Here is a 142,534-nt window from a genome sequence, read left to right as displayed (position 1 = left end):
AGCCACTGCTTTTCTGAAGGATTTCTGTGCAGTGTGCTTATGTCTGTTAGTTTATTTGTTCATTGGAAACAACTATTGATGTGCAAGAAGTCGCAAAATACCATAGGCACACTACTTCTCCCTTGCCAGCTTTTCCCATAGCCAAAACCATCGTCAAAAAATCAGGCCCTCTATCCCCACATCCCTTGCTTCTGTTCTCACGCGCCTGGGTAGGGGGCTTCACAGCTCCCAGTTTACAAAACGAAACTGGGACACAAAGAGATGGGCTTGCTTAATATTTTTTTTTCTGCTCATGATCCTTTCACACAGGAAAGAGAAAAAAATTGACATGTATGTATGTATTTATTATTTATTATTTATTTGGGTGGGTTACAACTGTCACAGTGCATGTATGGAGGTCAGAGAATAATTTGCAGGAATCAGTTCTCTTCTTCCATCATGTGGGTCCCTGGGGATTGAACTCAGGCCATCGGGTTTGGTGGCAAACACCTTTACCCCCGAGCCATCTCACTGGCCCTCACCCAAGAATTCTTTATGTAAGAATTCCCCATGTTAAGGTGTTTCATATAGATACATCAGTCAAACATTCATCAATAATAAATCACAAAAGATATTTAATTTAAAACAGTACACATATCATCTTATCATTTATTAAACATTAAAGCAAATTTGCATATTAACTAGATGGGCGTGTTTGCTCGAGTTTCCACGGACACTTAAGTCTTGGATGAATATTTGACATTTTTTTTGAACATTTGACATTTTTAGGATGCAGAAAATCTCCAGCATTTTCAGAGTTTGACTGACATTTTGGTATCATCATTGTTAATGTTGGGGATGTTGCTTCAAGTGAATATAAGGACTATGTGTTGGTTTAAGTGAGAAATGTTCCCCATAGGCACAGTAGGTGGTACTGTTTGGGGAGGAAGTACATCCCTGGGGGTGGGCTTTGGGAGCAAAAACCTGTTCTATTTCTGGTTTGCTCTCTGCCCTTGATCTTGCACCATGCCTGCTGCTAGGTGCTACAGTTCCCTCTCATGATGGATTCTTTGTTTTGTTTGTTTGTTTGTTTGTTTGTTTCTGAGATAGGGTCTCTCTGTATATCCCTGGCTGTCCTGGAACTCACTTTGTAGACCAGCCTGGCCTCGAGCTCAGAAATCCGCCTGCCTCTGCCTCCCAAGTGCTGGGATTAGCCCGGCTCTCATGATGGATTCTTACCTTCCTGGAACCATAAGCCCAAATAAACGTTCTTATATAAACTGCCTTGGTCACAGTGTTTGTCACAGCAACAGAGAAGTAACTGATAGAGTATAGAACAAGAAAAGTATGTTTATGATCATTTTAGACGTTATAAATTGTATTCTAATCCTAAACTTAAGTTAGTTTAAGGATATATTTTAAAATGAAACTTAAGTCAGCAACTCAAATAGTAACTTTAAAAACAAAACCTTATACTATAGTCTAGTTCAACAATGTAACAATTTGATGCCCACATGCTGAGGACCTACATGCAGGGAAAACAAAGTTAGAGAATTACTAGAAGTCTTTGTGTGCTGTAATTAACTATCATGTTATGTGTTGAAAATCATATAAGCACCAAAAGTGCCGCAATTCATTAAACACAATTGGGCTGCAGCTGTGGCTCCATGGTAGAAGGCTTGCTTAGAATTCACAAGGTCCCAGGTTCAAGCCCCAGCATTGCAAGAAAACCAAACAAGCAAAACCAAACAAACAGGATAGTAACTTGCAGTAGTCTTTAGTCTGATCTCAGGTGTCTCCAGCAGGGTTAGTTGCTGGTTAATTTTGTGTGGTGTGTCAGTGTGTGCCGTGTCATGTGAATACTTGGTATGAATGTTCAGAACAAATTTGTAGCAAGCATAACCAGAAGTGGATTCCTTAGGGATCTATTTTGAATTAGTTTTCATGTGTTGGCACTTTTAGAAACCTTTTACTGTTGCCAGTTTTTTTTTGTTTTTGTTTTTGTTTTTTTTTGTTTTTTGTTTTTTTTGGTGACCTCCTTACACCCACTGTGGTGGTTTGAATAAGAATGGTGCCCATAAGGCCGGGCGTGGTGGTGCACGCCTTTAATCCCAGCACTCGGGAGGCAGAGGCAGGCAGATTTCTGAGTTCCAGGCCAGCCTGGTCTATAGAGTTCCAGGACAGCCAGGGCTACACAGAGAAGCCCTGTCTCGAAAAACAAAAAACAAAAAACAAAAAGAATGGCCCCCATAGGCCCATATATGTGAATGCTTAACCAACAGGGAGTGGCCCTATTTAAAATGATTAGGAGGTGTGGTTTGTTGGAGAAAGTGTGTCATTGGGGCTGGGCTTGGAGTGTTCAGAAGCCCAACCCAGGCCCAGGCGGTGTCCCCCCCCATCCCCCCCCCTCCACCGTTGCTTACATATCGGGATTTAGAACTCTGAGCCACCTCTCTAGCACCATGTCTCCCTGCATGCTGCCACACTCCCACCAACAATAGACTGAACCCTCCGAACTGTAAACCACTGTCCTGGCTGATATTTTGTGTCAATTTGGCACAAGCTAAATTGTCATCAAGGTCATCCGAGAGGAAGGAGCCTCAGTTGAGGAAATGCCTCCATGTGACCCAGCTGTGAGGCATTTCCTCAGTTTGTGGTCAATGAGGGAGGACCCAGCCCATTGCAGTGGATTGGGTTCTATAAGAAAGCAGGCTGAGCAAGCCATGAGGAGCAAGCCGGTAAGCAGCGCCCCTGTACAGCCTCTGCATTGGCTCCCGCCTCCAGGATCTTGCCCTGTTTGAGTTCCTGTCCTGACTTCTTCCTTCAGTGGTGAACAGCATTTCGAAAGTTTAAGTCAAACAAACCCTTTTCTTTCCAACTTGCTTTCAAGTTGTTGGACATGGTGTTTCATCGCAGCAACAGAAACCCTAAGACGGCCACCCCCAACTCATTTTTTTTTATAAGAGTTGCTGTGTTCATGGTGCCTCTTCAAGCAATAGAACAGTGACTCAGTCAACCATTCTCAGTACTGTGACTCCAGACGGGGTCACGGCCTAGAGTTTCAGACGCTAGGAACCAGACAACAGGGATTCCCCACTTCTTGCATGTGCTCCCCTTTTTGCACGTCTTTATGGATAATTCTATGCCAGCATGGCACTCATGCAGATCCTCAGACCCCTGTGGTACCAACACACAGTTGTCTCCCTCAGTCCCGGGCCCCTGCGGATGGCCTCAGGTCTCCCTCCCGCCTCAGCCTCCTCATCCCCCTGATCTGTTTTACTTCCTGTACTAAATGAATATGCGGGTACCCCACGCCCTGACCAAGTACGTTGCCATGTTCATAGAGGTTGGGTCGTGCTCCCTAGTGACCAGCCATCAACGGCAGAGACATGCCGCTCATATCTAGGCCTCCTGCCTAGCCCCACTCAGGGAATCATAATCTTGGGTTCCATGAGCGACCTCACTGTTTTCCATGACTGGAGGTGTTGTGATCTGGGTTGCGCCCTGATACTGAGTTTGGATCTTATCTCCTAAGGGAAACGGATGTGATCATACCCTGAAAATTTGCAGATGGTGGCCAGTGGCCACGTGGGGCAGGCTGGGGTGACTTTCATAGAGCCCAGTGCCTCTTGACCATACTCAGGGGATACTTGGCTCTGAGACAACCCTACTGTTAGTACTTTGTCTGGGCTCTGCCTCACAGTTACCTGGCAACAGCCAGGTATGCCTGACTTGGTATAAAAGGGGCTGCTTGCCTCTCCTCTCTCTCTTGCTTTTTTGCCCCTCTCTCCCCATTCCCCTCCTCCTTCTTTCTTCACATGCTCATGGACAGCTTCTACTTCTCTACTCTCTCCCTCTCTCTGCCTTCCTCTGTCTCTACTACCCACTCAACTCCCTTCCCCATGCCCTGAATCAACTCTCTTCTATACTATACCTTTGTGTGACTGGTCCCTCAGGGGGAAGGGATACCTCAGCATGGGCCCACCGAGGCACGCCCTTCCCCCATACCGGACTATACCTCCACCAAACATATTCTCTCTCCTTATCTTTTTATAAAACATGACACCTATCACTTTTTTCCCATATCACCTGGGAGCCAGAGGATCTTGCCAGAAGTCATGGCAAAGACCAGCTAAGAGAAAGGCAGGTGAGGATGAGGCCTGAGGCCACCCTGTACTGCCATGTCCCGGGGCTAAGGTAGCAGAGGCCGCTGTTTAGTCTACAGTTGATTGAGTAACAAAGGGGAGAATGAATACAGGCTCTGCTGTGTAGACTTCCCCTGGTTACCTAGGATCGGTCTGATTCCAAATCCTGTACTGCAGGGTAAGATTCAGAGCACAGATCAGTGTGGACTTGGGAACTCGAATGACAGGGCATCCTTTCTCCCTTTCTTTCTGTCCGTCGTTGGTTTTGTTTTGAGCCAGGGTCCCAGGATGGCCTAGAACTTGCTACAAGACCCACACTGACTTCAAACTCCTGGCCTTGCTGCTACAGTCTCCGGAGTTCTGGGATTACAGATGTGCTGTTTCACTGTGTCTAGCCTCTCTCCAGCTTTCTGTCTTGGCTCCTCTCTCCATTTGTTGCCCTCATGGGTAGGGTAAGAGGAACATGTGTCCTGGAGCAGCTAAAGAATCAGACACTTAGCCTGGGAATGATGGTACATGCTTTTAGACTCAGCACCTGGGAGGCAGAGGCAGGAGGCTCTCTGTGAATTTGAGGCCAGCTTGGTCTAGAGTGAGTTTTCCAAGAAAGCCAAGGCTACACAGAAAAATCTTGTCTCAAAAAGCAAAACAAACAACAAACAAAAGAATCAGATTCTTGCATCCCTGTGACCATGAGGAGTGATAAATCTTCCACAGAGTGAGGGCAAAGCCCAGGGGGCAGTAGGACTCCTTCACAGGGGATGGGGGGGGGGAGGGGGCAGCTGCCTTTGGCCTTTCAGACTGTGAAGTGGAATTTGTCAGGACAGTGGCTAGATGCTGGAAGAACATCTTCGGAAGACCCAAGACAGAGCCTCAAAAGACAAGAAGGGTATCCTGTGTGTGGTGAGCTGCTCACAGCCGTGTGAGAACTCAGTCGCCATGTACTTGCTTGGAAATGTTTACTTTAGTGACTTAATTTCCTTTCCAAATATGTAGTTCTTAGCCAGACTAAGCTAAAGAGGACAGTAAGCTCCATCCATCCACCCATCCATTTATCCATCCACCCATCCATCCCCTACCTATCTACTAATCCACCTACCCATTCCTCTAGCCCTTCATCATCTTTTCATTCAACAATCCATCCATCAACCCATCCCTCTACCTACCCATGCACCATCATCTGCTACCCACTCACCATGAATTTATCCATCTATTTATCCATCCTTCCACCCACCCACCTCACCCATCCATTTATTTATTTATTTATTTATTTATTTATTTATTTATTTATTTATCTATCTATCTGTCTATCCATCCATCCATCCATCCATCCATCCTTCCATCCATCCAACCATCCATCCATCCACCCACCTACCCATCCATTTATCCATCATCCATCCATCCATCCATCCATCCATCCATCCATCCTTCATTCATCCATCCATTCACCCACCCATTCACCCATCTGTCTGACTGTCCATCCATCCTTCCATTCATCCATCCATTCACCCACCCATTCACCCATCTGTCTGACTGTCCATCCATCCATCCATCCATCTATCCATCCATCCATCCATCAACCATCCATCCATCCATCCATCCACCCACCTACCCATCCATTTATCCATCTATCCATCCATCCTTCCATCCATCCATCCATCCATCCATTCATCCTTCCATTCATCCGTCCATTCACCCACCCATTCACCCATCTGTCTGACTGTCCATCCATCCATCCATCCATCCATCCATCCATCCATCCATCCACCTACCCATCCACCTACCCATCCATTTATCCATTCATCCATTAATCCATCCATCCATCCATCCATCCATCCATCCATCCATCCATCCATCCTTCCATTCATCCATCCATCCATTCACCCACCCATTCACCCATCTGTCTGACTGTCCATCCAACCATCCATCCATCTATCCATCCATCCATCAACCATCCATCCATCCATTCATCCATCCACCTACCCATCCATTTATCCATCCATCCATCCATTCATCCATCCATCCATCCATCCATCCATCCATCCATCCATCCTTCCGTCCTTCCATTCATCCATCCATTCACCCACCCATTCACCCATCTGACTGTCCATCCATCCATCCATCCATCCATCCATCCATCCATCCATCCATCCAATGTTTGCCAAATTGCCTGCAGTATGTGCTAGGAATTGAATACACATTGATGAGGATAGTCAACCTAGTCTCTGCCTCTGGCTTCCAGGTTGTGTCACCAGTTCCTAAAGAGAATGCAGAACACCTCAGCCAGGCATCCACCTTCCTGCCCACTACCTTTTCTTTCTGGCTCACCCATTGCCCTGCCGTAGCCACCCACAGTCCCCAGACTCACCTGATCTTTGATTCTGTGCTTGTGATATGCTGTCCCTGCTGCTTGCAATACCCTTCCCATCTCAGTCTCCCACCAGCCGAGCTGGGTTTAATGTCAAGGCCAGGCTCAGTTCTACCTCTGTCTGGAACCTCTGCTCTTGTTTGCTGGGAGGGAGTGTGACGTCTGGGAAGCTGATGCCCCTAAGAGCTTCGGAGGACTGAAGGGGTGGCTAACTTTCTTTGAGTGTAGACTGAGTGCTTTTGTACCTTATCCTTAAAGATCCTATTTCATGAGAGAAACACTGTATTACAGCTTGTTTGGAATTCCTTTCTCTCATTTTTCCTCCCCAGGTATCCTGGGAGTTTGCTAGAAGTTCATTTTGGCCTTTCGCTCTTGGCAACCTTGTGACCCAAGCACACAAGCAATGGAGACAGGAAAACGTTTAAGGCTGGAAACGTCATCCTGACTGTGAGCACTCTCTCATTCCAGAAAGTGAGAACTGATTCTGGCTGTCTATCGGGTGGGGATGATGTGGACATCTTGTGGGACCTGCCCTATGTGGCATTATGGAGCTAGGGGCACAAAGCACGTAAGGGTGAGACAGGAGGCCATGTCCCCTTTCCTGGGCCAGCAAGGAAACCCAACTGTGGTGATATGTGGTGATACGTGGTGACGCCTGATGACACCTGGAAGGCAAAGTGAAAGCCCCTTAGAGAAACAGCAGCTGAGGCCAAAGAGCTTCGCTTAAGAAATCCTAATGAATATATTTCAAGCAGGTGGAAAATGATCCCAGGCGCAAGGTCTGAGGTTTGGGAAGAGCGAAAGAGCATCCAATGGGTAGATTAAAGTTGTTCCGTGTGGACCACATGAGAGCAAGGATGGAAGTCCCTGGTGTGTGCACATTCAGCGGGTGCATGCTAGGGATAGTGCTGAAGACAGTGTTGACAGTGGCAGACACAGTGGCTTGCAGGATGGCTCCGTAGAGAAGTATGATATCAGCAAAATTAGGTTTGATCACAAGAGCCCTAGTTATCAGCTGAGGGGGTCTGAGGTAAGTGGGGGTGAGGATAGTGTTTGCGGAATGATTGCAAGTTGAGTTAGATAACGTACATTAAACACCAAGGGAGCGTCGCTGGGCAGGGCGGGGCAGGGCAAACTCTCAGGATATTGCATCTCAATGTTTAGTTCAATTTATCAGATAAATTCTGGAGGTAGAAGGACAAACACTGAGGAAGGCAGGTGTGGATGCCAGTCGCAAAACTAGTTGTGCATGGAACACGGCCTGCATACTAGACACTGAGCTGGTGAAGGGGAGAGATGGTTTATTCTGGCTCACAGTTCTAGGATACTGCCCATCACGGGGAGGAGTCATGGCAAAAGGAGATGGAAGGAACCAGTCCTACTGCATCCCACAACCAGGAAGCAGAAAGTGATGGGTGCTTGCCGCTTGTCTCCATGAACACAGCTAGAGAGTATTGCTGCCTACAGTGGGCGGGTCTGCTCACCTCCACGAACACAACGGAGGTACTCACCTCCACAAGCTGGACTTGGGTCTTCTGAGTGGTTCTAGAGTCTGCGGAACTGACAGTTAACATTAATTGTCACACCTGACACGTTTGACACCCAGGGCAGATCAACTTTAACCCTTTATCTCAATTCAGTAAAGTTATTTTCTGTAACATCCCTGCAACAGTCAATATTCATCACTGTTTTCTTCATTATTAAGTTCAAAAAGATAAATTCAAGAGGAAAAATCACCCCAGTTCAATGAAGTTATTTTCTGTAACAATCATGCAGCAGTCAATATTAATTATCATTTTCTTAATTATTTGCTTCAAAAAATAAATGCAAAAGGAAAATTAATACCAAATGTATTTATATTCAGCAGTATATTTCATGAACTAAAAAGTATACTTTTCAAACAGATATTCTATATAAACCTTTCAAGTTTTTAATTGTGAACAATTTCCAACTATTCTGAACTTACCTTCTAAATTAGCCCACATGTGGGAGTTTATTCCCATGTATCGGTTGCAAAATTTTACCTGGAACTTTCATCTAAGATACAATGTTTGTCAAAGAATAGGTAATAAAAATATGGTGGCATTGGTCAGATTATAAAATCTTAACCATAGAAGACACAGTTATATATAACGCTAGCAAAATCTGTCTTTTCAAAAAATTAACTTTGTTATTTAAAAAAATCACAATTAACCAGACCCAAAATGAAGTAGGCCCAAAGTCTATACAACTCAATGAAAAATGCCCTGGGATTTTTCTCCTTGGAGGAGGGCGTGTCACTGGCAGTATTAAGAAAAATCGTGTCAACTTTTAATTGGTCTTAACTGTCTTGAGTAAGCTATTGACAAGAATCCAGGAACACCCACCTCTTATAAGCCTTTCCTGATACAGTGTCACCTATCACTGGATTAGAAACTGCTGTTGGAAATTTCCACCTTGGTCTGAACTCTGACTTTAAACAATATTTTATTTAATCATCGGCAATTTTATACATATAAGCAATGTATCTCGATCATACTTATCCTAATTTTCCCCTTCCACTCACCCAGGCACCTGCAACATGTCCCTTCTCCAGACTCCTTTCCCACCCCTCTTTTCTGGTAGCCCACTGATGCCAGTTAGTGCTGCCGGAATGCTGACTGTTCTTGTTTTGATCTTATGTGGTTACTGTAGCTGCTGTGAGTCCATGAGTCCAACAGCCATGTCCTGTCCAGAAGAAAATATTTCCCAGCATCCCTCCCCCATCCACCAGCTCTTACGTTCTTTCTGTCCTCTCTTCCATGGTACTTCCTGGGCCCCAGGCAGGGTAGGGGTGGGGGTTTGATCCATGGTGTTCCCTGAGCCTCTGGTAGGGTTGGGGTGAAGGTTGGATCCACAGTTCTCCCTGAACCTTGGGCAGGATAGGGGTGGGGGTTTGATCCACAGTGTCCCCTGAACCTGAGGTAGGGTTGGTGTCTTAGCAAGGGTTTAACTGTTGTGAACAGACACCATGACCAAGGCAAGTCTTATAAAGGACAACATTTAATTGGGACCGGCTTACAGGTTCAGAGATTCAGTCCATTATCATCCAAGTGGGAGCAGGGCAGCATCTAGGCTGGCAGGATCTGAGAGTTCTCCATCTCCATCTGAAGGATACTAGTGGAATACTGGCTTCCAGGAAGCTAGGACTAGGGTATTAAACCCACACCCACAGTGACACTCCTACTCCAACAAAGCCCCACCACCTAATAGTTCCACTCCCTGGCCCAAGCATATACAAACTATCACAGTTGAGATGGGGGTTTAATCCATGATGCTCCCTGAGTCTTGGGCAGGGTTGCAATGGGGGTTTAATCCACCGTGCTCCCTAAGACTTGGGTGGGGCTGAGGTGAGGGTTTGATACAGATGTTCCATTTATGGCTGAGCTCCCAATTCTGGCTTATTCTCAACTCTTGGACCAGTTAGGAGTCTCTGCTTGAACTGCAGCCCCATCTCTGTACAAGAAGCATCTCTGCCAAGACAACTCCTACTTTTGATGCTAAATTTGTTACATTTTGGTGCTTCATTGCAAGCTATTAACCTAGTATCCATTTCTATCTACCCATCAGATAAAATGTATTGTCTATTACATGATAATAAATACATTGTTTTAACTCTCTCCTCCCTTTCCCTCTCCCTCCCTCTCCCCCCCTGTCTCTGTCTCTGTCTCTCCCTGAACTTCCCCCTTAAAATGCCTTAACACACTTTCAAATGAGTGTGTGTGTAGCTTTAGAGTAGCTGTCCAGCATGCAAAGGTGCAGTCAGGTGCTCAGAGAGCTGAAGCAGGATGTCAGCCATTGTTCCCAGGACAGCCTGAGCTGCATAGGTGATGGGAAGGGTAAGAGACAGTTCCTTCAGGGAAGCCAGCCTACTGGTGAGTATTTTACTCTTTTAATTGAAAGGTGTTATGCAGGGATGATGTCTGGGGTTGTATAAACACCCCTTTACCCCTCAGAACCTGACCCAGGAGTTTGAGCATCCCTTGGTGGCCTCTGCCTAAATTGAGCATTATTATTGTGGTGCTTTTTCTAATCTGATCATTCCTTTAGTTTTATTACTTGAATTTATAGTTTGTCGATAACAGCGTGGAGCCATTCTAGCTCTCTTACTTTATTCTATGGAGTGTGAACACTAATTTTATTCTGATACTCAAATTGTCTCCAGTTTGTCCAATAGAAGCCTCTTTGGTCTGGTTCTTGTTCTCTGGCATCTCCTCCTCCTCCTCCTCCTCCTCCTCTCCCTCCTCTTCTCCCATCTTCTCCCCCTCCTCCTCTCCCTCCTCCTTCCTCTTCCTCTTCTCCTTCTTTTCCTCCTTCCTCTTCTTCCTCTTTCCTCTTCCTCTTTGTCTTCTTCCTCCTCCCCTCTTCCTTGTCCTCCTCCTCCCACTCCTCCCTCACCACCTCCTCCTCTTCTTCTTCCTCCTAGCATTTGTTTACTTTTAGCCTCTACAAAATGTTCTAGGATCATCTGCACTTTCCTCATCCCAGCCCTGGATTAGTTATCAGTTCCTTGGTGTTTATAACCGGGATCTTGTTTGTGCATGTGCCCATTGCTGCTAGGCTCAGGAGCCAAAGTCATGAACACACATAAGCAAAAGCACTGTCACCTACCTGTTTATCTATTTGTATATCTATACAACTAGCTACCTCTCACCTATCTGTTCATCTTCTGTCTATCTATCTATCTATCTATCTATCTATCTATCTATCTATCTATCAATCTATCACGTGGTTGTTTATCTAGATATCATTTTCTAGTAATCCATCATCTATCAATCTATCAATCACCTATCATCTATTTTTCTAGTTAATCTATCTGCCATCTGTCTATCTATCTCTATCTATCTATCTATCTATCTATCTATCTATCTATCTATCTATCTATCATGTGGTTGTTTATCTAGCTATCATTTTCTCGTAATCCACCATCTTTCAATCTATCAATCACCTATCATCTATTTTTCTAGTTAATCTATCTGCCATCTGTATCTATCTATCTATCTATCTATCTATCTATCTATCTATCTATCTATCGACATTTTCTAGTGTCTCCCCAATTCTCCCTCCCTCCCTCCCTCTGTGTTGAAATATGTGACGTCATGCTGATATTTCTTATTCCCAGAAGCACCACGTGGCCATCCGTCTCTCTTTCTCCCCTTTCTGCATTTGCAGCTTCCTTCTCGACAGCGACAGCACTGGCTTCCGTTCTCACAGCACGCTCGTGTGCCTGATCTTAAGATGTACAGAGAAGTTTCAGAATTGCTAATCTATTTTTCTGCAAAGAAAGGGGAGCCACTTAGCTAGAACTTTGTGTCTAGAGCTTTTGGTCTATTTTCTGAGGGTGTGTAACTCAAGCGTTGTGTTCAAACGTTCCTGGATTTCCCCTTTGGTGGGCTCTGGCATGTGTTTGAATCTAGCTTTGTGCTGAAGACTGCTTTAGCTGCCCCCCCTCCCCTGGTCAATTTCCTTTTCTTTTTCAGGCATGCCAAATGGGAACTTGGTCAAGATCACACAAAGTACAGCAAGAAGTGTTCATCGCACAGCCTTGCCTCCCTCTCAGCCTCCCACAAAGCCCGAGGGACTGTGCTGCAGTCTCTTCAAACTCCTGTGTCAAAGCACAAGGCTCTTTACCTCAGAGGATGCTGCACTTGGAGACACACCCACTCTGTGTGGGTGCATACGTGGGTGCACATGTGAGTGCAGGCCAGAGAGCAACCCATGCTACTGTCCAGAGAGCTACTGTCCCCAGAAGCTGTCCATCTCAGCGACTGATTGATTATTTATTGATTTTTGAGGTAGGATTTCTCACTGGCCTGGAGATCAGAAACTAGGCAGGGTGGCTGGCCAGTGAGGCCCAGGTGGTCACCTGTCTCCACCTCTCCAGTGCTGAGACTGTAGACACATATCAGCACACTCGACTATCTACATGAAGTCGCATGAATGAGCCTTCATCTCAATGGTGGGTATCTGGGTAAGTATGACAGCGATCTGTCACCTCTCTGTTCATCTATCTATACATCTATCTATCTGTCACCTATCAACTGTCTACCTATCTGTCACCTGCCTGTGCATCTTCTATCTGTCTCTTATAAGAGACAGTGCCATCTAAGCTGAAGGACAAGGCCTCCAAGAAATCAGTTCTGCTGACACCTTGACTTTGCACTAAAATTGTTAGAAAGAACTACCTATTTAGGCCACGTCATCTGTGGTCCCTTTTCGAGTTGGAGGGGACGGACTAGCAAGAAACCAATTCACCAGTCCCCACTGTACCTTCTTGCTTCTCTTTGTTCAAATAAGCAGATATAAGTGGTGTGTGTATGTGTGTGTGTGTGTGTGTGTGTGTGCATGTGCGTGCGTGTGTGTGTGTGTGTGTGTGTATGTGTGTTAGTTCATGTATGTGTGGGCCACAGTGCACTGTGGCAGAGAATACCCTCTGATGTCAGGACTTGCCTTCTGTGTGTGTGTGCATGTGTGTGTATGCATGCATGTGTGCATGCATGTGAGCATGCGTGTGTGTATGTATGTTAGTTCATGTTGTGTGTGTGTGCATGTGTGTATGTATATGTTAGTTCATGTTGTATGTGTGCATGTGTGTATTTGTTCATGTGTGTGGGGGCCACAGAACATTGTGGCAGATAATACCCTCAGATGTCAGTACTTGTCTTGTGTGTGTATGCGTGCATGTGTGTGTATGTATGTTAGTTCATTTTGTGTGTGTGTGTGAATGTGCATGTGTGCATGTGTTCATGTATGCATGTGTGCATGAGTGCATGTGTATATGTATGTATGTATATATGTATATATGTATGTTAGCTCATGTTGTGTGTGTGCATGTGTGTATTTGCTCATGTGTGTGTGAGCCACAGAGCACTGTGGCAGACGATACCCTCAGATGTCAGTACTTCCCTTCCATCTTGTTTGAGGCAGGATATCTTTGATGACTGCAGCTCCGGATAGGAGCTCCCAGGGATTCCTCTGTCTCCATTCCTCCATCTCCTTTTAACAACATTGTTACAGATGCACACTACCCAGCAAGCTGCACATTATTCTGCCCAGTTTACTGGGCCAGGGATTCAACACACTTAAGCTTGCATGGCCAATGGTTCACCCAGTGAGGCATCTCTCTAGTGTTAGTGTGTATTTTTCATTATTTTTCTTACCCCAAGTGCAGCATGCTGTGGATACTCTTACACTTTTCACTCAGCCCTATATTCCAGAGGCTTTTTCCACATGGGCCTCCTCGCATAAAGTGGGAGCAAACCCCACTTCTTCATGACTATCATCTCAGGCTTTCATCTTCTAATCCTTTGTTCAGGACTCTCTCATTTAGGTACACGAGGGTTAAAGGCCCTTGATTTTCTTTTCTGGTAATGCCCTCATTAGCTTTTGATCATAGTTACACAATAAGTCACAAAATAAGCTCAGTAGTGTTTCCTCTTTTTCTGTTTTCTAAAAATGTGTGTTGCTGGGTGGTGGTGGCGCATGCCTTTAATCCCAGCACTTGGGAGGCAGAGGCAGGCAGATTTCTGAGTTCGAGACCAGCCTGGTCTACAGAGTGAGTTCCAGGACAGCCAGGGCTACACAGAGAAACCCCGTCTTGAAAAAAACAACAACAACAAAAAAAAGTTTGTAAAATTTGTGCTTCCTTCTTAAGTATTTAAAGAAAGTCACAGGTTAAGCCTTTGGGAGTAACTTTTTTTGGGTGGAATCAGGCAAGCAAAGAGAGGGAAGGTCATAAGCCATGAATTGGATCCTTAACAGACACGACTGCACTTCGTTTTCTGTTTCATCTTGTGTCAGTTTTGATAAATGACACTTCGACGGATTTTTGTCCTTCATCTAAGCTGCTGGAATTTCAATGAAAAGCAGAAAGGCCTTGCAGGTATTTGAGACAAAGGAGACCAGGAACAGGATATAGTAGGCACAAAGGCCCCGAGGCACATACTGAAGCATGGTGAGTGACAGATGAGCCAGCAGACTGCCATGGGGTCAGAGCTCTTATATAGATTCCTGTCTGGGCTTTCCTGGTGCTTAGAATGATACAGTTGTCATTAGAACGGTGTCATGGTCTGCAACACACCCAAGCCTTACCTGCCTCTTGAGAATAGATGCAGGGATGGAAACAGGTGAGAAGCTTCTTGGTCCAGAAAGGTGGTAAGAATCGGTCATGCGGCAGAAGGGCTGTAAAGGCAGGGTGGTCAGTAAGATGCGGTGATGGGTTAGATAGATGCTGGGTGAGGAGCAGGAGAGAGGCCAGAGATGATGTTCCAGGTTCGCTTGAACAATGACCACCTAAGTAGGGAATATCATGTGGCAGGGGAGCAGATTTGGGGACGTATCCTAGTTTGCTTTCTGTTGCTGGGATACAACATCAAAAGTAACTGTGGAGGAAGGTCTTACACCTCCTGATCGTGGCTCATCATGAAGAGAAGTCAAGCAGGAACGTGGAGGCAGAAACTAAAGCCAACACCATGGAGGGCTCACAGGCTTGCTCTCACAGCTTGCTCAGCCTGCTTCTTATACCACTGAGGACTGCCTGCCTAGGGGTGGTATTGTCCACAGTGGTTTGGGCCATCCTACCTCAATAAAAGAAAATGCCTGCAGGTCAATTGTATGGAAGCAGTTCCTTAACTGAGAGTTCCTCCTCCCAGATAGGTCTATGTTTGTGTGAAGTTGTCAAAAACCAACCAGCACAAGAGTGTTTAGAACTGACTCCGGCCCAGAGTGAGGAGCAGCAGGAACTTAATCAGAGAGTGGGATTTATGGAGGCTTGGCTGAGGGGGAGGGCATTAAACAAGGTTAGAGATGGTCCTCAAAGCTGTGGTGCTGTTACGTGCAAAGAGGGAGTATGGATTGAGGGATACAAACGATCTCCAAGATCTCCAGGGGCCGCTGTATGGCTTTTTAATTTTTCTCTGTTGCTAGATATCAAGGAGGAAACTTAGCACACACAGGAGCATGGTAAAGTAGCCGAGACAAGTCCTTATGATGTCATGTGTCATGTAGCAGTCCCTTTTCCATAATGAGGTCCCACCATGCATCAATGAGACTGCAGAGCTTCTGCCCTCTGGATGGATTCCTTGAGAGTTCTGTAGCCTTCCAGCAGGAAGATTCCTTGTCTGTGGCAAGTTTGGCCCCTTAAGCCTTGAGTACAAACTCAAGAGGATGACGAAGGTGGAGAAGGTCAGGGAACTTGAAAGTTGTTATGGAGTATTGTGACCCTCTCTCTCTCCATATTGGAACCCCTATATGATGATCTTTGGAGGGGGTGACTTGGTCATGGAAGTTGTGAAGGCTAATATGTTGTTTTAGGGTTTCTATTGCTGTGAAGAGACACCATGACCAAGGCAACTCTTATCAAGGACAACGTTTAACTGGGGCTGGCTTACAGGCTCCGAGGTTCAGTCCATTATCATCATGGTGGGAGGCGTGGCAGTATCTAGGCAGGGATGGCATTGGAGGAGCTGAGAGTTCTACATCTCATTCTGAAGGCAAACAGAATACTGGCTTCCAGGTAGCTAGAAGAAGGGTGTCAAAACCCTCCTCACAAAGTGTCACACTTCCTCTATCAAGGTCACACCTGTTCCAACAAGGCCACACATCCTAAGAGTGCCACTCCCTGGGCCAAACACATTCAAACCACCACATATGTCCACTTGACAGACTCTAGAATCACCTAGAAAACAAGCCTAGTGCATGCCTAGAAGGGAATCACCTAGATTAGATTCGTCTCTGGGCATCTCTGAAGAACTATCTTCATTGTGTTAACTAAAGAGTAGGCAGCACCATGCCCCAGGCTAAGACCCTGGACTGAATAAAATGGAGCCAACAGCTGAACACTAGCATCCATCTCTCTTAGATTTCTGACACTGGACACGTGTGCTAAGCTATGTCATGGTCATGCTACCATGTCTTGTCCACCGTGATGGACTGCACACTTACGCTGTGATCCAAAAGACACCCTCCCTGGACTTTGTCAAGTATTTTGTCACACCAGTGAACACAGAAATTACTGTCGTGCTGTCTTTCCATTGCTGAGGACTCCTCAGGAGGACAGCTGACAAACCAGACAGTGGGTGCTCACTCACTAGCCCCCGGACCTGCTGGAGACTCCATTATGGCCTTCCTTGGCTGCAAACTGTGAGGAATAAGTGGCTCCCCTCCCCCTCTTTAATGACTGAAGAGTCTCCACTAGGCTCCACCCCGTTGCCCAGTGTCATCCTGGGTCACCCAACACCCCCTCTCCAAGCCTTTGTCAGGCTGACTAGAAACCAATTCCTGTTCTTCCACAAACATGGCTCCCTTGTGTTGCTTGACAGCCTAAGACAGAGTAAGAATAATTTGGCATGGGGTAGTAGGTATAGATACTGACAGGGGCCTGGAAATGAGGGCCTGAGGCCTGCCTCCAGGTCCACGCATTATGCTGGCAAAAATCATTTCTGTCACCCATGGCCTCTAACTCCCTCTTGAGGTAGGTGGACTGCTTTCTCTCCTGGCTCTTTCCAGCTTAGAATTTCTGCTCCAAATCCACCCATCAAACACTATTTTGAGGTATTGAAGGGCGCCATTACATCATCTCCCACCTGACTGACATGTCTGATGAACAAGTTTCAGGATTAGAGGGCCACTGTCTGGGAGCCTCTCTTCCTAGGGAGCTAACAGATCACCTTTCAGTCTCTCAGGTGTGTTTGCTCCCAGTGGCAGATTGCACTAGAAGGGAAGCAGCTTCTAGACCAAGACATCTTTGCATCCAGGGAGGCCTCATCCTTCTCCTGTGGGGTGGGGCCAGCTCAGTGAGTATGTGATAAAAAAAAAAAAAACCAGTCACAGTCGGTAAATAGCAGAGGGCAGGAAGAGAAAACTCAACAGCCAGAAAGCAAAGCCTAAACACAGTTAGTGATGAAGTTTGGCTCCTCTCTCTTTCCTTTACCCATGGCCTTGTCCTTGTCCTCAGCTGACTCCTGAAGGCTCCTTTAACATTTTGGTTCACTGTGAATAGCTCAGCACATTCCTAGGGCAATACCTACGCACAGCTCTCACAGATACTCACCTGCCTGCATACATTTCCCAGTTTCCTTTGCAGTTACATTGGGTCATGTGACTGGCTCTAGCCAATAGGCTATGGACACAAGTAGCTAGGTACCACTTCTGGGCTTAAGAGCTCCTGTAACATCCCTGAGTCTTTCCTGTGTATGATTGTCCTGGAGATCATCAGATATGGCTTAGCTGAGCAAGAGGCCCACAGAAAGGTGTGTGAGCCAAGATCGGAATTTCCCTAGCGGGAGCCTTTTGTATACAGGGGCTGGTTGTTTTAGCAGCACAGCTTGGCTCATCCTGACCAACCAAGGCAGACAGAGTAAGGACTGCCTCTGCTGGGTGCGCTCCCTTGGCAAACTGTACCATCTTGGTCCCTGTGCTGTGTAGGGGGACACGGCCGAACTAACAGTGTTGGGTGTTGGGGAAGCAGATGTCACACGTGCCGCCATTGCCCAGTGTATTGTGGGAGAGCAGTCTCTGCCCTGCACTCAACTCCACTTGAAGATCACAGTTTGACCCCTAAGTTAAATCAGCCTGTCACGGTTGGTCAAAGTTGCACTGGGGTCATGGCCGAGTGTGAACCCAGAGCTTCTCAGAAGTGTGAATTCTCCATATGCTTGCTAGGGAGGCAGTGTCAACCAGCAGTGGCGGCTGAATGGGGCAGTAGAAAGACAAAGAGATGCCCTTCAGACTTTCTCCTGCAGGGGCCAAGGTTGGAGGGCCATGTGCAGAAATGTGAAATTGAAACACTTCTCAGTCAAAGTAGGTCAGGTTTTAACCAAAGCCAGTGTGTGGGACTCTGGGGGTGCTGTGAAGAAACACTTCCAGCCCTGGAGACTTTTCAGTGTCTATACCGAAGGTTTTTAACCTGTGGGTTGCAACCCTTTTGGGGCGGGGTTCAATGACTCTTTCACAGGGATCACGTATCAGATATGCTATATATCAGGTTTTTACACTACTGTTCATAACTGTACCAAAGTTACGGTTATGAAGTAGCAATGAAAATAATTTTATGGTTGGGCATCACCACAACATGAGAAACTGCATTGAACGGTTGCAGGCAGCGTCAGGAAGGTTGAGAACCACTGGGCTATACCATGAAAATGAACCTGACCACACACAGCAAGCTGACACCTCAGGGCTTGCAGAGGTTCAGAGCTGAACGTATCTTACTTTAAGGATTGGCTTCATGTTGATGCTGGTTATGTGGTCACAGGGAAGGTGTGATTTGAGGGCCACCGTGAATATCCTTCAGCCCCCCCCCCAATATTTCCTGTACTGAACTGTTATTTAAACCAAACCCTGTGGTAGTAACTGGAGCCTGAACTAGGCGGTGAGAGGAACAAAAGCTGTTGTGGGGTTTCGGATGGGATGTCGGGATAAGCCTGCACGGCTTGGCCCAGGGTGTCTTCTGTCCATCGCTCTCAGGCATCTGGCAGTTCTTGTAATGCTCTCTTTGCAGCTGCACCACGCAGGGACATCTCCCTTCATGCCAGCCTGCTTTCCAAGACCTCTGGCCTCAGGCTGGGCTCCTGTGCAGCTGGATTGCCTTGCAGGGATAACAGCGTAGGGTGTTGAGGGAGTAGATGTCAAATCCCCTTGAAGGTGTTTCAGAGAGGAAGAGAAGCCAGGAGCAGGCACAGGCACCCATGCTCTCTGCTTCCCGGCTGCCCTGTTGTGCCTCGGTTCCTTTGTGATAGGTTGAAGGACACTCACGGCAACCTCAACCACAGTGAGAGCCCTTTAACTTCAAGGTCTGTCACAGCACAGGGAGAGCCATAAGCTCTAGGATGCTAACATATCTGGGGGAGGACACACTCCAGTCCACAACAGAGAGTAACCCAGAGTGAATGCTGAGATGCCCGGGACCAGAGAGCGCAGTGTGAAATGAAGAGCCACCGAGAAGAGCTTTACACTCAAAGCAGGCGTAGTCCTTTAAAAGCTGTGTGCGCTGTGCTAGGTGGGACAGGCCAAGCTCTCTTGTTGCCAGGCCATCGACAGCTTCCTTCCTTCCTTCCTTCCTTCCTTCCTTCCTTCCTTCCTTCCTTCCTTCCTCCCTCCCTCCCTCCCTCCCTCCCTCCCTCCCTCCCTCTCTGTCGTTCCCATCCTCCCATCTTCCTTTCCTCTCTCTCTCCTTCCCTCCCTTCTTTCCTTACATCTGTCCTTCCCTCCCTCCCTCCCTCCCTCCCTCCCTCCCTCCCTCCCTCCCTCCCTCCCTCTGTCCTTCCTTCTTTTCTTCCATCCATTCTTCCTTCCTTCCTTCCTTCCTTCCTTCCTTCCTTCCTTCCTTCCTTCCTTCCTTCCTCTCTGTCCTTTCCATCTTCCCTTCCTCTCTCCTTCCTTCCTTCCTTCCTTCCTTCCTTCCTTCCTTCCTTCCTTCCTCTCATCCTTCCTTCCTTCCATCCTTCCTTCCTGTCTGTTTGTTCATTGGCTGTGCTGAGGCCAAGCTGAGTTCCGATGCGATAGCTGACACAGCATAGTCCTTGTGTCCACGGAGTTTGGGTCCCACAAACATGTTGGTGAACAGGACACACTGATCTCTGAGGTGACAGATTTGGATCTAGAACTCCTGGATGGACTTTGGGTAAAAATGGAACAGAGAAAAATATCAAGTTTCCTGCCTGCTATTGTGCCGTGTGTTTTATTTGTGGCCCCTGGTCTGAGGGCTGTTAGGGTTCTTGGCTCTTGGTGGTCACAGGAGGTGTGGGGGTGAGTCAGGGGTTGGGAGCTCTGCACAGAGTGAGCGTTTGCTCCACAGTCTTGTGGGCGTTGAGGACATGAGGGCCTCTGGAGAAGGCTCAGAGATAGGAGCAGAACTTGTGCAAGGCTTCCAGGAGGTTCTGGGAGATGGTCCGCTGCGCTGCGGGGAGAACAGGAGTTATCCTGTAGCCTTCCCCATTCCAGAAGGCTCTGGAGTGAATGCATAATTAGGCCCTCTGTAATTACCAGTTTGAATCTGCCTAGGACACCCAGGCTCCCACCCCCTAATTTACCTTATAAATTTATTCTGCTAAAAAAGTTGAAAATGTCAGTCTTCTGCGAGCACTGCATAAATGAATTATCTCCCCGGATGACAGAAGGTGGGAAGGAGGAGGAGGCCTGGGAGGACATTCCTCACTTTGAGCTTGGCCCAGCAGAGAGCCCAGCGAGGCTGCTTTCTGTGTGGGAAGGAGAATAAAGCCACTAGGCTCTGCCACTGTTCCCAAGAGGGCATTCAGGCCAGCTTGTCTGCACTCTCTGAGGACAGCTTCGGGGACATTTCCTACTAGGTATTAGTAAATGTTTGTCAGTTTCGTGGTGAAGTCTCTGTAGGAGTTTTTCCTCTGGAGAGCCTTGAACTTCAGCCTGGTCTATGACTCTGAGCAGGTGCGCCATGGTGGTTTGTACCCGCACCCTTCAAAGTTCATACTGATCCTTCTTTCTCGTTATGAGACATTAAAAAGTACTCAATTATCGCAGATGGGTTAGGACCTTGAAAAGGGCTGGGGGGGGGGGACGACGGGACGGGACTCTTGTCACTTGCCTTCTTTGTATGAGTTTCAGAGTTCGTCCTCCAGCGCCAACCTGGAAATCCTCGCGGGGGCCTTGACCTTTGACCCCTAGCCTCCAGAGCAGTGAGGATTATATTTTCAGTCTGTATAAATTGCCAGCTCCAGGCATTTGCTACCGTGACACAGACAGATCAGGACAAGCTGCTTTATCAATACTATCTGAATATAGCCACAGAATCTGGGGGAAACTTCTCCTTTTGAATGGAAATGTTGAGATGTGTACCTTGGATTGAACAGAATGCAAATTGCTGTACACTTGAACGTTGCATATTGACCTCTACAGCACCCCCTCTGGTTTATTAAATGCGTACCCTGTGCGTGGCCTGTGCTGGGGGCTTTCTGCATAGTTACCGGAGGGACTCCTGACCAAGGCTGGGGCCTGACACAGGAGGTTCTTGAATGCTTAGGAGGCTGGCTGCTTAGCACCCCAGGCCTTGTAGCTTCTGGCAGATCCAAACCCACTGCTGTGAGGATGAAGGCGCCATGTTGGTACTTACATCTTACAAAGCTGTGGGAAGGACAGATTCAAGCCAAGAGTCAAAAGGGCTTTGCATGCTTTCAAACTCTACTCCCACATCAGGAGATTGCCTGATTGACATTTCTCCTCCAGCAGAACCTTCTGTCGGGCCCCATGTACTCGGATTCTTTCCCTCGGTTCCCTTCTGTCTGAGAGAAAGCCTCAGGCCTTCTCCTCCTTCGCTCCTAGCCACTTCCTCTCTGCTGTTTGTTTTCCTGGCCAAGGCCACGACTTTACTACCCTACGCCTTGCCAATCTCTTCTGTTAACCAGGTGTCTTCACTCAGTTCAGAGCTGGCTCACCTTTGAACTCTCATTCTGTTTCTCTCCATTGTGTCCTGATTCACCACTGACTTTTGGGTACCCTTATTCTAGTCCCAGGTTTAGTGATGTCTCTGGTCCCTGCTTCTTGCTTGGAGGATGGTAACCATGGGGCCTGGGGAGAGGACAGGGTCATGTTTATACGGCCACAGGCCTGGGGGATTTGGGTTCTGTCTCTTGGAGCCTGAGTTTAGCATCCCCTGTGTAATCGGGATGGTCTCTCTCTTCCTGGGATGAGCTACTAATATAAACCCCCGACAAACGTTTTCAGACAGTGTTCCTGTGACCCGGCAGGCCTTGAGAGGATTGTAGTGATGACCTTGGTAAGAGGAACACAGGCCACACATACATTTCGGGGGCTAGAGTGTCCCCAGTCTAGATAGCTGCCACCGCCTTTCGTTTGACGTTGAGGGAGTGAGGTATGGAGTGTAGATTTTGTTTGAACTAGAACCTGGTACTGGCTAATAAGTACAATTACCTCTCGATCACAGTGCGCCAGTCAAGCTGTGTCCAAGGAGAAGCCACAGGGCTCTATCATGCAGCTCCTGTGTGGCGGAGGCCTCAACTGCCAGCTCTCCGGTGTGCTGAGGCCGGGTGACAAAGAGGGTCCTAAACGAGAGACAACCATGCCCATGCATTTTCCATTCCTCAGCAAGCGAGTACATTTTCCTAGCCCATGCCTGCCCATCTGCATCCTGAGAGTGTGGCGGGAAGGCAGGGCTGAAACCCCAGGCAGTACGGAGCCCTCAGGGCTGGTAGGAGGAGAGTCAGAATTACGGGTCTGGCCATCTCTTCTGAAGTCCAGCTTTAGACTCAGTTTCCATTTTTCATTTAGGAGAAGCCCTTGATAGGCGCCGCAGTGGTGGCAGAGGCTAATTGCATGGAGCCTGGAGCTAATGCAGATGCTGTAATTTCTGTCACCTTCTAACAGCTCCGTAGGAGCTTCTGATGAATAGCGAGTGCCGTTCAGAGGCCCTGTGCATCAGTCGCATGTGTCACTGGCAGAGGTCTGGCAGGGCACCAGAGCGGTGGGGGAACACAGTGCCACCTTGCCAACTCTTTAATTAAAGGAGGAAATATGTCAGAACCTACTCGGCCACTGTCCAACCTAGCAGGCCCTTCCTAGTGTCTGTCGGTGACTACTGCTGTCAGAGCCTTGATGGCGTGCTGGAGAGACGGCTCGGTGCTTCAGGTTATCTGCTTCTCTTGAAGAGGACTCAGATTCAGTTCTCAGCACCCAAGTGGTGGCTCACAATCATCCCTAAGTCCAGTCCCAGGGGATCTGATGTCCCTTTCTGACCTTTGCAGGCTCCAGTCACGTACATGGTACGCATATATGCATGCATGCATGCATACAAGCAGGCAAAACACCCATCTGCAAAAAAAAAAATTATAAACAGATAAATCTAATTTTCAAATAAGGACTTGGATGGGGGTCAGCCATGTCCCTGAGCCTGCTCCTGGAGGGGAAGAAAGAGTGACAATCTGAACACGCTAGGGGTACAAAGTGGCTACCTGGAGAGGTCCTCCAGTCTTGGGGGGATCTCTCCAGAGTCCCCCCCCCCCCCGCCATGGCAGTTTGGGGGTCTTGCCTCTCTGCATCTCTTGCTTGGGAACAGAAACCTTCAGAGAGCAGGAGGGGCCTGGGATTGAGACAACTCAATAAAGTCACAATAAAACATCCAAAGCCTTCCATTCTCTCTCACTTCTTTAACTCAATTTATTTTTCATTTTGTGGACAGAGATTTAGTCCGGGTATTAGTTTATGATTTTTACTGAAGGAATTACTCAACACACACACATATAAAAAGGAAATATTATTTTTATCATTTATTTTGTGCCACGTATACCATAGGAGGAGCAAACAGTGAAATCACTTCAGTACTGCTGTTTTTCATTACAAAGTTATTACATATAGAAATTACTCCAAATTATCTGAAATGAATGGAAATTATGAGGTTTAAATTCCCCAGGTTACTGCAGGCATAGCTCTGGAAATTTATTTTGTCATCTTGCTGAACATAATTGCTACAACAAAATTTCTTCCATTTTACAACTGCGGTATAACTTATTTATACCGCTGTAGCAGTAATTTTACATCAATAAGTTGCATGGGAAGGAATACACAGGTGGTAATTGAAAACAATAATTTGTGCCGAGGTCCAGGTGGGATGGTTGGCTCAGAAAAAAAAAAAAAAAAAAAAAAAAAAAAGGGCTCCAGTTACTGCCGGCAACAGCCCCGAGTCACCCACCATAGCCTCGCCTCATCTCCTTAGTCAACGTGGGTGAACCATCCAAACGACTCCCACCGACGTTCTCTGGGGCTGGGGTGGTGAGTCACAATTGTGTCCTCTAGCACTGTGGCTGGTGCACTCCATTCTGAAAACGAGGGGTGGGATGGGGGTGTCACGGAGCCCCGAGGGGCACGCCCCACACCGCCTCCTTGCCAGCTCCCCGTCTTCTTCCTCTGGTTTCCAACTTGCCTCTGGGTTGGGTGCACTTAGGTACCCGGAGCTAATTAAGGTGTGTGATAGATTTCAATTGGAGTGTGAGTTCTTGCCAGAAACATTGACAATTCGATCCCCCAAGCACGGCGCACAGTGTTAAATCCACTAACGCTTTATACATTACTGTCTTCCTTCCCAGCCGGAATGTGTGGTCTGGGTACAATACCGAACCGGTCCCCAAACAGGCTCCCCAGTCTTCTGTTCTCTAATTGTTCCTGTTAAGCAGATAGGAATAATGAAGCTACGGATGCCTGTGCTGAATCCCAGCAGCTGATGAAGCTACCATCTACATCTGGGGGTCCAAATGCAGATTTTTAACAATTGGCCATAAATCTGCCCCGTTTAGGCTCCAGATCATCGGGGTGAGCTGGACACAGGCCGGAAATGGGCCCCTCTGCTCCTGTTGGTACTCCCTGTCACACTTGTGGGAGGAAGCGAGCACAAGGCGGGGGGGTGGGGGGGTGGGGGAGGGAAGGGCTTTGTTGCAAGTTCAGATGGGGAATATTATCATCACATCTATATTTTAGAAGCCATTGTTGTTTCAAAGATCCCGAAGGCTTAAGATCACAGGGAAATCTTTTTTTTTTTAAGATGCAGATTAAACTAATATCAGAATGTACAGTGCTCTGTATGTATGTATCAGTTCTCCCTTGGGGGACATTCATTGTCTTTTGTTGTGGTAAATTGTCTGCCTTGTAAATGGTACCCAAAGTGCATCTTCTAGCCAACGTACATGTTGTTTTATTTTATATTACACTTTCTTTTCTTTTCTTTTCTTTTCTTTTCTTTTCTTTTCTTTTCTTTTCTTTTTTTTAAATACAGAGTCGCATGCCGCCTAGGCTGACCTTGGACTCGTTCTGCGCCCGAGGGTAACCTGAACACCTGATATCTCTGCCTCCCCTTCCCAACAATGCATGTTTGAATCCGAAACAACCGCTAACTTCTATACACAGTGGAGATGTTGCCTCCCACCCTCAGTAGCCGTCCTGTCCAGCCTGGTTTGCAAATGGGCTTTCAGTCCCAGCCATCCCCTTAAACAGGAGGGAAGCCGTCAGCCCTAGCCTCTAGGATGCAAGCTATCTTTGTTGAATTCACTCGAAAGCATGTGTGTGGCTGTTTCTAAAACGGCAGAACAACAGATGAGCTCCCCCTTCCAGCCTTTCCAGCTCTGGAAGGCACAACTGAAGCAAGGTGTTGGCTGGCTTTTCTTTTCCTTTCTTTCTTGTGTTTTTCTTTTCTTTTTTTTTTTTTTCACCCCCTCGCACTGTTCTCATTAGCTGCGCCTTTCAGGAGGGATGCTAGCCTGACTGACTCATGCTCCTTTCTTCCCAAGGCCTCCTTCCCCCTCACTTCCCTTGTAGTACATCACTGCACAGATAGGGGTTTTCACAGCCTGGGCCTTGGGGGTGGGGGCAGCTCTCGATTGAATCAAACTTGTCTACAACTCTAAGCTTAACATCTCCTGAAACTTCCTCCTTCTCATACTGCTTAAGGATACAAACTAATTAATCCTCACAGCCTCATCAAACCCTCGTTGGGAAGGTGATCTTCACAATTGCCACCATCCCCAGCCCTCCCCAGCCCTCCCCATCTCCTGTCACCAGGCACCTCCTTGTCGCCCTGGTTCTCTGCCACAGCCCTGACAGCCAGAGCTGGAACTGAAAATTCCCTTCTGAATCCTGATGCTTTCCCAAATGAACCATCTTCACCCTTCTGAGCACACCCTGGCCTCTGCTCTCAACAGGGCAGGTTGCTCCATCACCAGATCACTGAACTCAGGCCCCAGTGTGGGTGCCATGTGCCAGCGTGTCTGAAATAGAAATGTCACCATCTTCAGGGAAATGGCCCCCTCTGCATTTTTAAGTCCCACCAGACATGCTAAGACCCAGAATAGCAGCAGGTACGTCCTGCGCATGACACACCCGTGTGGAGTTAGGTCCACCTCACTCTGACCCCTGTCTGTGAGAGGAGAGAGTGTAAGCTTGGTGAGGCTCTTTCCCAACTGTGTGATGGTTTCCCTGCCCAATTTGAATTGATGACTCAACTAAAGAATTAAAATTAGCAAGGCAAGAAAATTCCAAACTCGGTGAGAAGGCTGTAGAAATAGTTCCAGATCCCCTAATACCAAGCCATTCAGGATCACTTCTGATGACAGGGGCAGAGTTAGGAACATTCAGTGTGGGCGTGTGTCCTTTTTCAGATATAGAGGAATGGGCACGTTTTGTTTTTTGTTTTTTGCTTTTTAATATTTTAAAAGGGAAAATAAAGTACGAATCAGGATCACTGAAACTGTTTCTAAGTCTTCCAGGCTGCAGACTTAAAGAAAGCAGGCAGGCTTACCTCTGTCTCATTCCCCCAGCCCCCAAGCCTATTTCAGCCTACTTCAAGTAGTTAAATGATTCTTAAAAATCCACTATGGTCTGAAGACTAAGCTTTTCTTTTGGCGGGGGTGGGGGGGTGGGGGGGGGAGAAAGAGGAAAGAAAAGAAGAAGTAATGACTCATGTCTTAACAAAAGCCTGGATCTTAAATTTAACAAGAACAAACCGAAGAAGAGTGAGAGGCAAGTTTGGGGATCCTGTTTAGCCTTTAGTTGCCAAGGCCTAAACCCTCTGTTATCCAGCAAAGCCTTCCCTTTAACTAGGAAGTACATGTGATTCTAGATGGCGTTCGGGGCCACTTACCAGGCCTCTCCTGACCACCGAGGAGTCTGGATTTGATCCCTGAATGGTTTTAAGCAGAGCAGGAGAGATGGTTCAACCAGCAGAGGCCTTTGCAGAGAAGCCCGAGGACGTGGGTCCCTGGGGCCCTACATACAGGTGGAGGGAGAGAACGGAGTCCACAAACCACACACACATCTTAAATATGTTAATTAAATTGAAAGGATTTCAAATCACCAGGAAAGCCATCAAGATCATCTTGGGCGCCTTCTTAGTGTGTATAGGACTGGCTGGGGGCTTCTGTTCTCAAAAAGGTGTAGATGCTCCGATCAGAGCGTTCACTGAGTTTTCTGAGTCTTCACAGTCAATAAGGTTTGGAGCCTGGGGGAACAGAAGCAGCAGGCATAGCTTACTTCTGAGTTTGCCCCACACTTGTGAAAATGAGAAGATTCGCCTTCTCTTTGCACAGATTTTTTTTTTTTAAAGCACCAGAAATGAAACCAATTTGGTAAAGCTGTGTTGTTGGGACTTCAGACAGCTCCAAAGTTATCTGTCTACATTTCAGAGGGAGGATCCTTGGGAGAAGATAACAAAAACAAACGGAATGTCTGTTTTTTCCTGCAAGGACTCCAGGACTTCCCATCCCCCCCCCCCCCCGCCCCCCTCCCCGCGCTTATCTAGATCGATCCAGATTTTCGTAAAGACATAAGATAAAATATAACAGCTCAGAAGGCAAAGACAACATTACAGACTCTTCCACTGGTCCCAGTCTGTGCCTAAAGGATTGAAAATTCTTCAAGGAATTTTAAGCAAAAAGCTTGACCAAGGCTCTGCCCAGTCTGCCCTCACTTGTGCCTGTCATACGGAGCACACGCAGGGAGTTAGGACCCCAGGCAAGTTTAAAAAAAAAAAAGCACTTTGATTCGGTGAAGAGAATTTTAATTTTAATTTTTGAACAATTCCTCTGTGAAGGACGACTCCCCTATCCTTAAAGGGACGCAGGCTGTGGAGATTCACTCTGAGAAAGCAGTGTGAAGCTGGGCAAGAAAGAGCAAAGCATTGTGACATTCATATTTATTCTCTCTCATTTATTTTTATCTGATTATGGTCTGTGTCAAGAGTAGAGCACACAGTAGGCCAAACGCAGGTACAGGAGAAATGATGCTAAGGTTCTATGCAAGGGCTTCAGGCCCACGTTTGAACCTTCACTCTTTTGGGTAGCCACCTGCACACCCCCACCCCTCTGTGTGTGTGTGTGTGTGTGTGTGTGTGTGTGAATGAACTTTATTCTAAACAATGCTTCGTCGTAGGTGGGTAGATCTGTGTAAGGATTTTTTTGGATATACCTGCCTGACCCAAGGTCCTGAGCAAACGCTACTGATTTCCAGCCCAGTATGACAGAGCGCAGAGAGAGCCAGAGCTGATACCCTGGAGCCCGAGGCCTAAGTCAGGCGGGTCGAGCAAGAGGTCAAGGTCGGCAGAGAGGCAGCTATTGATCTGGTTGGGAACCGGAGACACGGAGCGCCGCAAGACTAAAGGGGGAGCTGTGAGACCAGACATTAACAGCTTTCAGCGCAAATGAAGCCGTGCCAGACGGGCAGAGGGAAAAGGAGGAGACTGGAGTGGCAGCTGGGATCGCTTGCTGCCTGCGCCCGGGCGCCTCTTGGGAGAGGAGGAGGCACAGGCAGGGCAGGGCGGCCTCTTGCTGGCGGCCGCGAGGTGGAGCGCGCGGCGGCGACAGCGACAGCTCGGGCCCTGCACCAGCCTTCAGCGCGCGCGCCTTCCCACCGTCGGGGTAGCGCGTGGTCCGGGGAGGACCTGCTGGGGTCAGTCCGGACTGCGGCCGCTGCTTCCCGCTGCCCTGTCCCCGGTCCCCCCGTGCTCTAGCAGGCAGCTGACTCCTGGACCCCTAAGCTCCCTGTTTTCCGAAAGAGCCCCTCTTCCTCCTCCCTCGACCCGGGCCCCTGGCTCGCTCCCCCGTACTCGTAGCCATCTCCCCCAGAAGGTGAGGGCCGTGTTTGAATTTCGCGCCCATGGTGGCAGGCTGCCTTGGGCAGGGCGCAGCGTCTTAAGTCCAGACTTGCCCCTGATGTGCTGTGTGTTTTTGGGCAAAGTCGTATCCTTCTCTGGCCTTCCTTCCCATCTGCGAGTCTAAGAGACAGAAGGCTAGTTGATCTTTCAAATTGATGCGGGGGTGTGCGGATAAGGGCAGTTTATGGATTTCTTGGGAAGTTTATTAAAGGGTGGGTGTGGGTTATATTATTTTCCTACTTCGGCCACTTTCCTAGAATTCTTTTTTCCAGTGAGACGGGATGGGTTGAGAGGAGACGCTTCCAGACTTTGGACCACGTGGAGGGGTGCCCATGTGTGTGTGGTAGTGGGCGGCTACACGCGGCCTGCGGAAGGAGGTGCAAGCCCTCCCCCAACCAGCATCATCTCAGCCTCGCCTCGGTCGGTAGACCCTGCAGTCCATAAGCGCTGGAAACTGCAAGCCGGGGCACATCGTACAGTGATTGTTTTGGGTGAAGTGGGAAGGGAAGAGAGATCCTTCTTTCCTTGCTCCTAGCACTACGCCTCTTCCTTGGTGCCATGGCCCCACCCATGGCTTTCAGGATGAACAAAAAGCCCAGGTGCCCCCTGAGGAGCAGGCCCCGGGAGAGGCGGCTCGCCTGGAGGCCTTGCAGCCTCGCCAATCCCTGGGCTGAAGCCGGGGCGCCGGGCCTGGGGCGGAGTGAGGGTGGTGCAGCCAGGCTCACCACAAAACTCAGCCCCAGCCAGGCCCCGACCCGCCCTGGCCGCCGGGGAAGGGAGAGGGGTCCAGCCTACTGGCGCGCCCAGCGCGGGAGGCCAGGTTATCCAGTAGACCCAGCTGGTCTCCAGGAGGAGAGCGCCGGGAGGGGGCGGTGCATTCGGGACTGCAGCCTGGCCTTGTCCCCGGGCCACGGGCAGGCCCCCACAACTCCCCTTGTCCTGGCCGGCTGGAGATCAAACGGTTGAAAAGGCGGCTCTGTCCTTCCTGGTCGGACAAGCAATTTCAAGTCCGATCCCGGGCGATGGAGGAGGGGGACGACTTCCAGGTTGCAGAGATTTCACGGAGGGAATTGGGGGGGGGGTCGCCGCTACGAGGCACCCTCCTTTCCCAGCGCTGACCACGCCCACTTCTGGGTCTGTGAGTCCCAGACTTCTCCCACGTGGAGTGCCCCCCAACCCGTCCCTCTAGCGCGTGCTTCCCAAGGAGACTAGGGTGTGGGGGCGGGGCAGTGCTTGACCCCTAGGAGTTAATGGGGCCCAGAAGGGCGAAGAACCCTTCTGGAATGGGATTCAAACAAAATGTGCCCCCCCCCACTGTGCCCCTCAGTATCATTAATTTTGTTGTTTGAGACGACCAACCCCCAACGGTTTATATGGAGACACTTTTTTGGAAGTTTCTACAAAATGCTCCCCTCTCCAAATAAGTAAAACCAACTGTAACTACTTTTCTAGAGAGTGAAGGAAAACAATTTTATCTGTCGCCTCAGTCTCCCCCAGCCCGTGGTTTCCAGCCCTCTTTCTCGAGTGGGTGGGTTTGGACTTGCTTGGACTCAGTGTACCTCAGTTACTCACACAGCACTCCGCCCCCTTTCTCAGGGAGTCCGGCTCCCGGGGGAGGAAGAGTGAGTGGGGACAAGATTTTATTTTATTTATCCCCCCCCACCCTCTTTTGCGCTACCGGTGCTCGGTGATAAGACCAGCTTACAAAAACAGTAGTTTGCACGTGTGGCCGGCCGGCCTGGGTTGCGGGTGTGCGCACTGGCGAGTGTGTGTGAGTGCGCGCGCGCGTGTCTCGGTGTGTGCTTTCTTGTTCTCTTACAGGGTACAATGTTAAAAAGCCACCGCTAGTCGCCCCCAGTGCTCCGACTCTCTGGGTCTTTTTGTCTCTAGAGCAGATTAAACGTCACGTCCGCACTTGAACTTGAATTTTATCCCATTGTACAGAGGCAGCCCCAGCCACAGAGAGACCGAGAGCTCCCGGAGAACCCGGACTCCGCCATCTTCACGTTGCAATCTATAGCTCCCGTCCACGCCCGCACCGACCCGGGCGCACTGGGCGAGCCGCCCCGCAGCCCCGCTCCCCCTGGGCCCGCGGCGCCGGGCAGCGCTGGGGAGCGCACGCGGGGACCCGCAGCCCCTCCGGCCGGCGCCAGCCTGCCAGGTGACCCGGGAAGGAGCCGCTCCCGGAGTCCCCCAGAGCCTCGGAGGGGTCAGCCTCCGAGAAAGAAAAAAAGCAGGCAGCGCGCAGAAAACCCAGAAAGAGCCGAACCAAGGCAGCTTTTCATTGCTTTTGGGTTTTTGAGGGGGCGGGGTGAGGGGGTACGAGACAAGTCCCCAAGTTTTCTTTGCCTTTTTTTTTTTTTTGGCTTTTTTGAAATTTGTTTGCATTTTTTCCTCCCCCCTCCCCTTGGGTGGAAGTGCGCGTTCCACCTACCAGACCCCGAAAGAAAAGTGTCAGAGGCCGGTGCAAAACCCGGCGTAACTTCAAGAAGACATTTACAAGTCTAAGAGGCCAAGCACTTTGAAGAAGTGTGAGAGATATTTTTCCTCCAAAAGAATATATTTTTAAAGAAACCGGCCAGCCAGCGGCGAGCAACAGCAGTTTTATAATTTATTTTAGCCTTTTCTCTATTTTAGAGCAAGCCATCTTCCTGGCTTTTTCTTCTTTCTTTTTGCAAAAACAAAAACAAAAACACAGCCCAGAAGAAAGAGCAAAATAAAGACGAAGAAGAAGAAGAGGAGGAGGAAGAGGAAGAGAGGAAGGGCAGAGGCACCAACCCGGGCGGAGGAGGAGGCGCGGCGGCGGCGGCGGCTCAGACCCCCTCCCCGGCCCGCATCTGTGCAGCTTTCCGGGCGATGCCAGAATAGATGCCGGGGCAATGTCCCGCCGCAAACAGGGCAACCCGCAGCACTTGTCCCAGAGGGAACTCATCACGCGTAAGTGTCTGCCGCACGCGCGAAGGGCCGGCGGCTGGGGCTCCGGGCGCCCGGGGCTGGGGACACCAACCCGGGAGCAGCGGCCGAGCGTGGGGTTCTGGGAAAGTTTCTCTGCAGCCGGGGGCAGCCGCCGCGGGCTCCGGGCCGGGGAGGGGGCGCGCGGGCTTGCAGGCGGCTGTGCGCGCCGAGCCCGGCCGGACGCTCGGCCCTCCAAGCGGCGTGTGTGGCGGCGGCGGCGCTGGTGGCGGGGTTTGGAGAGGAGGGGGAGGGGGCCGAGGAGTGGAGGGGGAGGGGGAGCCGGGAAAAGTTGGCGAGCGCGTGGGTCCGCGCTCGGAGGAGCGGGCGGACGGAGCCCCGAGAGCGCCCTGGACCCAGGGACCCGCAGGGGAAAGGGATGGCCGCGGGCTTCGGGTTCCCGGTCGCTGCGCCCCGCCAGGCTGGGCGCCGACCGCGCCGCTGCTAGGATTCCGAAGCCGCCGTCCCCTCCCCTCCTCTCGCTATTTGCAAAAGAATCCAGCTGCGCAGCTGTTTGCTGTGCTGGAGCACCCCCTCCTCATTTCCCCACCTCCGTCTCCTGGGACGGTCTTGTCTTCTTTCCCCCCCCAACTCAAAAAAAAAAAAAAGGTGTGGGGGGGAGGTTTTGGGTTGGTGAAAAAAAAATCCCCGCCACGAGTTAACAAAAAAGTCATGAGTGGGGAAAAAAAAGGGATGCTCTTATAACAGTAAAAATGAAGAGAAAGAAAAAGGAAGGGGAGAAAATACCTATCATCCTCTTATCCATCTTTCTATCTCTGTATCTTTCATCTTCCCATCTAAATAAACAAGGCAGGTCGCGGTGCAAATCCGCCGGATTTCAAGCAAGTGGAGGGGCTTGCAAAGTCAGGCAGCAGGGCAGACTCTCAGCAGCTTCCACCGCCCCAGCTGGGTTCATTTAGAAAAGAAAACGCCAGCGCGAGCCGCGCAGGTACACAGTTCTCCCAGAGCCAGCCGGGTACCCGCGCTGCCACCGGCGAGGTCGGCTTGCAGAGCTCTGGGAAGCCCCGGCCGCAGCCTGCGCGAGTCTCTCCCCCGCGGGTTTTTTTTTTTTTTTTGGTCGCGGTTGCTTTTTATTTATTAAATTTTTTATTGCAATAGAAATAAAATTTCCTCTGGGTGCCATCGAGACCTCAGGCAGGTTGTAATCTTGCAATCCTTCGCTCACCTCGCTGCGTTGGGGCCGGGCTCCCGGCTCTGGAGCTGGAGAAGCCTGTGAATGACGGCCGCCGCTGAGGACTGGCTGCCCTGCAGTCGAGAGCCGAATATTTATGTTATATTTTAAAGAATTTAAATAAATAAATAAATATATAAAGGGGCTCTCCCCTCCCCTCCAACCCAGCACAGGAGCCATCTGCTCGAAGCTATTGCTGTTCCCTCTCTCCTTTGTTACCGCAGACACCTTAGTAAGAATTTGTGCGTTTATTATTATTATTATTATTGTCGTTGTTGTTGTTATTATCTTGTGGGGCATATATATTAAAGTGAGGTTCTTAGGAAAGGGATGTCTCTTAAGGGGAGGAGAGAAGGGGAGTCTTATTTATTTTTTTTCAGTGTTGTAATGTCAAAGGAGACTTGCTGGTTGCATTTAAAACAAAATGTTTTGCAACCAGATTTGAGCCTGGTCTCATCAAGGTCCTTTTGACCACTTGACTTTTATTTTCTTGCTTTAGTACGCCGCAGCCACGGGTTATTTTACAGTCCCTCCCTACCTTTAGGTGAAGTGGTTGTTAAAAACCTCCACACTTCCAGACCCTAATTTGTCCGGGAGGCAGTTGGCCGCCACCCCCATCCCCTGTATAATTACCAGAATTGTATTTGAGGAGGGGAGAGAGTCGGTGGGAAGGGGGAGAAACTGGTAGCCCCCAACTCTGGAGCATTTGCCGTATTAGGGGAAAAGCAGATAGATTTGCTGTCCCTCTCTGGGCATCCCTGGGACATCCTGAACAAGCCCTGAGCAGAGGGACTGGTGGCAGCTGGGTCTGGGGGGGGGGGGTTCAGGGGTGCTTCGTGTGACATCCTTCCATGCATTGGTTCTCTGTCTCACCCTTTCTCAGAGCATCTGGGAAAAGCCAGCTGACCTGCAGGAGAGGCAGAGAAGGCAGAGAAGTGCTGGGGAGAAAAGAGGCAGTGGAGGCCAGGCTGCTGAGCAAGTCTACCTGCCTTCTGGGGACCCTGGGGACCCTGGGAGCCTGGGCATTGTTTCAGGGGGGTAAGCAAGGAGAGTGGTCCGTATGGTGTTCAGAAAAACAGCCTAGAAGGGATAAGACAGGGATGCAGGAGATACAGTGTGGCCTGGGGAATGTGACTAGCTATGAAGCAGGGGATACAGGAGGCCTGGTTGCAAAAGGACTGGCCAGCAGAGCAGGTGTTATCTCAGCCCCTACAGGCAGTCACTCCCATGTGAGATTTCAGATCTGAAGGAAACCATCTAAAACATGGCAGATCGTTTTCACTTGGGTGGCAGCCTTGGGCCTGTGGGGCAGCAGCTAAAGGCTCTTTGGAGATGATGCAACTTAGAATCACTGATGGCCTAGGAAACCAGAAAAAGCCCAGAAATGGCATCCCTGATCTTGGTGTATGTTTCCCAGGGTAGGAGAAGGGCTTCATAGCATGCTACGGTTTCAGGCAGGATGGGTAGGAAGAGGACTGAGGTAGCTAAGGGGGTGGGAGACAGCTGGAAAAGAAGATCTGGGCTTCTGGTTTGTTTCAAAATGTTTGACCCAGATGGATGCGGCTTTTCAAACAGGAGGGCAGACACAGACATTAGGAAAAACAAACACAGATCAGCCTGGGGAACGGTGCTAGGGAGGTAACGCAGGAGGCAGCCGCTGGCCAGGCAGAAGGAAGGGCCTGTACCAGCCATGCCAGGCAGGGTCAGGCAGAAGGAAATGCAGTCTGAGGTCCGTGGAAAAGCTCAAAGGTTTTTCTGAGGGAAACGTGGAGGTAAAATGGAGTGGCCAATTATACAGGCCCTTAATGAAGCCAACTTTTCAATAACCCACCAACAGGTTCCCGAGGAAGAATAGCAATTTTCTGTATGCACTCGTGATCCTGCACAGCAGCCAGAGACCCAAGATTTGCCGCAGAGTGAGGCTGGTTGTAGCCATTCAATGCCTCTTCAGGTTGGGTTTTGTGGTTGTTGTATGTTTTAAAGGCGGCTACGTTGACAATTGTCTGAACCTCAGGATACAGTATACCTATAATGGTCCACTTATCGTACTAAACTGCGTCTCTGATAAATTTATAGGACATGGGCCCTCTTTCTTTCTTTCTTTCTCTTTTTCTTTTTCTTTCTCTTTTTCTTCTTCTCTTTCTCTTTTTCATAGTCGGGTAGGGGCAGTGAAGTTTGTCTGCCCTTTGCACAGAAGGGAACCCCGTGTCGTTTGAAGTGTGGTATGTCAGCAGCTCGGATTCCACGGGAGAATAAAAACATGTTCTTCAAAGGTGTCATGCCAGGTTAATTTTATTCATTTGTAATTCGCACCCCAGTGAAGACAACCACGAGCACACTTTAACAGCCCCCATATTTTCAGAGGAGATTTTTTTTCTCTTATTCAAAGATTTTTGTATATCTGCTTGTTTCTTGTTTGGAGGGGGAAGCCTGCTATCTGCATGAGCCCTGGCTTTGGCAAATTTTATCTAGTCTTCAGGGTGTTTCATAACAGAAAAATAGAGTCAACTGTTCAGTCTTGGGGTTCAGTCCTGGGAGCTGGCCCGAGAGACTTGGAAAGATTAGGATTCGATGGTTAGATGCACCCTTCAGCTTAACTCCAAAGGACCCAGCAGCTCTTCCTTGGCCAGAGGAAAGATCAGCATTCGATGATGCATTTGACAGTAATTTCAGGTGAAATGGATCCATGTAAAACAGTCTACTTACGGACTCCAGTTTCCTACAGCAGCAAGGAGGTTTTGAACGCCTAATCACACTTGATTCCTGATCGATCCTCCTCACCTTTATCCATCCATTTTGCACTCTCTGTCGCTTGCTGTGATAAAATACTTTCCAAAGTAAACTTTCAGTACCATTTGCTTTTGGTTAAGGGTAAAAATGCCTGATGCTCCAAGCCGCGCCTAGCGCTTCTCGTCAGCTAGGGGGCGCTCGCTGCCCGTGTCATGGCTGCGGTGCCTTGGCCGCTGTGCCTGGGAACCCGCGTCCATCAGCACATCCGGCTGCGGCGGCTGCAACAGCAGCGGCTGCAGTTTGTGTCGCTGCAAAAATGTCTTAAGCGTGAAGTTGTAATATTGATTTTCCTGCAGAGATTTGTGCAGGACAAAATGAGAATATAAGTTTGAGAAATCTATTTTCAAGCCATTGGCATCGATTTGTAAACCCCTCCTTACCTGGCAGGTGGGGAGGCGGTTTTTTCTTTTCCTCCAATTTCCTTTTCTTTTTAAACAATTAAAATTGTTATTCCTGAATGAGTGTTTTTCTCCCCCTTGGTCTGTCCATGGTCTTGACATTCTAAACATTTTGTTTTGTTGCTTAAGCATTCACAGTCCACCTAGGGAGTCTGGGAAGAGCTGTCATCATTTTAGGGGTGGCCCATCTTAGTGTTCCCCGGGGGTGGGGTGGGGGACCACTGTGAATTGTTGCTGAAGGGGTCGTGGACCCAAGACAACCTGATAGATGGTGATCCTTTCGGCTCCGATTTGATAACAGCCCTCAATCCCATCTTCTCCACCGCGAGTCCACGGAACTAAGGGTGCAAGCACCCTTTCCCTAACGATATAGCATAATTCAAACAGTGCGGGTGATTTTGTTTGCAAGCAGTGTGTGCTTGCTGGGGCCAGTGCGCCTTGCACCTCAGAGAGTTCCCTTCATAGATGGATGTCACGATGCTCCACCGCTCCCCCAAACATGTGATTTAGTGCCGGGGGATATGTATGTGTTGATGGTGGGGTTTCTAGATCTACGATGTCTTAGCTTTAGAGTTTGTGAGATGCACAGACAGCGCAGTGAACTGGAGTCGTCTGCGCGAGTTCAGTGGATAAGCTGAAGAGCTTGCCCTGACACAGGAAAGTGCTTTATTCTAACCTGAAAGAGAAATAAATTAGGTCAGACAAAAGCCTTAGCTGTCATCGGCTGGAGGAAGAGGGCCAGCCATTTATCTGATGGTGTCTCTACTTCATTTAATGTTTGCGTCTGGCCAGTTGTAAGCATACCGTGGAGGCAAACACAGGGTAACTATGAGGAATATAGGACCTCGCAATCTTGGGTCTGGGCAACGGTTTGTAGCCTACAGAGAACTGTTTTTTGTTTGTTTGTTTGTTTGCTTGCTTTGTTTTGCTTGCTTGTTTTTAATTCAGTTTATGGGAAGCCCCAATCATTTGCCTTGGAATTTGGGGTCCTTCCCATACTGTGATTACACACCAACACAGACATTCAATTCGTTAAAAAAAAAATTATCAGGGGTGATAGGACAGCCGGCAGCTAGACGTTTTCCTTTGAGAGCCTCTTTTTTCATGAAGGAAGGACTCTTTGGCTGCCTGGTTGGGCCTTTCTTTTAGCTTAAACTCTCCAAGGATTTTGGTCCCCAAGTTAATGCTGATGTCACATCTGGGGAGGAGAGGTGAAAAATGAACTCTTTTTTTGGGGGGGGGTGGGGGCTGTACCCTGCACCACATGATCATGGTCAAGGTATTGATGCTGGCAGAGCATCCTGCCCTGAAGACTTCATTAACTGTAGGTATACTTGATCCTGCTTAGTCTGAAAGGAGACAGAGAAGAAAGCTGAGGACGGTTGTCCTGTGTCATACAGCTGCTAATACCATGGCTCATGTGATCCTGCCTGGGGAGGGGGTTGTCAGGGGGGCAGATTCCTTGGATCTCACAAATCTCCCATCCTGGGGAGCTACATGCAGACCTGTGAGATTTGCCCACATTCTGTTCCCCAGGCCTCTAGTTTGTGGACTCCAAGTGCTTGGTTTTCCCGGGATGTGCTGAAAAAAAAAATGGCTGGAAGCAGGCTGTCAGCTGGGCATAGCTCTGTGCCCTCCCTCATCAGGAGCTAGGGAGAGAGGGGGAACACAGCAGCCTCTTGGTTCCTGTCAGAATGGTGCTAGATTGTGAGCAGAGCTGTGTTCCGGGGACTCTGGATGGTGTTTTGACATATGCAAGTCTTTTGTGTAGTTGCTGATATTCTAGAATTTTGTTCTCTCTCTCTCTTTCTCTCTCTCTCTCTCCCTCTCTTTCATTCTTCGTGGCAGCTGATAATTTGCTTGGGTGTGGAATTAGCCAGCTCGAACTATTTACTGCAATGCAATGCCAGACCACACAAAATTAAGTAACTTCAAAGTAAAAAAAAAAAGAGGGTAAAAAAAAATCCTCTGTTTTGCTGTAACTTTTTACGACCTTGTTCTAGTGAACTGCTAAACTACAAATACATTTGTGATCCACGCTAAGAGGCCTTGTAGAACAGCATGCTGAGGGACTTAAGAAAGCAAGTGCCAATATTACTTCCATTAAGAAGTACTCAGACAGGGGCACTGCTGCAAACGAAAGAAGACCAAGTTGGAGTCATGTTTAAATTTCTACCCTGGAGAGAGGAGGTGTGGGAAGGAGCCATTGCCCTTGTAGGCTTCTTGCTGTCTGAGTATCTGGATCCCCGTAGAGACAACCTATCTCCGCTGTACCCACGGAAATCCTCCCCCTGTATCTTTGAAAACCCAAAATGTTAAACAAAACAAATGCTCTCATTTGGCCACAGAGAACGCTCTTATATCAAATCATTGCCAGCCCTGTTGTGGCTCTGAAGATGGAAGGCACTTGCAGTGTCATGGGCAAATGTGTTTAAAAGGTGTTCTACCGTTGATGGTTTTTTTTTTTTTTTTAATCCTCCCTTCCTTATTTTCAAAAGGCAGCTGTTTTATTTATCAAAGCCGATTGATTCATTGATTCATTCTCATTTGTCCCGGGCGTAGGTTTTCATTTTAACTTTTTGGTATGGTGAGGGTCTATGAGAATGCCTGAGTGTAAATTACCTTATTCCTTCTTTAGTCTCTTCTTAGTTTTGAGGGGATCTAGCCTCCTGAACCGTGTTTGTGTGCAGTGGGAGGGAGGGGCTTGGACTAATCCTGTAGAGCATTTTAGAAGATGTTTAGAGGCTGTTCTTAATCAGTCTGACTTTCCCCCAAGGTGAGGCTGTTATAGGGCAGTCTGTGCGGACAGGGGTCCCCTGTCTGCTGTCCCCATCACAGGATTTCCCTACCTAGAGTCAATCAACCAAGGCTGTATAAGTGAGGATACTCCTGTAGCCAGGACGTCTTCAAGGCTCAGAAACTCCCTACCTCCAGGCTGACTAGGTTCTATCATGCCCCACATTGGTCATGTCAGCCCCAATCCTGGTCAGTTTCCCAGAGGAGAAACCCACTCTGTCCTCACGTCCCGACCTGACTGATTTCTCTCCGTCTTTATTCCACTTGTCAGAAATGGGGAAGGTTTCAGGTTGGGTGTGGTGGCGCACGCCTTTAATCCTAGCACTCAGGAGGCAGAGGCACGTGGATCTCTGAGTTCGAGGCCACCCTGGTCTACAGGGCTAGCTCCAGGATAGCCAGGGCTACATAGAGAGACCCTGTCTTGACAAACAAACAAATGGACGAACAAACAAAAAAATGTAAAAATTTCAATTTGAGTAGTGTGTACACATAAAGCAGGCAGGGTGGCAGCCTGGAGTGTGTGTGTGTGTGTGTGTGTGTGTGTGTGTGTGTGTGTCCCTATTCCTCCAGGGAGGTGGCTTCTGGAGGGTCTTAGGGGAATGCAGGGAAGTGACACCTGGGACTTGCAGGACTTCTAAACCCTCTGAGCGAGCTGATGGCCTGTGCAGATGTGGTGGGTTAGAATGTATAGGTCTTGTACTGGACCTTGTTATTTAGGTCCTTGGAGGACCCTGCTGGGGACCTAACCCTTTGTGGCCCCAAAGGGACAATCCTCTCAGCATGCGCCTCATTCTGGCTTCCATCTCCTCTCTGGGCACTTCATTATCCCCTCAGGTGGAGAACTTCATAAAACCTCTCTTCGTCGTCGTCCTAGCGCCTTGCGTCATCCAGCCGTAGATCATTTTTTTTCCCCAAGAACTGACTCTTGCTTTCTCCCAGTCAGCCCTCCCCCAGCCCCCATGGCGATTATTTTCCCTTGGATCTAATAAATTAAAAATTGATGGGAGCTCAGAAAGTGTGCTCTGCCGGGTGCCGTGTAGGTGGTGTTACTGTTGCTGTGTCTCTTGGTGTCTTGGCCCCTCCTGAGTGTCCACCCAGAATAGAACAAGAGGCTCCCTATGCATGGGCTAGCTGGCCAAGTCTCTAGCTTCCTGGGTAGCCGGCATAAAGTCTCCAGTCAGAGGAGGCAGAGCTCGGTGGATGCTGAACATTTCTTGTAAACATGCATGCACATTGTGATGGGGGCTGTGACGCTGGCAGCACACTGTTTTAGCAACCTGTCCCTCACCCCCAATCCTTCCTTACTGTCTCCTCCTACCTTATTGAAACAGTACTAACCGTGAGTTAGCTATTAAGAATAGAGATTTGGAATTGACCAGAGGCAAAGGGGAGACAGGAGTCCATGATGTACCATGTCTGCAGCAATGTGTGTGTGTGTGGTGTCTGTTTGTGTGTCTGTGTCTATATATGTGTGTATGTCTGCAGCAATGTGAGTGTAGGAGTGTGTGTGGTGTGTGCCTGCAGCCATGTGCGTGCAGGACTTGTGTGTGTGTGTGTGTGTGTAGCAGTGCACACACCCCATGGCCTGAGGACAGCTCATCTTTTGGCTGGAATTCCCTGAGGGGCAGGTGCAAGATAGTTGTTGATGGACCAGGGCAGGCAGGGTCCTAGGATCTGTGTGACAGAGGGACTTTCAGGCTAGGTAATGCCCTCTGATGGAGGTTTGGTGGCTGCTTGGCTGAGCCAGTGTGAACAGCTCCTCTCCATTTCTGTCTTCTGTCCCAAATTCCTTCCCAGCGGAGCTGAGACTGGGGAAGTTTGCCTTAGGATCAAGGGATCCTCTTCCACTTAACAGTGATGCCTATTATTATTTGTGAAGCCTGATTTCATTGCCTCTAAATGCGTTTAACCAGCTGGGAGGAGGCCCAGCCTTGTAAATAAAATGTGGTTTTGTTGTAAAAGAAAATCTAACTCTTCTCTCTCTCTCTCTCTCCCTCTCTCTGTATTTGTGTGTATGTATGTATATATATTTGCTCACGTGCCTTAAATTTAATATTTGAAAACCCTCTCCAATCCTGTGGTCTCTTACATTTGAGCAAGTTGCCGGCTGCATCCGTCCATTCATTTTCCTCCTAATGAGTCAAACATCTTAGCAACTGCTGCCCCTGTTCTGATCGAGGTGTGTTGAGGGTAGTCATGGTTTGCAGGCTGCCTGACGCTTGGAGCTTTTCAGGAAAGCACGTATCTTTTCAGGGGAACGCTTTTCGGCCTTACTTGTTAAGGCTGAATTTACAGGATGAGGTTGAGGGAGGGGGCCAGTATCTAGAGTTTGAGCTTGGAATGGCTGCATTCATCTGTCTCTTCTCTCTGTGTGCGTTTGGGACTTTCTGCCTGTGTAAGCAGTGGCTGGATCCTCCGAGGTTGATTCGGAGCTGGGAGATGCAAGTGTCTGGGCCAGACGTACATCTTCAGTTCAGGGCAGGCAAGCAGGGTTCCCAGAGGGACAGACTCCTTGTACTCAGGTCTTGGCCAACAGGCTCTGTCCCTTTTCTTTCTTCCATTATTGGTACAGTTCTTAGAAGGGACACACAGACACACAGACACACACACACACATGCACACACATTACATGCCCAGCCCATATCCGCCTGCCAGCGGAAATGAAACCACAGCCTTTGGTGTGTCTCTGAGAGCCTCTCCCTGAGCTGCCAGGCCCAGTCAGCTGCCTGGTCCATCTACTCTAACACAGAAGTTGGGGTTCAGTGGGACTCTGCTGCCCGAGTGAAGGTGGGGAGGGGGGCGTTGACCTTGCCACCTTCTTCAGGAGAGAATCATTAGCAACAGGGACCCACACATGGCCTGGGGGCGGGGAGAGGAAAGCCCATGCTTGACATTGGCAGGGCCAGCCTGATGTCACAGGCAAGCGTTTTGCTTTTAACATGGGAAGAGGGAGGGGAGGTAGTTTTTACGTTTCTCCTGATTTCTTTTCCTCCTAACTCCTTTAGTAGTGGAAGCCCAGATCTACGTTCTGAGCTAAGCGTGAGCTGGCACAGCTTGTCTGTCTGTCTGTCTGTCTGTCTGTGTGCCTGCCTGCCTGGAGGGCTTTGGGTACTCCAGTTGGCTTGCCTCTAAAGGGAACCCCAGCACTGCAGTGTTATAAACAGTATTGGAGACCTTCAAACCCAATTACTGGGGCTCCCAGGGCTTACTGCAGGAGGGTAGTGAAAAGACAGACCGACAGAGAGAAGATAGACAGACAGACAGACAGATACATAACCAGATATTACAGAGGAAAGAATGCTGGTTTGGAGTGAGTCCTGGTCAGAGGAGGAGTGGAGCTGGAAGGATACTGTGGACAGTCATATATGGCCTTTACTGATCTTTATACTGGTCTGTGTTTCTTTGGAGTTACAACATGGATTTGAAGTTTTGTGGCCTGAAACCTCCTCACAGGGAGGAGGATGGAGCTCATACTATGAGAACTGTCCAGGTGGGTAGGCGTGACTGAAAAGGCCAAAAATAATGATATTATTAATAATAATGATATAATAATATCAATAATATCAATAATATTAGTAGTAAGGAAGGCAGACTCAATTAACAGGCGAAATGGAGCCCTTTGCTGTGGAAAGAGAGCTACACTGGCTGGAGATGTGGGTTTATTATTTTTATCAAAGGCTGTAAGGAGCAGAGGCCTTGCCAGGCCTGCTCGAGGCGGGCAGTGGATCCCTCCCAGGGATAGCACCCCTCCCTGCTTAGTTTGAATTCTCAATTTCAATTTCAGTTTGCCCCCCGCCCATCCCCATTTTGTTTTGCTTCTCAGTTTATTTCCTTTGTCCCTTTTTGTTTCTTTTCTGACCAAACAATATTTTGACACCCTTCTCCTATGTCTCAGTCGGTGTTCTTCCTTTCCTGTGTGCCGGGCGGGCACAATGCATCTGTATATTTCTGGAGGACTCTTTGCGCAGTCCTCTCCTTTGGCTCTGAAATTATGTATATGTAATTGGTAATTAAAGGTGCAAGCTTTTCAATATAAACAGTATTGCTCAATGTTAGATTATTAAAGGGAGAGGAGGCACCGAATAATTACCTTTTCCGTCCTGACAAGCGGTTTACGGGAAATCCAGTCTCTCCCTCGAACCTTCAGCTTGAAGGTTGTGATTACATTTTAACCATGGCAGGGTGGCTTTTCATAAGATAAATCGGTAAATTAATTACGTAGCATTGTCTTCGAGCTCCTTTTAAAGTAAACTCCGATTTCTTTTTTCAAGTGTAATTAATGGTTTCTGGGCGGCGTGGCGAGGATGGCACCGTTACCTGTCTTTTTTTTTTTTTTTTTCCTTTTTTCTCTTTCCCCTCGGTTGTTGTTATTAATGATCTACAGACAACAGACTTAGGATTTACACACACGCCGGGTGTTTCTGAACTGCCATGTTTTCCGGTGCGTGTCTTCTACGTTTAATTCACAGAGGGCCCTGCCTGCCTCCCCGGTAACCACGGGCAGAGAGAGACTCAGGCTGTGAATCCCATTGGTGGTACCTGCCCTTCTCCCTGCACGGCTCCAGCTGCCCTTTCTTTCTACATCACCTGCCTCAGGTTCTACACCCGGTGTTGCACACACACTAGACCCCCCCCTCCCCAGCAAGCTTATATTCAGAAAACATAGAACAGTGACTCACATGTAGCATTGGAGATGCCACAGGCAAATTTGCTTCAGTTTTCCACGTTGGCTCTGGCTCCTTAACAACCCCACTGCCACGGAATGTCTCTTCCTCTTTCCCACCCTCTTCAGTTCCTCTGTGCCAATCACTATCCATTCCTAATTGCTGAACAGCTTACAATTTATCTCCCTCCTCAGTGGCAGACCTGTGGCTGTCCCCAGCTCCCATGAAGACCTGGCCACTCGTCTTCAAGGCTGACACCGAAGAATCCTAGCCAGAGTCGCCCAGACCCTGAGGGGAAGACAGAGCCCCCTTGCCCACTTCCTTTGATTTATTGTGGCACTTTGCTGCTGAGCCTTCTAAGGATCCCTTGAGGGAGTGGCTGATGTTTGAAGCATTTATTAGCTTCAAAAATATTTAGGTCCTGTGCCCCTTCCAGAAAAATAACATAAACAACAAGGGGGAAGTGGAGTGACTGCTGAAGAAATTTAAAAACATCCAGCCCATTGAAAAGTGTGGTTTGAGAGCTGCCAAGAAGTGATTTTTGCAGTCTGAAGAGGCTGTTTTCTTTCTCGGAGTGAAAAGAAAACCGACCGACAGAAAGGCTGAGGTGGGGAGTTGATGAGCAGTGAGACTTTTACGAGGGTCTGGAGGTCTGAGCAGGAGCGCAGGGTCGGGGGTGGGGAGGGGGCGGGAGGGGGCGGGAGGGGAAGCCAGGGCTGCCTTTTCGGCTTGCTTTTCCCTTCCGAGTCCCCGAGCACCTGCGCTTCTTCCTCTGGGCAGGACTGGCTTTCCAGTGCCTGTCTGGGTTTCTGTTTTCCAGTTTGGTGCCTGGCCAGGACTCAGGTAGAAGAATGTGAGTAGGAAGCTCATGAATAGGGAAGCCCTGAACGTGAATGAAAGCTATGGGGAGAAGGCTCGTCTCCAGCTGGAGCCAGGGCTTGGGACACAGTGTTACCTGTTACCTTCCTAGTCCCCAGCCAAGCCGCCCATTGGAATAATGTGGGGCCGGGGGTTGGAGGCAGCTTAAGGAAGGCTGAGGTTTGACTTCCCAAATCATTGATCCAGAGCCAGAACCTCCCTGAGTGACACTCACATACCCAGAAGTGCGAGAGAGTTGTCCCCCAGCTGATGGTGTTGTGGGCAGGCAGGGTGTGCGTGTGTCATGCGTGTGTGTGCACATGTGTGCAGGGCATGCTCTAGGGAGCCCAAATCAGTGCTGTTGTGCTGACCTCGGGGCTATGATGGTGAACTCCGGTCCCTGGGGGGATGTGGGGAGCCACAGAGGCTGGCAGTCGAGGGGCTCGTCTCTCAGTGGGAAAGGGTGGAAGGAACCAGTCTGTGATGACCTAAGCCCATCTCTTGTCTTCTCTGCCCCTTCCCTGTCTCCTTTCTGTCTCCAGCAGAGGCTGACCATGTGGAGGCTACCATCCTCGAGGAAGACGAGGGTCTGGAGATAGAGGAGCCTAGCAGCCTGGGGCTGATGGTGGGAGGCCCCGACCCTGATCTACTCACCTGTGGCCAGTGTCAGATGAACTTCCCGCTGGGGGACATCCTGGTTTTTATAGAGCACAAGAAGAAACAGTGTGGAGGCCTGGGCCCCTGCTACGACAAGGTCCTGGACAAGAGCAGTCCACCTCCCTCCTCTCGCTCTGAGCTCAGGAGAGTATCTGAGCCAGTGGAGATCGGGATCCAGGTCACCCCTGATGAAGATGACCACCTACTGTCACCCACGAAAGGCATCTGTCCCAAGCAGGAGAACATTGCAGGTATGACGTTTGCTTACCTGGTGGCTGCTGAAGCTGCCTCCCTAGCTGCTCCAACTCCCTGACTTTTAAGCACTGATTCTCAGGAGGTCCAGGGCTTTTCAAAATGGCCTCTGGGTCACCATCTGGGGCTTCCCTTTTCTGAGGGCCCACCTTCCAGGTGACTCTCCGGGGAAGACAAGGTGAAGAAGACCTGACTGTTGTGTGTTGGCTACTTTGCTTTTGGTGAGAAAATGCTGACTTGTGCTTAATCCAGAAGTGGCCTGGAGCACGAGATGGAATTTTGGAGGTTGGCTTGGCCCTCTCTTCGTTGGTGATATTGGCTCAGCCCCTGGCTTTGGAGCCAGGCTCGGTTTGGACTCTGTCATTTCCAACCTGGAAACGGTGGCTTCCTCATCTCTAAGATGGAGTCCAGAAGGACCCACCCCCACCCCCTTTGTGTCGATTGTTGAAGAACGCAGGTGATTCTGAGTGTGGTAGTACCTGCTAGGCCCTTATGCATGGCACTTGTCTACACTCTTCTCTTCGGACTCAGTTTCCCCTGTTGTGAAAAAAAGGGGGTAGGCCCTCTTTTCATGAGCCTGCTTCCCATTTTGCCTGACCCTCAGGTTTTGGGAATCTGTCTGATTTCGACTTCATCTTGCCTTTTGACTTTGGGCTGGATATCTTGAGAATTAGAGCCCTATTTTCCTCTTTTGTGAACGGGGAATGAATAATCCTAGCAGGCCTTGTGTGATGATGGAGGAAGGGGGGCTCTGGAAGAGCTTTGGCAGGAGAACTCTCGTGGGGGTGTCCCTCTGGCTGTGCAGCAGCCAGATGGAAAACTGTGGAGCCAGTCCTGGAGGAGTTTGGGTCCTGAAGCCCCAGGACATGGGGGTTAGGGGAGAGGGGCATTGTATCCTCTTGGAAGGTGATACAAAGCATGGGCCAGGACCTCATGTCACCTAGAGGCGCTCAGAGTCACTGTAAGCCCAGCTCCACCACACACCTCAGTTGCTTACACTTGAGCTCCAGTTTATCCACCTGTATACTGGGAGAAACTGGACAGTCTGATACCCCCACAGGCATAAGATGGGCAGTGGGGAGAATCTGTGGACCAGCTTGGCCTTGGCTTGGCTTTCTGGTGGGTGTCCTGGCAGCGTAATCAGGCCTGGGGCAGACAGGCATGGCTGCACACCACCTCCACCATTAAGGCAAAAAGGGTGTCTCGTCCCTTGTCTGTGTTGCCAGGCATACCACTTGGGATAGATTTCAAGAGTGTGGGGACGCCTGCCCGGCGTCTGCAGTGCACAGCAGCCTTTGAGGGGTGGCTGGTCCCTACTTCACTTTCATCTGCTGACCCAGCCTCAAAATCCTCATTTTATGTTGAAGGTCTTTCCCAAAGAGAGCCTGCGGATCACCGTGGGGAAGTTTGCCTAAGAAAGCAACTAAATGTGATTTTTCAAAAGGCGCTTAATCTCCCCACAGCTTCGTCCTTATCCTTCCATTCCCTCTGCCCCCCACCCCCACCCCGTTTCCTCCCCTCGTACTGTTAATGGCCCACAGTATTTTTATTTTATGCGTGACGGGAGATAGCCTTGGTCCGTCTGCTCGGAGTCGGGGCAAGAGGAGCGAGGGAGGAGTGGATTTGTTCGTTCTAGAAGAAAATATGTAAAATAAGCCTTTGGAAGTCTAAAGAGCTATGTTTGTTCAAAGCATTTAAAATGTTATTCTAATCAAAGGCACAAAGCACTTTGCATGCCGTGTCAGCTGCATCTGGCCATTCCTCTTCTTTCAACCCATCCCACCCTTCCTTTCTACCCCAGGGTCTCCTGGTCCTTCCTCACTTGGGTACCAACTTTTCTTCTTCTTCTTCTTCTTCTTTTTCCCCATTTAACAGAAAGAAAAGATTAAAGAATAAAACATCAGTGGCTCAAATGTATAAAGTAATTTAATATGGTGAGAGCATTAATTATTTTAGCTTAATTGAATTCCGAGGACCCCGCAGTCCTTGCAGCTTGGTAGACAAGGCCTGTTTATTATTTCTGTAGATTAACAGTAAAGGAAACACAGATAACTTTCAGTTATTTATTGTAAAATAAATGTGTCAATTCATGTGTAAAGCAAGCTGCTCAAAGATAATTGAGTCTTTATATTTTAAGAGGGGAGCTAGGAATCACGGGCCCTTCTCCACTCAGGCACCCGGAAATCCTTCCAGCTGCTGTCCAGGCCCCTGGCACACTGGTCTCCATGGGTCCCCTGCTCCTGTCTCCCGCCTGTGGCTTCAGGGTCCCTTCCCTGCTGCTCTGTGCCCTGCTGCTGTCTCCACTGGCCTTGATGGTCCCTGGCAGCCGCTGGTGAGCAGGTGGCTGCTGATTCTTGGGACTTTGCTCCTAGCTGGCCATCATGGCTGAGTCCTTGGTGGGGTGGCTATGCTACTGGAATGTTCTGAGGTCTGCAGCCTTCACTTTGGTGGGGCAGCCTTTCCCCTCAGCCTGACACTTGTAGAAGCAGGGCCCCAGCGATGGGTAGAGATGTTGTTCTGTAGGTGAGAGTCCCCCTGTCCTTAACTGTGTCTCCAGGGTGGGAGTGGAGCTGGGGTTTGGCTAGTCATCTAACCAAAGTGTGGTTGACCCAGTCCCTACCCTTTCCTTGGCAAGGTCTTTCTGGAGATAGCTATAGTTTGTGATCTTTTTGCTGTTTTAAATGACAGAGCAGTGGTTCTCGGCTTTCCTAATGCTGCCACCTTTGAATATAGTTCCTCATCTTGTGGTGACCCCAACCATAAAATTATCTTTTGGTCCTACTTCATAGCTGTAATTATCTGCGAATATGTAAATATCTTAGGCAATCCCTGTGAGAAGGTTGCTTGGCCTCCAAGGGGGTTGCAACCCACAAGTTGAGAAGCTCTGTGGGAGGATTAGAAAGGTACAGAAAAGATTCCATAAAGCTTGGGTCCTAGAGGACATTCATTCATTCATCCATTCATTCATTCACTGAACACCTATGCTGTTCCCCTTAGGAGGGTGTCCCTCAGGGAGTATGTGAGGAAATTCCAGCCCTATCTTTCATGTTGCTACTTGGCTTGGAATCTTCTTGCTGCTCCCCTGCTATGGAAGAGGAGGTCCCGGATGCCTGGTTTCCAGGGCAGCCTAGGGATGGGGGTGATCATAAGCAAAGTCTGTGGCTGGAGATCTGACCCAAGGGATGCCTGTGATGACACCACTCATGGAGGTGCTGTGTGTCCCTCATGACTCCTTCTTGTGGCCTCTCCCTGCCTCTGTTAAGAACTCTGCTCAGGCACTAGGTCCGTGTACCTACGGTGACCTGGGTCAGGGATGAGGAAATACAACATTGGTGGGGAGTGGGGGTGGGGATTGTTTATGGGAGCGATGGAGAGAGGAAGGGGCTCACTTGTCTGGGGTCTGGAGCTGTGTAGGAAAGACAGGATGGAAAGCTACCCCACTCCCTGGCTTTCAGAATCAGCTTCCTTATCTGTGCCTGCAGCTAAGGATGATTGCAGCCTGCGTGTGGGTACCTGCTGCAGGGGAGGGCACAGGCATGATACACGTGTGCAGTGCGCATATGTTGGCCCCTCCCCACCCCGGCCTGAGATCATCCACCCTGGCAATCTGCTTCCCAGCTCCACACACTCTTTGGTTTTTAAAGGAATGGCTTCCCGAGAGTTGTGGAAGCGTCAACTGGTTCCTGAGGCTCAGACACCAGAAACAATGGCAGGGTTTAGACAGTCGGGTGAGGGTTCATGTCCACCCGTCTATCTGGTGCCATGTTGTGACGTCATTCAGTACCTCATCCTGGGAAGGGGACAGGGACTGTGGTGTCCCCTGGGCTGAATCCAGGCACCCCCAGACCCTCGGCTGGTCTGAGGGTGAGTCACTCCTTTCCTCAGTTTCCTCCTGCATCCACTCTTTAGCATCCTGCAGAGGACTGAATGAAATGAGCTCCAGGATATACCACACGGCGCAGGTCAAGCCAGAGACAGACTGCAGGCAGGGGAGAGTATGCGCCCGGCTTAGCAGCGATGGGGATCCCACTCTCTCAGTCCTGGAGCTGAGTCTGCTCCTCTCTGTGGATTCTACACTCTCCTCAGAATTTCCTTAGATGGCCTCCAAAGGAAATTGGCTTTTTCTTGTTATCACCTTGTCCACACCCCAAAGGATAGCCAGCAGGGAGGGAGTCTGCTCTCTCTCTCAGCTGTCTTTTCCTTCCCCCTCAATGAAAAAAAAGAAAGAAAGAAAGAAAGAAAGAAAGAAAGAAAGAAAGAAAGAAAGAAAGAAAGAAAACGGACTAAAAAGAGGACATGGCTGATCCCAAGGGGCTGAGATTTTTATTATAGATATAAGAGAGAATAGACAGAGGCAGAGATAGAGACAGTCCAGAAAGAACATGACTGGACCAAGTCAGGCCTGAGGAGAGAAAGGAAGCAAGCGAAGAAACAACAACCAAGATGGCAGCCTGGGCCAAGAGACTGGCATAACCAAAACAGCTGAGTTATCTAGGGGCCAGGGAAGCCAGGAGAAGAGAAGGCCCAGTCCAGTTCCTGGGCAGGAGTTTAAGGTAAGGGTTGCCAGCCAGGAGAACCCTATAACAGGTAGGGACTGAGGGATGCTGGGAGAATATGGAGGCCAGGGTCTACTTTGATAAGTTAACAGGCACCTCAGCCAGTTGTCCTGGGTTTGAGACCTAATGCTTCTCCAAGCTCAAATGTCAGTTTTCTGAAAGGTAAGATTTAGGGTAGCAGTGACAGGAGGTTCCAGATCACTATAGAGGCGACAGGTGGCTATCACTATGGTGTCTTTCTCAGAAGCCTGAGCAGGGGCCCAGGATGAGCCTGCAGAGCCCTGGTATAGACAGGGCTTGGCTTCTGGCCTCAGATGCTCCTTGCTGGAGGGAAGGGGTCCTGATGAACCCCACGATTTACACGCTGCTCTGAGAATATTCGCTGCAGGCTATGTAGAAAACTCATAGTGAAAAAAAAAATGAAGACATTACTTTGGATGTGCGAGAAAGAAAATAAGTGGCTCGTGCTGGAAGCTGGAGATAACCCCACTTGCAGGATGCCTCAAAACACTTGCGTTTGATCTATTTGGAGTTGTTATTTTCCCTCCAAATTACGATTAGTTAAATCCATGTATATTGTGGCATGGATTATCTCTCTCTCTCTCTCTCTCTTACTGTTAAATCGCCAACGACTAATTATTAGTTCTGTCTCTGCAGTGAGGAATGGCCCATGTCTGAGGGACAGAGCCCTAGGTGAAGATTGGGGGTTGGGTGCGGATGGCCTGACCTCAGGGCTCAGGATAGGATGTCTGCACGGTGGTCCAGGCAGAGTTCACGCCAGACTCTTCTCCCCCTTGTGTTTGATGGACTTTCTGACTTAAATTTCAAACCTCCCAACAGATAGAGCTAATCCAATACAAGTTGAAGGACTTGCTGCAGTCACACAGGGAAGGGGAGTCATACCTGGCTGGCCTGGCTCCCTTGGGTAGATGTCTTTAGGGAGAGGGAAGTCTGTCATTGGGCTGGCAGATTTGGGAGGCAGCAGGCAGTACCTCTGTACTTCATCTGGGATGACATTTGAATCCCATGCTGACGTCTGGATGTAGCCAAAATCCTCAGGCCCCCAAAACTTGACCCTTGCCTGTGAAGGCTTTGGAGAGAGGCAGAAGGCAGCTGAGCAAGCTGTGAGGTGTGAATTTCCACGGGACTGGGTTGGAAATGGCTTTTTTTCCCCCATTTATGAAAATGTTTTATTTTATACTTATTGTCGCAATTATTTGCAACCCCACAAATACAAATCACTTGTTTTATTTTGTGGAACTGAGGGTTCCAGTAAGTCTAGTTACTCACATCTGGGAGTCTCAGCCCTCTGTACAACTGGATGATCTTTGCTGCCTTCCAGGGTGGGCGGTTTACTGTGGATTTTATCTGATATTGTGTGTCTGTACACCCAGCCTCTAGACCAGTAGCTGTTGTTACAGGGTTACTCAGAGGAAGGTTGGCCTCAGAGGTGACACTGGAAGAGGAGCTGGCAGTGCCACCACAGACTTGTCGGCTTGTCTGAATTTAGCTCTCATGATCCTGAGTCAGGACAGATGGCCCTTTGCCAGACATCACTGCCCAGTCCCGAGGCTTGGGGCCACTCGTCTCCCAGAGAGGGTCCCATGTCACCTGTGACAGCTCGTGAACCATAAGAATCAAGAATCAGAGCGGTGGCAGGGGCGGCCTCAGCTCTGAGCAGTAGTCCACCGTTTAACTGGACTTTTCAAACATGGGACTGTTAGAAGGGCATCTCCCAGCTCCTTTAGGGATGTATCTTTATTTGCTGAATGGTGCGAATTGGCCCATTCTTAGGGAAGTAGCTTGAGAAAGGAGGAGAGGGAAGAGAGAAAGAGAAACTTGGCTCTGGGGGAGAATTTAACCACATTCACTCTGTTACTGTTTGTTTGTTTGTTTGACAGTAGTTAGCAGTTGAATAGAGTATTTATTTATTTATTTACTTACTTACTTATTTATATAGCGTGTGTGATAGGGTTCATTGCTGCTGCTGTTGTTAGTCTTATACAAAGCTGGGGGGGATGTGTGTGCCCATGACTGTGCAAACAAGACGGCCTGGCCACTCCTCCTGCCCATCCTGGGTCATCTTTTCATGGGAGTTGAGGCTTCCGTTGTTGGGATTTTAGTTTAATGCATGCCTGTTTAGTATGTGCTGTGTGCCACTATTTCCAAGGGCCCTGTAAAGAAGAAACCTCCATTTAATCTTATAAACACGTTTGGTAGGAGTTAACCTGAAGCCCACTTTACAGGTGGGAAAAACAAGTGCAGATTCCTCTTGGTTCTATGTGCTTTCTCTATCTGTTTCTCTATCTGAGGGATTCTATCTCTGTCCTCTGAACGCTGCAAATCAGCGACTGCTTTCGTTTTTTGTAGGAGAGGCAACAGAGCCAGGGTAGGGCCTAAGTCTGTGGGTGGTTCACTGAAACCTGGCTTCTGCTCTGTGCCCCGGAAGGAGTCTTCACTGGGCCATCTCCTCCTACAGGACCCAGTGGGTTTAAACTAAGTTAGGTATAGGCTTATTTGCTCCTAGCTGGGCAGCGGCTGCTGCCTACTAGAGGCCGTCCTGAGAGGAAGAGGGGCCTGGAGGAGAGCGACTCCACGTGTTCTGTATATATCTGTGGTTATGTGTCCACTGCTGGCTGTGTTGGCCCTACACTAGGATCATAACCACCAGGTGGCTTCAGGGTCCAGGGAGAGGGAGGGTCAGACTGGTGGGCAGGGATCTGAGACCTGGAGGGAGTATTCTTGTGTGGCCTTGACTAGGCCCATTCTCTTTCTGGTTCCCCTGTCTTCTAAGCTAAAATATGAGAAGGGGTGTTAAGTGGGGGTGGGGGGTATGGAGAGGATCAACAGTACAGGGGAGTGGATTGCTGAGAGGAAAAGGATGGACCTCCTGCTAAGCCTCATACCAGGGTGGTGGTATCCAAGGCTTCCCACACAGAAAACTCAGACCTGGATCCTGGAGTAGACCCGTGGTAAACTGTTTAGAGTGCTTCCCAGGCCCCGGCAACCCCCCAGTCCAAACCAGCCCCACCTAAGGACTTGTGACATAGCTGTCATCTGTGAGCTAGAGCCAGGGGGCTGTTTCCATTGACCTTCAGGCTGTTAGTGTGACCTTACAGGAACAGGGCAGCTGTGGGTATAGGGACCAGCCCCATTGAAAGGCAGAGCCATGTTAAATGGCTGCAGTCCCAGTGCTCGGGCTGCACCCCAGTGATGACACAAATTAGTCCTAGTTAGCATCCAAGAAGAATAAACCTGGTTTCCCTCGAACTGTCTGAGTGGCTTCCTTTCAGCTTTCCCAAGACAGACCAGATTTCTGGAGAGGGTAGGGGTCCAGTTAGGGACGGCTCTTGAGGTTAGAGGCCAGGTTAGGTCTTGGGTTTAGGGTGCTAGCAAGGGTCTGGATTCTTCTCCCTTAATAAGAGATAGGTGTGTCCTCTCTTAACCTTTTCCCATCTCCAGCAAATGGCTGGAAAACCGTAGCGGTGTCCTAGACCAGAACTAAGTTCTTACTTGGAGTTGGAGCTGGGTCTGCCCCACCCCCACCCCACCCGAGTTCAAAGCTAGCCAATTAAGGGGCCCAAACAGTGCGGTCTTCCCTGCATCATTGGCTTGTAAAACTTTCCCTGCCAACCAGGCGACTTTATTCCCTGGGAAGGGGGAAAAAAGCATGTAATTTTCCTGACCTGGCCTTTTGCTTTGGGGAAAATGGGAAAGAAAGCGATTTTCGTAAACAGTCTTGTCGAGCGGCAAAGGAGGTCAGAGTCTGTAGACTGCAAAGCAGGGGTCTGGAAAGTGGCCCTTGGTTGTGGTAGCGGTCCCTGAGGTTTCAGGGTGTTTTGAGGCCTAACGGGGGACTCTGGGGTGGGGATGGACATCAAAATCTTCCCCATTCGGACTTTGAACTTCCTCAGGCCCTTGCCACAAGGCACCACTAATGCAATTTCCCTTGCTCCCGGAACCTGCAACTTGAAAGACTCATCTCCTTTCCCGCCTCCGGCCGCCAGCAGCCCCTCCCCCACCCGGCCTCAAGTCCTCCCTGTCCTGGTCCACGTGGTGTGCACCTTCAGACTCTGTCTTCCTGGAGGGCACTCGGAAGTTTGGGTCCACTGACACCAGTTCACTCAGCAGGAGAACACAATGGCCTCCCTTGGAGCCAGCCGTCCCGTGCTATGGCCGGGCACAAGGCGCGATGTGCACCCCTACACGTTGGTGACTGCACCCGGGCCTCCCAGGGGCCCGCCGGGTCTGCTGAGGACCTCCGACGCGCAGGTTGCTTTCGGGCCTTGGGGCTCTTCAGGTCCTCTTCGGGCCATTCCTGCCCGCCCTCCCCGCCGTGCACGTTGATTGCGCCCTGGGCGGGAGGCGAGCGGGGCCGGGGCCATGCATAATTCCCGGGCTTAATGGAGCAGCTGCCCGCGCGGGGCGGGTGCAGGCGCAGCTGACCCTGCAGCCGTCTGGCCTCGCGGGGCAGGCGCGCTCCTTTCTTCCCAGTCTGCTTCGGCCGGGGTCGGGGAAAGGGGTGGGGGTTGGGCAAGCCGAAAGGCCACTCCTGGGGGGAGGGTCCGTCCTTCCAGTTTCCATTCTTGCAACTTTTGCTTTGGGCTTGGGGGTGGGAGCATCGAGTCGTAGCCGCTCGGATCCGCTCCTACTGAAGTTGCAGTGCGGGTTTCCGCAGAGCGCGCCGAAGTCCCAGACTCCTTTTTTCCCCTTCTTTCCTTTTATGTGCCCCTTCCTCCACCCCTACCTCTACCCCGGCACCTTGGCGGCCCCAAGTCCAGCCGCAGTCCAGCAAGCACACCGCTGGCTCCCCGCCAGCCTCTTTCCCGGGCTGCAGGAGAGGGATGGAGGCGGGGACCCAAGGTCAAGGGCGGGAAGGCCGCCTGCCTTGCGGCCCTTTGTGCACAGGCCGCCCCTCCCCCCACCGCTCTCCCCCTCTGCCCACCGTGACTGCGCCAAGTCGAGTGACCCCTGACTAGGGGGATTGTATTTCAGAAGCTGCTGGAAGCTGCCATTGGCCTCTTCCCTGAAGCCGCCACTGCGAGGGGCAGATCTCACAGCCCTTGTGACTTTTGTCCTGGCTCCTGGGGCCACTCAGGGACCCTCTCCCCCGCTCTCACTTTTGCGGACGTCGATCAGATGGGATCTTAAGCTCACCTTGGCCTAAGGATCCAGGTGAGCCCGGAAGGCCGGGGCCTGAGTTCTCTCCTGCAAACTTGAGTTCCTGCAGGGCAGCCAGGCTTGCCCCATAGTGGGAGATCAGGACCTCTTGTTTCTTTGAAACACTCGGGGACAAAAGTTTTCTCAATTGTGCGGGAATGGGACCCGCCACTGGGGTCGATCGGAACGCATAGGATTACTGGGAATAGAGTCAGCTCCCTAATCAACCTTTGCCACTTCTCTTACCACACCGCTAGAGAGAATTTGTATGCAAATGTTATCTTGCTAGAATTTCTGGTCCTGTGTCTTAAAAGTTGGCCTCGTGGTTGAAGCTCTCCCAGAGCTGGAAAAACAGTACCCAAAAACCGTGTGTTGTTTGCCTGTGAATTTGCCTTACCTGAGACATCGTTTGCAGCATAGGATTGGGCCCAATTCTCTGTTCTCCATTTTTCAGAAATAGGTCTGAGCTAGACTGAATCGATACATTATAACAGTAGGTAGGCAAGGTGGTTTAAAAAATGTGTGTCCACGTGCACTTAAAGTTTGGGCCTGATGGTAGGCTGTGCCTTCTGCCCTGTCTGGGTTCTGTGTCAATAATACCTTCCTGGTATTTTGAGAGAAAGTTGATCTTCAAAAGAAAAAAACAAAACAAAAAAACCAAAACGCACAGGTTTAGCTAATCCAAACTTGGAGCAACTGGCTTTTCTGATGGAGTCTAAAGGTACTTGTCAATTTATTTGTTGAAAAGCCTTGGGGAGGAGTAAGTCCTTCTCTGGAACGGAAACCCGCCAGTCCTGGACAGGAAGGGTTTCTCTCTGCCCGAACTTGCTCCTGGATTTCTCAGACGTCCATTTATGACAGTTCCAACAAGACAGAAACTGCCTTTGGATATCTGTAAATACGGCTAAAGATCACAACCCTGCCTTCAGAGTGGGCTGGGAGGAAAAGGCCAGTTCTGTGTCGGATTAATAGTTATGTACCTGGGTTCCTTTACAGAAGGAAAGATGAAACACCGTGTGTGTGTGTGTGTGTGTGTGTGTGTGTGTGTGTGTGTGTGTTCTTCCCAGTCAAGGGAGATGAGCATCCAGTGTCTTTGGAGGCTAGGTGTGTGAGAGAGAGGAGGAGGGTTCACAGTTCATACTTAATGGCCACCATCCCAAGGAGAAGGCCAGCTAACCACTTGTGCTTTCCTTACTTTCCTTACTTTGACAACTCAAAAGGAATTTTAAAAATTATACATGATTCTCCCTCACCTCGATTTGAGTTAAGCCTTAAGGCCTCACAGTGGAAGGCTTTCCTCTAGGGCTGATGCATCGAGCACCCCCATCCCCGCCCCTCTTCTATCCCCCCTCCCCCATCCTTCGAGGTAAGGGTGTGTAGATCTTTCTTGCCTCGGTGCCAGTGTTAGAGTGACAGAGCGCTGCCTGGCTATGAGGTCCTGAGCCCTGAGCTGTGTCCTCAGGGCACAGGTGGCTTGGCTTGGCTTTGTTCAGGAGCCGTGTGTGGGAGGTGTGCATAGAAATGGAGCCCTCCGTCAGCTGGATCTCCTGGCAGTTCAGCCACTGGGGTCGGTAGCTGAAGCGGCGGCGCCTGCAACAGCACCCCTGCCCACCCCCTTCACTTTCACTGCTTGGAGAAATCTCCGTGTTCCTGTAGGCTTTCCCACAACGCCGCTCCCCTTGATGGCACTGCTTAGGCATTTGATAAATATTTGTTGCTTTTGGAGCATCAGGTGTTACCTCAGGGTTTAGGCACTGGGGTGGAGTCTGTCTGGGACCTTTGACGCACAGCCTGGCCTATCCTTTAAAGGTCCAGGGCCATCCAGTCCCTCAGCTGATGCCTGTATCTGTAGAATGGGGATGTGTTTTTTTTTTACTAACCAGTCTCCATCTATATAGGAGCATAAGCGAGTGGAGCGAAGCTACGGCTGATTTCATAGACATCATACCAGCGAGACTGTTATTGTTTGGGCCCTGGGGGCGGGGTGACTAATTTGCAAAGAGGAAAGGAATCCAACAGCTGCTTGTATAGGGTGTTGTTTTTAATGCGAAGAGGAAGCATTTGGGGGCTTTGGGGAGAGGCTTACGGCATACCACAAGGAAACGCCCCTCCCCCACCTCCATTCACTTCAGAGGCCCTTCTCTGTAGCTCCCCACTTCCAGCTCCTTATTTTTTGGGAACGTGAAGAGATTCATTATCTTAATACCTAGTGGTGTTGCTGTTACCCTGACCTGAACACCCCAGAACATGTCCTCTTCCCCTCCTGATACTAGGTTCTGGCCGCGGAAGGGTAGGGAGCGAGATGGGGGTGAGGGTGTGTATGTGTGTGTGTGGGTATAGGATACAGACTTGGGTGAAATGTATACAGCAGGCAGCCTTCAAATGTGTAGTCTTGCTCAATGCAGGTGAAAAGGAACTCGGATCTGGCTTTCCTTTCTCTGCCGCCTCAAAGCTCTCAGAAATTAGCATCTGTACCCATTGAGTCCGCAGCTGGTGGCTATGAAATGGTACCTTCCTTCACTAGGGAGAAGCCGGTCTCCAGTGGCCTGCAGGGGGCCAATGTTTTACCTTTTTTTTTTTTTTCTTTCTTCAGTTTTTATATTCAAAGAAGCTTGGTTTCTTTTCCCTCTGCCAATGCTGGGTGACCCGAATCCAAGTTTTAATAATAACCTCTTGCTGGACCCGAAGGCTCCAGGCTAATTCTGCTCTTTAGGTCTGCTGACCTTGCTGTGCATCTGATGTGTTTGTCAGCTTCGGTTTGGGATGGGGTGAATGCGTGTGCACCCTCAGAGTTCCTGTTCCACCCGCTGGACTGGAGGTGGGTGGGTGGGGGATCGCAGATAGAAGTAGAAGACTAGATCTGTACCGTACCGGAGGGTAGGCTTGCAGCCAGGCGTGTGGCACCTGTAATTGAATCCGGACCTGCGTTCCGTGCAGGCCTGCAAGGATGCGAAAGGGAGGTATCGAGGTTCTAGGCTCTCTCTGTGGCTGAATCTGGCATGAAACCGTCTTCTGACTCCGTGGAGCCCAAATGGTGTGTGGAGAAGCCAGGGAGCAGCAGAGAGCCTAGAAGCCCGTGCACGTTCTGTTTGCACGAGTCGGCTCTTGCATCTTTTGTTAGTGGCGGTTCCTTAATTAACCCGCGGATTAGGGCTGCCTTCTTTTGACACGTACATATATTTTGGGGGTATAATATTCTTGTTCTCCTCAAACTCACAACCGGAACCGCTCAGGAGCCTCCCCAGGGAGCTATGGCCTCTTCTCTCCCTCTTGTCTTCCCAGCTTTTCCCTTCCTGTTCCCCTCCTACCCACCCTTCCCTTCAACCCAAGTGGGCTTGTAGCTGAGTGGAGGACGGGCGTGCTACACACAGCTAAATAAATCATGTTTACGCTTGGCGTTCTTGGTAGTGAAAAAGCTGTTGGCTGTTTCCACTTCCGTATTTCTCAGCATTTGCTTCCTACCTGTTTTTGAGTCCGTGCCCAGAAATAGTAGTTTTGTCAAATGAGGGGATAATGCCAGCCAGCCTTCCCTGCTGCCAAAGAAGCTGATGGATTTTGCAAAAACAGAGTGACGTTTTTTTAGTGACACCGATTTCCCCCCCTGCCCCCTCAAAGAAATTAGGGTGTAGAATAAGGGGTATTTAAAATGCACATGGAGCAGGGGAGGGAAGGGGAGGATTCCTAGCTGCTTCTACTCGGGTTTGTAGCAGGCAAGGTTAGAGAAGGAAGGTCTGGGTTTTTGTTGTTCGATTCTCTCAGGGCAGCAGGCACCCGTAGGAGGTGTAGAGGCTGTTCTGAGCCCGGAGGAGAGCTGAGTCAAGCTCTTTTCAGTCCCAAGACTTCATTTTCTCAGATTTGGAGATACGGTGCAATGAATTTTTTTTTTCTTTCCTTCTGTTCAGTTTTGGGTCTGTTTAGTTCCGGAGGCTTTCAGAATGGTACTTGCCGAATTCTTTCTCTGAGGTACCAGTAAGGAATGTCACCCTGGGCCCGGGGTGGGAGCCTGTCTGCACCCAACTTGACAGTCAGTGGTTCTGTACAGCATGAGGTACGCAAGCCTCCCGCCTCTGCCTTTAACCCGTGATGCTGTTTTAGGGGCATGTGAAAAAGTCACTCTCGTGATGGGTCCTGTCTGCCAGGCAGAGGGCTTCCTGGGTAATCAAAGCCAACTGCAGGCTTGTGGATTAAAAAATGAAAAGAAACGATTTCAAAACCAAGCAAGTGGCAGATAAACACTCCGCTTCTGGAGGAAGGTGGGACCTGATTTCTCTGGAAGATTCCTGCAGGAATTCTGTCCATGGTCAGGCACATCAGCCCTGTTGCAAAGATGGCCAGGAAGAAAAAAAATCACAATAAAATCAAAGTAGGCATGCTATGCTTTCCCACAATTTCTGATGTAAATATTTTGTAGCAAAGATGGTATTTCCATTGAGGACTGTGCAGCCAGCATCTTTAATTACATTAAATAGTGGCACAAGTCTCAGCTGAACGTAAGCCTCCGGTTAGGTCCGCTGCCGTGGGCTCGCTAGATTGACTTGTAATCATCAATATTGCCGGTGTTAACGTGATAACCACGTTTATTAAATTTATCCCACGAAGTGTTAATTTTTATGTATTTTGTTGTGCACACACCCCACATGACCTCTGGTATGTTAGAAGATGCAAATGAATTTCATGTCAAAAAAAAAATTAAAGAGGTGGTTGTCAGACTGCTTTGTCCCCCTTAAAAGGAAATGGGTGATTTTTTTTTCATTTTTTAAAATTTTTACTTATTTAATTTTTTATTTTTTTTTTTTTTGGCCATCAAATGCTACTCGGTTGAAAAGCAGGCTCACAATATGTGTATTAAATACCATCCACGTACAGAAAACGGAGGTAAAGAGACGACTTGGTTGAACGTAATTACAGGCCTGCTCCGGTCTTTAGTCAGTGACATTTCAGACCTAGCTTAGAAACAGAAAGAGACAGAAAGAGCCTGCCCTTATGTGAGGCAAAGCATTCAACCCACATTCTGTGTCCGTTCGAAAGAGGCACAAAGAGATGACAGGGTGGAAGTTAGCTAAGTCTAGAGGAGAGCTGGATTAAAAAAAATTATAATAGGGGAGTTCAATTGTTCGTAACTGATGCACGCAATACAAACTAAGCGTGCTGTTGAGGGCTAGCAGGGAACCTCTTTTTAGAATTGATTCCTCCCCCCACCACCACCTGAACTTTCTCTTTACCAAGTTTACTTCTATTCCGTCTGAAACAAGAAACCCTGCTAACCCAGAGGCTGGGAGATCACTTCTGTCTTGGTGGAGTTTTAGGGTCCGGTCTGTAGAAGGTTCAGCTCCACATGTGTGCAGCGTGCTCCATGCTCTGGGCCTGAGTCACTGCGTGAAACCCGTGTTGGTCCCTTCCTGTCCTTTCGTTCCTTTTTTTTATCGGCCTGTGCTATTTTCTTTCCTAATTCTCCAGGATCCTCATGGTTCAGACGTGCATCTCCTCTCTCCTCATTCTGTGTTTTCCCCAAGCAGAAGCTAAGGTTAGAGCTCCTGACACCTTCTAATCATAACGGTGTCCTGAACTCTGCAGCTTCCAAACCCATTTGGTATGGGATCAGACTTTTGATGAGAGACAAGTTCATTGTTTTCGGGTTACCAGTGTCAGGCCCAGTGGATGCTGTCTAGGATAGAGGAGTCCTTCGTTTAAAACTCCCAGGAGTGCCCAAATCTGACAATTCATTTCCTGGGTTATTGCCCTCTGGTCACATGACTTGCTTTCATTATGGATTTCCTCCCAACTCCGCCTCCTGAGCTGTAAAGGAAAGGAAACACAGAGACTTAGGGGCACATGAGCAAGCTTGTCGCTGGAGTCTGGTCCTAACTAAGTTTTATTTGTGAATGGACTGAAGGGTCCTGACCTGTAAGTCTCAGGTTCTTTTTTTCTTGGAATGCAAACAGTGTACTTAGCTGTTGACTTCCATTTTTAGGCGGTATCTTCATGGGCTCTGAGCCCGTGCACACACACGCGGTAAACTGTTTGTTCTGGAGGCAAAACCGAGATGAAGTTTCTGAAGTACTTGACTGACTGGAATCAGAGGGCCGACTCTGATAAGGGCTGATGCAGCCACACAGCTTTTGGCTAAAAGGCCTAGCGTGGGAAACAGGGACTTTCTTTGCTAGGCATTGGCTATTTTTATAGGTAAGATTAGAGACTCTTGTCAGCCCCAGCTTTGTCCTGGCCCCTGTAGACCCCAGGTAGATGCCTTAGCCTGCCCATGTTTCTGACACAGATGTATGTGTGTGCTCCTGGTGCGTGCTGGCATCTCTAGCTTCTCTCTCTCTCTCTCTCTCTCTCCATCACAGATGTGCTCACCCGAGTTTCTCTAACTAGTAAAACACATGGCCTTCCCCTCTGGTGTCCCTAGGCCATGTCATTCTCAGAATCCTGGACCCTGGTTTGGCGGGGTATGCCTGCCAAGATCACAGTGGATGGCCGCTGCTTACTGTTCTGCGTGCAGCAGCCTGAAGCCAGGCTCAGGCTTTAGCAGCCATTGAATGTGGCTGACATGCATTCCAGCCGTTCTGAGAGCTCCAGGCTCCCTCAAGAGAAGCAAAAGAAGAGGTTCTAGTTTCAAGTTTCCTCAGCAGGTGCCCATCTGGGGGCTGGAACCGTGAGGCTCAAAGGACTGACTGTCTGGCTTCTCCACCTCACCCTGGGTAGATCTGAGGAGAGGCTTTAGGGTCACCTGACACCTTCCTGACATGTGGACTATCCTCCCGCTCTGCCCTCAGAGCCTTTGGAAGCTGTTGGAAGATTCTGGAACAGGTGGTGTAGCCTCACCTGTCTTTGGCTTTGGGTACAGAAAGGGGATCTGCTTGCCCCAGGGGATTTTTAGCAGCTCCTTGTTTTGAGGAAGTTAGAATTGGCAGCAGTGGAAAGAAACAATTGCTCCTGGGCCTTGGGAAGTGATGCTGTGTGGACCAGCTTTGATTGCTAGATGCTGCCGCCCGAGAGGATGGTCTCTCTTTCAACGCTGGCACGGGGCAGAACTCGGGTTTTGGTGTGCCCTCACAGGGTGCAACCCTTTCTCTGTATCTCTTAACCTTTCCCTGGAATGCCTGTCAGGGAGTTAAAACGGTGTGGCTCTTTGTCAGTTACAGGGATGCCAGATGAGGGAGGAGCTTGGGGGAAGGCGGCCTGGCTCAGGATCCAAAAGAAGTGCTGCTTTCTCTTAGGGTGCCCCTGAGCCTTTCACACTGGCTGCAGGAGAGATGCCCAGCTGTGCGCGTGGGGCTTGTGAGTGGTGTCCCCGGTGGTCATTTCAGGAAGAGGTAGTAACAGTCCTTTCAGGCTCAGTCATGAGCAGTTGCCTGTGGCCCTTCAGGCTGTGGCCTGACATATTCTTCCTTGTCATGGACACACATAGAGGCCTTCCCTGAGTCCAGTCACAAGCAGTGGATGATGGGAAAATGAGACAAACTCTCCCATCTGCATCCAACATTCGGTCACCACCTGTAAGGTCACCAACCCTTGAGCGCCTTGAGTCCAGGGAAAGGGTATTGTGGGTTTGAACAAGAGGGGGCGTCCTGCTCAGATGGAGGACGTGGAAGTGAGAGCTGGGAGCCGGGGAGCCCTCAAACTTTTCCCCAGAGTTTCTAGGTTGGGCAGTTGCTGTGAGCCTGGCTAGCCTTCCCCTGACTTGCTTTCTGGCTCTGCCTTGGAGGCCTGGCCTGGCTTCTGGGTTTTCATTGTTGTTAGAGCACTGGGTCCTCTCTCCTGCTTCGTTTTGTCTCTGCTTTCTTATTTCTTACAAATGGAAGAACAAAAAGAACGCACTTGTTGAGCTTCTGCGCCCCAGACCTGGGTCGCTTTGACAGTGAGTGACAGAGAGGCTCTCTTAGGATCATTTCTAGTCCTCCGGCCTCAGCTACTCCCCCACCCCCACCCCCCACCCCCCACCCCCAAGCAGAGTGGGAGAGAGGTTAGTGATGGCAGGCCCAGACCTTGTCTGGGGAGTTACACAGGGCCTGTTTCCATTAAGGTGGCACCCCACCCCTTTGAAATAGGAAATTGCCAACATGGATGTCATTGGCTGCTAATTAGGTGAATTTTAACTGCAGGATCATTTTACCAGCTAATACCGTTATGATGTGCTTCCTCGTGACCTGTGGTGGAGCCCTTACTGTACGAGCTCAGCCTCAGCAGCAGACATCTAGGAGTTGGTTGCTCAGCTTCCTCTGAGTGGCTGCTGGCTTTCTCTGTTCCTACTTCGTGTGTTCACACCAGGGCCAGTGAGAGCAGACCCTGAGATGCCCAGGCCGTGGGCACCAGTGCCCCTCATCCCTATGTGGCACGGTCCCCCAATTCTTGGGCCTCTGGAACAGACCAGAAGCTTCGTATTATGATTTGTGCCTATCTACATGGTACCACCACGGGGCATCATGCTTTTCAAGTCTAATCTGCCCTCACCTCCATCTTCTCTCTCTACCAAACCGGAAAAAGAATCTTAATTTCCTGTCGGGCTGGGAGGAGGCGGGTTAGAGTCAGGATAATGACTCTTAAATATGAGCAATGCGTCTGGTTCCATGTTATTTTTCCTCTACCCTCTTAATACACAGCATTTTTTTATCATCCTTAAGACAAAGTAGCTGGCAAAATATTTAAGTGATCAGAAACAAATGTTTTTATTTGCCTGCGTGCGAATTGGGTTATCTGCCTATCTTGTTTACGAAATCCGGGGCTGCCTTCCCGCACAGTATGCTCGCCTCTCGAATCTTCCCCGGCTCCCATTTCCATATTTCTGCGTGCTTGTTCTTTGTTAATCACTTGGCAAGCGCTTATTTGAATATTAAAAATTTCTTTAATCATCAAACGCAGGAGCACAGTCTCATGAATATTCATATTCTCCCCCCCTCCTCAGACTGGATTCTAGTTCATTACCCCGCAGTAAAAGCCAAACAGCCATCAATCGCTCTCATTACTGGCTCTGGCGTTTTGATTGGCTGCCTGCTGCCCATAGACCTTTTTTTTTTTTTTTTTTTTTTTTTAAATTTCCCTTCTCCTATGAGCTGTCTTATACCTGCCAACAACTTTAAAAAAAAAATCAACAATGCAAGAATAAATTTCTCTGGTTGAAAACAACTTAGCAAACTTGTCAAACAGCCCTTGTAGCTTGCTGGGCCCTCTCGGGACACCAGAACCACAAACCTCCCTCCTCAGTCCACCCTAGTCCCACCAAAAAACAAAACAAAACAACCCAAAAAAACAAGGAGAAAGGGGGTAGGGAAGAAATAGAATTAAATAAATAAATAAAAAAGAGAAACTTGAGCTCAGAGAGATGAATATTTGTCAAGAGAGTTGACGTAAGTTTCATTTGCATAATGACTTTGTACTTCTGCATTAATAAAATTTGCATATGAAGCCATGTTAATTACTCCTGATCATGCTTTTTGCATTCATGCATAGTAATTTTCTCCGACTTGTGAGAATTAATGTCTTGGCACGAGGGGGGGAAGGGGCGCGGGGACTGTCAGGTTCCCTCGCCAGAGTCCCTCGCTCACACGCGCTGGCGTGGATGTCTGTCTCCTTCTTTGATCTCTGACTCATTTCTGCACTATCAGTAGGAGTTCTCGCCTTAAAAAAAAATGTATCCGTTGAAAGGCACCAGTAGGGAGAAAAATAGACTTCTGTACGGTATGTGCCAGGCCACCTCTTGGGGTAGGAACATGGGATCTGTCACCTCCCAGTTGCAGAGTGGCGGCCCTGGGAAGGCTGCACCGGGAAGGCTTGGTTCCCTCAATCGGGGCTGGGCGGTTCCAGGCATTTTTTGTGTCTACAGGCTCCTGGTGGTGGGCGTGTTGCTGCTTAGTGCGCATGTGCAGGGCATGGAGCCCAGCATCTGCAGGGACTGCTTGCAAGGGAGGTGGGCTTCAAGCTCCCTTCAAGTGCCTCACCCCCAGGAGGGCACCAACAGTGATCTTGTCCTCTGTTTGGACTTTAGCCATCATACCAGAGGCCGGTTTGGGAGACCTTTTGAATATTCCTTCGTAGGTGGCTTAAATACCAAGAAGTCAGTCTGACCTTGACTTTGGAGCACCGTTTTCACGTTTTTTGAGAGGGGCAATATATCCCCACCCCATAGGAATGTTTTATGCTTGCATGGCATAATACAAGTATCAATTTTTTATTTCTTTTTCCCTAATTAAAATGTACTTTTATGATAAAACTGAGGCAGCCAGGGTTTCATTAAGCTGTCCGGATCCTACAAGAAGCTGAGTTAGAGCCTACATCCCTCCCCCACATACCTTGATACGTATGGGTCTGTTTGGACTGGCTTAGACTGCAAAAGAAAGGTGTCTTTTAAAAGAAGATGTGAAATTGTAGTGTGCGTGTTCTTGCTGCGTCTGTGTGTGCAGTGAACCGTGGCACACAATGAAGGTCAGGACAGTTGTGTGGGTTAGTTCTTCCTTCCCACCTTTACTCGGGTCCTGGGGGAAAACCCTCAGCTGCTGAGCCATCTCACAGGCCCTGGACTTCTGGAACTTCTGGGAACAGGACCCAAGTCCCCATGCACACTAGAAAAGTGCTCCAGCGCTGACTTCCCCACAGAGAGCTTTTTAAAAAAGCATCCTGCGAGGCTTATAGGGTGTCTTCCTTGCTGGAGCAGGCTTCCAGCTGTGAGGAGGACTGGGGAGGGGTAGGGCAGAAAGTTCCAGGTCTGGAAATAAATGTAAGGATGGTAGTGGCCACGTTTACTAGGTGGCTGGCTCTGGCTGCAGAGTGCCCTGACAGTCCCTTTAAAAACACAGTGACTAGCCAGGTGTGGTGGCGCACGCCTTTAATCCCAGCACTTGGGAGGCAGAGGCAGGCAGATTTCTGAGTTTGAGGCCAGCCTGGTCTACAAAGTGAGTTCCAGGACAGCCAGGGCTATACAGAGAAACCCTGTCTCGAATAACCAAAAAAAAAAAAAAAAAAAAACCAAAAAAACAAACCAAACACACACACACACACACACACACACACACACTCACACACACACACACACACACACACACACACACACACACACACAGTGACTGAGACAGAGAGAGTGACCACTTGAGGTCACAGGCTAAGAAATGGCCTAGGAAGAATTTGAACCCATTTTTTTCTGTCTCTGTCCGTCTTTCTGTCTTTGTCTCTGTTTCAGTCTCTGCACCCCTCCCCCACAGGCTGACATCTCTCAGTGGGTCAGGTACAGTCTGTTAGCAGATCTCAGGAGCTGTCTGTTCTAGATCCAAGGCCGGGCATCCCTTCCAGTGGAAGGCTGAGGCTGCAAAGTGGGTCAGGGACAGGCTTAGAGACATGGCCCTCACCTTTGATTTCCTTTTAAAATGAAGGTGCACCTATTGTGAAACTTATTTTAATTCGCTCCATTTGTGGCTTTGGATTTTTATGTACGGGATTGCGTAGCCATCACTACTGTTTAATTGATCACACCCCCAGAAGACCACATAACCTATTGGTTCTCAGTCTCCCCTCCCCCCAGCCCCTGGTAATTACTACTCAGTCTCCTGATGTTTGGCTGACCAGAAGCTCGCCACGGCATTATAGCATGGTGGCTTCTCTCTTGGTTTTTGCAGGAGTTGGATTTCAGGCTCCCTCTGCGTGCAAAGCTTGGAGATAAGCTGTGTCTAGGGGGGACTTCTAGTGGGGCTGAGATTGCTCTAAAAGCTCTACAGGGACCCTACCCCCTCCTGCCCTTGGAGCAGATAGCCGTTAGTGAGGGTCTCACACCCAATGAGGGCCTGTGGCCACCTGTCTAACCCAAGTGTTACCACCTGGTGTGGGTGTGTGACTTCATCTTGACAGACCCTGGTTCAGGCCAGGGGCGTCCTTCTAGAAGGCCGTGGAGGCTTGCGATTTCCTTTTTGATCCTCGGCCATTCTTCCCGTCAGCGTCGACTGTGAGGAGCTCCTGTGGGCATTCGCAGCCATGAGGTGTGGTGCTGGCTGAGTTATGGCCTTTCGTAGAATCAGAAGCCTCTCGCTTTCACTAATGGATGGGCTGAGGTCCAGGCTGCTCGCTCAGACTTCCTCCATTCCCATGTGGCCATTGGATACAGGGTGGGTACCCTGGTCACTTTACTCCAGCTGCAGCTGTAGAGGTGGGAAGGGAGCATGGCCAGGCTCTGGAGACCGTGCCACGTTCATGCTGCAGAGTGCTTGATCGTGAGTCTCAGTTCCTCCCTGTGGAGTGGCAGGTGCTCCTTCCTGGAGATGACTTTCAAGGACCTTGAGCTCTCCGCGGTCTAAAGGGACGAATCCCACAGGGATTCAAGGTCATTAGAGGACAGGGTCAAGTACAGTGTCCGATGCAGTGGGCTTTGAGGCAAACACTGGCCTCCCATGGGTAAGTTTGGCCTCAGGTTGTACTTGCAGGAGGCCCATAGGACAGCTGTGATGTGGCTTTTTGCTCTTGTTTTGGTACTGCAACTATTCTTGGGCTTATTGACCAGGCCCATTTGGGGCTGTGTGCCAGGGCAGAAACAACCGGTGCCTTGTATGAGTATATCACTGCCTCAGCAGGGTCCAGCAGGGTCAGTGCTGGCACAGGCCTCTGGGCCGGACATCACAGTGCCCGAGCTCCAAGCTCTGAGTACCCGGATCCTGCATTTACATGGAAGCAGTGGGATTTTTGAGGAGGCTCGAAACTGCTACGGTTTGCTGATTCCTGCACTTCTGGCCTCTGTTGGAGTCTGTGCAATGAGTGTCCTACGTCCTTGTGTTCAGGAGCGTGTTAGGGACCCGATCAGAGAAGAGGGGGCAGGCACCTGGCTCTCTGAGAGCCTGCGTGATTCTGTGGCGGGGTATGGAGTAGTGCAGATCTGCAGGTGCCAGGAGGTGAGTTCTGGCCTGCAGTGCAGACCTGGTGAGGCTTAGCTGCCCAGCATCTTTGTTGATGGTTTCTTCTTCTTCTTCTTCTTCTTTTTTTTGGTCTCTCTGATGCTTCTCTGTTCAATTATTTACCCAGGGAATTTGGGCTTCTTCACTTGTGGTTTTGGCAAGGGCTTCACACAAATGTTTTGCCCTGGTGGTCTCTTAACCAACGTAAGATAAATGGCCAAATCAAACGCAGGCCTCACTGGCAGTGGAGGCTCAATGTGGGGCCGGGTGGAGGCAGGACAGCATCCTCACCGGCCCTGTTCATTGCTGTCACTGGCTGTCCGAGCAGGGAGTGGGGACTCATTCCCAAACCAGGGTGGAGACGTTGAGACGTGTCTGGGCCATGCTAGGTTTCTTGTGGTAAGGGAGGAAGGAGAAGCTCAGGGCATCCTGGGAGCTTCCGAGGCTTGGGTGCTGCTTGCCAGGGTCTGGAGAGAAGCCCCAGGCAACCAGCTAGGCAGGAGGCTCATCAGTGTCCAGGCCCTTGGAGGTAGACCTGAGGTGGCGGAGGCCTGACTAAAGAACCTATACCGGCATTAGTCTCCTGCCTCTTTCAAAGAGGGGTCGCTCATATTTTGAGACCAAATCCTCAAGCGAAGCCCACTCTAGTTTGTTCTGAAAGATCCTTTTAGGGGATCTTAACTGGGAGTGGGGCCCCGACGGGCCTTCTCTGTGTGCCAACCCCTTGCACTAGGGCCCTCAAAGGCAGCCCTCTCGGCCCCCAGAAACAATTTGGCAGCTGCAGGTGTAGCCCCTGCTAATGTCCTCTGTGCACCCCTTCTCGCTTGCCCCTGGACCCCAGTTGTCATCCCCGTAGGGCTGGTGTCCTCGGGGCCGAACCCTCTCAGAGGCTGTACTGTAGCCCTGTGACCCGGGGCCCCCTCTTGTGCCTCAAGTCCCTTGTGCAGTCCAGGGCACCACTGACCAGTCTTTTCTATTGTTTTTTCTCCAGGGCCGTGCAGGCCTGCCCAGCTGCCATCGATGGCCCCCATAGCTGCCTCCTCTTCCCACCCTCCCACCTCCGTGATTACTTCACCTCTGCGTGCCCTGGGCGTTCTCCCACCCTGTTTCCCGCTGCCTTGCTGTGGTGCACGCCCCATCTCGGGCGACGGGACTCAGGGTGAGGGTCAGATGGAGGCTCCCTTTGGATGCCAGTGTGAGTTGTCAGGTAACAGAGCCGCTGCGGTGGGGGAGGTGGGCTCCCGGGATGGCGGGCTGTGCCCTGGGCCGAGCCGGGGACCCAAGGTGGGGTCCCAGGGGGGATGTGCCCCCCATCCCCCACTCAAAAAGCTTTTCGGGGTGGGGGATGGCAACAGAAGTGCCAAAGATGTCAACTGAACTGTAACCTGTGTCGGTTCCCAGGGGGTCAAGGGGCCGTCTCCCCCGTATATCCCCCACCCTCGAATTCTGAGAGTCTCACTCCCAGAATGCACTGCCCGACCTCCAAATTTCATCTCTTTGGGCTGTTTAGCCGAAGTTTAATTGGATAACACTTAACATCTGAAGTTTTCTTCTGCCCCTTGCCTCTGCCGCCCTGCCACCCACCCCAGACAAGGGTGGGAGAGGATTCCTGGGCTGTCTGTGTACAGCGCTGGAGCCGTTCAAAGTGCTGACTTTCTCTTTGGGACAATGTGTTGCCCATTAACTTAGAGGGAAGGAAAAAAAGTCTCAAAGAGGAGCCTTTTAAAAAAGCTGTGGCCACGGGTAGCCGTGAAAGATTGTGGGCGTCTGGGGCAGGGGGCTGTGGAGGTCAGTGGCTCTGGGTGGACCTCAGAGTTGTCCCAGTTACCTCTGCCGTTGTTGGAGGCCCGTGAGACCCCGTTACACAAAGGGCATCCCCAGCCAGGTGGCGACACAGCCTGCGTAGCTCCCCTGCTCTGACTCCCCACAAACATAGACTTCTGTGGCTTAGGGTCCCCACAAGGTCGAGGGGAGAAAGCCCTCCCCCCCGCCTCATGGTGGGGCCTGGTTTGCAACACACTGTGGCTTAGGGGGCCAGGATGCTGACACAGGCTCACGTGGCAAGCAGCTGTGGCCTGGTTTCCGTGGCCAGGGCCAGAGCTGCGGCGCTGGGGTACATTCAGTTTGTCCCTGCCACACGGCCAGGCACGTTGCAGCCTTTCTCTTGACTCAAGCTGTGTGAAAGGAAAACTATTTTTATTGGGCAAGTTTTGCTTTTCATTGACGCTGTCTCAGGGACCTTTCTTATTGGGAGCTTTGGTTTTGCACAAGAAGAGCAGCCCCTGATCCAGGATGAGGCCTCCCTGGTCTTCCTGCCAGTAGGGTGTTTCTGCAGTACTGGCCCATACTCCTGCTATGGCAGGTGGCTATGTTGTTGGATTGCCCATCCAAGTCTGGGAGCTCTGGTTCCTTCCTTGAGTGCATAAAGCAGAGACCAAAGTCACCCAGGAAGGAACTGAATCAGCTTGCTAGGAAGCTGACTTCCCTTCCTGGTCAGCCCCGAGGTGACTGAGGCTTCTTGTAGCTTGGAAGATCCTGTTCACCAAGCTTGGGGTACCTGCTGGGCTGGGCCTTGCTCTTTGGCTTCCTGTTATATGGGGCTGCAACCCTGCAGCCCTGTACTCAAATAGTGGGGGCCTGCACTATCAAAATTAAGCCTAAATGCATATGGTCAAGTTGTGCATGTAGAAGCATGACCTCTTTGTCCCACGTGCTACAGGGGCAAGCTTAATCTTCAGCTGGCCCTCTGTAGGAACTGCCAAATCGGAGTTGCGAGTCTTTCCTGTGCCCATGAGTGGAAGGGGCAAAGGCTAGGGGGCTATGGCTGAGCCTCTTTGGAGGATTGCGCTAAGGCTTGGGGACTAGTTCCTTTAGCCCAGTGGAGGTCAGATAAGGTCTGCAGGGCCTTGTCAGCCAGGGGAGTCTGGCATCAGTCTGCCCTCACACAGGCTACTTGCTTTCTTAGAGTAGAGCAGCTGTCTGTCCTGAACTAGGCATTTGGTTGTGTGTCAAGGCTTTAACTCCCACATTACAGACGAGCGTCAGAGCCTGAGGTCTCGAAGCTCAAACCGGCTCATTCCTTAGTTCGCTGGCGGTCCTCAGGCACAGTTTGTAAGCCACATGTGGACACAGGCAGAGTCAGGTGTGGTGGGTCCCTCGCCTACCTCACAGCTCACAGAATGGGCTTTGGGGACCATGTCCTGAGGCTGATGGGAGGGAAGGTAAGAACACAGAAGTGGCTCCCATACGGTACCTGGTTCACCTTGAGGTGCAGAGGCTGCCATAGAGTTCAGGGCTCTGGGGCATCCGGTCCACGTGTGGCGATTGCCGTGCAGGGGAGGCGAGAAGCAGTGAGGGTCTGAGCCCTGGGACCTCTCCTGGACCGGCTCCTGAGGGACCTGCTGTCTTTCTTCTTCCTGTACTGTTCCTTGTCATTGTTCTGCCTTGTTAGCATCGCCTGTGTGAGGCTCTACCGCTGTGCTGTGTTTTCAGATAAATTTTGACACATTCAAGTATCCTCTTCCAGTGGGTTTTGTCCCTTTGGTTCTGTTCCTGGCACTGGGCTGTTTGCTGAAGTGTTTTTAGTGCCTGTTTAATTAGTAGCTGCAGAGGAGGCATAAAATCGCCAGGAACCCTCGAGGAAGGAGGGGCTGTAAAGACGGAACACTGCAGTACTCACTGCGCTTTGTCCCCCTTCTGATCAGGGTGCTTTGAACCCATCTCTTCAAATTAACTCAGGAAGCCTGAGTTTCACACAGGTTAATTGCATGCCCACGAACACACTCTGGGTTATTTATAGAAGGGTGTGATTTCACAGGAGAGAAAACTACCCGGACAAGCCAGGCCCTGCCAGGACCCTTCCCCCATGCTTCCTGCAGATGGTTACAGCTGCGAGAAGGGGACACCGGGGCCCATTTCTTATGGATTCCACAGAGATCCTATGTGGTTTTTGAGTCAGGTGCTCCAGGCAACTAAAAGGTCTTCCCCTCAGAGGTATCAAGGTAGCTGTGTAATCAAAAGCCACAGCCAATTGTCCTGCTCTGTGCCATCTAAGGACCAGAGACCTTAAGCATGTCATTGTCTCTCTGTAAGCCTCACATCCCTTTCCTGTACAAAATCCATATGTATGCATGTGTATGGGTATATATGTATATATATATATATATATATATATATATATATATGCATGCATGTATATATATGCATATATATACATACACATGATATACATATATGTACACATACATATACATGACATGTATGTATGCATGTATATGTATGTATATATACATATGCATATACATACACACATATACATGATATGTATGCATGTATATATATGTATATATATATGCACACACACACACACACACACACACACACACACATGAATGTAATATTGCAAAATAAGGCTCCGGGAGTGTATCTGTGGATTAGAACAGGTTGGGGTGTTGTGGGTCTGGGCCCGGCTAGGGCCCCAGGCTCCATTCTGTCCTCAATCCTTCCCTGCTTTGAGACATCATGATAAAAAAAGTGGCCTTCAGAATATATCAGACTGTGTTCATGAGTGAATTATGTAGCTAGGTTTGTGGCCTTACCCAGGTCATTCATTCCTCGTCCTTTCTTTTCCTCTGTTCTCTCATCTGTGAAATGGACGTAAGGATCGGGCATGCTCTACGGCTGTCTGAGGTCATAATTTAGGGCAGACATTCAGAACGATGCTCTGAATCTAATGAACCCACAGACGTTATGATTCATACGCAAGCAGTAGGGGTTTCGCAATCTGATGGTGCTCTGTGTCTGGCACTGGGTGGGAGCTTCCCTTAAACCACATCCCCGGTTTCCATGCTTAAAAGCGTTTAGCCTCTTGGCTGGCTCCGCCGTGCACCAGCCTTAGGAGGTGGAACGGGAACTGAGAACCTTCATTGCATATTTAGAAGCTGTAAATGGTCATCAGCCACAGTGATTAATGCATGTGCTTGGCGAAGTTCAAGGTCTCACGCAAGAACACACAGCATCCAGGCTCGGGGAAGTGGAAGTGTTTGGATTTAATAGAGGGAGTCACTTGCAGTCATTAGTATATGCTGGAATCACAGGGCAATCTTGTAAAGTTAAATTCAATTTACTTTTCTACTGAAATTGTGCTTGCTGTGTTATTTAACTAGTCTGGGGTTTCTTGGCTTGGGTTAAAGGGACAATAAAGATAAAAGAATACCTGTAAGTAAATAACAGGGTTTAACGGGAGAATCTCTCGTCTTCTCCTCCTTCAGTTATATCCCAGTGTTCGCCCTGTGTTGATTTTTATACCCGGAGCCCTCCAATGGGATGCCTCGGATCAGACCACCCTAGCTGTGGAGGCTTGGTGCAATTAATACAGTCTGTCTGGAAAGTGGTCTTATTTCTGGAAGTTTTATGTTAATGATATGGTCTGCACGCTGCACATTTCATACCAGAATGAAGAGCGAGCTGGAGTTTCTTTCTGGGCTGGGTTTGATTAGCAGCGGAGGTTCCCTGGGCAGCCGCTCTCCCAGAGGACAGAGATTGGCAGTCCTCCCCAGTCCTGCCAGGGCACTGCTTGGTGGGTGTGGTGTACTGGGTGCTGGGGGGAGGGCGTGTCGTTCAAGCCTTCCTGGGGAAGGAGGGGCCGTGTGGGCGCAGTAGGGAGGTGTGTGTGTAAGCCTCCAGAGGGAGGTGACAGATGGACTTTTGAGTTCCTCTGCACTGTAATGCTTTTTTTTTGGGGGGGGTGCTTTCTGCGTTTACCACGTCCCCGTGTCAATGGGGCTGGCTCAGTGGAATTATTGAAAATTTAGAGAGCCCTACTGGGATTGTAGTTCAGTTGGCAGAGTGTTTGCCTAGCATGCATGAAGCTCTGGGTTCAGACCCTAGCCCCACACTGTGTAAAGCAGGTGTGTGGTGCCAGCCAGTTACTCACACTTGGGAAACGAGAGCAGGGGGGATTAGAAGTTCAAGGTCAACCTCTACTGCACAACAGGTTCATAGGTCAGGCTGGGTTATGAGAGACCCTGACTTAAAGACAATTAGTTAGTCATTAGTCACTTGTCCCTTTGCAATGCCAATATGACAAAGACTTTGGTAGTGTGGCCCCATGACTGACATTTACCACGTGTTCCACAATTCCTGGAGGTTGTCTCCTAAGACTGACTCTGGTGTGTGCGTTATCTCAGGATGGCTCCGCCGTAGCTGCTTTCTTTCTGGGCCTGCCCAAGACCTGCACAGTGTCCTCCCTGTCTTGATACACGTCAGCAGAGAGCTGCCGGCCCCCTGGAGGTTGACAAGGATTTGACAGACTGCAGAAAAAGACCACTGTTCACTGTCCATATAGCAAATCTCAGCCTTCAGCACCAACAGGGGCCAGAGCGGTTGCAGTGGGCTCCGGGGAGGGACTGCAGCTGGCCAGCGGGGTGGGACTCACCGGGGTGACTACCTTCAGATGAAAGAGGTTCCAGCGACACAGACGTTACTACAGATACCATTTCGGCCTCTGCCGGCCTTTCAGAAGGCAGAGCTAAATCAAAGAATTCTGTTCAAATCTGTACAAGATGCTGTTTTTCTGCCCTGACAGGAGAGGCATTTGGAAGAGCAGTTTCTTTTTCTTTCTTTCTTTCATTCTTTCTTCCTTTTTTTTTTTTTTTTTTTAATAGCTGTCTTAAAAAGGAGTTTGGCTGTTTAGCACAGCTGGTGCTCATTACGTTATGGACTGGCAATGAAATAGCATGTGTAATTAATTTTTAATGCAGCGCTGGGTGCAGCACTTTCAAGCAGTTAGTGGATGTGAAGGCCCAGCACTGGCTGTGGACATCAGAGACCTCGGAGCCAAGCAGCCACGGGCTCCTTTCAAGGGGATTTGACATTGGCAGGAGAGGCTGCTCACCACCCTCCGTGCGGAGGGGAGCTCGCTCAGAAGTGGGTTTGTTTTGGGTGACCCAAGGGTCAAGCCAACCCTTACCGAGCCAGGATTAGGGGGTCCTGATTGGACATCTCATCTGACCCTTTTGGTATCCAGACGGATAAACTGAACCAGGCTGGAGGAAGACACCGGAAGGCACAAGTGGCTGGCAGAACTGACTTGGCTCTATGTCTCACAGTCTCTGCCCACTAGACTCTCTTTTTGAGACAGCAGCTTTTGTATCCCAAGCTGACCTTGAACTCATTTTTTTGTAACAGTATCTTCTGATCCTTGTAACAGAAGGTCCTTGATCTGCTGATCCTTCTGTTAACTTCTTAACTTGGAATGTTGGGATTTCAGGTCTATACCGCTATGCCCTGTTCTATGTAGTGAGTGCTAAGGACTGAACCCTGGGTTTCATGCAACCTAGGCAAGTGGAGAAACTGAGGCACAGAGAGGAGGAGTGAGCTCTACCCCTGGTGCCACATCACTAGTCTGCATCCTGGTCTACCTTGAGTTCACATTGAGAGCTAGTGAGGGACACCTGTTATCCAAAGGAGATGCTTAAAAGCCAACTTCTTCATTGCCACCAGATTCGATGTCCTGGGCACCGGGCTTGGCAGCAGGTAACATTTTTGACAGCAATGAACCCCAAGTAATTGGTCTTGGGACTCTCGTGAGGTTTTTGGCCTCTGCTGTGGGCCACACCCCTCTGCATGTTCCTGTTCTGAGACTGCATGTGGGCTTGGCTTGCCTGCATGGTTGCTGTCCAGTCTACCCTGGGAACTGCAGCATGGAGTCTTGTTTGGATTAGGCACTATGATTCACAGGTACCAGATCGGGGACCTCCTGGGTCCTGTTCTCTGTGCCATTGAGTCTGAATGCATGGCCCTGGGCTGCCCACTCCTCCTCTCTGTGCCTCAGTTTCTCCACTTGTCAAACGGGGCACAAGTAACCCCTTTGGGAAGACTCGGAGACACTTCTGTCAGGGTGTGCCAGGGCATGAGGGAGCAGGCCATATGACCTTGGCTACTGTGATGACCTAGCATTCATGGAAGGGGGTGGGGTAGGGGGTGGGAAAGAGCCGTTACTCTTACTGCTTTTGGAACTAGCTGCTGCTAATCCACAAAAAAACCTACTATGTGCCAGCTCTGCCCCTCGCCTTACATCCTAACCTTATCTTTCCTCCAAGAACGGGTAACCCCTCGTCCCACTGGGGTACCCACTACTTAGCTAAGAGTTACAGGCCACCCAACCGAGGTCACACAGCACAAACCCTGCAGAATTAAAGAAAGGTGCAGGCTGGGCTCTGCTGGGTCTCCAAGCTGTGCTGCCTCTGTCTATCCCCTCCGTCCTCCCATTGGGCTGTGGTGGCTGCTTATACCTGCCTATCAGATGCACAACATGCTGGTGGAACAGCAGCTGCACTTAGACATGGTCCCTAAAAGGGTCCTCTGGGTTCTTTATTTCACTGACCACCATATTTGTGTCTGACCCTGGCCTAGACATGGGACCCTTGGGTGTGTGAGAACAGGTGTGTGCCTGAGACTCCTGACGTGGAAGGCAGGGAAGGCTGCCCTTCCGTTCTGCTGGGCCATGGCAGCTTTGATGTGGGTCTTCATGCATGACTGAACTTAAGGGGGACACGAGGAAGAAGAGCATGGAAGAGACAGCGACCCTGATGAGGAAGGGACGCACAAGACAGTTTTGGCAAATTGCCCTAAGACAGTTTTTTGGGTTTCTGGTGTCTGGGTGGGAATCCGGCCTGCCCCAGGCTTTGTGCTGCCTGCCTCTCTTGTGTTTGTGGTAGGGCCTGCACCTTGAGGAGTGCAGAACACTGGTGGGCATCCTGGGGTCTGACATGGTAAGGTGGGTCATGCAGGGCGGGTCCAAAGTCAAGCCCTCTAGGGAGAATGGCTTGCTTTCTTCATCTGGGTGGAGCCTGTCCCTCAGCACTGAGGGAGAACTGAGTTTGCTGTTGTGGAGTGGCCTGGGTGACACCTTGAACATTGCTGTGGCACAAGGACACGAGGATGGGATTTCCTTTCCTTTCCTTTCCTTTCTTTCTTTTTTCCTTTTTCTTTTTCCAAGACAGAGTTTCTCTGTGTAGCCCTGGCTGTCCTGGAACTCACTCTGTAGACCAGATTGGCCTTGAACTCAGAAATCCACCTGCCTCTGCCTCCCAAGTGCTGGGATTAAAGGCGTGTGCCACCACTGCCTAGCGATGAGGGGATTTCTAAAAGTCATAATTATAGGTAAGAATTACTGTTTTGACCACCCGCCCACCCTTATTTCTAGAGATTGAACCCAGAGCTTGCTCAGGTGACCCGAATGGCCCATGTTTTCTAAATCTGTGGCTGGGGCAGAGGGAGGGAGGTGCCAACTGGAGATGTTTTACTGTGACGCCGAGTAGCTGAAACCATGAAATCTGGTTTATCTAAGTCATGACTGGCCAATTGAATCCGAACAGGAGAGGGAAGAAGCCGTAGGGTCCCCCCACTGTGAGGTGTTCCAGTCTGCTTTAGATCTTCGAGGAACCGTGGCCTGGCTAGTTCTGTGGTCCTCTCTCTGGACATTATTTAATAAGTGTTAGGAAAGGGCACATTACCTCCGTGTGTGGTCACAGGTGACAGAGGCCGATTTCCCTTTCTCATCTGGGTCCTTATACCTAGCGGCGTGTCCCCAGACACGGTCAGGCTGTTGTCTGCAGTCCCAATGTGCATGGGTCCATGGTTCTGGCCTTCTGAGTTTTGAATTCAGACAGTCGGTAGGGACACTGACATCTCAGATGTAGCTTGATTGGTACAGAACGGGGTGTCTGATGATAGCTTCCCTGAGTCTGGGTGCCACTGCCCTTCTTGTCACGTCTCCCTGGCAGGTGCGGGTAGGGAGAGGTGCATGTGACTTGTGACGCTCCTACGGGGCCCTGGATAATAAGACCATCTGTATTTTATCGTTCTTGTAGAAGGGGTCAGAGGACTCCAGTCTTCTCCAAGGAGATTAATGCAAAACTGAACTTACTGTCTGCAGAAACCGGCAGATGGGATCGGTTCATAAAACTGGACATTAATTATTGCCTTTCTTAATAAGGTGATGACCCGCTGATGGGGTGAAGCTTGCCCCACCGGGTAGGTGTATGTATGTATGTGTCGGTGACTCAGGGTGAGTTTAGTCTGGACTTAGTTAATTTAGACTTGGTCTCTTTGCTCTGAATTTTCTTGGGTTTTTATCAACTAGCTCATTTATTCTGTATTTAATCATAAAAGAGACCATCGATTGATGGCCTGTGGTATGCCATGGGCTTTTTTTTTTTTTAATTGTGTTTTGAGACAGGGTCTCATGTAGCCCAGGTTAGCCTTGAACTTGCTGCTTCCATCTCCTTAGTGCTGGGTGTGTGTTCCCATACCCAGTTTTTGTGGCGCCGGGAATCAAACTCAGGGTCTTCTGCATGCTAGACAAACAATATTCCCAGCCCCTAGAGAAAGGAATGTCACAATAGTTCAAAGATAGGATCTAAAATACTTTTTTAAAAATTGTGGGTAAAATATATGTAAGATTTACAATTTTGATAGATGGTCACTACTTTGCTGCTGCCGTTGCCACCACCGCCACCACCACCACCACCGCTAGAGCCTTCATCTTGCTAGGCTATCACTAAGCTACAACCGTAGCCTTGATTTGAACCATTTTTAAGTATGTGCTACTATGTAGCCTTCACCTCCTTACATCTCTGGAACTGTCTCCTCTCAAACAACCTGGTCTCTCATTGAACAATAGCTCCACCTCTCCCCTCCCAGCTCCTGGAACCCACCATTCCACCAGCTGTCTCTTTGATTGACACAGGGACTTTGTATGGAATGCAGTGTACTGCATCCGTGTGTGTGTGTGTGTGTGTGTGTGTGTATTTGGCTCATTCATGGTGTAGCAGGTGTGAAATTGTCTTTCCATATTAGGACTGCGTGCTAGTCCCTTGTGCGGGTGGCTTGTGTTTGCTCTTTTTGCTCTTCCATTCATCCATCAGTGGGCACCTGGGCAGCTTCTGTCGTTGCCTGTTGTCAACCCTACAGATGTGTGTACATCCACTCAAGGGCCGGATTTTAGTTCTTTTGGGTGTGTACCCAGATCTCGGGATCGTAAGTGACTCTGTGCTTATTGTTTATTATTGTTGTTGTTATTATTTATTATTATTAACTTAAAGTCGGTCACCCAGCTTTTCCAAAGTGGATGCCCTGTTTTGTACCCTTGATGATTTTGCATTCGGCTCCCGTTGCTGCGTTTTAAGAGCTAAGGAAGCCGTTCATTAAGGACATGCGAACTGGCTGAAGGAACGTGGTTAGTGCATCCTGGGTATGATTTGAGGCCAGACCCCACTGACTCAGGCTCAGCCCTGCTTTGGGTTACCCATTTTAGTTATTCCTGAGGGTCCTAGTCTCCTAACCCCCCCAGGACAACTTTGTCCTCTCTGTTAGCTGGTTTTAAGTTGTCAGCTAAACATTTCCCCTGCAAGATTTGGGGAAGAAACTTGGGCCAATGAGTGATCGGCCAATGAGTGATCTTCCAATGGCTTGGAGGCAGCCTGACAGGAATACTGTGTTAAGAAGGGAGACCCGCTGCCCTCAGTGAGCCTCAGGGATGCTCTCGATAGCCTTGATCCCTCGACTGGAGGGAGGGTATCTAGGGAATGGCCTTGGGTCCGTTGTAGGCTGGCACAGTAAGGATGAGAATTCTGCAGAGACAGCTGCTCAGGGCTGCTCCGTACTTTATCTCTGATGCCTTTTGTGAGTGCTGTGGCTGGCTGTGGCAAATGAACCCAAACTGGCTGTTGAAGAAGCTCCAGAGTCCAAGTCACGGTGTGGGCTTCCTTTAAAGCAGGCACTCACTTCTCAACCTGGGTGCGGTAGACAACACTTCCAGAGTTGCCTAAGACCTTCTGAAAACACAGATATTTACATTATGATTCATAAAAGTATCAAGTTACAAAGTAGCGATGAGAGTAATGTTATGGCTGGGGGTCACCACAACCTGAGGAACTGTGTGGTAAAGGATGGCCGCAGCGTCAGCAAGGCTGGGAACCATTGCTTTAGACCCTGGCCTTTGTTGCTTCTTCCAGCTTCAGGTAACTCCAGGAGTCCCTTGGCCTCTGGCCACATCATCCTAATGTCTACCTTTGTGGGCACATAGTACCCGCCGCAGTCTGCTGCCTCCTCTTCAAGACAACGGGCTAAGGGTATATGCCTAGACCACCCAGGATGGCCTCGTATCACAATCCTTCATTTTATCCACACGAGGCCGCACACAGCTTTCCCCGATTTAGTCACGGGCATGTATAACATTTTGGGTCTCACTAGCAACCCCCCTGCATGCCTCTTTTTTTGCTGGACTGTAGGCTTCTCCAGGGAAGGAACGCCAGTTTGGTTCCTTTGGGGAGATCTGCTAAGGTCTGGGGCAGTTCTACACACTGTGTGGTATTCCCCTGCTGGACTCCAGAGTGGGTCCCTGACGAGATGGCCACAGGAATGTCACGTTTCTCAGCTGCCTGACACCTCTGGCCAGCTCTCCTCAGCCTCCGTGGCAAGCCATGTGGCCACATCTGGCCCCACCAGTCTAACCCATGTCAAGAGTACAAAGTGTGTGTGTGTGTGTGTGTGGGGTGTAGTGGGGGTGTTTTTTCTGAAAAGCCTGTAATGATTATGAGAAAAAATTAACAGAGTTGAATAGAAGCTAAAAATAGCTGGACACACATTTGCCTATAATCTATTTTTTTTTTTAAGAAAACATAATTATTTTTGTAAACCAGCTCTGAGAAAACAGGAGTATTTTTAGCCTGTGTCTTCTAGGATACTGGACGTCATCCTAGGAAGAGCATGTCAGAGCCCACCAGAGTGTGGTAATGTCAGCATGTCGGGCAGTGACCCCTGGGGAAACAGGGTTTGAGGAGCCCCGTCCTCAGCCCTCCTTTGCTGAGAGAATGGTTCTCGAGAGTCAGACTGTGGCTTCTATGGCTGATGGCGGCTGGGGACATCCTGGTTTCACCTGGACAGGTAGCTGTGGCACTGGCCAATTGGTAGCTGGCTAAGCTCGGGTTTGGGCAAGGGAGAGCTTGTGGTGAGACTAGCCTGGCCTGCTACCTCAGCAGACCTGCAGGAGAGATGAGGGCTTGAGGGAAAAGTGTTCCAAGCCTTCTTATGGGGAGCCAAACATTGCCTCATGTCATCTCCCGTTTTTCCCACTGCCTCTGCCAGGGTCAATGGGCCTGGCACAATGTCTGTAATAAAGAGCTCTGTGTGTGTGTGTCTGTGTGTGTGTTTGAATCTCTGTGTGCCTGTTAACGCGCGTTTATGTTGGTGTTTGTTGTTTGTAGGTATACTTTGAGAGTATGCTCTTAGGAGGTAGCACCTACCGAGGCCCCTCCTACCTTTCTGTCTGGTACTGGATGTCTTTGGTACAGGCGTGTACCGACATGGCCGGGCTTAGCATTGCAGCCTGCTGTGACCTTGGTGTGAGTGTGTCTCTGAAGATAGATTTTCTTCCCCGTGCTTGCTGGGGAACTCACTGTACCGAGGCCAAGACATCATGGTCAGTTCAGAGTGTGGCCACCCATGAGCGTGCATAGGGAGACCAAAGGCTTTGAAGTGGATGTTGGGTTCTCACCCTGGCTGTGACGAGCTGTGATTGCGGGTGGGTGAGCCAGGCTGTTTCCTCATCTGAAACTTAGGAACAGTGCCAACCAAGTGTTCCAGTCAGGCACGACAATAGGACACATGCTTACCACGGGTTTTACGCTGGCACTCCTAGCCTGTCTCTGAGAGGAAGGCAGTGCCATCATTCCCACTTTACAGATGGGGAGACTGAGGCACAGAGACTCCAGAAATGTTCCCGTTGAGTCTTTCCCAGTTGTGATACACTCCCTGCCTCAAGCAGCAGCCGGCTTTGTGTCACTGTTACATTTTATTGTTGTTATAACTGTAATTATCATACCCAAGATCGTTACGGCAGCCGTTTCCTGGGTGGAGATATTCCTCTCGCTGCCCCAGCCAACCTTGACTTCTAGCCATGTTCTTCCTTTCTGGGCATCTCGTCTTTCATCCACGGACTCCTTCTGCTGTTGTTCCCGACGCATGTTCATTTGAGGTCTCCGTCTTTCTGCTCTAATTGAGATAATGAACACAGTCCTCCACCCCCAGAATGGGAGCAGAAAGTCAAGTGCAAAGTGACGGTTGCCATTTGCTGACCTCCCCTTTCTTTCTCTCTTAGTACGCGTCTCTTTACGAAGGGATTGGCTGGATGCAAACAGCTCATAACCTATGGATTTATGGAGACAGCGAGAGCTGGCTTTATAAGCTCGGATACCTGCAGTCAGCGTCCTGTCTCTTTAAGCCGAGGCTCCGACTTGCCGTGGTATTTTACAGTGCCTGGTTTCATTTATGCTGGAGCCAGACTTACTATGTGAGCGTCGTCCGCATGCTGGAATTAGTCTTAAGCTTGCTTCTGTGGCGTTGCCAAATTCCATGTTTGTGTTTTATTTAGAATTCTTTTCACGGCCAGCCGATTCTGTGCCGGCACACACAGGCACTGTTGCGCCCCATGGAGAAAATAAGCAAGCTTGCGTTTTCTTTGGCAGAGGCCGCGGCCACAATAGACTGTGGTCTCTGAAACATTTTTTAAAAGCTATTTTAACCCATAACAGATGCATAAAGTCGGCTCAGGCATGCCAGTTTTCTTAGTTTTAATTAAAAAATAATTACAGTCTAATGGGATGTTAGTGACACATTTGGATGAATGGTCGGTGACATTATCTGCAACTTATAAATTAGTGCCTCTCCCTTGGCTGGGGCAGGGCTGGGGAAGATTTGGGGAGGTACATTTGCATATCTGTTCTTAATTGCAGGGTGGGAGATGGGAGAGTAGCATCCCTGGGTTGGAGACTTAGGGGCAGGGACAGAGACCTTGGTCAGTGGCTCTGAAACCCAGCATGTGTGACACAGGCATCTGGTAATATTCTTCAAGCTCCATCTGACAGAACTCACCTGCAAAGTCCTCACATATGGAGATGGGGTGCCTGGGATATCCTCTCTCCTTCAAGATGGCAGGAAATACCAACTAGGACCTGCTGGGAAGGACGAGGGACAGAAAATATAACAGCCTATTGCCGGGGGGGGGGGGGGAGGGGGGACAGACAGAGGCTGGTGGGAAGCTTGTAGCCCACACAGCCCAGCTTCAGATGTTTTGGGAACCTTGTCACTCATTCGAGTCCCAGGGAAGGGAGGTAGGTTTGAAGTTTGTGGGTTCTGGGGTCTCTACAGATACCGGCTGGGAACAGTCGGGGTGGGACTTGCATTGCTTCTGGCGATGGGGCAGCTAATTTATGAACCCCTGGTTCCCTACCCTCTCTTTGGGATCTAAGAGTCAGAGTCGGAGGGGCCCGTGTCCTGGGCTCAGCCTCTCTGTGGGTGCTGTTCCTGCTTATCCTGCCCTCCTGGATGGAACAGTTCCCGGCAGCTACAGTGTGTAGCTTGTCTCTCTCCAGTAGTTGTGGGGAGCTGTGTCATCCTACCCTGGGAGATCAGGAAGGTTCCCTTTATCTGTGCCTTTGTGCCTGGCCCTGTAGGCTGCTTCTTTGGCGACAATTCCAGGGGCCCCTGTGCTTCATTACCAGGCTTCTTTCATAGGTACCACCCGATGTGTTCTAAGGGGGGGGGGGCAGGACTTGCCCCAGGCCACTGGGCTGAGCCAGGACCTGCCTGCCTGACCTAACTCCTCACTTTCCCATTGAAAACTGCACGGAGCCACACCCTGTGGCTCCCAACAAGGTCGAGAAGACTGGCTCGGAGTCTTTATTTTTACTTTCCGGGTGGTGGAGGGGGGCGTGGTGTTAGTGTCGCTGGTGGCTCTTCCTGTTGTCCGGGGTCTAAAATGAGTGTTTCTTAGACAATGTTTTCCCGAGCCCAAATTCCTCCCGAGTAAAATTAAGTTCTTCTATTAAAAGCGTGAGTCACACCAGCCCAGATGAGAGTGGTTTTGACGTTCCTCGAATTTTTTTGGAAGGGAAACATCACATTCATGCTAATCCTTGCAATTAAACCTCATCGCTGGGTAATCCGCCAGACGCTTGGTAACCTAGCCCTCTGCCGTCCGTCCGCGTACGGTGCCTTTCTCTCCTTTGCTGTTGCCTGCCCAGAGTTTCTTCCTCTGTTCTGGGCTCATCAGATTCCCCGAGCATGGTCTTGGGTATCTAATTGCCACAGATGATTAATGTGTGGTTGATAAGGCTCCATGTCTGGCTGTTCATATGAATTCTAAGGAGATGGGAGTTCATTTCTGTCTCTGAACTGGGTGTTTGCTCCCCCACTAGGGGTTTTCTGCTCAGATCGGGGTGGACCCCAGGCATCCCTGACGATCAAGAGAAGACAGAAGGGTGTCACTGGGGGTGGGTTTGGACCCGCTTTGGGGAAATGTAGCCAGGCTGGTAAGGAATTGGATAATACTGTAGCCATGATATCAACTTTCCTGAGCTGTGTGTTTCTCTTACTGTGACCTCTCAGGTTTATGCTCAGCTACTGCTAAAGGTCTCACTGACTCTGGGTCCTTTCCTTGCGAGTTCCTGTTACTGCCAATGAGATCTATTCCGTCAGCCTGAGGACCAACCTGGGTGTTCCTGGTTCCTATGTGTCTAGGTCGATGTTTGGCTGCAGTGGACTGTCCCTGGTTGCTTCTCAAGCCCAGGTCAAAGCAGAAACCCAGTGTGACAGACAGCCCAGGTCAGATGCAGTGGGGAGGCTGTTTCTACGGTGTTGGCTTCCTGTTCTAGTCCTGGAACAAAGGTTGGCATAGTTGAGGAATCCTGGCCCCTGGAAACATGGCAGCTGTCAAATGAACCGGAGTTGTGTCTCCACAGCTTTGGGTGCAGTCTTTGAGTTCTGGAGACTAGGGGGACGTCTTGATTTTATGTCTCTTTTCTCAGAGAGCTGCTGCAGCTCACCTGCTGCTCCTGTGAAGCCTTGGGTAGGAGGTTCTGGTGTCTGACACCTAGGGGAGACAAGTCAGGGGTGGAGAGGGTGAGTGTAGAAGCCGGTGACTGCGATGGATGGGAAAGGCTTTGGGTTTGGAATGGGATAGAGTGTGGTTTCTGAGTTTGGAATAACACTTCTCATTGGGATGTGGGGAGCGGGGTGGGCAGGGATTCGAGTTCATTTACTTGTATTAAAGGCTGAGGCTTCCTCTTTTCACGAGTAAGAAGCAAAAGCCCGAGAAAGTGATGAGAAACAGCCCGGAAAGGCAGTTCGTTTACTCATTAAATCTTCTATAAAATAAATAAGGATTTAGCATGAAGGGCCCAGCTGCAGGGTGTCCTGGAGGGAGGAGGGGACAAGTCCGACATGAACCTCACTATGGGAATGGACCAGTAGGCCCGGACTGTGTGCTTCTGCTCCAGAGGCCAGGTCTTAGTCCTGGAAGTAAGAACAAATGGGTATGAGTGTCCAGGAGGGGTGTGTGCACACATACACGTGTGAAAGCTTGCGGGTACATTAGCAGTTTACATGTGAACATATAACATGTGAACATGAGTAGACATGCTTTTATGTGTACGGACATGAATAAGCAGGCATGTACACGTGAGCACACGTATGGAAACGTGTTGGTACATGGGTGCGCAAGTGCGGTTATGTGCATGTACATGCAGGTATAGATGTATACATGTGTTCCTGTTCATTTGTTAATGTGTGTACATGTAGGTGTAGGTGCATGTATGTGCTCATATGCACATGTGTTTGTACACACACACACACGCACACACACACACACATACACACACACACACACGGTGTGCACATGTGCAGTCAAATGCAAGTGAGGTCTATGTGTTTGCATGTCTTCATGTACAATATGTACGTGCACGTGTGTGTGTGTGTGTGTGTGTGTGTGTGTGTGTGTGTGTGAGAGAGAGAGAGAGAGAGAGAGAGAGAGAGAGAGAGAGAGAGAGAGAGAGAGGGAGGAATGTCTCCACTTACCTCTGAGGACCTGTTTGAGGTCAGCTGCTGTGGCACTTCAAGAGGGGATCCAGAGTCAGAAATGCAGAGAGTCAGAAAGAAGTGAGGTGTAGGAACAGCACCCGAATGCACAACCCTGCTGTGGCTCAGTGGAGTTCAGCTGTGGGCTCGGGTGGGTGTCCACCCCTGATGCTCTCACGCCCGAGGCAGAGTGGAGTCGGGAGAACAAGATGAGCCTTGGTCCGACCTGGCTCTGCCCCTTTATAGATGGGCGACTCTTCACTTTCATGTTCCAGCCTCAGTTTCCTTTTCTGCTTCAAGAAGATGGCCATGTTACCATCAGCCTACATACAGTGCTCAGGGTAGGGCTGACATATGACAGGTTCCAGCAAGGCAGGTTATGACTGACTTTGTTGTTTGGCAAATGTATGCGGGGTGAAGGTGTCTCCTGAAGGTGTCTCATCCATGACAACCTGACAGGCCTGCAGCAACCCTGAAGCCGAGGCAGGATGGGATAGCCGGGACCCTGGGCTTGGCTATGTCTGGAAACCTTTTTGTTAATGGCGTTCTTGTGCCCCAGTGGTAAGGCCGACCCTCCCTCTCTCCATCTGGCCAGAGCGAGGCCCTCGCTAAGCTGCTTCTTAGTATTGTCGGGTTCTCTCCAAACCAGAGCAGGGAGGGTCCCCGTCATGGTTGACTTGGGGAGGTAGGCTTCTCCATCCTCAGCTCAAGCTGCTCGGCCTCATTTGGAAGCCTCTTAGACCCGGACAAAGCTGGGCGACGTGCAGGAAGGTGGATGGATGGACTACGAGACCTGGAAATGGTTTCTCCCTGGAGAAGACGTGGACAGTAAGCATGCCTGCCGACAAGAAGTCTAGAAAAGCTGCATGCTTGCCCCAGCAGTTGGGTGTCTAGTCAACCCGCCCTCCGCTGTTGGTGGTTTCAGGCATTCTTTTGGAACAGCGCAACAGCCTTCCTGTTTTTACAGTCCTGGCTTTGTCTCTTTCTTTCTCTTGAAAGGAGCAGGGTGCTGTTATCATGGGGTGTATTTGGGCATGGTAAGCATAGAACATTTGTGTCTGAGTGGCTCCTTGTACCAAGACAGGCATTACTAGGTGATCACACGGTCCCTGACCTGGATAACTCAAGATGAGAAGCAAGCAGTCAGTAGTAATTGATCATCCTGGCCAGGAGTTGAAGCCTGTCTTCTGTACTGGCAGGGCTTTCCTGAATGGAGGGAGAGGCTCATTAGATAATGGCTTCCCTGGTGAGAGCCTGTGTGTGCTGGAGTCAGACTGCCCCCCCTCCCCCCAGCCTTGCGTAGATCATAGAAAGGAAGGTTTTGACCTGAGGTCCCACCTTGGATCAGGCAGCATGGTGGATCAGCCAGTACCACCTTAGGGATCTCATATTTCACAGTGCTAGGGATGTCAGGGTCCCCTCCAGGTGGCTCTTGGCTGCTTCGGAAGTAGGCATTGTCTCATCGAGGCTGTCTTGCCCCAGCCTGGGAACAGGCGGCCAGGCATCTTGCTGAGATGGTGGTCTGGCATAGTGCCTGTTCTTCCCTTGGGGGTCCCACGTGTTCCCGGGTGCTCTGTTGGAATGACATCCAGGGTAGGGCCTATCCTCATACTGGCCTAACCCTGGCTGTGCCTTGTTCTGTCACATGGCCTCTGTGGTCTCTGTGGGTTTCCACCCCAGGGCCATGGCCTGTTCTCCAGTCACCCAAGAATTCTCTGCTGATGTCAGCAGAGGCTGTGTGTCAACAAGGAGTCTTAGGGTCCACTAGGAATGTGAGTTGAGAGAGGGAGAGAGAGGGAGGGAGGGAGGGAGAGAGATGGGGGAGAGAACTGGGAACCTCCTTCTTCCTCTGGTACGTCCATCATTTCGGTTCACCCCTTCTCTTCAGGTCCTGCTGAGGTGAAGGCTACTTCTGTCTTAGAGATGGATAAAAATAGAGGCTTAGAAGGCCACGGCCCTCCCGAGTGGGCCAGCGCTGTAATGCCTGGCCTATTCTCTCTGGCCAGCTTTGCCATACAGTGTCTCCTCTGACAGGGCATATCAGAGTGTCTTCACTCTGCCCTGTGTCCCAGCAGTACCTACAATACCCTTGTCCTTTGGGGGTTTCAGTCCCTGTGTCTGTCCTGGCTGCAGTCTATCTTCTGTGTATGTATGTATGTGGCTGTCTGTGAGTTCATCTTCTGAGGGCCAGGGACCTTGATCTCTGTGTCTCTGACATCAACATTGTTCCTGGGTCACCAAAGGACTGAGTTCTTCCTGCTGGTTGGTGGATAACAAAGAAGCTATTTGATTGGTGCTTTGGGGCTGGGCTTTCAGCCTCTTTGGACAAAGATGGAGGATTGGTGGGGCTCCTCACTGAGGTATATAGGTTCCAGGGGCCAGCTCAGTACCCCACAAGTCTAGGCAGGATGCTGGTGATGGCTTGTGTGGATAAGTACCTGTTCTTTGCTGGGTGTAGCGTCCCATTACCCCTACCTGCTCTTAAAGCTGTGGAGTCGCTGTGGAGGCCAGGACTCTGGCCCTCCATTCTCCAAGCCACTCTTCTGGTAGACTTTACAGCTGGCCCTTTGGAATCCCATCAGCTGTTATTGGATGGCTGAGCTCTGCTCTTTGGCGCTCCTTGTTAAGCCACATGCTGTCCAGCAGGCCCAGGTCCTTGCTCCTGCTTCACCTTGGGAAAGCACCGCTGAGCAGCCCCAGCACACCCCAGGACCTCTCTGATCACCTTATATGGAAGAGTGCTGGGTGCTCTCATGCTTGCACATGCTTCTGCATCATCTCCTGTCCCTGTCTCTCGGGATAAGCCTTGGTGGTAAAGGCCAGTGAGGAGCCGAGTGATGGAGAGCCATCTTTAGAACCTTCTTGCCCAGAAGTAAGAAAGACTCTGGGAGCGATGAGAATGAAGAGTTCAAAGCTCCCCTAATTCTGTGTAGGATTCTGAGTCTAGAAGAATCGGCCAGGCAAAGATTGTGTGGAAGGAAAGAATGAAGGGCCCTTGTCTGGGTGAACTCACATAGTGAGTGTGCTGAGATTTAGCCTGGTATGGGGAGGCCTAAGAGCCGGGGCAGCCATTCTGTTCTGTTCTGTGAATTACTTCTGTAGCCGAGCTGTGGTGGCGCTCACCTTTAATCCCAGCACTTGGGAGGCAGAGGCAGGCGGATTTCTGAGTTTGAGGCCAGCCTGGTCTACAGAGTGAGTTCCAGGACAGCCAGGGCTACACAGAGAAACCCTGTCTTGAAAAACAAACAAACAAACAAACAAACAAACAAACAAACAAACAAACACAAAAGATTTACTTCTGTAATAAGTGGAATAGAAGTTTCATGCTTTATGAAGCATCAAATGATAGGAAAGAATGGGTTAGAAGACATGACAGGGGGAGGGGGATTTGTTGTCAGGCTTCATAACGAGAGTGAGAGGGGAAGGGGCTAGGAGTAGGACCAGAATGTATTATATGTGTGTATGAAATTATTGAAATATAGATTAGTTATTTTAAGAAGGGGAAAGAGGTAGGAGATGGCTCGGTGTTTAAGAGCACTAGTTGCTCTTTCAGAGGACCCGGGTTAGATTCCTAGCACTCACATGGCAACTCACAATCGTCTATAACCCCTGTTCCAGGGGATCCAGTGCCCTCTTCTGGCCTCCACTGGCCCAGAGCACATGCCGTGCTCAGACATACACCCAGGCAAAACACCCGTACCTATAAAATCATAATAGATCTTAAAATGGAAATCAGAGGTTGATAGGGTATGGCTTAGTCAATAAAGTGTTTGTGGCACTGGAACACAGACTTGAGTTCTATCCCCAGGACCTGTGTAAGTATCAGGCCCAGCGAGCAGATCTCTCTTCCCAATGCTGCAGAGCTGGAGACCTGATCATTGGGATGGGTTGACCAGATAGCCTCCTGAACCCGTGCTCCAGCTCCATCGAGAGGCATCACACACACACCACACACACACACACACACCTCTTCCTTGACAGCAGTTGAAATACACCCTGAAGTAGAGGCTGTGGCTCTCTTGACCCACACCTTGAGCCTCCTGCTTCTTTGAGGGGGTGTGGGAATGTCTGGGGGCTGGGGGTTAGTGAGACAACCGATCCTGGGTGTCACTAGCTGAACCCCATTGGCTCAGGTGTCCCTTCCCTAGGTCTCACCCTTTCTGGTGAATGCCAGCAGGCCCTCACTGTCTTCCCTCAGGATCCTCTGTATAGGGCTGCCCTGGCATTTGTCACTGGTGTCTGGGATCTGAGCTGCTCTGGGAGTAGAGGGGAAAGCCGGAGGGCCTGAGGACCAGTGTTTCCTTTGCTTCAGGGGAGTCCGACTGTAGGGCAGGAAGCTGCTGGCCGTCTTCCTTCCTAATTCCCATATTTCCACCTTCCTGCCCTCACTCGATGGCTGGAAGAAGTGCAGCCATGTCCAGCATCCCTGAGAGTTGGCGCCATTCCTCCTAGGGATGGGGAGCCTTGAGCTTGGGGAGCCTACCCAGGAAAGCCAGGCAGGCAGGCAGGAAGGCCTTCACCCCGCTGTTTCTTCTCCCTAGGTGCTGCTATGGCCAGCCCGGCTGTCAGCTGCACTTGACTGAAGTACAGCCATTGGGTGGAACGCAGACTTTAAATGTACAGACCAGTCCAATCTTTTACCATTGCAAAATGACATTCTGTCACGCAAAGCTTTCCCAGGAGTTGCAAACTGAGTTATATGAAAAACCACACTCACAAAAATCTCATGAGTTTGTTTGTTTGTTTGTTTTGTCTTGTTCGTTGTTGGTTTTTTTGTGTGTGTGTTTTGGAGACAGGGTTTCTCTATGTAGCCCTGGCTACACTATGTAGCTAGGGACTCACTATGTAGATCAGGCTGGCCTTGAACTCAGAGATCCATCTGTCTCTGCCTCCCAAGTGCTGGGATTAAAGGCATGCATCGCCATGCCCTGCAGAAGTCTTAGAATACTTTAAGTTCAGAATGCTTTGGGTTGGGTGGCATTCATAACTAACTACCCTTGGTCCTGTGCTGTCCAAGGGCCTTGGGTTGCATATACCTGCTAGAAGTGGGATCCCTAAAGAGAAGGCGACTCAGTCACTGGGGGTCCCAGGAAGTTGGTTGTTAGGGGCTGAGAACCTCCGGACACCCTGCTTTGAAGAACTAGCCCAGGATAAAGCACAGTCACAGCTAGCTTCGTGGCTCCCTGGGCCACCAGCAAGGTCCTTGGAGGCTTTCTGGATTACCTGGGGTCTGCTCTGTCCCTGCCCCAAGAGAAGAAGCTGGGAAGCAATCAGAATGGTACCTGCCTGCAGCGGTCATGTGACCAGGCCCGTGGGCAGGTGATCTGCGGCCTAGCACACCTGTCCCAACGTGCTCTCAACGAGGGCAGAGGCTACAGCACACTGACCACACGCAGTGGGCTTCATCTGGGCTTCGGACCTGGAAACTGTGCTTGTCTTCCGTGGCCGTAGGTGGCTAGGTTTTCGGGGTCCTCACGGCTTTGACATTTTGAATGTGAGATGCTGGCATTCTTCCGTAGTCATCCTCGGGGACCCGTTGAACCTCAGTTCTGTTTAAAGTGTTCCTTTAGGTCTCCGCCTGTGTGTGGCAGAAAAAGAGAAAGCTTCTAGACTCTTGTCAAGTTCTGGGCCTCCCTGGCAGCTAAGGGATTTATTCAACCGTCTGTGGGCTCGGCAGCTGGTGGTGGGTCACTGTGTTATGCTAGCAGAGAGTCCCAGGAGCACTGTGTGGGACTGTGCATTCTATGTGGATGCGCCGAGTTCCGAGGTCCCCCTTTTTTGAGTCTTCCCTCTGGTTAGCCCACCTCACTCACAGCTATTGGGTTTTGCAGACAGGATGAGCTCAGATGTGGCCAGCCAGAGGGGGAGGTGATGGTCACAGGATTTCCAGACTCGCTGCCATCTCCCTTCATTTCAGAACCCCTTACCCTTTCCATCTGTAGAGGTGAGGAACGGGAGGCACTAAGGCTTTCTGGATGCTGCTGACATCCAGGGGTTTGACGTGCTCAAGTAGGATTAGTTACACGGCAGGTAGAGCCTGCTTCCTTCCTTGCCCCATAGCTCTCTATCTTTTCCTATCTCAATGTCTTACAGGTGCCTTGTTTGGGGGGGGGGGTGTTCCCTTTCCTAATGTCCCCCACCCAATTCATTACCCGATCCAAAGATGCAGTCAGCAGGCATTTGTGCAGTAGCCAACATCAAACAAGCACCGGATGAGTGGATGAACTGCTGTGTCAGGGTCTTCTCCTGCATCCCCCAGTGTCCAGGGCAGAGCCGGTGCCTGGGAAACTCTTGCTCAATGAATGCGCCAGCAAAGAACCCATCTTCCCCGCCTTGGTCCTCGGGATTCCAGGGTGCACGCCCTCTTCCATTAACCTCATTGACCCAAACGTTGAGAAAGGAAACCCATGGACGCTGCAGTCTCTTCTCATCCTAGACCCACATTATCAGCTGCCGGAAAGGCATCTGTGAGATGCAGGGAGGTCTCATGCTGGGAGCTTCTCTCTCTGTCGAGGCTGAGCCTGTGCCCTCTAAGGCCGCAGACACAAGAACAGAGCCTGTGGAGACCGGGGAGTGGTTCGTGAGATAAGGCATGGCTGGGCCCAGCCTCATACCGTCCCTGGCCTAGTAGGGGCTTGAAGAGGCTGTCATTTATTCTGTCAGAGTGGCGCAGGCATTGGCCAGTGAGGGTAGAGGTGATCAGGAGTGGGCCCTGCCTGGGAACAGTGCCTCAGGAGCTGCCCTTTCCCTAGAGCCCTTGAGTGGGAGGTGCTGGCTTGCTGGTGCCTTAGAGGCTCTGGCCTGCCTTCTTCCCTAAGCAGAGCCCAGGCCCAACACTGAGACGCAGGCTTGTCATGCCTAGCTCTAGACTTATGGTTGTCAGGCTCAGTTGCCCTGTGCCCATAAGTGTTGATAGACTTGGGTTCCAGTAGCTTAGAGGCAACCTCTCCCTTCTCCTCAGGCCCCTTGAGCTACATGGGCCTGGAAGAGACTGGCCCTTGCCCTTCTGCCTAGTGAACCCCTAGCCTTCCCCTGGTGCCCTCTTAGGCTCTCTTCTAGGATGGAGCTACTTATTGGTGTCTTCCTGGTGCAGGCCTAGGCTTGTCCTCTTCTCTATCCTGAGGTATGTGTTGGGTAGATCTCTAAATTACCACCCATAGCTTTCTCTGATGGAAACTCCGGCAGGTGGTCAGTGGAGACGGGAGACTACTGCCCCTCCTTTCTAGATGAGTTTACCACAGAGGGAAAAATAACAATAGTAGTCTCCCCCCAAGTTCCCTCCTTGATGAAAGGGGATCGATCACAAGGAGGTATGGTTTGTCTCTGTCAGCCAGACCATGGTTGCTGTCCCCTAGGAGAGACACATCTCTGGGTGTGCCTGAGAGTGTTTTCAGAGAGGGTTCAGTTAGGAGGTCAGACCTATCTAGAATTTGGCAGCACTGTTCTGTGGGCTAGGACTTGGGAGTGAATGAAACAGGGGAAAGGTGCTAAGAGCCACACTCATCTCTGCTTCCTGACTGTGATAGCATCATGTTTTTCTACCATGGCGGACTGAATGCCTTTGACCGAGAGCCAAAATAAACTCCTGTAGCTTTACTTCAGTGAGTAAAGGATCTCATGGGAGGCCAAGCAAGGAGCTCTGGGGTGTGTGTGTGTGTGTGTGTGTGTGTGTGTGTGTGTGTGAGAGAGAGAGAGAGAGAGAGAGAGAGGGAGAGAGAGAGAAGAGAGAGAGAGAATATGTGAGGCCACCGCTTCTCCCTGGCACCCGCTGGGGTCCTTTGTCCATGTGTAGGTCCTGGTGGGCAGGGGGCACTGTGCTGTGCCGAGCAGCAGCCTGGATGTCATCAGGAGGTCTGTGGAGAGTCAGAGCCTCACAGTGACGGGGACAGAGACCTCTCCCACCCCACAAAGCACCGTGGAGGAGATGCCAGAGCACAGAGTTCAAGGGAGGGGAGTCCTGAGACCCATCATCAACAGCGATGCTCTTACTTCTGATGCTCATACTTCCGGTGCCTTGAACAGAACGCAGAGGGGAGGGTCCAGCCAGCCACCGGCACCATCTAAAGGCAAACACATTGATCTAGAGCGGTGGTTCTCAACCTGTGGGTCGTGACCTCACCCCCCCAGTCTTATATCAGATATTTACATTATGATTCATAATTACCAAGATTATAGTTATGAAGTAACAACAAAATAATATTATGGTGGTGGTGGTGGGGTCACCACAACATGAGGGACTGTATTAGAAGGTCTCAGCACCAGGAAGATTGAGAAGTCCTATTCTGGGCTAAGAGTAGGTCGCTCATTTCCCAGTGAGCAAATCTATTAGTAACAACCCAGCAGTTTCCAGCTGTGTGTGGTCTTAGGCTCATTACTTCACCCCTCTGAGCCCTAGAGGTTCCTCATCTCTAACTGGGGAAGAGACACCTCATATGGACCATGAGGTAGATAATGGTGATGCTGGTGCATTCTTCAGCTTGTTACCACCAGGCTTGAATCTAGACGGGTGTGTACCTGGGGTTGGGTAGGTTGCTGTTCACTGACCAGTGTGGTCCCCTGGCCGCCTTCTGAGCTAGCCTAGCTCTTGCTTTAGGGTAGAAATCCCTGGCCAGAATTGTTCTCCCCACCCCACCCCCCACCTCCGTTGATATATTGGCACAGACCCCTGGCCACCTACCTGCCCAGGGACTGAGTGTTCTTTGGCGGCCTTATGTTGGGGAACCTGGGGTGGCATACGTCCCTTCTGGTCTGCCTTGTCACAATGTCCTGCCTTCTCCATGCTTACTGAGCCCATGGCCTTGTATGGCCATCTATGGTCTATAGCCCGCGCTTCCCTACTATTTGGGTCACTAGTATTTGGATCAACAGTATGCTCTGCGCACCTGGGAGGCCCCAGACTGGAGGTCAGTGGGCTACACTTTCTGGAAGCTCTATGCTCACTGGCTGGTTAGATCTGCTCTTTGGTAAGCCAACAACAGCTGTACCAGCCTCTTGTTCTAGGCTAGGGACATGTGGCCTTGAGGGCATGGAGGGAGGTTACAGCTTAGGTCTTGGAGCAGGTTTGTAGGGATCTGAGGCTATGGCTGTGACTCTAAACACATGGACAATTGGATACTATTTCATTGCCTTGGCTATACTGGGCCTAAATGGAGGCTTCATCTTCTGTTTTGGGATACAGGCTCAGGCCTTCAGCAAGTGTGAAGACTTACATAGTGTCTACATCTGTGCTTAGGGTCTTGGGTACAGCTCATGTCCCCTGGGTTGGGCAGTAGGTTCTGGTTTTGGGCACTTAGTGGTAGGGAGCACAGGGCTTCTGGGTCCCCTCCAGGTACCCTCCAGGTAATCTGTTGTCTCTTTAGCTCTGACCAGACCTGGCTTTCATTGCCAGGACCAAGGGCTCTTCTCTCGGCTACAGACTCCTACCCACCACTGCTGGATTTCTGCATACTGTTTTTGGTGGGCTCTTGGGTCTTACCATCCACCTGTGCCTTGTGTTAGTAGCAGTACTGTTTAAAAACCAGACAAGAGTCCCTGTCCGTGGTAGAATTCCTTGTCTTCGAAGCCGAGGAATGGAGAAGTCAGGGGGAGCTGTTACACAAGAAATAGACTGTTGTAGCTTGCAATTTGGGGAAGCAGAACTGGCAGGGTTTTTTATTTATTTATTTTTCTTTCCTTCTCAGGCACTTTGTATTATTAAGATACTCTGTCTTATAGGGGATGCTGGATAATTAATCCTGGGGAGAGGTAAAAGTAACAAGCATTGGAAGAATATATTTAAATAATGAAGAAGTTCCTTAGTGTGGACCAGGAAAAGTCCTGTGGGCTTGTACCATGAGTAAGAGAAAGGTCCGTCCGTACGTGCTGAAATGTACTTTCCCTTTCAGAAAATGGAGCAGTGTACACACAGACACATGAATGTGCACACACACACACACACACACACGCACGCACGCACACACACGCACGCACACACACACACACACGCACACACACACACACACGCACACATCACACACACAGACACAGACACACAGACACTCAGACAGACACACAGATACAGACACACACCACACACACAGACACTCAGACAGACACACAGATACAGACACACATATACACAGACACATATATACACATATATGCACGCATGCACATGCACACACAATGCACACACATGACACATAGACAGATACAGATAGGCATACATGTGCAGACACATAGACACACACACAGATACAGACACACATATACACAGACACACATGTACACAGACATGCACACATGCATACACACAGATACAGGCAGACACATTTATACACAGATACAAACAGACACATACAGAGACACACACAGATACAGACACACATATACACACATGCATGCACACACACAGATGACACAGACAGATACATATATACACAGACACAGATACATATATATACACACACACATCTACACAGACAGATACATACACACACACATACACACATACACAGACACACACTCACATGCACATGCGCACACACACAGATACAGACACACACACACACACACACACATACACACACACACACACACACACACACACACGAGCATGTAGCCAGAACCCTGCTAAGTCTTCTCTCTTTTCAGTAGAAAAGAACCAATTATGTCTTGTGGTCGATTTCCAAAACCCACTTTTGATTGTGCGATCCAGTTGCACTGGAGAGCGCTCCAATCAGCCCCTCAGACATGAGAAGGGAGAATAAAACCCCACCAAATATCTGGGCGAGACTCTCAGCGTCGAGATTATTGACAGCAATCATGATTCTGCGGCTGTTGAAACTTCGTCTCTAATTGAACCAGGAAAGGTAAACCCGGATTCAGGGCTCTGCACGCTATAATTGCAATAATTTAATTTAGCTATTTAACCTGTAATTCAGTGGTATTTATTAAGGGGCATGGGAGAAAATGAGGCCATTAGGAGCCAGAGATGAATACATTGAGATGAAAATGAACACTTCTAACTGCCAGTTGACCCTCGGTTTGTAGCAGTTTTTATTAGGCTGGTCACGGTAATTACCAGGACGTGAATCAGGGAGGAAAAGTGAATAATTCAGTAATGAACATTTTTATTCATTATCTCACATTTCCAGGAAGTGGAAAGTATTGGGAAAGCACCAGCCACGCTCTTTCTGTTTGTTTTTCAAAACATGATTGTTTGTGGACAAAGCATTGTTTTGTGACTTGGGAGGCTGAGGGAGGTGTCTGGGCATGTCACTGGGGCTAAGCTTCTGGAATGCGCCCTGTGAGATGGTGCCGTGCCTGGCAGGAACGTGGAGCGACCACCTCCCTCTGGTCCTAGATGGGCGATGTTTTTCCATGGTTAATTTGTGGCACGGTGGGAAATTTCTCCTTCTCTGTTAGGGGAGGCTGGTATCCTTGGGGCCTGGGGTGGGTGTCCTGAGCCATACACAGGAGCTGGAAGCATGTGACAAGGGTACTCAGTCCCGTTGTCTTAGGGATGTTACTTCTAGGACACCATGAAGACTGACCATAGGGACGCAGGGGGACATGCAAACACCTGTGTCATCCCTGTGATTGTGGGAAACTGAAAGGGGGGTAGATTCTCATAGGAAGAGAACAGGGAAAACAGGCCCAGGAAGGAACATTACACACCAATTAAAAATGGCGATACCACAGGCATTTCCAGGGATAGAGGAAGTGCCAAGAGGGACAAGGATGAATTCAGAGTCTGCGACATGACGGTGTAGCTGGTATAGGTCTGAGAAAAAAAATGGCGGCTTCCTGTTCTAACAGCACTCACACTAGTATTTGTTTACATTTTCTCTCTGATCCTTGTCTATAGCTTTTGCACGTCAAGACACACTAGTCCTTTGAGAAACAGAAAACTCAGTGACCCCCCCCCCCATCCCCAAAGTTCCAGTGACTTTTGCTGATGGGAAAAGAAAGTTTCAGGCTGGGCACCCTGTGCCAGCAGCCTGTGCCAAGGCTGTGGTTTCATTAGCTCTTGCCTCCCTCTTCCCAGAAAACCATTCCGCCCTTAGATGTAATGGGATGTGCTCAAGATATCAGTGTCTTGGCTGTGATTGATCGATTCCCAACACAGTTCCACACCCCTGTGTCCTGGGAGGCACCTTCTGCTTACTGGTGTTATTTCGTGCCCTGCTGGGGGCTCCAGATGGGGAGGCAGGACCCTCAGACCCAACCTATCCCAGGGTGGGGGACGTGACTGTCTAGGTGAGGCTGGGTCTCTTCATGCTGCTGGTAAATTGATGACTTCCTATTCTCCTCCACCAAACTGTTCCCCAGCCCCTGGCTGTGGTCACTGACACCCAGATAGATGTGGTAACAATCCTATTCCGTGTGTGGGGCTGGGTGGGGGTGAGAGCGGCTGGGCCTCTCTGTGTTACCAGAAGAAGCTCACTAGATATGCAGGTGATCCTCCCCCCCCCTCCCCCCCGCGAGGTCTTCATTTCCTTCTGGAATGCCCCTCGACACCTCCTGACACACAGAGGGGCTAGAGTCTTGTCACATAAAGAAAAAAAATTACTTTATTTCCAATTTTCCATCTCACACACTCACTCATTTTCTTTATTAGGTGCACTATGGATATTAGAGAGAGAGAAAATGACATTTCTGCCGTGAATTCAAAGCGCGGGCCCCTGCTTTGCATAGTAGCTTATACTGATTGGCAGGAGGGGCCCCTGGGTCTGGAGCCTTCAGGGTGCTGCTTGGTCCATGCTGGGTCCCTGATGCTGTGTGTTCTCTGCCCAGGAACCCATTTCTTCCCACGTAACCGCTCCTCGCTTCTGGTTCTGTCGCCAGTCTTCTGTCTAGACAGTGCCTTAGAGCTCAGTGATTGGGAGCAAAGGCTGGGTTGTTCCTCCTAGGACCCAAGGACCAGGGAGGCAGAAGGGCTGGCCTGTGGCTTCTTCTGGCTCTGGTTTGGGGGGGGGGGGTCTCAGTTCTTGCAACTGTGAACAACGCAACAGTAAATCCTCAGCATAAGAGAGACATTTGAATGAAGTGCCCAGCACACAGTGAGTTCTTTTTCTATCTACAACTTCTAGCCTAGGCTTCAATAGCACCACAGTTAGTATGGTAGGATCTGTTCTCTAAGGGGTGGGGACTGAACACCTCCAAAACACCCGGCAAGTGAGGTACCAAAGTAGGTGTCTCGTCTCCTCCATCCAGAGAAGCCTCGTGATCTTTTAGAGTTGCAGGTGTGCACTCTGGCCATCTTCAGGGCTCAGTTTCACTTGTAAGAACCTCGGGACCTCGTCATATCGTCCCATTTCACCAGACACCCACATACACTCTGACAAGGCGGACATTTCCCTAGGGTGCTTCAGACTTCCAGAGACCTTGAGGGTGGACACTCTCCTGTTGCCTTAGCTTCCGGGGCCGGGCATGGTCAGGAAAGGAGGCTAGGGGGTTAGCTGACAATGTCCTGACACTGCAAGCTCTCTGGGAGCCAGCTTTGGGTGATGATGGAGGACAGGTTGCTGCCGGTTGCAGAGTGGGTCAGCCCACCTGGTGCGTACCGACGGGGAGTAGGGTGGGTGGGAGGGGGGGGTCAGGGTGTTTAAATGCTGTCCCCATCTCCTTTGTGAGATCTGGAAAAGATATTTGCAGCCAGTAGGCACAGTGCAAAGAAGGCGACCATCCTCCTTTGCCTGTGTAGAGGAACTTGGGAACCTTTCTTTCCCCTGGTTGCCTGGTTACAAGATCATCTGTCACGTGTTCCTGGAGAAGGGTGCTTGGCTGGGGAGATGTGGCAGGCGGTGTGTGTGTGGGGGGGGGGGTGGCGGGGGAGGCGCCGGGAGATAGTGTCTGCTGTGGGAATCAATGGGCACCTTCGATCATATCACAATCCCATTCCTATTACACCGGACAGCCCCACTGCCCAGCTGCCCTCTCAAAGCCTCGGACCGCTGGGGCTTTTTTGATGCATGAATGAAGACTGGGAAGTGGGCCAGGACTTGGCTCCTGGGCTTCTTCATCATTTATTAGCTCCTAGTTTTAATTGTTTCTCGACTTCTTTCCAGATATTTATCTAGGAGAAATTGTCAGACCTTGCCGCGTGGTGCGGACACGCAGGGCAGGGCGGGTACTGACTGCAGAATCTGAACAGCCTCTCTGATGAGTCCGGCTGGAATTGCTTGGGTACCTACTGTGTGCTATGTGCAGTCTCCTGCCCATGAAAGACTAGTCTTCCTGGGGGTGCAGACAAAGGAATAGTATTTGGGTTGTGTTTTGAGTGTGCCTGTGGCAGAGCTCCTGGGACGGAGGTGAACTCTGATCCCTGAAAGGTCGCCTTATGTCCTGGGGCTTTGCACTCTCAGACTGGAATCTAAAGTGGTTGAACCTTACACGAGGTTGCTAAAGGCGCTTGGAACTGCTCAGCAACCCTCAGGTGGGGGCAGAGCACTGAGGGTGTTGAGCTCACAGAAGTGTCCTGGGGTGGAGTAGGACCAGGTGAGGATGCTGGGAGTGCCTTCTTCCTCTGAGCTCTAGCAGCAGTGGGAGAGAGAAGTATAATGGAGAATACCACAGAGGAAGCCAGGGGGACTTTGGGGGAGGAGCCATTGAAGGGGGAGGAGCCATTGAAGACCTTTTCCCTTCTTTCTATGAACTAAGCTGTGTGTGGGTCAGAGTGGACGCTGTTGGTGCTTACGGTTGTTTTGCTGAGCAGGACTCAGGTGTAAGTCGGGGAGCCCAGGCTGGCTCACTCAGCACACGTCGGAGGACATCTGCCCTTGCTTTGGCAGACAGAGAACTCTTTTCAATGGAGGAGCAGGGTTCTAGGGCCTGAGACTTAGATCGGCCACCTTGGAAGTCATTTTGCATTAGGTAGTGTCAATTTCTCCTTCTGCGCTCTCCAGGGAGAGATTCTGAGCCACGGCCAGCTAGAGTGGGAAGGGCGGGCTCCGTTCCACTAGAAACCCTGTCAATGGTGTTCGTTAAGTAAGCCTCACTCTTGTGCTTTGGCTCCACTGCACCCCTTGGGAGCCATGGTAGATGGAATTGCCATGTGAGCATGGTGAGGTGCCTCATCTTCATGACTGGCTGTTAGCTTCCTCCATGGGCTATTGCCATGGAAGGTAGCATGCCCCTTGGTTAAAAGGCTGGCTCGTGAGTACATCCTCCATGCCTGGACCTGGCTGCCTCCATCCCTTCCTCTAGGACTAGCTCCCAGAAACCCTTTGAGTCTCTCTATCTCCCCCTCCCCAACCTCCAAGGCTCCTTTATAGATAAGGAATTTCACAACCAGGGGCAGACTAAGATGTTAGGTGGGTTGCCCAGGTCACTGAGCTGTGGTATCAAATTCTTTACAGGTCACATGGGCTGGGGTTCTAAGAGGCTCAGAGAGCAGAAATAGTGTGATGATGTACTGACCACACCCCAGGCCCCTTCCTGGTGCCACTGTCTCGGGTCTGTCCTACCATACCAGCACAGGGAAACTAGAGAGTCAAGCTTACAACTAGCCTTAGGCTGAGCCTATGTGGAGGGGAGACAGATCTATGCTAGCAGTGGGCTCTAGAGACCTGTGTGCGCCCCACTGTCTCCTCCACAACAAGTTGGACGCTTGTTTCGACTGTCCTGGGCTTGACCGCAGTCATTCACTTTACATCAGTGGAAGGGAAGTCTTTTTACAGTGTGTAAGTGCACTGGGGGGAGGTCGCCCCTTTGCTTCTTTTCCACCGTGTTTGAGAGGACCACAGAGCTCCAGATGCATTATGGGTCAGGCCTATGCTCAGCTCCCCCAAAAACCCCCGTCTTTTGAGTACGGTCAGATTCCCAGGTTGCTTTGGGGCCTTGTGGATGGGCAGAGACCATCCTGCACTCTGGGGCCTGAAGTTGTATCGACCCACATCAGGACCAACGAACTGGATGCATCTGGGGGGGCATGAAAAAAGATTTGTTTTTGTTTTTGTTTTTGTTTTCGAGACAGGGTTTCTCTGTGTAGCCCTGGCTGTCCTGGAACTCACTTTGTAGACCAGGCTGGCCTCAAACTCAGAAATCTGCCCGCCTCTGCCTCCAGAGTGCTGGGATTAAAGGCGTGTGCCACCATGCTCGGCATGAAGAAAAATTTGGAGTGATGGGGGAGAGGGGGAGAATGGAAGGGAGATGACTTGCCCACTGGCTTCTCGGATAGTCAGCTCAAATCCAGTCTGGCTTGGGAGACAGAGCTCTTCTGGAATTTGCACTCAAATTATTTAAAAGAATATCATCACCAGGAGTGAACTTGGGATGCTAGCAATTAAGCACTTCTCCTGTGGCCTGGCACTTCTGCTAGCAGTGGGCTCTAAGACCTGTGTGCGCCCCATTGTCCTCTCCACACTGGACGCTTGTTCTGATTGTCCTGGGCTTGGCCACAGTCTTCCACTTTACATCTGTGGACGGGAAGTATTTTTACAGCGTGTAAGTGCATTGGGGGAGGTCGCCCCTCTGCTGCCGGAACCTGAGTTCCAGGCGCATTGTGCCAAGCGGTGGTTATTATTTCCCCCAGAATAATGTCCTTTTTTTTCCCTCTCTTGCTTTTAACGTCCTGCCCTTGGCATCTGTTCCAGGCATTGTGGACGAACGGAGACTGTGTTCTGACAATGGGTTAAAGCAAGCTCTTATTGAAAAGCATTCTCTACTTAATTACGTTTCCTTCTTCTGGAAGCTATTTTAATTTTTTTTTTATAATCACATGTTAATTGTGTATTAGCGGGGCCTTTCTGATTAGTTGAAAACATAATGAAACCTTTGTAAACAACACAGAGAGAGAAAGAAAAGGGAATGTGTGAAACAGAGCGGGTAGTGACGAGCCAGCTCCAAGAGGCCCAAAGAGCGACATTTCTTGATGCGGCAGAGGGATGGAAATTGTACCTGCAAGTCTTGCTTTGAATTTGCAAGTCTCCCAGTTGCAGGGCCAAGTGGGACAAACAGGCCAGTGGTGGAGAGAGAGGTTCACAGAGTTTGCCCACCAGGAGTTGTGAGATGGGACCCGGTAGTCCTGCCCCACTGGTCTGCATCTACTCACACATTCGTTAATTCACCGCTGAACCATTCTCGCGGCCAATCACAATTTTACTCTGGTTCCCTCCCTCCTTCCCTCATTCATTCATTCATTCATTCATTCATTCACTCCATGATAGTCTTAGAGCAGGAGCTGTGTCTACAGAACATTGACCGGATGCAACCCCTCACATGCCTTTTCTGCCGTCTTCCTTACATCTTCAGTACAGGTATTAGTTGCGTTGTGGCTGAGGAGACTAGAGCTCACTCATTCAGATTCAGCTAAGGAAAGGAAGCAAGTGAGCCAGGTCTGTTCCCCGCCCCCCACAAGTGATTGGGGATCCTGGCATCTGTTGGGATGGCATGATGCTCTAAGGAGTCAGTGAGTGAGTGTGTGTGTGTGTGTGAGTGTGTGAGTGTGTGTGTGTGTGTGTGTGTGTGTGTGTCAGGACGGAGATGAGAGTTAGCCTGTGGCTGTCATCAGAAAGTTTGCTGGTATTGTTTTGTTTTCCACTTTTAATGGGAGCCTTGTTTCTGGACAGAAGGCCTGAATCTAAGTCCCTGTTGTGGCAAGCCGGCCCCAGAGCCCTGCTCTGTTCTCTATTTAAAGGGCTGGGCTCACCAGGTTTTTTTTTTTTGCAGTTCCCAGGCTGTTATTAGGGAAGCGTGGCTGGGGCGCTTCAAATGAAAGTGCTACTGTGTGTGCGAGCCAGGTTCACCGTGCGCACTCCAAGGAAATGCTGCCAAGACAGTCTTATGAACAGGCGCCAAGCAAAACACGCGTGCTCCGTCCAGAGGAGCCAGCTCACTTCTGCAAATAGAGGAAAAATTGACTTTCTGATTTGGAGTGTTTTTACAACTAAGAAGAATCACTTCAGTGATTGTTCTAAAAATAGCCCGGCAGCAGCACACTCTGGAAGGCCCCGGGATGGTGAGCGTCCTTTAATTGTGCCTTTTATGTAATCTCTCTAGATCATTTTTTTTTTCTTTTTAAATCACTTATGCTTGCGTGGTCATCCCCCCCACCTCCCCGTATGTAACTCGGAGATGCGAGAGTGGTCTACACAGCAGAAACCGTATTTTTATCTTTTCGGCTTCAGGAAGTGTATTTGGGTTTTCGTCTCCTGCGGCAGCCGCTGCATGGCTCGCAGCTGAGCTGCCAAATCTAGGGCAGCTCCACCGCCCTGCCCTGGTGGTGGCCCAGCTCTGAAGGGAGGCGTCCCTCACACATGGGTGTGCTTGGTGGCAGTGTCACTGACGCCGGGTCAGGATCTCGGCCTGCTTTTGCTGTTCAAGCTGCAGGCACCTTTCCAAAGCACGGAGGCTTCAAGGTTGCCATCAGCCCTGAGCTTGGCCACCCAAGGGGAGATGATGCAGCCTCCTGTGCATGCGCTGTCTTCCCCTGCTGCCCCTCGGAACCTCTCCTTCCCTTCTCTCTCCTCACCTCTGCCTTCATTTTTCTACGTCACTCTGTTCCGTTACATGTGGGAGCCAGTATGGAAGCTGAAGAGTCCAGTGCAGGACTCCTCGTCCACCGGGCTGCATACCTGGGGCTGGGTCACTCTACGTGTGTGGGAGGAATGACCTGTCCACCATGGCCTCCCTGGCCTTTGCCTAAGAGATGCCTGAAGCCCCCTTCACTTCCTTGTGGGCATGACAATCAAAATGTCTCCAGATTAATGCTGGGGGGGGGGTCTGTGAAATTGAACACTGGTGGTCTAGCCTGTCTTCCAAGAGTAGACAAGACTGATTTCTACTGCCAAATTTTACATCCAGAGCATATTTTAACATATAATATGATTGACCCTGGCTTAAGGGTGACCTTGATGTGTCCCACACAGGCATCAGGGTTCTCAGGTGGCAAGCTGGCTGTCACAGGCATCACCTATGAACTTGTGTGGTCAGGAGGCCAGGAGTTTATAATCAAGTTGGGTTTCTCTGCCATCTTCCCATTCTAAGCCCCTAAGACAATGCTGGGAGAATTGGTTCTCTTTCTTTTTTAGCCAGGGCAAGACAAAGTCTCTCTAAAACAGGCCACCCTAGAACTTACTATGTAGCCCAAGCTACCCTTTAATTCACAATAGCCCTCCTGCCTCCCAGGTGTTGGGATGACAGTTAGAAGCCAGTTTTCTTGATGAGTAGACTTTGTAGGACTGTAGATTGTCCTCTGGAACTTGCTTGGTTCCCTCTTTCCCCACTTCCTTTTCCTCCTCTCCCTCCTTCCTTGGATACACCCCTTCCCCCCCCCCACCCCCCTTTGCCTGGGAGCAGACTTGGCCTGCTCCCAGGCAAAGCCTGTTCTAATGACCCATACAGTAACCACCTCTAAGAATCATGTTCTGTCTTTAAATTGATTCATCACTGTGAGGTTGGATAGGGCCAGGTGTCAGGTGTCACCGCCTCCCTCTGGGGGCTCATCTTCAAGAAATCTAGAATTGGGTGGTCAATGGGTTTTGTGCCCAGCTTCTTTGGAATACCATGTGACTACTCAAGAGTGATTTCCTAGTCCTAGCCAAAACTCTGGCTTCCACTGGCTGCTCTCAGCCAGCTGGTCAGCCAGCCAGCCTGAGGGTATGTAGACATGTGGAATCCACCGGACCCCACATGCCCCAGGGTCTGGGCTTTATGGTTTCCGGTTCTCTGATACAGCATCCAGGTCCAGGGACCTTCTGGCCTCAGATCTATGGTTCCAGGCTGTGATTCCACAGCCCCGCCCCTTCCAACCTCCTTTGTCACCGGGCCAGCCCTCCTGGCTGCCCGTGTACATTTACTCCTATTCTAGGGTGATGGACAGGGTGCTGGGTGGACCAGTGGGCACAGCTGGTGTGGGTTACAGGCCATGACTGGACATAGATGCTAAGCTACCCAGCAACCGTACTGGGGCTGTTAGTGGTTGGAGGAGGATATGTTGTAAGAATGGCTGTGATCACTGTGTGAGATTAATTTCTTTCCTTGTTAGTGCCCGAGTTTGTGTGTGTGTGTTCTTGTGTCCGTGTCCGTGTGTGTGTGTCTGTGGGTGGGAGGTGTCACTCCCACATCCCTTGGTTGGTTTTTTTTTTTTTTTTTTTTTTATGTGAGCGTGCACTTAACTTCTGTCTTCCATGGTGGCGATGTTGGCCCGCATCCGAGCCCTCTGATTTTCTAACGGCTCATCTGGGCCATCGGAAACTCCAGTGCTGTCGGGCTGTGCCTGGTGAGGATGACCACAGCCCGGCTGCCGGCAGAGGGCTGGAGGAAGCTTGGCACGGAGGCAGAGGGAAAGCTGTGCAGAAGAGCCGCAGGTTTTTCATATGGAAATGTGAAATAATGGGGTGATTAAATAGAGCTGTATATTAAAGTACATCTGACATCAGAATTACCATAATGTGCTGTAGCCTTAGGCTGACTACTTTATTTGCCATCTGCGTCGGCCCAAAATCCCCCGGGGAAGCGCTAAAATATTCTGAATAAACTCAGCTCCAGTTCTTATTGAGAGTAAAATACCATTTGTGGCACGTCGTATTGATTCGTCTTAATTGTGGTGCAAAAAAAGAGCAGTCACCGGCTTGATGACTTTTGTGCTTGGTGACAAGCTGGCTAGAGTTACTCCTTACACTGTAGTTGGTTAACCTGGGTCGACTGGCAGCCAGGACCAGGTGGGCACCTGGACTGCTGCAGAGAGTCACAACGCCACCCCTGTCCCCGCCCCAGGCTGTGGGCACAGCTGGGGCTCTCTGCCAACCCCTCCTGGGGGAAGGGAATATGGCGGAAGTGGGGGGGAGAGGAAATTCATCCAGTCCTCTGAACCTCCTTCTCACACCCAGCCTGTCATCTCCTGAGCCACACAGCAGCACCGGCACCAGCTCTGAGAGGAGCCGTGCGCCTCAGCTTCCATCTGGGGGTTAGACACACTGCATACCGAAGGAAGCAGAACTGGAGAGGAGGGGGGCGGGCACCTACCCAGGCAAAGCCAAGTCTAGCTGGTCCCTGCTCAGTGGCTGTGGAATGTGGCGTTTACCTCAGCCCTTGGGAGAGGGGGGAGAGCGGGTGGCAGTGCTTACAAAATGCATTGAAGATAAAAAGAGTCATTGCAGGGGGCTTGTGGGGGAGCACTCTGTGATCCACACCGTGCCCCCCCATTCACAAGGTCCAGTTTTTACCCTATAATTGCCTATCATTATACACAATTTAAATATTCAAACATTCTCCACAAACCCTGGGCTAGCATGTTTTTATTACAAATTCAGAACAAGGGAATAACCTTTAACTTCAGAGACAAATGAGACAAATTTACAAGTGCGTATCTGCTGTTTTCTCGCGCTTTATCAATCCCCGTGGACCGGAGCACTTTCGCTATAACACCACTCAGAACAATATACATATATTACGACTTGTTTGTAGTGTGTCGGTAATGAGTCCCCTCTGCATTAGCTAACCTATATAACTCGGCGTTGAGGCTCTCCATAACGCCAATTATCTCCTCACAGCTAAACGTACACTCCATTAAAACGAGATTTACTGCCCTGGCCATACTTCTTGGGGTAGAAAGTGGAGATTTTTGTGGGTTTAAGGAAAGGAAGGAAGGATGGAGAGTTTCCTGGGAAGGAAGCCATGACACATAAGAACATCCTGTGTCTCCTAGAAGGATAGAAAGCCGCATGGGGTGAGGTTCACTTGCCGTGTGAGAGAACGGGGTGCAGACGTGGAGGCTCCCACACACCTACAGGGCTGTCCCTGCCTTTTCCATTCGCTTCCTGAGTTCACTACATTTTGGCCACTAAATGATGAGTATGATTTATCTGTTTCTGGCACATTCTCGAAACCCACGCCGGGTCGGGGTGGCACGGAACGACACAGCCACTCTGGTGAGTTTGTCCATCAGCACCTCAGATCTCCCAGGAGGGGCCTGGGGAGACGGCACAGTTGGTAGAGCTCTTGCTCACAAGCCTGAGGACCTGCCGTTGATTTCTAGAACCTATGTTAAAAAACAAAAAACAAACAAACAAACAAAAAACAAAACCAAAAAATGCCAGGCACGGTGGCATGAACCTGTGATCTCAGGGCTGAGGAGATCGAGACAGGTGGTCCCTGGAGTGCTCTGGTGAGCCACTTGGGCCTGTTCGGTAAAATCTAGGCCAGTGAGAGGCCCTGTCTCCAAAGGAAACAACCTGAATCCAAGATGGCTGGCTCCCGAGGAACCATCATGGCTCGTCCTCTGGCCTCTGCACTGACAGACTTTGAGTACCTCACTACACACTTGCACCTGCTTATACAAGAACGTGTGTGCATACCCCCACACGCATGAAGAAAAGCCCACTGGAGACATGTGGTTCAGAGAGGCCTGCGACACGCAGGTTGCCCGGGGTCTGACTATGTAGAAACCTTAGGTGATCTTCCATGAATGTGAAGGTTTCGTGGGAGGCCAGGGTTCTGAGGGTGACCAACTGTAGTTGTAGACACTCCGGGGGAACCGTCGTCATTTGTAAGATCACCTGTGCCCTTTGCCCTGTCCTCCCCCACTCTCTGTGACAAACCCCTCTGTTCTCACCCTCCTCGGATCAGCCCCTCGGTCAGCAATTTCTCTTTGTTTCGGGGCTGGGTGGCTGTTTCTCCCAGCCTGACCTTGCACACCTGGTCTGACCACAAAATTGAACGGTTGAAAGAAGGCTGTGTTGGGACCCATGGGGCGCATGGCGTCTGCACCCGAACTTCTCTTTCACTTTGCTTAGACCACCCTGGCCCTGAAGCTGTGGGTTCACAGTTCTCAGCTGTCAAATGAGAGGCTTGTTGCCATAACCAACCTGCTTGAGAGGCGGATAGAGGGCTACCTCCTACGTTACAGGCCTTCACGGATTGGTGTTTGTTTTTATTGTGCTTTTGACATTTGTGAAATTGTTGGTGGTGGTGGTGGTGGCAGATCATCCAGTTGGAAACTCCATGGATTTTCTTTACCTGCATCCTTTGCTGTAGTGAGATTTTTGCTAGACAAATCAGTTCTTGTCTTGAATGGGCTTGAAATTCTTTTTCTTTTTCTTTTTCTTTCTTTATTTTTGTAGAAATTGGAATTTGTTTTATATTCAGCTAAGTTATTTTCTTTAACACACATTTTCTGTCCTTCCCCAGACAGGCTCCAAACCTGTTTTCAAGTTCCGCCTCCAGGGTTTCCCCTCTGCATTGAGGGTCCCATCTCCATGCGTTGGACTCCTTTCTTCTACCAGCCTGTCCTTGCTTTCCTTCCTAAAGTCAGCATTAGGGTGTTCTCAGAGGGCCTTCCCTAGGGCTCCCAAGTTGCTAGGACTCACCTTTCTTATGGACTCGATACTTGAACCCTCGCTGGAAATCACGTAATCACCGATGTCTTGCTGACTGTGGTTCCGTGAAAGCAGCCCTTCTCCTGCTCCATGGCCCTGGCTCACAGTGCTTCATCAGTCTCTGCAGTGTAGAGAGCGAGGCAGGTGGCCACACAAGGATAAAGGGTACTGGGAAGTTGCTGCGAGCATTTGCGTGAAGGAACAGTTTTCCTTCCCAGACATGGTGTGACCTTGGAGACAGAACTCCTGGGAACAGACCGATTCTTAATGTTCAGCATTTAGTTTAGTTCGGGAGGCAGAGTGGGTGGGCAGGGCCAGCCCTCCACCCAAGGCTCTGGAATGCAAAGCTGGATTCTGTGGGGTGGCTGTGGCATCTTCTGCATGCCTCTCCCACAGCAGGCAGAGCTGTGTCTTCCATCATGGCTACCTGCCCTGCATCTAGGTGCGTTCAGAAAGTCTCCCTTGCAGGCGGCCTGCCTCTGCCTTGCTGGACTCTGTCTCTCTCCTCACCTCAGCACCTCTGGTTCTTTCATGTTTGGCTTGACTACAGCCTCTAGACCCACCCCTAATCTTTCTGCTTCTTCCCTTGGTATTTCTGAAGTCCACTTAGTCAATTTGGGTCAGCCTGACAGTATTCTGGGTCTAATGCTTAACTGGACACCATGTGCATACCCCAGACTGTGAGCTCCTGGAGGTGAGGGAAGCAAGAGTCACTGACATTTCCAGTAAGATGTGTCTGTTTAGGGGACTATGGCAATTGGTTTGCCACTGTGGTGAAGGCGGTAAGCACAGAGCTTTTTCTCCCAGGGCGAGTTAACACTTGGTGGATGAAACCACGTGGTCACCTATGTGGCACAGGTCCCACACAAGGAAAGAGAATAATATTTTCTCAAAATTATATCTGCTTCACCATTTCCTACACTTGAACCTGACTACTTGGCTTCTCTGATTGTCCGGCTCTCTGGTGTTGACAGGGGCAGGTGGGAAGATTATGCATTGCCTGGTCCGAGCCCCTTTTAGGGCCAGTGAGAGTCAACACTTCTTTTGTGACAGGGGTCGCCAGCTGTGAGTAACGACGCGAAGTGAGCCAGATCGGGCCCGGTCTGAATGTGAATCCCAGGTTTTCCAGTCAGCAGGCTGTGGGGATTGTGGGCCCTACTCACCTGTGATGAGATTTGATTTCCTTTTTCCTAAGAAGTCTGAAAAGACTCCTCCTCGCGTGTGGTTCAGATATAAAAAGACCAAGGTCAGAGAATGGTGATCCAGCCTGGTGTCCATCATTAAAAGGGCCTGACAGCATGTGGAAGCTCAGGCAGGGAGGAAACAGGGATTCCATGAAACCTGGTGGTGGCACTTTCTGTGACACATACCATGGGGAAACACACAGAACATGTTGGCAGGGTGTATGTTTTCTGTGTCTCCCGAGTCACCTGCTGTGCACTCAGGAAGTAGAAGATAGGGGACCCCATCTTGGGCAATTTACCACAACAAACAACCCAGGAAGGCCTCCCCCTTCCTAATGAGAAGTCCATGCTTTCTTGCTGTCCAGCAACTTGACTGCAGTGTCAAGTCTGAAGGGAACAGAAGTGTCTGCTTGCAAAAGCTAAGGAAACGCCCCAGACTAGATTGAACTGCAGGACCACAGGACAGAGACGTTAAAGCATACCCATGATTCTCACTGCCATGGGGCCTGCAGTCCTAGTACTTGACAAGATAAGCTTGGAATCCAGCCACAAGATGGAGTCTGAACAGTCAGTCTGGCCTGCAATACGTCTAATCTCTTCTGTAGATGGTCAGGGTGAGCAGTTATGGGTGTGTAGGACAGAAGTCGGTGTAATGCAGACTCTAATCCTTAATGCGGCTAAGCCCTTGGATCTTCAGTCAGGACTCTAAATTTTCCCTCAGCACCGTTCATACAACTGTCTCTCTCTCTCTCTGTGTGTGTGTGTATGTGTGTGTGTGTGTGTGTGTGTGTGAGAGAGAGAGAGAGAGAGAGAGAGAGAGAGAGAGAGAGAGTATGCATGTGTGTGTGTTCGTGTGCATGTGCGTGCGCTAAATCATTAAGAGGTGACCTGTAGCCCCTGGACTGTGAGCTGCCGGAGGAGCATGAAGCATGTAGGGTACCCAGGCAGTGAGATAAAGGCCCACGGTGACAGGAAGAACACATTTGTTCAGTCCTTTCTGTCCCGGTTCCCACTGTTTGAGCTCCCGTGTGTGGGTCCCACGGATGGCAGAGGGGCCCAGGCTCCCTGTATTTGCTCAGGGTTCTCTGAAGCACAGAGCAGAGAGGATTCCGCAGTTTGCAGGGAGAGTCAATGGATAGATCTGTCTGTAAGACTGAGGCCAGCTGAGCCTGTCACTAAGTGTCAATAGCCCTACATAGCCTCCCCACAGCCACCGTCAGAGCCACCACTCTATCACTCCCTTCTGCGGGTCGGCACGGAGTCAGTTACCACAGTTCTAGCCTAAAGCAACTCATCTTGACTTTTTGTTCCTGCTGAGATGGAAGGTCAAATACCAAGACACACGTGCCTCACCCCTATCCTAGGCCCTTGAACTTCAGGCACTTCTCTCCTGAGCAACTTTTCTCCTTACAGTGCACCACATAGACACCGCCACTTGCCAGCCGGGGAACGTCAGGCAGATCTCCTCATCTCTTCCAGTCCTCAGTTTCTTCATCTGTAAAATGGAACTGATGGCAGTTGCAGTTTCTGAGCTGTGGGCGCGATGCACGAAGCCTGTAGTGTCCTTAGCTCATTGCTGCCCATGGTAGAGATTTCTTACCGTCTGTCGCTACCTCTGCTCTACTTTCTGCCTCCCAGAGCTGAGGTCCGAGTGATGACTTGGGTACCAGCAGGATGCTTATGGATTTGTAGATGGCTATAAGTGCTCAAGGAGCCCCGGTTGACATTTTCTCTGTGACATTGTGAAAGATGTTTTTAGTTTTTGTTTTTGTTTTTGTTTTTATTTTATTTTATTTTATTTTTTGAGTGCTGGAAGATATGGGGATTGGCAAGTACTCTATCACTGGGACGCTGAAATACACCTCCAGCCGGAGGGGGGGCAGTTTAATTTAATTTAATTTTTAGATTCATTTGTATTTTATTCTGTGTGTATGGGTGTTTTGCCTGCTTGTGTGTTTGTGTGGCATGTGCATACCACGCCTACAGAACCCAGAAGAAAGCATCAGATCTGCTAGATCTGAACTTACAGACAGATAGCTGTGACCTGCTGCGCGGATGCTGGGAACGGAACCAGCGTCCTATGAAAGAGCAATCAATGCTCTTCACCGCTGAGCCACCTCTCCAGCCCCATGGGGAGGGGGACAGTTTTTAAGTGAACATGAGATGTACTTGTCACCTGAATAATGGTTGTACTGGTTGTCATCATGAAACTGTGGAGAGAGCACTCTTAGCAGTTATAGGGGGTGTGCGTCTCAGGGGTTGGGGTGGGGTTTAAGTGATGAAGCAAGACAAGACCAGCCTTCTGTTTGGGTTCGGGGTGAGGAGGATCACTGTGAGACACCCAGGGGTACCAATTACTGTCCCAGGTTCAGCCACCTCACTGCCATGTGGTCCCTTCACTAGGTCTCCCAAGCAGCATATGTCACCAATATGCTTTTTGGCTCTGTAAAATGACTCCCGTATTCCACCCTAGAGTGAATGCCTGCCACAGGGTAGACATAATGGGAGACTGTCCAGGGACAATCAGTGGCCTTCCATGAGAGGGCACTGTCAACATGGAACCATTGACAATGTGACACACGCAGGGAGGCCTGGGAAGGTGGTGATGGCACGGTGATTCTCTAAACTGCTGTCCCCGTGGTCTAGCATGATCATGTGATCATGATCCTCACTTGGCTTCCCTCAGAGGTGTTAGTGAACAAGGGTGACATGAGCTGAGGTAGCGATAATGCTGAGTGAGCCGTGCAGTGCTTTGTGGTTTACTGAGGAGCCCGGGCGGCCCAGACCAGTTCCCCTGCTTGATCAGAGGTGTCCTTTAACATTTGCTGCTTTTGAGTCAAGCTACATTACTCTTCTTCCAGGCCTTAAACCAAAAGGCATCCCTGAAACACTCAGAGCCACATACAAGGATGGGTAACAAACCCGCAGTATATAACACCTACTGCCACATTTATACAGCAGTGAGCGGTGGATAGAGGGAGGACCTCACAGTCCCCAGGCCAAGTAGGAAGCAAGGCTCAGAGAGGTGACATCTCATGTTTGGCTACACCCTTTAGAGATCAAGTTCCAAGTGTTCAGTGATGCTCCTATGGGGGGTGGGGAGTCTTGTCAGAAGAGATCTGGGGTAGGAGTCTGCGTTTGAAACTCCTCAGACAACATACTGAAAGAACAAAGAAGGCTCAGTGTGTGTTCTAAAGATCTATGAAAGTAAGGAGGGAGGAAGCAAGAAAAGACACCGCAGGGCCCTCTCTGGGTTCTGAGCTGCCCCGTGTGATTTAGTGAGACAAACGCAACTGACATTTCTAGGTCTGTAGGCCAGGATTGGTGCTTCTGAAGTCATTTGGACCCAGCAGTTAGCATCATTAGCTGCAGCCGCTACAGCAGTGTAAGGCTAGTGGACCCTGTCCCAGCCATTAGCAAAGCAGCCACCGCCCACTGCAGGGCACGCACTGGGCCACCTGCGTGCAGGTATCTCTCTGAGTTCGATGCAGCAAGGACGGGTTTGGGATGAGCTAAGCAAGCCCTGAGTCTGACGCAACCTGCTGTCTAAGGCTCTTCTTGTCTAAAAGCAAGCCATCTGTGCCTGTGCTGTGTCTATAAAATACTTATTCAGTTCCTGAATAGAAAGACGTTCCAAGTGGCTCGCCAGAGACTCTCTGACGTTGTTTAGTTCTTAAAAGTGAGCAGCCCCATACTCAGGGCTATTTGTAGGCGAGAGAGAGCCATGAGGTCGTCACATGTAAACGAACATTTTATTTTAAAAAAGAAGGGGGTGGCTGGAAAGAGAGTTGTCAAGGGAGGGCCTTCAAGGGCTGGGGGATTTATTTTTTCTTTCTGTCAGGTACTGGGGGAGGCTGCTGCCTATAGTGAGTGAAGCCTAGAGTTCTGTAGAGGGACACTTAGGGGCTCTGATGAAGATAGCTCTCACCCCAGGGTGACAAGTGGCCCTGAAATCTGACCGGACAAGTAGTCAGCCCCCTTTCTCCTCACAGTTTAACTATGGAGGTGACATCTGGGTTCTAGAGCATGCAGGTCAGAATATGTGTGCCCTTCTCTCTGCTTTTCTAAAACATGGAATCGGTTATGGCTACCTAGTTACATAGTCTGCTTTGGACTTCGGTATTTGTTGGATAGAACAGTCTAGAAAAACATGTGGCCACCAGATAAAGAGACAGGAAGTACTTCAGAGCAACTCAAGGAAATGGAGATGCTGAGAAGAGATGGGCCCCAACTTAAGAACACCCCAGATCTCAGCAACCATCCTCTGTAAATCCATTACTTAGAATGGCTGGGGCCCAGAGAAGGGTACAGAAACACCTTTAATTTGATATGTGACCTCCTAGGACATGGTACTTCATTTGTGTTGATAGCTCCAATGTGTCTGAAAGGGACTTGTATTTACCTTCTTAAGAAACACATACACACACACACACACACACACACACACACACACACACACACACACACGATGTGAGGAAGAGTCTGAACCTGTCTTCTGGCCAGCATTAGCTAATAAGCTGAGTATGGAGCAGTCAGGGCTTTGGAGAGGCACGGCTCCTGTTAGCCTAACAGTCTAGTCACAAGCATCGTGGCTACCCAGACCTTGTGAAACCAGGCTAGAACAGAAGATTCTCGCTAGAGGTCATGTTGCCCAACACAGACCCACCCAGACAGGCTGGGACAGCTGGCGAGAGCAGTAGCCTCTGTTCTCCCAGACTGTTTCTGTTTGTTGTCGTTTTGTTTAGTTCTGCTGGAGGGTCTGGTGTGGAGGACTGTACCAAGGGCCTCATATGCTAGGCAAGCCCTGTATCCTGAGCTCTCTGGTGGCAGTTTAAAGGATGGAGTAAGGCCTGGAGAGACGGCTTTCTGTAAAGGAATGCTGTGCAGGTTCGAGAACCCGAGTTCCAACCCTAGGATGCACATAAGAAACAAGGAATGGTGTCATTTACTCCTATTCTTAGGATGCGGGATGTGGGAGAGGACCTCCAGGACACACTGGCCAGCCGGTCCAGCCTAGTCTGTGGGCTCCAGGTCCCAGTGAGAGACCCTGTCTCAAAAAAGGGAAGATGGCGCCTGATGGAGAACAACACTGGAAGTTGTCCTCAAGCTTCCTCATGCATGTATATATACACACATTCATGCACACATGAACACTCATGTACAGCAGAATGAGGCTGGACTTCCAGGATTCTCTTATTTCCGTCCGTCCTTCTCTGCTTTGCTCCCCTCCACACCAAACCCACAGATGCAGTATCAGGGGATGTCGGGAAAATCCCTGGCTTGCAAAAGCATGTCTTGGATTCCAGGGCTACTTGCCCTGGGCCTGCTGGTGCAATGGTCCAAGTGAATCCCAATGCTGCCCCAGGTTGACACGGTACTTCTCTGTGAGTCCTGGCCGGCTGGCAAACCTAACTTAGAGAGGTGCATGCTGGGAACAGAGGCTTCAGAACATACACACACTGTGGGGGTAGGGGGTGCAGCGTCCTATGAAGTGTCGTTAGCTGACAGGAAGTGAAGATGTTGTCTACCCAGGATTGTAGAAGCCCCAGGTTAGGCTGGTGGTACAGCAAAGGTGGTGGCTTCTTAGGTCCATTTCCACAGCCCTGTCTACTGTAGGGTATGGTAACAGCGTTTGTATTGGCTTTGCCGGGGAGTTTGAAGCTACTGACTTAGTGTCAGTGTTGATATCTGTTTGATAGAGGCAAGTTTAAACGGAGGAGACGGGCTTTTCAAGACTCAGGCTGCCATACTATGTGCCAGGTCTGAAATAAGAGGCCTGTTCCTACCGCTTTGGAGATGTTACATCCCATGATGGTACACAGGCCTGTCCATGCCTGTCTTGCTCCTTTAAACTATTAGGAAGGTTCTGGCAAGTGGAATGTGGCCTCATGTCAAGGTCAACAGCTCCAGACAAGAGATTCGGCTTCCATATTGTGGCCGGCCCGATTGACCGACAAATCTGTAGTATTTTGGCTCAGGGCCACCAGTGTCCACTGCGATTTCTTACTGATGTCACCCGAGCCAGTTGTAACAAATCAACACGTGTGGCTGCTCATCCTGACTGCTGTCACATTTGGTGGCTGCCTTTCTGTCCCTGTGTTTTCTGGCAGAAGACACCAAACCGCTCTTTTAGACTAGAGTCCCATCCCCCACCCCCTGCCCTGCTTGGGGGGCTGGGGCGCTGATTTCCACACAGTGGGTGTGTGAGGCCATTGGTAAGGGTGGGTAGCGGGCTCTTGCCCTGTGCTAATCTTGCTTCACCTACCTGGGTTTCTATCGGACAGTATTTTCTGCACAACACTGGCCCATGAAACGGGAATCTCCTGTGGCTAAAAATCTCAAACGTAGGCAAGGTATCATGGTGCTGTGTGAATGTCTGTCTCTAGCATTCCTGGGGACTGGGCTTGAGTCCTCAGACACGCTAAGCAAGCATTCCACGACGGAGCATCATAGCCATTTTTGTTAATTTTTTTTCTTTTTTTTTAAGTTTGCAAAGCAACAGAGTCAGTAGTTGCCAAGGGGAGGATGCAGTGGAGTGATTTTCATCCCAGAGGAGGCCTTTCATGACGAGCATACTTTTCTGTCTGCACCACTGGAGGGTGGGGTATTAGCATTGACTATGTGGAGGCTCTCCACCCCCCTTTTGCCCCAGCAGTGAATTATGAGGGTGGGGTCTCCATGTCACCAGTGACTGAGTCAATAAACCTGGGCGACATGGTGAGGAGGTGACGCTTATACCCTGTCTCTTACACAATGTAGCCATTGTCACTGTCTCCCATCCAGCCCCCAAAATGATGAAAATAAGAACACCTACAGGGGACGCCGGACCTAGTAAATGCAAGCTAGTCCCAGGTGATCCAGAACCTGCTCATAGATCCCGTGTTCCCTTGCCGTCGGGGGAGGCTCGTCTACTGCACACGTGACTCCAAGGATTCCCCAGGCCTGCTCCTCATAGATCTTGTTTTCTCTGGGTGGATGCGGTGAAGCCGGTCCACCCCTGTGGCCATCCCAGCTCCCCCGCAACTGCTCACACTCTGCCTTTCTTCTTTATGTTTCCCCAGGTAAAGATGAGCCTTCCAGCTACATTTGCACAACATGCAAGCAGCCCTTCAACAGCGCCTGGTTCCTGCTGCAGCACGCACAGAACACACATGGCTTCCGAATCTACCTGGAGCCTGGGCCGGCCAGCACCTCGCTCACGCCCAGGCTCACCATCCCGCCACCGCTCGGGCCGGAGACCGTGGCGCAGTCCCCACTCATGAATTTCCTGGGGGACAGCAATCCTTTCAACCTGCTGCGCATGACGGGCCCCATCCTGCGGGACCACCCTGGCTTCGGTGAGGGCCGCTTGCCAGGTACGCCACCGCTCTTCAGCCCACCGCCACGCCATCACTTGGACCCACACCGCCTCAGTGCAGAGGAGATGGGGCTCGTGGCCCAGCACCCCAGTGCCTTCGACCGAGTCATGCGCCTGAACCCCATGGCCATAGACTCTCCTGCCATGGACTTCTCCCGGCGGCTGCGAGAACTGGCCGGCAACAGCTCCACGCCGCCGCCCGTGTCCCCAGGCCGTGGCAACCCTATGCACCGGCTGCTGAACCCTTTCCAGCCCAGTCCCAAGTCCCCGTTCCTCAGCACGCCACCGCTGCCACCCATGCCTGCGGGCACACCGCCACCGCAGCCGCCTGCCAAGAGCAAGTCCTGTGAGTTCTGCGGCAAGACCTTCAAGTTCCAGAGCAATCTCATCGTGCACCGGCGCAGCCACACGGGCGAGAAGCCCTACAAGTGCCAGCTGTGCGACCATGCGTGCTCGCAGGCGAGCAAGCTCAAGCGCCACATGAAGACGCACATGCACAAGGCGGGCTCTCTGGCTGGCCGCTCAGACGACGGGCTCTCAGCTGCCAGCTCCCCTGAGCCGGGCACCAGCGAGCTGCCAGGTGACCTGAAAGCGGCCGATGGCGACTTCCGCCACCATGAGAGCGACCCATCTCTGGGCCCCGAGCCTGAGGACGACGAGGACGAGGAGGAGGAAGAAGAGGAGCTGCTGCTGGAGAACGAGAGCCGGCCTGAGTCGAGCTTCAGCATGGACTCGGAGCTGGGCCGTGGCCGCGAGAACGGAGGTGGCGTGCCACCGGGGGTGGCGGGCGCAGGGGCTGCAGCTGCGGCTCTGGCGGATGAGAAGGCTCTGGCCCTGGGCAAGGTGATGGAGGACGCAGGGCTGGGCGCACTGCCGCAGTATGGGGAGAAGCGGGGCGCCTTCCTGAAGCGTGCAGGCGACACGGGTGATGCCGGAGCTGTTGGCTGTGGGGACGCGGGTGCACCGGGTGCAGTGAACGGGCGCGGCGGGGCCTTCGCGCCAGGCGCAGAGCCCTTTCCAGCTCTCTTCCCACGCAAGCCAGCACCGCTGCCCAGCCCTGGGCTCGGTGGTCCCGCGCTGCACGCGGCCAAGCGCATCAAGGTGGAGAAAGACCTGGAGCTGCCACCTGCCGCCCTCATCCCATCTGAGAACGTGTACTCGCAGTGGCTCGTGGGCTACGCAGCATCGCGCCACTTCATGAAGGACCCATTCCTGGGCTTCACGGATGCGCGCCAGTCGCCTTTCGCCACATCGTCGGAACATTCCTCTGAGAACGGCAGCCTGCGCTTCTCAACGCCACCCGGGGACCTGCTGGACGGCGGGCTGTCCGGGCGCAGTGGCACGGCGAGCGGGGGCAGCACACCTCACCTGGGTGGTCCGGGTCCTGGGAGGCCGAGCTCCAAGGAGGGCCGCCGCAGCGACACATGTGAGTACTGCGGCAAGGTCTTCAAGAACTGTAGCAACCTGACGGTGCACCGGAGGAGCCACACCGGCGAGCGGCCTTACAAGTGCGAGCTGTGCAACTACGCGTGCGCGCAGAGCAGCAAGCTCACGCGCCACATGAAGACGCACGGGCAGATCGGCAAGGAGGTGTACCGCTGCGACATCTGCCAGATGCCCTTCAGCGTCTACAGCACCCTGGAGAAACACATGAAAAAGTGGCACGGTGAACACTTGCTGACTAATGATGTCAAAATCGAGCAGGCTGAGAGGAGCTAAGCGCATACGTGGGGGACACTGCGTGCGTGCGTCTGTACAGCGTGACCATCGCCAACCTTCGCCAACGGGACCGGTGACCGGACTGGCCTCTGCATCCCCGGGGCCCAGGGAGGCGGCAGTCCAGCCTAACCTGTGTCTGCGAAGTCCTATGGAAACCTGAGGGTTGATTAAGGCAGTAAAAAATTAAAAAAAAAAAAACAAAAAAACAAAAAAATTTGTGGAGCCTTTTAACTGTGCAATAATTTCTGTATTTATTGGGTTTTGTAATTTTTTTGGCATGTACGTGCAGGTACCTATTATTATTATTATTTCTGTTTAAATTCCTTTAAAAGATTTTGTTGAGTATCCATCCCTTCATTTTTTTTTTTAATAACCCAGTAGTAGTCTGAGCAATGACTCGCAAGTGACGTAGAGGGAAGCTATCTTTTAAATTATAATTTTGTGTGTGTGTGTGGGGGGGTGCTGCTTTTTTGAAATTTAAGCTAAGCATGTGTAATTTCTTGTCAAGAAGCCAACACTTAAATGACTTTTAAAGTTGTTTGCGTTTTCATCATTTACTTTGTCCTGAAATGAAAAGTGGCATGTGGGATTTTTTTCCGGGGGGGAGGGGTGGCTTTCAAAACCATTTTTTTTTTCCGGGAGGTGGATGTACAGCGGATTACAATCTTTAAAATTGTAGCACTTTGTCTTAGCATCGCATTGGAGAGTTAGCACTGATGTCCTCCTGAGCCACAGAGGCGTCTCTGTGTGGAATTCAACTTTCATGCTATGGAAGGAAAATGTTGAGGGGGGCGTGGCAAACGAGCCTCTCCCCCACTTGGGACCCCGAGAATCTTTTCCAGGGTGACTCTAGGAACAGCCCCCACATCCTGCAATTGTGTGTTACCAGGAGATATGATAATGTCCTTTTCTGGGGGAGCTTGGCGTATTGGGAAGCCGCCTCTGCCCTTTGCTGTAGATTTGGCTGCATAAAATGGGCCGAGGATACCCACTGGGTAGACAGCTGTGGCCTGTAGTGGCGGGAAAGAAGAGACTAACAATGTTCTCTCAGGCTTCTCCTGGCAAGATGGCTTCTCTTTTCAGCCCCCAGCCTACAGATAAATCCCAGGTGTCCATTGCTACAGTGGTAACTTGACTGTGTCCCAAGCAGACAACTGGCCCTGATGGTGAACTGGAGAAGTTAGCTGCGGGGTCGCTCATCTCACGCTGATGGGCACTGTAGGGCAAAGGAATCTCACCCGTTCTCTCTTCCCGGAGGAGCTGGTAAGAGTTCTGTCCAAGGTGCCCCACGCTGCTTCCGTTTCTGTGTTTTGTCTTTTCCTTCCTCCAATTAAGTTGGGACATACTATACATTGGACTTGTTGGGATTTGATGTTTGAATTCTGTTGACCCGCACTTTAAAGCTTTTGTTTGCATTTAAATTAAATGGCTTCTAAACAAGAAATTGCAGCATATTCTTGTCTTTGGCCCAGAGGTGGGTTAAACTGTAAGGGACAGCTGAGATTGAGTGTCAGTGTTGCTAAGCGTGGCATTCACAATACTGGCACTATAAAGAACAAAATTAAATAATTTATTGGACAGTTTCTCTACTGCCATTCAATTTGATGTGCGTGCCTTGAAAACCGATCTTCCTATTTGAGTCTCTTGAGACAAATGCAAAACTCTCTTTTTTTTTTGAGATGAAAAAAAAAAAAGACTTTTTAAAAAGCAAACAAGAGAAGTACATTCTTTAGAAACAAAGCCACATTTACTTTAAATTAAAAAAAAAAATCCTGGTTGAAGAGAGAGGACGGGAAAATGCCATAAGACCAGTCAAATGAAGAAATAAACCCAGCACAGCCCTGGACATCTATTAGCAGAATCGTTTTCAGACCCCCCTCCCCCTTTTTTGGGGCAACGCTGCTTAGATATGGAGTGGAGGTGACTTACTGCTGAATTAAAACTCACGTGACACAAGCCGATATTGTTGAATGAAAAAACAAACAACAACAACAACAACAAAAAACAATTCAGGAACAATGGCTGATTTTTTTTTTCCTCCTAAATTTAAATTTAGTGCACTCTGTCTTAAAAATACGTTTACAGTATTGGATACATACAAGGGTAAAATAAATCGTGTGTATGTGTGTTGGAGCGATCTTTTTATTTTATTTTATTTTCAAAGTCTGCTTAATAGGTTATACAGAATGCCACAATGGCTAGGTGTATATTGTTTTCTTTTGGTGATGGGGTTTTAGTATACATTATATATATTGAAATTTCTTGATTACTGTCAAAGTGGACCAGTATTTGTAATAATTGAGACTGCCTGGGCATTTTACAAAATGAGAAGAAAAAAAAGTCCTTTTTCTTTTCCTTGAAACCGTTACAGTAAGTTTTAAATGGTGGGTCTATAAAATCTGCTCTGTCACAGCAACCTGTAAAGTCGGAGTTTTAGTAAATTTTTTTCTGCCTTGGGTGTTGAATTTTTATTTTGAAAACAAAATGTATAGAAACTTGTATTTGGGGTTTAAAGGGGGATTGCTGCAATGTGTAGAAAAAGTATGTAGAGAAAGTGCTTAATATTGTTACTGCTTTGCAGAAGAAGAAAAAAAAAATCACACTTCTGACCTGTGCGTATTTTTCTCTCCCACCTCCCTCTGGAATGGATCTATTGGTCGGTTCATATGATGTAGGCTCTCGCTGTATTTTTAACTGGAGCTTGTAATTTTTTAACTGTAAGCTTGTCCTTTTAAAGGGATTTAAATGTACCTTTTTGTTAGTGAATTTGGAAATAAAAAGAGAAAAAAAAAACAAAAACAAACAGGCTGCCATAATATATTTTTTTAATTTGGCAGGATAAAATATTACAAAAAAAAAATCCCCCACAAAACAACAAACAAACAAAAATCCCACCCACATTTGTATGTTAAGTCCTCTTGTATGGGGTGGGGGGAGGGTTGTTTGACAACCTTCAAGAGAAAAAGACACAGAAAGAGACATGCTTTGATTCACAAGTCATTTTAGTTGTATATAGTCTGTCAGAATTGGCCTACTCAAAAAGAACTGTTGGCTTTGGGCTTTCATTCGAATGCCCCAACTTTGCATCTGGCCTCCTTGGTGAGGCCACAGCCGACTTGATGGCAAGTCCTTACTTGTGTTGAGTGGAGAAAAGAAAGCCCTTCCTCCAAGAGGCAGTCTATAAGATGGTAGCGCGGTGAGAGAGCAAGGGAGGTTACCTTCTCCGCTGTGGCTACTGCGGCCACCCCCTCCACCCCCTGGCCACGCTCAGGAGCAGAGAGAATCGACAGCTGCTTTTGTCCTTGAGCAAACCTGGATGGAGCAGCGAAGCTTCTGAGAGGAGCAGCTGGGCCCAGGGGAGCCTCTGCCACTGAGACTGGTGCAGGCGGGACAGAGGAGAGCCTTGCACGCAGGTCCTGTTCCCTTGGAATGTCTGCTCCATTTTCCCCCTCTGTCTCTCTGCTTTTCTCTGCAATTCCATCCGTTTCAGACCAGTGAGGCCTGGAATGAAGGAATTCTGTGCCTTCCCATCTATGTTCCCTCCGTCCTCCCCAGGCTCTGCCTACTCTTTGTGGACTCCTCTTTAATTTTCTTCCTCCTTTGCCCCCTCTCCCCAAACCCTCTTTTCTCTTCCTTTCTTCTCTCCTTCTTTTCTTCCTCCTCCTCCTCTTTTCTCCTCCTCCTCCTCCTCCTCCTCCTCCTCCTCCTCCTCCTCTTCTTCTTCTTCTTCTTCTTCTTCTTCTTTTTCTTCTTCTCCTCCTCCTTCTTCTTCTTTTTTTTTTTTTTGTAAAGCCAAGTAGCTTTAAGATAATAAAATGGTTGTTTATTGGATGAGGGAATAATGATACACTCCACAAATACCTATATCAGGAAGCCATTTTTTTTTAATTTCAGGAAATGTAAGAAACCATCATTTCAGGTTATGAAAGCGTGATTGTGCATCTTTCCAGGCAGATCTTTACTAAATGCAGAGTCTGTCTCACTGTTTCCCATTTGACACAGTTAAAAGATGGGGGCCTAGTGGGAGGCCAGGCCTAAGTCTCAGTGTCCTGCATGCCTGCCCTACGGCCCAGGGTTACCCTGCCCTTTTGACACCCTGCCTCTCTGCTACCTGGGAGCCTCTGTGTGGTTCTCCTGTGCTCATAAAAGCTAGCCAGTGCTCACCAGCTCACCTATCACCAGAATGCCAGGACTAAGCCATCCTAAAGCACAAGGACTTGTGTGTCTCTGTCAACTGCAGAGAGAAGAGGATTTTTGCTTCTCTTATCAAAGAGAAAAATCAACCAACCAACCTACCCGAAGCAGGTGACCCAGCCTAAGGGCTCTACCGCGGGTGACCCAGCCGACCTCAGGTCGGGTTCCACACTGCCACAACTTTACCCAAAGTTGCTCCCTATTGGAACCTGCCACTTGCCATTGGAGGGTCATGGGGGGGTGGGGGGAGAGGAGACTGGATTACTCGAAGCAAAATGTGAACCCTGAAGCGAACACAGCCTTCCACCTGGCCCTCCCCGTCCGAGGTTTGATTCCGTGATTTTGGTGCTTTCTGTGTCTGCCCTGCATAGCCAAGGCACATTGATCTCTGCGGTTTGCTTTTGTACTGGCAAGGCGGAATATTTTTATTACCTTTTCTATTACGTATCGTATGAGCTTTTGTTGTTTGCCTAGAGGGTTTGTCTCTTACAGCAAGTTTGGAGCTATTTATTATTGCTTGGTATTTGTGCTCTGCTTTTAAGAATGGGCACTTGGTTTTATTTTTGTTTGTTTGTTTTTTTGTTGTTTTTTAATTATGGATAAAATGTTGAGATGACAAAAGGTCATTTCAATATGGCTTAGTAAAAATATTTATTGTTTCTTCTCTGTACAAGATTTTGGGCCTCTTTTTTCCCCCTTAATGTCACAATGTTGAGTTCAGCATGTGTCTGCCATTTCATTTGTTCAAAACCAAGTTTGTTCTGGTTTCAAGTTATGAAAATAAATTGGGACATTTAACTTGATCTCCAAACCTTGTCCTTTTCTGTGTCTTTTAAAGGTGGGGGATGGACAGCTTATTTCTAAGAGGGGATTGAAGGTCTCTGTTTTCCCTTCTGATTTATGCTTTAAGTCCATGGCCAGGAAGAGAGAGAGAGAAAAAAAAACCACTTCCAGGAAGCAGAGAGGTTTGGAAAGGCTCTTAGCCCCGGCTATACACCATGTGCATACACAGTGAGGCCTTGTCTCAAGAACAAACAGCAAAATTAAAATGAAGAGGGGAAACGGCTATGAAAAGCAGTTCACGGCAGCCCAGGGTAACTCTGGTAATCACGGATCTTCCATGCTATGCTCCCTTCTCAGTCATGGTCAAGCACCTCTGCCGTGGGTTTAGCAGATGCTGTGACCATATCCTGAGTTCAGTTAAATCCCGGGTTGGGCCACGTGAAACCACTTATTTATGTTTTGCCTGGGAGGTGGGGAATATGGTCTCTAAGCTCTGCATTCTGGAAGCAGTAGCCAGGTCTCAAGTCTGAGGTTAACCTGGGTTCTAATATTGGGGTCCAGGCCAGCTTGGGGTGTATAGCAAGATCATGTATGAGAAAGAGAGATAAAGAGAAAGATGGGGGAAGAAGGAAATAGAGAAGATGGGGAGGAGGGGAGAAAGGAAAGGAGAGGAAGGAAAGAGGAAGACAGGAAGGAGGAACAAAGGAAGGAAAAGTGACAGGCAGAGACTCAGAACTGGAAACCAATGTATTGGGTCCCAGACAGCTTCTCTGTGCACTTGAGCAGCTGCTCTTGGCTTTCCAGGTCCTGAATGAGGGTTCAAGGTCAGACAGCGGCTCTGATGGCCACAAGGGAGGATTCCCTCCCCTCCCCTCCCGCCCCCTCCTCTTCCCTTCCCTTCCCTTCTTTATGCAAGGCGTTAACAAGTGGAAGAAACAGTCTCTGGGGTTCACCAGTGTCAAGCCTTGCACAGTGAAAGAGTCTGGAACTTTTGGTTCACATGCAGAGCAGCCTGATGGAAGATGTCGGGGTTCTGTAGGCTTCTGGGTATGTCTGCACGGGTGAAGTTACGCTGCTTTCCTAACTCCACGTGAGCTACATGGGAAGAAGGAAAGGTCCTCCTGGGTTCCTGATCTCAAAGCGACAAGGGAATTCCACCTGAAATCACCCACCAGTCTCATCATGAGCTGAGTGCTGTGCTAGTGAGTGTTCACTGGGAGCGCGGAAGGAAGGGAGGGAAATGTAGGAGCCTCATGGCCAAGGCGCTCTGTGGGTTCCGCCCACGGAGGCTGAGGCGACCAGACAACCAGGACGATGTGCTACCCTCCATCACGTCTTTAGCCCAAACCAGACAATGTCCTCCCAAGAAGCAGTCACATGACAGAACAGGAAGAACAATTTGAACCGCTGCACCGGAAGTGGAGCAGAGCACTGCTTGGTGATGGGGAGCAGGAGAGAAGGGCAGGCCCGAGTGCTTTCTAGAGCCCAAGGAACAAGAATTCCCAGGGAAGACATTTTGTTTGTTTGTTTTGCTTATTTTTCCCACAGCCTTTCCCTCAGTTGGCTTAGAAACACAGGCTTTAAGCCTTAGTACTTCTTACCCAGAGGGATAGTGGAGCTGAAATGGTCCAATCTCTTACCTTAAGAACTCAGAGAGTGAGCTCTTTTGGGGAGGTGGGGAGGGGAGAAGAGACACTCTCCTCTTTAAGCCAGGGGAACAAATGCTTAGGGTTGAGTCATGGAAATTGTTCAGATGAACAAGTTAGCGAATGCTCAGGCTTACAACAAACCGAGGGCCATGGGGCAAATAGGGGACAATGTAGGGCAAAGAAAGGGCTTGATGGAGTCTCAATCGGTTTCCTTGGTAACTTTTTATGATCTCAGGTCAGTCTCTTCCCTTTTCTGGGCCTATAGCAAAGGGTTAAGGCAACAGGGCTGAACCATTTTGCCCTCAGACACTAAAGGTGATACCAGATGCCTGGGTTCCACCAACAGAGCAAGCTTGACAGCAGAATATCCCGGTTGCTGGCTGCGACTGAAGGTTTCCCCCGAGATATAAATCCTGGGATCTCTGCAGTTTCCAATCGTCCCGTTGTGGTTTGGGGCATCTCTGAAGTTTCTGGACAGCTTTAGTCACCCCATTCTGAGCTGCAAGGTCCAGCAATTAAAATGAGAAAAATTCCCTTGTCTGCTTTGGAGATAAAACCAGAGGAACGGGACTTTTTATGTTAATGTGATGGAGATACATAACGAATCTCATGTAACTTTCAAGCCGGGAGGATGAAAACGCTGACGCTCCGTGCAGGTGATGCCTTAGCCACTAATTGCCTGCCCTGAATAGTCTTCAAAACGGCTCCATCGGATTCTGATTGCAGACCATCTAGGATGCTTAAAAGACGTCTAAACAGGCTCAACCTGGAAACCAATTTAGCTCCAAGGCAGGGACTGAGCTGAATGTCATGTGTGTGAACGCAGGGAGGGCTCGGCTTGTCTCCTCGCTCCCAAGGAGAGAAGCAGGAGAGGCAGAATTTTTCCCGGGCTAGGTGGTGTGGGTAGCAAAGGAGTGAAGAAGAGGGAGGAGTGGACCAGCCATGAGGCAGGAGGGCCAGGAAACTGTGCTGTTCCTTCAGAGAGGAATCACCAGCAAGATGAGAACCGAGGGAGAGATGGTGCCTCTTACAGAGGGCAGGAGGGAGAAACTTCACAGCGCTTGGAAGAGCAGAGTCAAGTTCATAGAGAAGCAGAATCCCAGAGATGGCTGGCATCCTTACAATTCATTTAGCATATTCCTAGCTAATCCATCCATCCATCCATCTACCCACCCACCCACCCACCCAACCATCCATCCATCCATCCACCCATCCATCCATCCATCCATCCATCCATCCATCCATCCATCCACCCATCCATCCACCCATCCACCCATCCATCCATCCATCCATCCATCCATCCATCCATCCATCCATCCAACCATCCACCTACCCACTCAGCAATCTAACCATCCATTCATCCCCCCACCCACTCACTCATTCAAACAGCTACTCACCCACCCACCCACCCACGTGCTTCTTCACTTCACAAACATTGAAGACACATGCTGTGTCGCAGACACGGATGGAAGTTAGGGGCAAGTCAAATTCTCATTGCCTTTCAGGAAGTTCTCTTTCAGTGGGCAGAACAACTTATGTATACATTCACTCATCCAACTACCTGCCCACCCACCTACTCATCATTCCTTTCCAACTCTGGAGTTACCACCTCTGGCCTACATGTACAGGCCTTGTCATGGAGTCACTCCATTTTGGATGGGAATGCCACGGGACAACAGGTAAATAGGGCTTGGAATGTTGACCAATAGGCTTCAGTGGGAGGTTGGAGCAAGGGTTCTCCATACCCAGGTCTCTCTTTTTACTATGGTTTATTTTTCAGATCACATTGAAAAGGAAATTGTATTTTTGTACTCTCTTATAATTAAAAACAATAATAAAAAAAAGGAACTGTCTGGCTTAGGACACAGTGTAGTTTGTGATCCTCGGGACCTTGTCTAGAACAAGGAGAAGGACTTTTATCTGTTCAAATCCCAAATGGTGCTGCTGTGTAGCTCTTGGTCCAGACTATGGAAGAGTTTTTGGCTCCAAGTGCACTGAAGACTGCAATTTCCAAAGGCTTGGCTAGCATCTCAGTCAATGAAGGAGACCTGGGTTAGGGACAGTGCCACCCACCCTCTTTCCCTATTATCATGGAGACGCTGCCAAGTGCTGTGCAAGTCCTGTGCAGTGTGGTGGGGAATGCAGAACTGCTGGGTTCAAAGTGAACCTAGGAAGCCCAAGCAGTAGTCAGCAGGTATCATGCACCCAAACATCTTCCACACTGGGTGCGGCCCCGCCCTTTGCCTGTGTTGGGACTATGACTGAGAATTGGCTTTATCATCTGTATCAAGCCCATGTCCCTCTTCTCCCGGGAAGGCTCTGAGCTCATCTGTATCAAGAACCTAAATGAGATTCTGGGTGTTTGACCTAGTGACCTCATTCTTGAAAACTAAGAGTACTGATCAGCGACTCCCAGACAAAGGAAAAAGCTAGGTGCCTGGACGGTCACTTCAGAACTGTGCTTAATTAATAATTGGTGTCGGTCCTTGATCCACAAGGCTCTGAGCCGACCAGTAGGAATCATACACGACACAAAGAAGCCACAAAACATCAGGATCTGAGTTCCTGAAAGATAAAGTACATATGCACATTCACAAAAATAGAACTGTCGAGCCGGGCGTCGTGGCGCATGCCTTTAATCCCAGCACTCGGGAGGCAGAGGCAGGAGGATTTCTGAGTCTGAGGCCAGCCTGGTCTACAAAGTGAGTTCCAGGACAGCTAGGGCTACACAGAGAAACCCTGTCTTGAAAAACCAAAAAACCAACCCCCCCCAAAACAAAACAAAACAAAACAAAAAAATAGAACACTGTCGATGTAAACCATAAATCGAACGTAAGCTTCCTAGCAGCCCAAGGGAAAATGGAAACATAACCATGGTCTTTTTTTTAAGCATGAGAAGAGAATACTTGCTATTCGTGACATGTATGATGGCAAAGTTTCATTGGCTGCCTCCAGCTTTGGCAACAGAAGAGTAAAAGGATCAAGGAGAGCTTCCTCATTAGGAAATATTTACCTCCACCTGGACCGAGGGCACTGAAGACTCACTTTGTAATAACAAAGGAACTGTACAGGATAATGTTAACTTTTAAAAGGCTAGAAAAGGGCACCTGAGAGAGGGCTCAGTGGTTAAGAGCACACATAGTTCTTGCAAGAAGGACCAAATTCAGTTCCCAGAACCCATAGAGAGGGATTTGCAACTGGCTACAATTCTAGCTCCTTGGAATGCAACGCCCTCTTCTGGCCGCTGACAGTACTGCACTCACACATGCACATACCCACCCACAGACATACATGACAACATAATTAAAGATAAAATAAATATTAACAAGAGGGAGAGGACAGGGTGGTGGCCGTACTCAAATCAATAGAGGTGAGATGGTAAGAGTTCTGGTTTAAACTCTCTTTGAGGATATGTGACAAGCTGCTAGGATCTGCCACTGGATTGGGTAGGTGTGTGTGTGTGTGTTGTTGTTGTTTATTTGTTTATTGTTGTCAAGTTGACACACTAGTGTTCCTGGGAAGGAATACCTCAATTGAGAAAATGCCTCCATCTTATTGGCTCGTAGACAAGTCTGTCAGGCATAGTTTTGATTCATGGTTTATGTGGCAGGACCCTGCCCACTCTCAGTGGTGTCATGCCTAGGCTGGTGGTCTTGGGTTCTATAAGAAAACAGGCTGATCAAGCCATGAGGAGCAAGCCTGTAAACCATTTCTCCATGGCCTCTGCTTCTGTTCCTGCCTCCAGGTTCCTGACGTGGCTCCTCTTCTGATTGACTGTAAGTCGTTGGGTAAAATAAACCCTTCCCCCCCCAGTTGCTTTTTGTCCTGATGTATATCACAGCCATAGAAAGCAAGCTGAGGCAGTGTAGGAGCAAAGGAGAGGCAGCAGGGTAAGTAGCCTACGACAGACACAGGAGAAGCTTGGAGGTGACAGGAAATCGGGGAAGAGGATCCAGAGTCCCCTGTGATTCAGGAAGCCAGAGAGGACGCATAGTTAAAGGCTGACAAAATCATCCTCACAGTCTCGCTGAGGAATTCGGGAGTCTATGTCTGCCAAGCAACAGCTCACAGGTTTTGCTAACAAAGGCACACTGGGCGCGCGAGGCATGCTGGGATCGAGAGGCATGCTGGGAGTCGCCCATCCTGACTTAGAGCTGTACCCTGGTCTTGCAGCCTGTGAGCTCAGAGTCCAATTATGCAGCCTGGTTTCCTCATTTGTACAATGGGGAGATGACACTCTGAGGGATCAGAGGAAGATGCATATTGCATAATCTTTGCCCGGTCCATATAAATAAGCATCTAAAAAAAGGTTCGCTGCACCGTTAGGGTTTTGCCGAGCGTGGAACATACAAGTTCTACAGTCTCACTCAGTGCGTTCCATCCACATCCCCTCAGAGGGTTTTCTCCTCCGAGGACTCTCATCCATCTGACTCTTTAGTTTGTAATTTCAGACTCCTGAGCTCATCTTTGCAGATTCCTCCCCAGCGCATCTGCAGTGTCCTGACTATGAAAACAGCCCTGGAAGCTTCAGCGCCTTTCTCAGCTCTGTCTGGGGCTGTCTAGGGACTTTAGCTGGAGCATAGCGGAGTGATTTGAATGTGAAATGCTCCCAGTGAGTGCACACGCTGGAGCACTCGGGTTCTCACCTTGGGGAGCGCCTGGAGGTGGAGCCTGGCTGGGAGGAGTGGGTCACTGGGTTGTGACCAGATGCCATGCCTTTTCACCCGTGATGGGCTGTATTCTGAGGAGCCAAGGAGAAGCCCTCTTCCCGGAAGCTGCTTCTTCTTAAGTTTTTGATCACAGAAACAAAAGAGTACGTAGTACAGGAAGAGACTGTCCTGGTGGACCTCATGCACTCATGGTCCCAAAGTTTTAGATTCCCAAATAGGGCTGAGGTGGGCAACACATTTCCTTAACTGCCTCCTGATGAACTCGGCCTCTCCTGCCCTGGTTTTGACATGGACACAAAGTGACACATGGACATTAGAACTCCATGTCCCTACTTCCCTTTCCGGGTCTGAAACCCTTAAGTTGCAGAGTCAATTCTTAGCATTCTGGCTTTTCATCTCTCTGGCTTTCATGTATCCCAGAGTTCATGAATTGAATAAATGCACACAGATGTATTGTTATATATGTGTATGACATAGCAGTCATACATATGCATTTATATTTTGTATAAATGCGTACTTATATAAATAGAGAGGATATAAGTATTTGGAATATGTTATCCTTCTGTACAGACTTAGCAGTGAGGAATAGCTACCTCTTTAATGCTTTAATGTTTCATTTTGTATTCAAATTCATGGAACTAACTGCACCTTACATTTTGCCACCATTGTCAGGAAGTTCAGTTTTAAATTTAATATTCAATCAAAATATCAGAAATACTCATTTCAGGTTAAAAAAAATCCTCTTTCTATATTCTTTTTGATGCAGCATTTTGATAAGATTATTCTCTATGTAATTTTATTGCAACCTCATGAATATTGAAGATGCTCTTATAAAGAATTATTAATAAGTAAAGAGATGATGCCCAGTGTCCCCACAGAGCCATAAAGGATGCTGTCCATGCTGTCTGCTCCCACCCAGGCCCCTGATGCATTTACCATCTGAACTTCTGTGGCTGTAGCGGGTCACAACTCTGACACTGCTCAACCGTACTGCTTCCAAACTCCATTCGTTGTTCTTAGTGTTATTAAGCCCTGAGAAAGGTGGTAGCAGACATAGCGAAACTGCAGTCCGTGGCCCGCATGTAGCTGAGGATGGCTATGAATTCAGCTCAGCACAAAATCATAAACCGACATATAATTTCATGAGGTTCGCCTTTGCAAGCTTTGTGTAGGGTGCTGTGTGCTTCTCAGGTGTGAACACGAATGTCAAATGTTAGACACATCTATGGGGAAGGAACCGGAATTTATTTAGTTGTGTGTATGTTGTGGGGTATATGTATGCTGCATGCACCCACATGGGTGTGGGTATACATGTCTATGCATATTCACAGAGGCCAAAGGGGGATCCTGGGTGTCTGCTTATCCTGATAGCCACCCTGATTCCTCCCAAGACAGGGTCTGTCACTGGATATGAAGCACAGCTGATGAGCAGCAGTGCTCCAGTCTCCTTTCCTCACAGCACTGGGTTTATGTGTGTGTGTGTGTGTGTGTGTGTGTGTGTGTGTGGTCACACCTACTTTCATTTCTTGGCTCTGAGATCCATGTTCTCACGCCTGCACAGGCAGTCCTCTTACCTGCTGAGCCATCACTTCAGCCCCAGGAATAAGCAATTTAAAACTGAGCAACCCTGACTTTTAGTAGGGATCTTATCTTTGCCTCTTGCCTGCTAACTAAGTAGCTGAGGGCTGGAATCTCTACCTTTGTTTCTCTATATGCAATGTGGGGGATAAAGATGTCTATAGAGCCCCTGTGAGGGTCAGATGGAGACAGGGCAGATGGTAGATGGAAAGTACCCAACAGTACACGATGGTTTTTCTTTTCTTGTTAGTCCCTAGAAAGTCCCCAACCTATTGCAGGCAGCCTCTTTCCCCTCTGTTTTACGCACACACTGGTCCACTCTAGAGGACCAGAGTCCCTGAACTTGCTGGCGTCCATCCTTGGTATCTTCAGCTATCCATGGCCCACACTCATGTGTGCCTTCAAGGAGCCTCTCCTGGTAGAGAGATACCCACTCGGCATAACCCTGACACCTGGCAGCTAGGTAGGGCTGGGTAGGCATGTGGGGGAGGGGCCCAAGGGGCTACCTTGAGGGGTCACTGCCACTCTGTGCACTTGCTCCTCAGTCTCTGAGGGTTGGAAGACCTGGGGTTTGGGGCCACACCAGTATAATGGCTCCCTTATATCTCCTCCCCTCTTCCCTTCACTCTCTTACTCCAGTTAGTCTGGCTATGCCTCTTTAAGAACTCCACAGCCTCTGTCCTAGCCTGGCCTCCCTGGTCATTTCTGAGCTTCTCCTGATGCTAAGCTCCCATCTCTTCCAGATCCTCTCTGCCTCCTCCCCCCAGGGTGCCCGATGCTCAAATTCTTGAATACCATCATTAGCTTGTTTGTCTCTGGCAGCAGCCTCATCCTTACCCCCCTCCCCCCAACTCTGGTCATTTTCAGACCCCCAGGAAAGGTCATGTCCCTATCCAGAGGCCCTGCTGGCCCTGGGAGAAAGCCCACAGGTGTCCTGACTATGCAGACCTAGAACACGGAATTCATCCTGCAGACGGATCTTCTGTGAAGTTTGCGAAAATGTAGACTCCTGGTTTCCCTGCTCAGAATGTAAAGGCCCCGCACGAAGTATTTGTATCTTCAAACATGAATCCTGCAGGGTTCTGGCACAGGGAATTTTTAAGGGCCACGAGGAAGCACCCATTGCAGGTCCAATACACACTTGCCTGTCCTAGCCTATGACCTGGTTAGTATGAATCCCTTCGCTCTTGTCCACAGCTCTTTCTAAGGCCTGGTTCCCAGGACAGAGACTGGAGAAAGGAGATGGGGGAGTGAGGACTGGGAGGGGGGCTGGACTCAGGCCAAGGGCAGTTGTAATGTAGCAAGTGAACCTTCGTACTTGGGATCCATCATAGAGTCCAGGCTCTGCTCTTCCGGTCACCTGGGTGACCTTGACCTGTCCCCCCTGACCTCTTGGTCTGCCCCTTTCTCTGCAACTTCCCTGATGGGACAATCTGTCTGCACAGCACAGTGGGCAGGATTGATGGCATCATGCATGATGAAGAGTTCATGTCTTTAAACTAACATTGGAAAGTGATGACAGATTTAAACAAACTGCTGAAGGGATGAGGGTTCCCATCCCACTCCCCCGCATTTGCCACCAGCCACTCCTCAGATGAGCCCTGCTCTTCCCGGGGCCCCATAGGCTTCCCCTCGCTGGCTATACCCCCTGGAAAAGCCTTTCTCCTTCCCACCCAACTTCTGCTGCTGTCATCCAATATCGGACTCCTCTGCCCTGGCTGCTGGACCACCCCACGCCCAGGCTGTGTAGTGCTTCCCCATCAGGGTACCTGTGGTGGTTTGAATGGGGATGGTCCCATAGACTCCTGTATTTGAATGCTTGACCCATAGGGAGTGGCACTTTTAGGAGGTATGGCCTTGTTGGAGGAAGTGTGTCACTGTGGAGGTAGGGCTTTGAGGTTTCTTATGCTCAAGCTACATCCAGTATGGCCCACTGTCTCTTTCTGCTACCTGTGGATCAAGATGTAGAACTTTCAGCTCCTTCTTTAGCACCATGTTTGCCTGGGTGCCGCCATGATGATAACGGACTAAGCCCCTAAGAACTGTAGCGAGCCCCAATGAAATGTTTTGCCTTTAAAAGACTTGCCTTGGTCATGGTCTTCACAGCAATAGAACCCTAATTAAGACAGCACCTTTCCCTCCTGCGGCCTCCTGCAGTCTTTAGCACAATGGGTCCTGGAGGACCAGTGATTCTGGGGGCTCTCTTGTGCCTGGTGACAGGAACATCTGCCTGAAGGGTAGCAGCCTGGAGAATCTGGTCTTCTGATAGCTCAGACCCTGCTAGTGCAGCAGCAGAAGTCCCGTAACGACTGGGAGTTAAAGCCCCAGGGCCTGCACTGGGTGCCTGGCCCCTTACTGTACCTTCTCTGAGATGACCTTAGGTTACAGAACTCTGGGGTCCATGCCTACTGTTTCCACTCTGGATGCCTTCGAGAGCATGGGCCATAACAACAGATCAACCTGGGCTAGAATTCCACTAACTCCCTTCCAATCTCTGTGACCATTCTGTGCCTCCCTCATCTGCAAATGGTGGTTGATCATAGAACCTACCTGCTTTGGCGGCTGAGATAACTAAATAAGAGGTGGTAGGTGAGTGCTGAGCCTTCTGTATATAGCAAACATTCAGTAAGTCTGAGTGTATTGGTCAGGACATATCAGCTGGCTGCTGAAACAAACAACCCTCATGTCCCCCAGCTTGGTTCAGTGTAAGTTTCTTTCTTGCTAATCCAGCAGGTTAGGAGACAGTCCTTCATGAGGTAGGTACGTGGCTCTTTCTACCTTGTCCAATATGGAAACTATTGTTTGTATTATATTTAATTTAGTTAAAAGTCACCTCAGTTAAACCTTCCGCTGCTTTTGCTGTGTGTCAAGTGCTCCACAGGATGGCTGCTGACTGGGACAGGCGCACAGATATGACATACTTCTATCAACACAGAAAGCTCTTGGGTAGTACTGATCGGGAGTCCTCTGCCTTGGGCCATTCATACTGGGAGAACAATAGGTTATTTTCCAGGGGTCCTAATGGCCCAGGCTTGGGAGGCACAACTCCTAACACTTCTGTTCCTGTCCGGTTGACCAGGAGGCAGTGGTGTGTGTCCACCTTGATTTCAGGAACTCTGTGGAAGTTCATCTTGGGCCTGAATCTTCTTGCTGGACTGGGAGTGCTCAGTCCCACCCTGCAACTCCCCTCAGCCCACTCTTCCTTCTGTATTCTTCATCCATATCGAACGTGTCAGGGCACCAATCGCTGGATTCCCTCAAATCTCTCCGAAGTCAGGGAGACCTGGCTTCCCGCTCTCCTCTTCTCATACCTCATTGGCTAGTCCCAAAACAGTCACATGACTGGAAGAAGCCCACAAACCAACTGCGCATGGCACGGCAGCTGCTCAGGTGCAAAGGGTGGGAGGGGTAATAGGTGCAGACCACAGTGCCCACAACACTGCCTTGCCTCACGTGTGGCGTTCTGCTAGGGATGGGATGTGCATGTATGACCTCATACATGTGGGAATTCAGAGACCCGTTTGCAGTCTCACCTGTAAACCAACAAGTGCGAGTACCTGGTTCATCACAGAGGTCTGGATTGTGCTGTCAGGATATGTACGTCACTGACTTGTGCAGGGTCTACAAGACTGTCGCATGGCCTCACAGCCATTACTGGTTAAAGTCAGGCTGCCACTTGGACTTTTGTGCTTCTCACATTACTGGATAATTCAGATTGTCCAAAGGGGCAGATTGACCATCCACAGTTATCCTTGTTCAATCTGAGTACCCTGGTCTCCCTGTCTCTGTTCCACCCAGCCTGACAGCACTCGCTTCTGTCTTTCTCCACCTGGCCTGAAGCATTCTGGGTATTTTTTTCATACCTTTCCCCCTAACACACGCAGAGCACATCATTTATTTATTTATTTAGTCAGAAGCGCCCAAGCATTTAGCAGTTACCAATGATCAAGAGAACATTTTGCAAACAAGTAATAAATTTTAACAGCAATTTGTCCATGAATTGTGGCCTTTGGATGATATATTTGATTTTCCCCCAGAAGCTGAACTTCTTTGTCATCTAGGTTTGATTCATATTTTAATTTTTTTAAAAGCAAATGGTGTGTATAACACATTGCAACATCGAGCTGATTGCAAATGCTATTTGGGTTGGAGTCAATATTTTTAATTTATGCTGTTCTAGATACACAGGGAGCCCCCGGCCCACTCTGCTAACAGCTGCGAATCCACACATCTCTGCCCTGACATTTTATACTCTCTAGTTTTCTTAATGTTGTATGGATTTTTTTTAAAGAGGAAGAATAATTTATGCCGGTGCCTTTTAATGACGCACCTTTACCCAAAGATAAAACATGTCCCCGCTTCCTGCGCCCCCACCCTTTCTGCCCAGGTTTCGAGGATCACATTTCCTTATAGGAAAGAAAAAGCTGCCGTCTCGTTGCACCCCACAACTGGTGCATTACTTTGTGTTAATTACCTCAGGAAGGGAGAGTGGTTCAGATGCAATCATCTTTGTTTGTTAACACACCCTGGCTGCAGCAACACTCCCCATAAATAAAACATAACCGAGATTACAATGTCATGTTTGCTGTGACTCCAGACCTCAAGAACGGCTCCAGTAGAATTCACAAATCGTCCTCCAGCAGCTGAGCTCCTTAGAGATGTGCTATGGTCAGAGTGGCCTCTCCGTCTCAGCCATCCTTGCCCCCACCAGCCTGGCTTTGTCCATAAGGACCTTTCTGAGTACCTTTCTGCTAGGAAGGCCGGTCCAAACTGGGAGATATAGTCAATGAAGAAGAACCCTCGCCACTCAACGGTAGAAGACAATATCATAAAGAATAGGTCACAGGTGTGAAATCTGCTATAGTAAAAGCATTCCATGGATGTGAAGTACATAGATGAAGGATGCTCATTACCACGGGGCATTGGCAAAAGGCAAACTGCAAACAGAAGGAGAAACTATAGTCACATATTGCTGGTGTTAAAAGACTGACAGTTACCGGTTCTGGGGAGGGCAAGAAGCAACACAAACTCAAGGGTCTCTCCCCACCCCCCAATGCCCGGCATTGCAAAACGGCCCAGAGTTCGAGAAGATAACTTGATGGATTCTTAGGATGCTAACTATACCTTTACCATAGAGCCAGCGATTGCATTCCTTAGCATTTGCTGAAGGGAAACAAAAGCAAAAACTTTTATCCAAAAATAGTGAACACAGAAAAAAATCTCCCTTCTGAGGAGAGGCCAAATGTTCGTTCACGGTTAACTGTGTAAACAGGATGGAATTCTAGTCAGCGATGAAAATCGAGGGATCCTTTATTCCTGCAGGACCACTGGTGACTCTCAAAGGTGACTCTTAACACTCTGTGAAAGATGCTGACGTGACTGGAGTCATGCAGAATTCTGGGGAAGGCCAAGCCAAGTTACAGGGGAGACTGCAATGGGCACCAGGGGCTTCTGGGTGAGACTGACTGCAACAGGCAATGGGGGCTTCTGGGAGTGGCAGGAATGTTTTCTGTCACGACTGTAGCATTGGCTACAGGACTGAATACACTTCACAACATTTTCCAACTTGGTGCACTGAAAATTGGTGAATTTCACTGAATATACATCCCTGAAGGTGGCTGTCCACAAGAGCACCTGAAATGAACTTGGTACCTTTCTGGGAAAGCAGGAGGAGGCAAGTCTGGGAGAAGCACCCATCTGCAATCGTCCGTGTGACTTTAGCCTCTGTAGAACTCATGCTACATACGTTCTGACCATGCTCCTGTAAGACCCCGAAGGCCAGAGCAACCCCTGGCATTTCTGCTGTCCCATCCCTCAACAGCATGACCCTCCGTGTTCGCTCACTGATCAGTGCCTTCTCCCTCTCCCCAGCTCATTTCCACAGCCATATGCACTTTGTTGGACAGATGACATCACCTGTTAAAGCCTGCCATTGGCAAATGTGTAGAGCTCTGACCCTGCCCAGGAGGTCCATTTGTGACCTCTGGCCCCTATGACCTCTGACCCCACAGCGGGTCTCAAGTACAACTACAGTACTTAGTACTCAAGAAAGACCTCCAAGGGGAAATCACTGTGGGGCAGGACACAGGTGACATTCCCAGCAGAGAATGAACCTATGCCAGGGCCTCCCTGGCCCATGTTCCCCTGCAGCCCCTGCCCTCTGCTGCTCTCCCCAGATCACAGTAACCAGCCATACACTCAGGCCAGGGGACAGGGCCACTCACTACTGCTGGGACACCTTACTTGGAGGACTCTTACTTGGATGCAATAGGGTTCTGTGAGACTCACAGTGAGATGTAAAAATCTCCTTGATGTTTTCATGTTTAGCTGTTTGGATCAGAACTACTTTCATCAGGAAGATGGGTGAGCCTGCCCTAGAACACAAGCAAGCCCTCATAGTGTATAACCGTTCATTTACAAACTCTCTGAGCAAGATAAAGACAGATGCTTTCAGCATGCTTGCCTGTTTTAATATGCTGTGTGGGCTTGGTGGGATGACGGAGAAGCGGACATCTCACCTGCGAATCTGCAGCGTTGATGGAGGAGGTGAACAACAATAAAACCAAACTCAGAGAAGGACAAGTGTCCTGGGGGTGAAGGGTGAGGATGCTGGAACACCACTTTGCTTGGGGACCTCGTTCTACAAACCAGAAATCTCTCCTGGGCCTGGTAGATGGAAGAATCAAGGTAGTACCTTAGAGATCTGGGCAGAGAAGACAACCTCAAAAGGAAGGGATGGGCAGAGTCTAAAGGAATTTTAGAAGTCTAGTCCAGAGCAGGACAGAAGGAAACAGGAGGCTGGGGAGGTGTCCCAGCAGTAGTGAGTGGCCCTGTCCCCTGGCCTGAGTGTACGGCTGGTTACTGTGATCAGGGGAGAGCAGCAGAGGGCAGGGGCTGCAGGGGACCATGGGCCAGGGAGGCCCTGGCATAGGTTCATTCTCTGCTGGGAATGTCACCTGTGTCCTGCCCCACAGTGATTTCCCCTTGGAGGTCTTTCTAACTCTAGCTACTTGGGGGGTGGGGGAGGGAGAGGGAGAGAGGGAAGGAGAGAGAGAGAGACAGACAGATTCAGAGACACAGAAAGAGATACACACAGAAATTGTGCCAGAGAGAGAGAGACACACAGAGAGATACAGAGAGAGAGAGCGCACACAGCAGTCTTTCCCTGCTTGCACTAGCATGCAGGGTAGGGTAAGGCGAGTCTTCTAGCTTCCTCTCGATTCTGTAACCTCCCGAGTTGCTATGGAGGGAGGACCAGGAAGACTGGAAGACCAGTCTACAAGGTGCCAAAGGAAAGGAAAGACAAACCCTCTGAACACAGCTAGTCACCACCTTGTAAAGTGACAGAGAACAGGGCCCCAAGGGACTGTTCTATGCTCTGTAACATTTGGGTATTTATGGGAGGCAGTGTCATTTACAAAGGGACACAAACAGGTCAGCAGTAGTGACCTCTGTCTCCCCTTCCTCCATCCACCCAGTGTCGTTATGGTAACCAAGTGCATTGATGCTGCTTCCTGTTGGGTTTTCTCGGTCACCTGAGAAGCAGGGTAGGGAATGGAGCTTTTGCTTTGTGCTCGTTACATGCTGGGAAAATGTGTAGTCAGGTCCCTGCAGAGGTTCCCAAAATTTGGAGAAACCCGAAGGTGGTGAGATCACCTTTGAAAGCACTCTGCAGCTGGGCACATTGGCTCATACCTGTAGTCTTATCACTGAGGCAGGGGAATTGCTATGAGTTCAAGGACAGCTCGGGATAGAGAGTGAGACTTGTTTCAAACAAAAACAAACAAACGAACAAAAATAAACAGAGAAACAAACCAGTCAGTTAACCAACAAACCAACCAAGATCCCAAGACTTTTAGCTCCTTGGAAGGAGACCTGGGCTGGGGAAGTCAGAGAAGAACCCTGGGAAGGGGCGGGGAGATGTCAGGAGAAGCAGACTCTGATTCCAGTTTCAGCAAGTTTGTCATGCATTTTGACAACAGTGTAAAAGGAAAGGCTTTTGGGTGAGGGTCATTGGGGGAAGGAGAGAGAGAGAGAGACAGAGAGAGACAGAGACAGAGAGAGACACAGAGAGAGAACTCCATAAAAGGGCGACACACTCTCTTACACTTGCTAGAACTCTGCCTCTGAGCTTCCTAGCTGCTAAAGCAAAGAGAGAAATAAGCCACACCTCCTGCAGCATACAGTGTCTTCCAGAAGAAAATCTAGAGTCACATTGTTGCCCAAAAGTCCATTATAAAAATCTTACTTTACTGAACACTATTTCCCGGGGGCAGGCCAGGGCTGCATGTGGTGAGGATAGGGGATAGGAGGTTGTGAAAGTTGAGGAATCAGGGATGGGGGTAGCGGGGGCTAGGCGACTTGGGAAGATGGGGGCTAGACTAGGACCCAGGTTTGTAGAGTGACTATAGCAGCTCTCTATCCCAAGCTCTCCTAGCAATTCCTCTGCCTCAGTGATAAGACTACAGGTATGAGCCAATGTGCCCATCTGCAGAGTGCTTTCAAAGGTGACTTCAAAGGTGATTTTGTGAACCTCTCCAGGGACCTGATTACACATGGTTGAAGGAAGACAACCATGCCGTAGTCCAACAGAGGACAGGAATCACGAAGTCGGGTTCAAACCAATGTCACTACTAGAACTGGAGATGGCATTCCTGAGTCTGGTTGGTGGTGGCGGGACAGACTCAGGATTCAAGGATAGCAGAGACCTCTTGGAAAAAGTGAAGAGGTTCTGGAAAGAGAATTAGGTAGGATCAGAGAAAAAAATGGCCCCCAGGCTCCCCGACTGGGGTGACTACTGCTTTCTCAGGGTAGGACCTGGAATTTGAAAGTGGCTGCGTCACTCAAGGATTGGAGACCAAGGCTTTACCTTGTTGAATATTGCTGTTGGTATATGAAGCAACCCCACAGCCTAGCACAAGCTTAGGAAATGAATGTTTGGTTCCCAGTCATTGAGAATTGAGAAGCAATTGGCTCCAAAGGGCTCTGATCTAATCAGTGGACTCCACTGATTGAACCATAATACAATGGTGTGACTGGGAGGTGGCAGGAAGGTTCTCATGTAGGGCCTAGCTGGAGAAAGACTATTTATTATCTCTGGTCCATGAGACAACCTGCCTCACTATGCATGAGCGGAGAAGCCACAAAGCCACGGGACCAAGTAACCATGACCGAAGCGTCTAAACTCTGAGACAGAAGGGAGCCTTCTCCCCCTAACTGTTTTTCTCAAGTACTCTGTCACAGTGATAGAAGTGAACCCCTCAGGAGGTGCTGCCCAGAGTTCCCACTAAGATCCACCCTCTACTACACATTTGTTAGGACTGAGAGCAGTCTCCAGCACATTTGAAGGGCTCTTTGTGTCGCTGCCAGCTTTAGTTGTCAGCTTGGCACATCTGGGAGTTGCCTCCATTGGATTGGCCTGTGGGCACATCTGTGGGCCGTTTTCATGGTTAGTGATTGACATGGGAGAGCCCAGCCCACTGCGAGTGGTACTGACACCTGGGCAGGTGGGCTTGGGCTGTAGAAGAAAGCAGGCTGAGCGAGGAAAGGGAAGAGCAAGCAAGAGAGCAGCAATCCCCTATCTCTGCTTCAGTTCCTGCCTCCGGGTCCTTGCTGAGAATGACAGACAGTGACTGGGACAGGTAAGCCTAATCTACCCTCCTCCCACCCCGCAACTCAGTCAGGGTGACTCTTGCTGTGATCAGACACTGTGACCCAAAGCAACATGGGGAAGAAAGGGTTTACTTTGCCTACACTTCCATATCATTGCTCTTCATCAAAGGCAGTCTGAGCAGGAGCTTAAACAGGGAAGAACCTGGGGGCAGGAGCTGATGCTGAGCCCATGGAGGGGTGCTGCTTACTGGCTTACTCCCCATGGCTTGTTCAGCTTGCTTTCTTGTAGCATCCAGG

The 142,534-nt window shown here is 49.8% G+C and overlaps 1 protein-coding gene across 15 annotated transcripts; it reads left to right on the top strand.

Moving 5' to 3' along the window:
• The first annotated feature begins 31,005 nt into the window (after nucleotides 1–31,005).
• Nucleotides 31,006–124,748, top strand: Bcl11b (B cell leukemia/lymphoma 11B). Of its 15 annotated transcripts, none has more exons than XM_006516111.4 (4): nucleotides 31,006–32,065; nucleotides 45,321–45,686; nucleotides 69,264–69,467; nucleotides 117,737–124,748. In XM_006516111.4, the coding sequence occupies exons 1-4, from the start codon at nucleotides 32,008–32,010 to the stop codon at nucleotides 119,749–119,751; spliced, it is 2,643 nt and encodes an 880-aa protein (XP_006516174.1). In that variant the 5' UTR covers nucleotides 31,006–32,007; the 3' UTR covers nucleotides 119,752–124,748. The 15 variants fall into 15 exon arrangements, with proteins under 15 accessions (XP_006516174.1, XP_011242455.1, XP_006516177.1 ...); XM_011244153.3 differs by having other exon boundaries at nucleotides 31,015–32,065; nucleotides 45,324–45,686; nucleotides 69,264–69,479; NM_001079883.1 differs by having other exon boundaries at nucleotides 31,737–32,065; nucleotides 69,264–69,479.
• The last annotated feature ends 17,786 nt before the right edge of the window (nucleotides 124,749–142,534 follow it).

The sequence above is a fragment of the Mus musculus genome, chromosome 12 (assembly GCF_000001635.26).
Source record: "Mus musculus strain C57BL/6J chromosome 12, GRCm38.p6 C57BL/6J".
Taxonomy (NCBI): domain Eukaryota; kingdom Metazoa; phylum Chordata; class Mammalia; order Rodentia; family Muridae; genus Mus; species Mus musculus.
Note: the sequence above shows the minus strand (reverse complement) of the source record. Positions and strands in the feature narration are given on the sequence as shown.

Coding starts and splice junctions, on each gene's coding strand:
- Bcl11b (XM_011244152.3), top strand. CDS start 42,554: ATGCTGGTTTGGAGTGAGTCCTGGTCAGAGGAGGAGTGGAGCTGGAAG. Junction 42,747..45,323: donor ATACTATGAGAACTGTCCAG/GTGGGTAGGCGT, acceptor TGTCTCCAGCAG/AGGCTGACCATGTGGAGGCT. Junction 45,687..69,263: donor CAAGCAGGAGAACATTGCAG/GTATGACGTTTG, acceptor TTTTTTCTCCAG/GGCCGTGCAGGCCTGCCCAG.